Here is a 103745-nt window from a genome sequence, read left to right as displayed (position 1 = left end):
GTTTGCGCTGCTCAGGGGTAGGCAGAAGAGCACTGGGCAAATGCCTCTGTGCAAGCAGCTGCTTGCCTTCTCTGCCGGGAGGCACCGTTCTTAGGTACCATTTCTTAAGGTCTGCTCAGAGAGTTACAGACTCCCACCCTGGGACCCTTGACTTTCCTTTAACCATTTCAGCCTGAATGAGGCATGTGAGTGAAGCCTCCTGCCCACCCTGTTGAACCTGAAGTGATTTCATTCCGACGTCGGAGGCGGATGGCAGGCTCAGCCAGTACGCACCAGGGCACAGGAGTTTTTCCTGGGGAAGAGGTGGGTGACTGTGGACTGCGGGGAGGATAACTCTTCACCCCAGCACGGCTGGATCTGGAAAAGGGCATCTGTCCATAGCCTGGGACACAGGTAACATGGTTGTATCTTCTTTAAAACGAACTTGAGATTTTTTTTTTTTGTGAAAAAGAAGCAAGGAAGCTACTTAAAAGGAACGTTATGTGGGTAGCAAAGTCAGCTACCCAAAAGTTAGAAGATGCCAGCTGACTATACGACCTTGACTTGGTCCCCTGCGCAAAGTGCATTATGCAGTATCAGCACGTATTGTTCCTCCATGGGATCTCTGTCTGGTTCAGTGCAGAATACAGATGAAAAAGGAGTAATAAGAGGATCTTAAACTTGCCGCTTTCTAACATTCAAAAGCTTCACCTTGGACCTTATATCCCCATTAATATTCCTGTAATGTAGAGGGTTATGTGCAGTATGCACGATGTGTGTAGACACACCTGTATATACTTTGGACCAGGTTCTCACCTAAAAGAAAAGTAATAAAGCCTTGAAAAAGACTGAAAAATAAAATTATTAATGATGAGATTTGATTTTATCTCCTTTTACAATTCATGTTAATTTTGGACTTACAAGGTCACGTTAAGCAATTTATATACAAAATAGTAAATCAGCTTGTCATAGTAAATGTAAGCCAAGTATGACCGAGTTTGGATGTGACCGCGTGAACAGTCACATGGGGAAAAAATCCAAGCAGCTGCCTCCAAATAACCATTAATCCTCCCAAAGGCGAACAGACGAGAGAATGGCCTAAGGCTTCTAAGATCCAGACGCTGTGCATTTCAGGAGAAGCAAGGCTGAGGAAGCTGGGACGAGGCAGAAAGCTGAGAGGAGAGCTCACGGACAATGGCACTATTTGTTACTAATGCTGCCTTTTTTCCAACTCTCTTAATTCCATCAGCTTTTTTTTTTTACGTTCCTTTTTTTTTTTTTTTTTTTTTCCTTATTCTGAAGTCTGAAGTAAATTCTGGAAGATGAAATGTGCATAACATCAGCCATGTTAAAAATTTTAGATGTTTAGGATTCACAGCTATTTTCAAGTAAAATTTCTTATCCTCCTGTGATTCTTGTGAAAGGCCAAGAAATCTGTAGAATGGGTTTAAAGGTGGGAAATCTCTACCATATACTGAGTTCAGCAACCCTGTTGTCTAGCCCTCTGACTCTTTACTACTTCGTGTTGCCTTGTGGATGAGATAGAGGACCTGATATATTGGTTTCTATTTGGTCCCCTAATTCCTATTAAGAAAATGAGGGAATTAAAACATGTTGGTAGCAACATACATTGGATGAAAAAGTACAGCAGAAGGTGAATGGGAGGTTTCCCAGTGATTTGGTGTGATCAAAATTTGCACCACTGTTTGTTAAAAATACATCCATTTCTAAATGTACATACAATAAAAGGGCCAAAAGGTACCTGCATTTAATCAGAAAAACATACAAAAAAGAAACATTGTAAAATATGAAAATCCTCCTGACATAAATAAGATGTCTTTAAAGATAGTCTTTTAATTCAGATCAAGTGTTTGTCAATTAAGAGCATTAACTGGGGACACAGTCATCCTAGCTGGCATATGCATTCATCCATGGACATAGCCTGGAGGGGTGGTGATCAATTATTCAACAAGGCATTTTAAACTGCCTCCACCTTTCATAGCACATCATCTGCTAGATTGTGATCAGCAGCAAATATCTGAACAGCAGCAAATGAGAAAACAATGAATATTTCTTGATTGAAGCTAAGTGAGACTTTAGTTTTCTCAGTAAAAACTCTCTGCAGTTATTAGGTCATGGAAGATGTGTAAGTCCAGCTCCTTCTGTTCTCCAAAAAGAGCTGAGATGGTGGTTTCCCATTCTCCAAATATCCCATATGCTTTAGCATTCAAACCCCTCAGAATTCTGCCTCTTCGATCACATCTATTGTCACCTCCTCCTCCGGATCTTTGCTGTTGGTCCAGCAGCATACTCATACAGAACAGCTCTCCCCATGTGCTTTTCCAGTTTTGAAGCTGCCTAAGACTGCTGTCAGAAATGCTGCTCTGGCTAAAGCTGATGGAGGAAAAGAACTCGCTGCCCCACACACTCATCAGTTTCTTCCCCATCCTCCCCATTTCCCTCCAACTCAGTTCTCTTGGGTCAGCCCAAAGCAAACTATCCCACCTAAACCTTGTTTATTTTCTGTTGGATCAGGGGAGCTGATTCACCCTGAAGTTGCATAATCCCTTGATGCGATGCAAGGAAGGGAACAGGGACACACGTGGGAGTGGGGACATGAAGACAGAAAGACTGCCATCTTTGGTGGCAGCCCACAGTTGTACCAGATTAAGTGCAGCGTGAACCACTCTCAGAGAAGAACATGTTGACCACACTCTCTACTGGGGAAAATATAATATTGTAAGATAACATGAGGTACTTCCCACTTCTTTTGTTTTTTTCAGTTTGGCTTTCGTTGGCTTGCCCCTCGCCCGATCTGAAGTCACAGTTTATGCAATTCATAAATGAGATACACATAAAATTACTTCAAGCTGAGGGTTTTTTTCTTAAACTAACGCTAACACATGCCTGGATGAATCCATGCAGGACTCTTTCCATAATTATTCTCTCACTTTCTAAGTTATTTATACTTTACACTCTTGCCTTTTAGCACTAGGTAGGCTCTACATATCCTTTTGTGTGTAGCAAATAGCTTTTTTTGCCTCATAACAGGAAAAACATACCAGAGGCCATTATAAAACAATCAAGATTGTTAATCCTATTCTTCTCCTGTGGGAGCTGCTTTGTGTTTCTGTTGCTCCAGGGCATCCATCTCTTAGAAGTGCATATTCAGCATTTTCCCCCTTGTATTTCTTGTTGTCATGGGTAATATCAGGTAGGAGTAGGATAAGTGGGTGAGATTGCAGTATCTCTTCATCTCTCTTGCTCTCTCCTAGGAGGTTAGGGATAAGAACAGCATGATTTGGGAGGCAGCATTTCAGTTGATCTTCCTGGGCAATTATTGTATCTGTATTGTCTAGGTGCATTTGTTTAGCATTTTGGAAAAGGCCTGGCTGATTCTAAACTGAGGTCAATATTTGGAAAATAAATGTTTTTTGCTATGAAATGAAAAGTAACTACTAGTAGTTCTATAAGAAGTAAACTGTGCAGTTCTTACTTTTGAGTTAATAATCAGACCTAAGCCTAAACCTAAATAATCAAACCCATTAGGTGTCTAAACGATGTTCTGCATGGAATTAAACACATAGCTAAAAGAAGTAATTCACAAGAAAACATCTTGCTCACAAAGGTGCCTCAGTATGCTTAGTTTTCACCAAAAACCAGTCACCTAATTTCTGGTATCGCTTAAGTCAAATACATATGATCCTTGAAAACTTGCATAGGACGGACAGCTAGGCTGGTTTGATGTCCATCCATTGCCAAAACAATTTCTGCTCATAATAAACAGCTCTGAGTTTCTGTGAAATGTGTGAATGTTTCTGCCATCACTTTAAAAATTATGTCTATGTCTGTTCAGTGGGAAAGGTTTTGGGAGAGAAAGCAAGCAAAAACTAAATTCTTAGAAGTAGTCTCCCAACCACTGAGGGATGGGGATGTGACATGGTCTTGATGAAAGCTTCTGAGGTGCGATGGGCCAGAGAAGGGAGCATCTCTGCTGCTGAAAGGTCTGGGTGCAGAATAAATGAGAAGACTGGACAACCCTGTCAGAAAACCCTGTCACTTAGCAGTGTGCCCAGAAAATAAGACATGCAAAGCACCTGGAAAGGGGGTTGTCCCTCTCATTTTGTGCCCCTGTTAGTCTGGGACCTTCTCAAGGGTACCTGGGAACTGAGGAAGACTTGTTCACCTACTGTCCCCCTGTCGCTGTTCTCACAATACTCCGACCAGTGTAGATGGATGCCAGTCTTCAGAGGAGGGGAAGTGGCTCCTACAGAAGGAAGGCTTCGGGCTGTACCACCAAATCCCTGCTGCACTTGGGAACTGCATCCCTACTCCCACTCCAGCCACAGCCAAGTTCATTCTGCTACAAACATGACTTCCCCTGGCACTGGAGCATATATTAGTATTCTTGGACTTCTTATAGGCCCTCTTCAAAACCTTTATTAGATGCTCCACTAGTCTAGGTCCTTTTGATGCCTCTCCTTAAGGATGCACAAGGCACTGGCACTATATTTCTTATCCCTGGCCATTTTGCCGGTGAGGGACTGCTGCACAGCAGCTCCTCTCCAGAGCCTCAGAAGGTCTCTTCCTGGATCCACGTTACATCACAGCTGATAAGACTGAATGAAAAAAAGAGATTTCTATGGCCTTTGATGGGCTTTACATGGGTGATAGTGCCACTGCTGGCTACTATGGCAATGGAGACCTGTGGTGTAAGTCAAGGTCGAAAGTAAAGCTGTAGTATCTGCAGGAAAAGGATGGGCAGGGCTGAGAATATGTGCTTTGAGGAATCCCCTCTGCTCTTGGGCAGAGCAGTAATAAGCAGGCAAAGAACTGACCAATAAAAGACTTGAGGGGAGATACAGGAGGTCCAGTAAAACCCTGGTGAGAAAAGAGAATACATGACCTGTCATAAGACCCATCAGCAAAACTTAACCCCTTTTGGGAACACTTCAACATTTGGAGTGACTTTATACCTGATCAGTATTTTGTATTACGTAGCTGCAATACTTTGATGGGGTGCAAGGCGTTCAAAATTCAGGCTTAGTGCTTTGCCAGGCCATGACCCACAGCCCTGCAGCCACAGCACTGTCACATCTGCTCGTACAGTGCAGGACCCAGGGGCGGCGGGTGGACCCACAGCTCTGCCTCTGTCAGTCATCGCTGTTCAGTGTTCTTTCCTGTATCTTCTACAGGAAACTGTAAAGCACTGTTGTGGAAGGGGGTTAATAAATAAATAAAAGCTGGCGATGAATAGTCTGCTCTTAAGCATGAAATGGTGTGTCATCGAGCTTCTCGAGCTTCTCACTTATGTGAGGGAAGAGAGGAGTAAAGGAGAGGTGATAATGACAGGGGCTGCCTCCAGGGAGGGAGGTGGAGACAGCACTGGAGGGGGAAGAGAGCTCAGATTGTGGCCAAGGGAGGAAAGGAATACAGTGCAGTCAAAGGAATACGGTGGAAATAGTTAAAGGTCAAGCAAAAGAAGAATTTATTAGAAGTGAAACAAAGCAGAACCACTGAAACCTTTGGGGCTATAAAAATGAGGAAAGAAGAAAAAAGTATGAAAACATTCTCATCAAAATTCCTAAAATAGGCACATGTTAGCACACTCAGAGAGGGAAAAAAATAACCGGGATGTTTCGATCTTGTCTGTCTCTTTCTCTAATCTAGCCAGCAGTGTGCCCACGCTCCCATGCGACGTGACTATAATTATAAACTGTGATCTATCAAAGCAGGACCTGGAAATTTTCATCTTATTGCCCTGCAAACATACGGAGAAGGCTGCAAAACTGTTAAAGCATTGATTCTTCTCATCTAACCACATTCTTATTTAGCGCCATGATTCTCTAAATAATGAGAGTGGCTGGGTTTCCAGTAAGTAGGGCTTGACAGCATCACACAATTAGATAAGAAATGTAATGAACATGACCAACACACCACCCAGGTTTACTGTCTCTTGATGTCTAATAGAAATTGTTTGCAGTTGCCTCCTCTTTAAATGATGGTCCCACAGAAGGCGCTCCTTCCAATTAACAAAAAGTCTTAAAGTGTAAGAACACATTTAAAGAGCCCTTTTCCCAGTTTTGTCACATATTTGTGCTCAAGAGTCTGCTTCCCATTCTTTCCCCCACATGCTGATAAACTCCCTGCTGACAGACTCAAAGGGTTGAACTCAAACAAGCCCTGAAAATTTGTATTTCAGCTCTGGCATTTACTACATTGGCAATGGATGCCTCCCCCTACCACTTCACCAGAGCACCAGCCTCCTGCTGTAAAGGAGTATAAACCCAGGCAAAGACAGGATTGTCTTCAATCTAAGAACACTGAAGTGTTTTATACATGTGGTATTTGACCTTGTTAGTGATGGGAAGTTATTGATACTTAGAGGAGCATCACAGCTAGAGGCATAATGGATCTTGTTGGGGGCTGTGGGAAACACAGTCTATGGCCCCAGGCTTCAACATAGCCTTGAAAGACAGAGGACAGTTATTAGCTTTGAAGATCTTATAGCGTGCCTCCAAGGAAATGAGAGTCTTGTTTTGCTAGACAAGGACTTTGAAGATAAAAAACCCCAAAATGCAAACCCCCAAACAAAAAGCCACCCTCCCCAAAACAAAAAAACGCACTCCACTCAGCTTTGAAGGATCTCTTCCTGAAATATTAAAGTGCCTGTGAACCAAACATTACCAGACCTACCATTCACTGGGAAAGAGATACAGAATCTACTGAAAGCTAAGATCAAACAGGAAAAAATGGTCAGATGTGTGGAACCAGATTTAGGGGTTTCAGTCCCATTTTTATGCAGAAAGCTTTTATTAAAATATTCTATGTTGGAGATGGGCTTAGTTACTGACTGCTTTGCCATTGTCCCCACAGGACAAAGGCACATAAACCTTGGGCACAGGTCAGTTCAGTTGGTGAAACTGCTGTGATGAGCCGAGGACAGAAGCCATGGCAGCGTGGAAGAACCGTGGGGAGAAGCAAGGGCTGAGCAGAAGGTGCTCGCAGGGGTCATCGGAGGTAACTGATTAGCTCAGGAACAGCCAGGAAAGGAAGAGCTATTCTTATGCCCATTCAATATTCAGCAGTATCAGATGAAAAGCCAAGACAGCTGGTGTCCTACGTGATGCTCGTTATTCACAAGTTTTACAAGCATATTTTCCATTCCACCATCCAAGGTTTTAAAGAGAGTATTGAACAGTATCGCATTCGTGACAGATCTCTGCAGAACCCCACTCGGTACTACTCATCAGTTTTCTGTGAGCTACTGAGAGCAGTTTTCCCAAAAAACTTTCACTCAGGTTACAGTAGGAGCATTTAGACCATATTGTTATATCACAACATCACAAATCTTAATGAAGTTAAGATAAATGATGTCTACCACCTCTCTTTTACATATAAAATCTGTACCCTTGTACAGAAAGACAGACTGATTACAGTCCATATTGATTTTCATTTCCTACCCTTTTGCTTGATAAATTTGTTCCAGGATTTTTTTTAGCCATGGGTCTAAAATTCCTCAGCTTCCATTTTTTTTTAAACCAGAATCTGAGCGTGTACTTGTAAATGCAAATTGTCAAAAAAACATTCCTAAAATTGCCCAGGGTCTCTAGGTACTCTGGGAGGCCCAGCCATTTTAAGATCTAACTAATCTAAGCATTCCCTACCCCTTTCTTTCCCATTTTCAGCTTGAACTCTAATAGATGGTTGCTAGTGCTAGAGTTGAGTTTATTAGTGAGGGCTGATCCCACCAGGGCTGAAACACCTCTGCCTTCTCAGCTGCTGCACTGAGGACTCCTCCCTGTTGAAGGGTGGATCAGCTCACTCCCTGGTGTTATGCTTCCTATGAACACACTCCTCTTGTTATTTGTACAACATTCATTACTGTTTCTTGTTTGATTGGCTGATCTTTTGATTTTGGCTCTGTATCCTTGTGCTAATAACACTTAACAGACTGACCTAGGTGCTCCTTTTCTTTTTCTGTTTTAACACTGTTAAAAAGAGTTCATGGTTTAGTTAATTTGGGCTCTTATCTCATTTCTTATTGTATTCCACTTTGGTGTAGTAGTAGAAAGAATAATGCCTTTATCACAGCTTCTTTAAGGAATTGTCTTTTTTTTTGCTTTAGACTATTTCCCATGAGCACTGAGTTTTCATCTCTTACTGCTTCAGTTCTCCTGTGGCACTTTTGAAAATTAATGGGATCAATAGCATTTTTACTAAGTGAAACTTGACCCACTGCCTCTGGATGAGAAAAATAGGCTGGGAAACCAGAAAAGAGTGAATAATCACTCATGAGGGATTTCTCCTCAGTGAAGTAGCTGGTTTACTTCATCTGACTTCCCTGTTTCTTAACAAACTATTCATGCCATGTAAACGATAGCAGCCTACTGAGGCTCCTCTCAGTCTCTTGGTTCCCTCCTGTGATTCTCTGAGTTGAGATGCAGTTTCCCTAAACCAGCTGAGTGGTACTAGTAAGAAATATGATCATTTGGGAACAGTCTGAGTATGGAACTATAAAAATATGAATCAAAATATGGAATAATCATCTGCTGGTTGGCTTATTCTTATTAAAAGGGACGAACAGCTAACTTTTATTTCTAAATGAATTAGCATAAAATAAATGAACTGAATAAGCTTAAACCAGTATTTTTGAAATTATATAAAAGTATTACAGAGATTCCCCACAACACTGTTTTCTGTTTTAGAAATAAAGATATGATTCTAAAGTGAGTATTTTTTGCCAAACGTCAGCAGATTTCCCCTGCGAACTCTTAAACACTTGCAAAGGAGGGGCAAAAGAAGAAAGCAAAAAAAAATTATGGAACAGCTAATAAACCTTTTAAGATAGCAAAAAATACTGCCTATCATAATACTGTGGCACAAAATACATCTTTTAAAACCAGTTATCAATGAATAATGCACTTATCACTCAGACTGGAGGCGTGTATGAAACTCATACTTGAGTATTCTCCAAAGGAATATGTCTAGGCATTTGAAATATAGTTTGTTGGCCTCTCTCATCAGCTGAAGCCTAAGTATGACACATCTGTCATCAAACATGGCAGCAAACATTAGCTTGTATGATTCATTGCTGTTTTTGCTATAATTCAGTTAATGATGACCATGTATATTTTAATCATCTCAGTGAATTCAATTTAACTCATTCATATTATGTCGAGGAACTGTAACAATTATGTTGCAAGAAGAGAAAGAAACAGAGATGGCCAAGGAAAGTTTCCAGGCAGCAAATTTTGGAATTAATTTCTTATTCCTTATTAATACAGGTAATTTTAGAACAAAACATTGGATGAACTTTTATTATTAGTTGCTCACTGCAGCTCGATAGCGTTGTGTCCACTTTTGAACATTTTATATTTTTCTGGTTAATTAAAAACTAAAAAATAGATGAGCTAAATGTGACAGAAGATAACTGAACCCCTCACATTATTAGCAGTTTACTGAAGGGCAAAGAACCTGAATGAGTAAAGTTTCCTTCAGATGTAAACCTAGGTCTTTATTTAGATATTAAATCTAGTCAATGACAATAAAAGTGGAAAATCAATTAGACAGAATAACTAGATGAATGGCATAGCTGGAAAGCAATGGTGTTTTTTTTAAAAAGCATCTTGCAGGTAAAGTATAGTTACAATAAGACACCCTGAAGCTGCTCTGCAGACTGGAAATCAACACATAAAAAACCACAGAACAGAAATCTCTCCATCTGAAAGAGTCAAAAATCCAGGGAGGAAACCTTTATCATTGGCAGAAGAAGAAACAGCAAGTTATGAATGAGGAAAAAACCCTTAGCATAAATAATAACAATGGTGAAATGAATAGAGATAGGAGGACTTTGTCATCCAGACAGTTGGACAAACTGGAAAAAGCTCCGAACAATAACAATCCTATGGGGGAAGGAAGGACAGGAGAGCAGGGAAGTGAATTTAAGAAACACTGGTTTTCAGAAGCATCATTAGGTCTTAGAAGTTATTTATTGGCCAAAGAGCTCTTGAACAATAACCAGTGACACAAAGGATAGATTGGGAAGTCATTCATGGCTTTTTTTTTCAAAAAAAGCTGAACCACATCCACATTTTCCGTATTACTGTGAAGTTTAGCACCTGAGAAAATCAGATAACTGAGTTCAGAGTTCAATGTAAAAAACAAACCTTCACTGTGATATGCAAAATCACTCATTTCCTATAAAAACCTTCTTTAAATAGAGGGGAATTAATATTACAGACAATTATGTGTGCTGGTTTTTAGTTGACCTTTTTTGATATCTTTTGCCCCTTATTCTGATGGTGGTGTCTGCTCTACCAGTATTCTCAGTCTCATCTGACAATTTTCCCTCTTTTTTTTACACTTCCGAATCTCTCCTTCCTCTCCTCCCAAGCATAATACATCCTCTTAATTTTCACAAAGCCACTGTGCTGTCTGCATTCAAGCCTCTCATGTCAGAATCTATTTAACACCTATGTAAAAAACAGTTTACAATAAGTAGTTCTACTAACAGACAGGTGTCATTGTTCCCCAGGAGAAGCCAGTTAAAGCATGAAGATAATTTATCATGAAGATGTAGCAAGTCCCATTTGCATTAATATAACCCATGTTATATTTTCACATGACTGAAATCAAATCTTTGCAGTTAGAATTTACACCTACAGATAGAGCCACATAAATTTAATCCTCATAAACTCTGATCTAAAGTACTGTTAAGAGGGGAATCTCTGGAAAGAAACCTGAAAATATTTAGCATAATTGATATACGCTTATTCTGGATGGACATTTGGCCTACTCATTTCTTTGCCCTGCCTGTCTCCTTCCCTCCTCCTCTGGCTCCCAGCCCCTAGGAGCAGTGAAGTTGCATCCAGAGAATGCTCTTATAATAATTACTGATTGCCCCATCCTCAAAGGAGCAGAGTAATCTGCATGCAGTGCTCCTGCCACATTCAGATCAAGGGAGCTCAGTGCCTTCCCATCAACCAGTTTGACATTTCAAAGGTTTAAGTAATGATTGCATGCATATGAAATCCTAAGGAAGAACACTACACCAAATTTGCAGTAAGTTGGTAGCAGGAATAATAACATATTGTAGCTTGTACTCTTTTAATATTTAGTGAGCATACAACATGTGTGCAATATAGTTTAAAATCCACCATCCTAGAGCAAATACCAGCAAAGTGAAAAAAAGGTAGTTTTGCAAGGGCTACTTTGTCCTGAACTCAAGTACTCCATCATGGGCTTGACCTAAATTGTGCAGCAAATGGAGAGGATTCTGGACATTCTCCAGCAGCTTCAGCTAAATTAAATATGAACATGAATAATGCCCTGGGGCCCTGTATTCTCTGGGATGCCACAGGCATGGGACTTGCAGAGAATCCATCCTTGCTGCAGAACTGTGTTCCAGATTTTAATTAACTGAGTTTCCTCTGTTAAGCTTTTCCTGTGAAAGCCTCCCACAGTAAAAACACTTCTTAAAAGCGTTATGCTGCAGCAGATGAAAATAAATCTAGCAGTTGAATTTTCAAAAACTTTCTTTGAAAGAACATAATTTCAAGGACTACAATCACTCATTCCAGATACATGGTTCATGAACTTAAAACCATCACATCCAAGTACTGCATGTTCTCATCTTTCCTAACTGCCATATGCTACTAAGTCATTTCATTTTATATGCACCCTCATGGCTCCAGGCTTCATGGGCAGATGGCTCTTTGCCACCTAATCAAATTCGCACTTCAAGGGCATCCCAAGTGAGGTCCTTTGTAAAACTGTATCCTCCTTTAGTTCCTCTCCCTTTCTTGAACATTTGCACATCAGTACAAACTTGTAGTACCAAAAGGTTCATAATTTTCAGATAGAAGACACTCATTCTTCAATTAAGCACAGCTTAGTACAAGCAGTTCTATCTCATTCACTCTAAAAATACAATTCAGTGCCTTGGAACTTCACAGCATACCCACACAGTCCTTAATATCCCTTTTGGTTCTATTTTGGGTCTCTCCTTCTTCCATAGCCACATCTGTTAATTGGGCAGAATGTGTCTATGTCCTCTGCCACCACATACACAGTTACAATAATGCATCTTTACTCCTAAAACCGAGTGACAGTTTTTGCTGTACTGCACCAAGCTTGATGCAGTATCTAAATTTGGATGCCTTCTAATTTTCCTTAACTGCATATTGATAAAACTGAATTTTCATGGATCAGCTCATCTTAACATAGACTTGTGGCTGTTGCCTTTGATGGACTCATAATCTCAGAGTTGCATTTTATTCTCTGGAGCATCCTATTAATCAGACAGGAAAGCTCTCATATTAGTAACTGTGGTGTTTCTTCAAGCCACTGTGACCTACATTTCCTCACTGGGTTGGTTAGATTTTTCACACACACTTTTATAACATTTTACTGCCACAATTTCTGTAACTCTTTACTTGCTGCGTTACCAATCACATCCATTAAATACTTGTATAAGCACATATCTTGTCTGTCTGAATGCACAGCAGGGTCAGGGTTAGCCTGGCACTGATGAAATGTTATTTCACAAACCTGTACGTTTCTTCAACTTAAAAAATATTGCTTTCTTTTACATACAGAATCTCCTCAGCTTATCCCTTCTAGGATACATTTTACAGACACCAGGATAGATACAAGAAACAAGGTCATCTACTCTGAGAGTGACTAAACCCTCCACTTTACACCCTTTCCTCTAAAGAAGGAACAGTGTAGTAATTTTTAATATTGCTGTCAACAGCTACAGAAAAAAACTCACCCTGTTAAGATAAACAAAGCTGTTTAGTATGAACATTTTAAGGACACCTAAAACCAGTTTTGTAATCTATACTAAAAAGAAGCAATCAGCTAACCAATACCAGTTTTTTTAAGATAACACATCTGGAAGATTGTTACTTGAAATATTTTTATAGATGAGCAATGGCGAAATTGTGATGGTATATATTATCATCTTGACACTGTGGATGCCAAATAGAAGAGAAAGTGTAAACAAAGAGGCCTCTATACTAGTTACTTCTAAATGTTCATAGTAGCACTTAATAAATCTCATTTTTAAATATCACATCTTACAACTAGCTTTTCTAAGCAATTTATTATTTTGCACCTCAAAAGACTACAGCCAAACAGCATGCACAGCTCACCTTCATGTTACAGTAAGTCATCTGTGCAGATTTAAAAAGGACTATCCCAGAGAATACAGTGACTCAAAAGCCAAAGTGTTTACTATTTGTTCCAGACATCACCTATTTAGCTACACATAGTTCTTTATATTTACAGCCCCTTCTATTGCTCTGCTGAGAGTAGTAACCTGAATATGCCAAGAACATAGTGGGAGCCTGCTAAACATGGACTACATTTACTCCAGTGTCTCATAGCTGCAATGGTTTAACAAGTGCTGCACAGGCACAGTGAGTAATCCCATTTATAATCAGTTAAGCTAATCATCCTTATCCCCCTTCCATACCCCCCTCTTCCCCAAGGACAGATAAAAGTCATCTTCTTTTGACACACTACTCAGTTATCCATTTCAACAGACAAGAGGTCCCATGGCCTAGAAAGTATTACTGTGATAACTTTAAAGCTGTTTTGAAAATATGAAAGACAAAATCTAGTAATTGGATGTTTGGAGAAAGATCCAAGTTTTTGATGTTATTTTAAAAAATAAAAATCTGCCTGCCTGCCACTTAATGTAATTTTCTTGATGATCAGAACCACATTATATATACTCTAAAACTAGCATTCCGCTTGCTAGCCTAAGCTAGGTCTCCAAAGTACTAAAAAAAAATCCCACCCACAAACCCCTGTGATTATTCTAACAAAAACAGGAAGGTGTTCTACAAGGCATTTTTTAATTATTCTCTCTTTCAATAACTTGGCTACACAGCCTCATCTGTCTGGCCCAGAGCCATGCAGACACTAAAGCTGTTTTCTGCTTCCTGAGCTGGTGCTTTAAGATACCAAACTGACAAAAGCACCACTCTGTTGCTCAAGTTTTGAAAACTAATTGCACCCTAATGGCCTGATCTAAATTAGGAGCCTAGTTAACGCTCCACCTAGCTTCTTGGCACCAATCGGACTGGGATGGAAGCCTGAAGCCATGCTGCTTGGAGTAGGTGGGGTTGGGCACACACAGGAGCAAATCCCTTAGTGTTCAAAGATGAAAAAGGGACTTAGTTGACACGTTTTGGCCTTTTTCCACAATAAGGCAGCTGCGTCAGGGGTTGATGCAGAGAGTTTTGGATTTAAGCAAGCCAAACAGGTACTTACGCTATCTAACTTATCCATTATCTAATGCTAGTGTTCTGGCTTTCTCACCTAGAGATGCTTCATTATCTTGCCAACAAAGAATAGAAACTTAAAATGATTCTAGGAGACCGAAGTGCAAAAATCCTGATCCTCCGAAGTCCCTCTAGATCCTGTTTTAGGCCCTAGGTTCTTTCTTCTTTAGCCTAACTCTAAGCCAAAAACTGTAAGAACTGCTAATCAATAGAAGTTCAAACAGAGTTAAGAAAACTGTTAAAGGAAGATGATTTAAGTAAGGAATTCTAGATGCCAGTTCTGCATAGAGGCAGGCTCATTTTCATCTGTTTCTTTTTCCAGTGTCGCTTGCCTCAAGTGACTATGCTTGGAACAGAAGAGCATGGAGAAGAACACTGGTGGGTCAGTTGTAATCGTCTGGGCTTCATGCTGACAAAAGCAAACCTACAGGGAAAGCAGTGAGGCAGAAGCAGCAGGTTACAAAGACATATCAACAAGCTTCAGCTACTGGAACTCTTGAAAAAGTACTGTATTAAGTCAAAATAAAAGTCAGTTTTGTTTTTATTCTTTCTGACAAGACAACAGTAGCAAATATGAAACAGTAAAGTGTGTAAGAAGAAAACATTCCTAGACTGTTAGTATCTCTGAATATTTTACAGTTAGAGGTAGTCAGTAATTTAGGATATTTCTGAGTGGAGACTGTATTTAAACCAACATTTTAAAATATCACATTCCACATGTAAGTCTAATCCTTTTGATCCTGTAACCCTGAAAATAGTTTTATAGCAGGGAGTTCTACTACTACATTACAGCGTAATGAAAAAGTTTGAAACTTGCTGCCCGATCACTTCACTGAAATCTTAATTTTATAAGTTATCTAATGTTCCCAAATCACTGTCATGGACAATGTCAAGCTGATCCTCTTTAGTTTTATGTCTTTTTTTAAAAACAGCATTGAACACGGTATTGGAGAAGACGACAAACCCTGTTTTTAAGTAGTGGTGTAATATTTTTGTTTCCTTTGCTTTCCCTGTTTTTTTTCTTTTTTGTTAAAAAAAAAAAAAACCAAACCAAACCAAACCAACAAAAAAACCCCTTCCATTGAGCCCTAACCTAGCATTTGCAGAGGAGCATGTTGGTAGCAAGATGTTGTGGTTTAAACCTGGCCAGCAGCCAAACACCACACAGCCGCTCACTCACCCTCCTGGGGGATGAGGGAGAGAATTGGAGGGGTAAAGGGAGACTCACAGGTTGATATAAAAACAGTTTAATAATTGCAATAAAATAAGACAATAATAGAAAGTACAAACGAGCGAAGCACGATGTGATTGCTTACCACCCGCCAACTGATACCTGGCCCATTCCTGGCTAGCGATCTTGAAATACCAAGACCCCTCAATCTCAACCCCAGAGGTGAGAGCCCCCTCCTTTCCAGCAGCCTCTCCTCTATATACTGAACATGACGTGACATGATATGGAATATTTCACTGGCCAATTTGGGTCCGGTGCTCTGGCCGTGCCCCCTTCCAGCTTCTCATACACCTGCGCGCGGGCAGGACGTGGAGAGTTGGAGAGACCTTGATTTCTTAGCAACAACTGAAAACATCAGTGTATTATCAGCATTCTTCTTGTACCAAATCCCATACTGAATCCAAAATACAGCACTATACTACCTGTTACGGAGAAAAACTAGCTCTATCACAGCCAAAACCAGGACACCAGATTTTCTTCCTTAGCAGTTTAGAACCCCTCAGTCTTCATTATTACACACATGATGTACAGTGATTCACATTTATTAACACTAAGTTAGCACTCAGCTACTCAGTATCAAGAGATTTTCCAAAAATTCCATAAAGGAAGCTTCAGATTTAATATATAGTACTTTCAGCAGAAAGTCACAAAGTCTTAAAAACATTATTTGGATTACAGAGTCCTAGACCTTCCTATGTATAAAGCCCAATGTTTCACCTCATTCTGTGGCTTGAGTAGTTTGTACAGAAAAATCTTTATTACCTTATTCTTGTTTCTGAATTCTTGTGAAAGTAGCGACAGAAGACCCCAGAACGGCCTGAATGTGACAGCTTTATATTAGCATGGACAGGGCGTGTGTGACTCTGCTGTGCACCCAGTTACATATTTGAATGTAAATTGATATTAATTAAGAATACATAATTGTATATTTGGATTTACATTTTCTATATTTGGAAGAAAACCAAGTCCTGATGAGCAACAGGAAGAGCTTAAAATAGAGACAGAGGCCAGCTGGTCTGTTCTTCCAAGTGTGAAAGTGTGAATGTGTTTCATATTGCGCCTCCTAAAAATGAAAAATTTGACTACACAAAGCGGCCAATATAAAAGGGTTGCCACCATGACCGTGCGTCTGGGGTTTTGGGAGTGATCACTGCTGCAGGGCTTTGTACTGTTCTACTAATGTATCTATGAGGCTTTTTAGGAGAACATGACTAGAACCCTATGGAGATTTAAGGATGGAAACCTTATTTAAAAGATCTGAACAGCTTTCGGTGCAAAATAGGTGCCAACACAGTTTGCTTAGAGACCATGACAATTCCAATTATACATGAAAGCTGATTTTAAGCATTTTGGAAACTTTGTGCCTTTCGGATTTTGCCAGCAGGTTCAGATGCCTGAGAACATAGGACTGTGATCCATGTTGGATACAAGTATATTTAAAACCGTGTGCATAACCATAATTACCATGTTAGGCACCCAAACTGCAGTCAGAAGAAACAGCACAGTATAAGCCCTTATCACAGCAAGAGATTTTCACTATCAGATTAGAGCATGTTAAAACATATGCACATTCCTATTTTTAAAACATACAGCCATTCTAATTTTTAATGCAAGAGCAACAGAACTATCCCCCTTAAAAAAAATATGAAGTATGTTTCAAGACTGAACTAATCACCACATCACTCTTCCCTCTCCTATCAAGCCTATATTGTATACAGGCTATGTAACACTATGAAGTGTACAACAAGTTACTAAAACTGTGCACAAGACAGAAGATCATCATCTTAATATCCTTTTAGAAAACAGACAGATGTGTTGTTTCGTCAAAAATGATTTCGCAGACCAAGCTGATGTGATAGCAATTTATTATATTACTACATGAAGAGTTAAAAGACTAGTACAATGCTCAAGGCTGAAATTCAACCCTATGCAGAGGAACTAGTGCAAGATTCATATACAGCTAAAAGTACTACTAAAGCACTGCTTCCAAACACTCAATAAACAAACCAATACATAAGCATCAGTGGTGCTAACAGTGATCCTAAGAGGAACTCCTCCTAAGAAAAAAATCTTAGACAGTTCTCTTATGAAAGATGTCACTCCCAGGGGTTGGGTCTAGATACTAACTGCAAGAAGCATTCTCCCAGATATTTCTCTGGATTTAAGTATAGAAACACATTGTTTTCTCAAGACATTGCCTTGAACGGTGAAGTTTTAAGAGAGATATCAAAAGATGGGAGGTTTGGGGGTTGGGGTAGAACTACAACATGATTTTCAGTGTCTTCAACACCCAGGCAAACCTGTATTACAGATAACTTTGTAGCACTTTACAAAATGTACACTATATATATTACATACACATATAAACCAGTATTATTTCAGTCGCTTAGTTCTTCCTCATCACTGAAATAAGCACTTTTCTTAATCCGTGGACGTTTTGAATCATCTGAAATTGACGATTCCCCTGCAGTTTGTGTCCATCTTTGTTGTTCTTCCTCAATTTTGGCTTGCTAAATGAAAGAAGGAAAAGTATTATCTAGTACTAAGAAAAATTAAGATCCATTACAAATAATAATGCTGATTACTAATATGCATTGAATTATCCAATAAGTTAAAGAATTCAAAGGGCTTATCTCAATTTCCAGAGAAACTGTGTGATAAATTCACTAGAAAACATTCCTGAAAGTAGTTCTCACATGCAAACAGTGAGTCTTCTGCACCAATGCAGGCCACATGGAATACCCTCTATTTTCAAAGAGAGGAACTTTGCCCATGGCAAACTCACAGATCTGAAGCAAAAAACGCATTGCATTTCAAATTGACATTATTGAATTGGCTTTGTTCCACTAAAAAGTCTTCTATCTGTTGTCTTTTACAGTCATCCATTCAGGGAATTAATGCCTTCAGGGATGTAAAGGTTATTCAACTAAAGGTTTAAATAGATGCCTTCTGTTTTTACTGAGAACTATGCTATATCAGTTAAAATCTTTGGATGGCAAAAAAAATGGGAATGTTTCCTGGCTTGTTCACATTTATAGGTTTTACTTCCAATCATGGAGTTTCTGAGGGTGCATGGGGATAATTGTCATATTTGCACAGTATTTCTGGACTACATCATGTAAAAGTTTTGCACTCATTACAGTCATATTCAGAATAAAGTTATCTTAAAACCTCCTGAAGTTTTTTTTTGTGAGGACAGCTGATGACTAGGGAGGCAAAAAATTTGAACATCAGGTCAGGCTTGCTCTGTGTAGTGAAGCAAAACCCTGTAAAGAAGTATTAAGACAGTAATACAGCTGTCAGACCATCCATCTACATAACAAAAAAAATGCATTAAATATGCTTTGAGAGAAGAGGTTTACTAGAGACTGCAATGGACTCTATTAGCCAAAGGAACTGCTCCAAAAATAATGTTGTTCAAGGATATTCTAGTGAGTGAGGGCAGAGGATGTACCTGGTCATTTATACATGACTGTTCTTCTGGGTGCCCAGTTAACAGAATAAAGAGGGATTTATAGACAAAAAACCTAACAGAGCATCACAGCAGAGGTGACAAGAAACTAAGCTGCAAAGGAGCTTGAAGGAAAGAAAAAATTGCAATGCACAAACACAGCACCAGTGAAACAGTTAAAAAAAAAGACACACGTAACTGAACATGCCTGCAGTATGAAGAAACCAACTATAATCACCAGCTACTGCCAGGCAAGAGTGCCCTGAGTGCTACAGAGTGGACAGACCTACAGGTGTATCTCAGAGATTTTGAAAAGCAACTAGAAAAGGAAGTAGAGTTGCATTTAAATAATGGCAAATAATAAATATGCAATGCTTCGATTTTGTACCTGAAAAGCTATGGCTTGGCTGAGGCTATCTAGAGCAGGGTCTTCTCCTTCTTCTTCACTTTCTTCTTCCTCTTCACTTCATTGTGCAGAGAGAGAGAAAAATATATAAATCTTTATTTTAAGTGTCCAGTATGAAAAAGCTTCCTAAAAGCAGTAACATGTAAATAAATGTACATACATTTCTTCTGGCTCAACTATTTTCTTTCTCTTCTTCTTTTCTTTTTTTTTTGGTGGCTCCCGCTCTCCTAGCATATTTTTAGGACAAGCATAACTTAAGTGTCCTGCTTCCTTGGAGAAAAAGAAATACTGCTTAAGAAAAACCATTACAAACAACTATATCTTAAAACATATCATGAGGAAAGTTAATGTAAGACAGTTCACAGCAAAAAAAATGGAAGCAATTAGTAAGATAAATGGAATGCTGAATTAACACACAGAAGACAAACTCTTGGCTATAAACTTGCCATGGAAAAGAAGAGATTGGTGGTGATAGGCATATTTAACTGCAAATTGAGAACAAGCTATGAGCAAAGTAGATTTTATTTGGCTGCTGTAATAGCTGAATACACTACAGCATGGTTTATGTTCAAGACAAGACATAAACCTCAGCATTAACAGTTTAAGAAACAGGAGTGAGTGAAGATTTTTGCTCTAAAACCTGTTATGAATATAAATCAAGTTTGTATTTGACATTAAATACTATCCAGATCTTAATCCCCTGTGCTATTACGTTCAGGACAAGTGAGGAATTTCCTAAAACTTAGAACATACTTCTGTATAAAAACAGTTGTTTCCAGTATTTCTTTGATTGACAAATGTATCGTGAACTTCCAAAGATATAGCAAAAGCAGGCATTTTGAAACAAAGCTTAGGAGGCTCTCTTTCTTGAACAACATTATACTGATACTCAGATCTGCCTGCTCATCAGCATGTTAAGCAGCCACTAAATGTGCGCATTTCCACCTGCCCCCAAGACCCCAAATAAAAGTCAAAAGGGGTATTATCATTCTTGAAAATGGTACAACTGCTATGCAAGTTGATAATATCAACAGCAAAAAAAATTAATTTAACAGCATGGGCAGGATTAGCCAAACTGAAGAAACAAGCTAACAGTCTGTGCTGGTTTTGGCTGGGGTATAGTTAATTTTCTTCACAGTAGCTAGTATGGGGGGCTATGTTTTGGATTTCTGCTGAAAAGTGTTGATAACACAGGGATGTTTTCATTACTGCCGAGCAGCGCCAAGGCCTTTTCTGCCCCTCACCCCACCCCACCAGCGAGCAGGCCGGGGGTGCACAAGGAGCTGGGGGGGCACAGCTGGGACAGCTGACCCCAACTGCCCAAAGGGGTGCTCCAGACCATGTGATGTCATGCTCAGCAATAAAACCAGGGGGAAGGTTGGCCCCACGGGCCGCTGCTTGGGGATTGACTGAGTATCAGTCTGTTGGTGAGCAATTGTTTTCATTTGTATCATTTGCCTTGGGTTTATTTTCAGTTTTTGTTTTCATTACAATTTATTATTATTATTATCAATTTATTTCAATTATTAAACTCTTCTTATCTTAACCCATGAGCTTTCCCACTTTACCCTTCCAATTCTCTTCCCCACCTCATCCTGCTGTGGGGGGAGTGAGCAAGCAGCTGTGTGGCGCTTAGTTGCCAGCTGGGGTTAAACCACAATGGTCAAAAGATGGATTATATTAGTTCATTTTTGGTTTTACTCACCCCACATTCGTAACACTTAGACTTATCAAAGTAGTTACGCCTGCGAATGAATTCTGCTGCTCTTCCGTTATCAATGGCAATACTTGCTTTTATTACTCTTCCAAACAACTACAGCAAATTGGAAAAAAAAAAAAAAAAGGTAAATATTTGGGACTGTAAACCCAACCCTCCGGCTGTAACAACTTTTCACAATTTACCTGTTTGTTATTAAGTGCCCGAGAACAGTTTTGTGCAGATTCTTTATCCAAAAACAAAATAAAGGCGACTCCTTTGCTCTTCCTGGTGTCTTTGTCTTTCATAATAGTAACTCTGAAAACATATAACCACATTATTGATGCACTAAAATAACTTTGTTTTTTTCCTTAAAGCTCTCAGTTGGCTCTTAGCTTTGATATATACCAAAAAGGAAGATGTATATTTAACAATAGAATGGCTCAGTACACAGAAATTCAGAGGAACAGCTAACCTGGCCATGTGCTTACAGACAGAATGGAGATCATCTAAAAAAAAAAAAAAAGTATGTGGGGTCTTCCTGGGTCCAGTATCATTCTTTATTCCCTTGGATGTCTTGAAGAACAGAGAACATACCCTTCAGATTTGCAGACAACCTAATTGGACGGAACTACACACACTGGAGGTGAAATTAAAATTCAGGAGTAATCTTGACCATTGCTATCATTGCTAAAAACCACTGTGTATTGAACTGCATCCAAACTGAGAAATCTATGCTCATGTAGGACTAACTAGCTAAACAGGTTCATGAGAGGAAATGATAAATATAAGCAGTATTGTTCTACAAATATCTCCAACCGGAATCTAAGCAGGTCATGGATGCACGTGTTATTTTTCGTAACATACAAAGTTAAATCTTCAGTCTAACATTGGAATCAACATCCCCAGTAGCATATCAAGAAATTCAAGAAAGGTTTAGACATGGCAAAAACAACAGACAAAGAAAAAGAATGACAAGAGGTAGAGGAATGCACACAACCTCAATTCTTTTAATATTAATGTCAATTGTATTTAGCCCTAAAAAAAACCCCAAAACAAACAATGGGAAACAGGATGACAGTCTGCACATACATAAAAGTTCATGTTAAAAAGTAGGGAATAAACTCCTCCCTGTGTCCACCATGGGCAGAACAAGGTTCAGCCATAAGGCAAGCCAAAATTGTAAGAAGCAATAGGACACTTAAAAAAACAAAGAAAGAAAGAAACAAACCCTGCTTCCATTCAGAAGGCTTACCAGAGAACCTGTATAACTGACCTACATAGTAAAAGTGTATAAAATAAAAGCTTGGTAAAGAAAGCTCAATTTTTCCCCAAATACGTGCATGGAAGGATAGAGCTCAGAACAGTTTTTCTACCAAAGCTGCTTGGACAAGGATGTGCCCAACTGAACACATAGAGTTTAAGTGTCAATAAAACTGACTCTAGAACAATTCTATTCATTCTTTTGCTAAGTTACTCTTTCAAGAGTTCCAACCGAACCCTCATATGACTGTCAGGCTTCTAACTGGGATATTGAATGTACTGGTTAATAACACAAGCACAGAAAGAAACAAGTGTGACAAATCTTTAAAACATCAGCAGCTTCGCTGAGCCCTAGAAAGTCTCATATCTCACTGAACAAACTGAGCTGAAGTCATAATAGTGAGGATATATTGGGGTGAGAAATGCAGTACAGAAGAAAAGTCAGCATGATTTTGCCTAGTCAAGACATCCTTAAAGAAAGTCTGTTAAAGCTTATTTAATTAAGTTAAATCTGACCTAGATGGCATTGCAAAGCTTTCTGCAAAGTGTTTTAAAGTGCCTGAACGAAGACTCTACAGAAATCAAGCTAGTATTTGAAAATATTTTTCTTGGGAATTAATAACTAGTTATAACTAGGAAAACTGATCCTTGTTGGCCTCAGCTTCACAATGAAATGGAAATATCAGTAGAATTCCACAGTATCTGCACAGTTTATAGCCAGGTCAGCTTGCAAATGGGCAAACAGGAAACAGATTTTCCTAGATACAAAAAGGAAGTCATGGTAGTATTTCACACATGGTATTCTGTGACTCTTTGCATTTGGTTTAACTTCTGGCAGTGACTAACAAAATTCCAGGAAAAATTAGTTATCAATAAGTGAATTTTTTGCAGAACAATATATAGGTGGGGAAAAACAGTAACTGCGCAGATCAAGTTGCAGGTTCTAAATTAGCTACTTTCACACAGGGTGCAGCACTGGATTTCTTATGCATAGGCATCTGAAAAAATAATTTCTGTTGTCTATGACAGTTAAAAAAAAAACGCAAATAGAATGCTAGAAACTATTAAAAAAGAAAAAAGAAAAGAGAGAATGCTGATATGTTTAAAATAAGCAATGCATCATACAGCAAATACTTCATACAATTCTCATCCTCCTATCCAACAAAAACCAAGACAGTAGGCTACCCCTGCCCCCAAACACAGAGAATATATTACCAAATGAAGGCAGGGAGGTCAGAAGTGTCAAATTTATGGAGAACAGGCCCTTCAGTGGATAAACACTAGCTTTACTACAACCTTGGCTCAGGATTTTTTCTAAAATCAGTAGTTCAGCAATCAACTAAACCAGGTCAGACACCCCACCCTGGAAACAACAGACTGCAGGTGTCCAGTTGTATTGGTCACTGCATGTCTACCATAGCCTACATAAGGGTTTTCCTCTCAGTCAATTTAAAAAACATGCTTCTCTAAAGTTGTAGTTTGGCTTTTCCTGCTCTTTGTCACCTGAAACACACTCCTAAGACTTCAAAAACTTTTAATTTAGCTCTGTATCTCACAGATTATTACAGCAGCTACTAGAAGTTAGAGCAGATATTTGCTGGTGTAGGGTTAAAAACTGAAGTCCTGAGTCTCATTATTCTGACCAGTTAAAAAAAATAAAGAAACAAAACAAAACAGCAAGTTCCTTACAGTGGCATTTATTTCTATTCTTTGAACACAGAGGCAGGTATTCACAAGTATTGTTCGTGAATACCCCACATATTGAAAGCTATTACTATGCAGCTTCACATCTAATCTTAAATATATACCAACCAGTCACAGTAACAAGTCCCTCTAGAAACACAAATAGAGGAACTGCACACTGCAATCGTGGAAACTGTTTGTGGGAATTATGACATCTCGTTCACATAAATAGAAGCTCTCACTTTCACACTTATCCACTTGTGTCCCAGGCAGCGTCCAGGGAAAGGAGAACAACACTTAATATAAGAATATTGTTTCAACTATTTCAGAGAAATGATCATTGGTATATCACAACATTCTACTTGCTGTTAAGAAGTGGTTAACAAAACCTGTCCCCAACTCAAATATTCCTACATTATGAGTGTAACTGCAAGAACTTTCAGTTGTTAAATTCAATTTATACTTTATTAATAATGAACAGGACTTCAATATAGTTCCACATCTATACTTAAATTATAAAAAGCACAAGACTTTCAAGTGAAATAAAGACATTAAGTATTTAAAATGAAAGCTACAAAAATAGCAGGCCATATCAGGTCACTTACTTGACAACTTTCCCATACTTTGAAAATATCTGAAATATAAAACAAAATAAAAAGATTTAACAATAGACAACTGCATTTCATTTGTAACAAATTTATCAAGACAAACTTTTATAAGTAAAAGATATATATTAGTTTCACATTTACACTCAAATTGCTGTCAATGAGTTTAGTCTGAGCAATGCAGCTCTTAACTTACCCTGTACAGATCATTGTTTGTCAAAGCAAAGGGTAAATTGGACACATATACTGTGCTTTTGCTTGGTGCCAACCCACCACTCATTTTTCTGTCAAAAGTAAGAAGAGAGAAGAGTTAAACTCTATTTAACAGAGAAATCGATTAAAAAACAGTTGCAAGACTTTTTTTAAAGTTGTTTTTTCAAATCTAGCCCAGACAGTCATTATAAAGTTGCAGGAAAGCATAGATTTCATTTCTCTTTCATCATTTTACACGAAATTAGTGTTTGCCTTCACATGCTACAGAAGATATACATTCCTTCCTCCTCCCCTGGATCCAAAACATATTTTTGCTGTATGCATATCAATTTCTAAGTCACAAAAGAACAGACCAGCTAGTATCCTTAAAATAAACCTCTACTGATTTGTGCAGCAAGGAAAGGTTTAGGTTGAGAAAGAAACAAGTAATGTCCATTTATTAAACATTACGGCCAAGATATGAAATGATTGACCTTTGTTCAAGTACCTGCGTGATCTGATTCTTTATACAAGTTTCAGCTCAGCTGCATTCAACATAGAATAAACCACATTTTGTTATGAGGAAAAACCCCACTTCCCTAAAGCAGAGTCTTAATTATTGGGGGTGTGTGGGGTGGGATACTACATTGACTTTAAAATGAATCCAGGATGCTAAAGGAGCAAGCATTTCCTCTTGTGGGTATTGCTCAGATCTTTACACTGCAAGTGTCCAGAGCTGATCATAGACAGCATCTCCCCTAGAGGCACTCCTCCTCCTCTTCCTGATGAAGCAGCTCTGTACTGGCAGGAACCAGGAAAATCTCAAAGCCATTTTAATTGCCAGTATCTTTCAAGCTCTTGTAACTAAGTATGTCTGGAGTCAATTCAAAATTACTGTTAAAACTGCATACATACCATCTAATACTAGGTGAAGAGTAACTGAACTAACTTGAAAAAGAACAGCTTATATTTTTCCTCATGTTCGGACATTTGCCAAAATTTTAAGTGGTGCTAAAGTCTGTGCAAAATGCTTCTTCCCTTTCATCTATTCAGTAGCCATGGCTCGGTCCAAGAGCTAAGCAAGTAAAACAATTTCAGAATAAAGCACAGCCTTTATGAGAGGGCACACCAAATAGTACAGCAAAACCATACCCTAAACAGTCCAATTACTACCTCCTTATCCAGTTTCCTAGAGCCTTATTCCTGTTTCTTGGCACCTCCAGCCAATTCCTAATTGAGGACCAAGCCATTTCTTCAGCAAGACCAACTCATTTTAAAAATGCAGACAAAAAACGATGAAGGGATAAAAGAAACTAAAGTATTAAAAATCAACATCCGTTAAAGTAGAGTTTCTTAGGAGACTTTTTGGGTAGTGATTCTGAGCAGATTGCTTGGTCAAGTGCCAACAAAGCAACTAATATCACACTCTAATTCGGCTGTGGTCATTTTCTGGCATTTCATGATTCAGTCATCTGAGGACCTGATATTCCCAGAGGAGACTGATTATCCAGGTGTTTTGCTTCTCTTTCCTGATGTGCTTACTGTATCACAAATCATTTGAGTGGCAGTTTCCAAGTGATTGAATTTTTAGGTTTTTCATGTTCAGAGACTGTTTTTTGGCATGAACAGAAATGGCAACATAAAGGTTAAGCAAATGAAAACAGAATAAATTTGCAATAAAGGCCACACATTGCATCTGGTGTTACGCAGACTGGATTCATTATCCCAAATTCCTTGCTGCTTGGCATGAGTATCCCTGACAAGCATAACCAGCCTGACTTGGCAACATGCCACGCAAATAGATGGCCTGAAGTTCAGTTATCCAGATGTACAATGGGTAGAAAGGATTTGGGAAGAGCTACCTTAGCGCTTCATTACGATATGTTGCCAATGCTAATATATTGCAACAGTGGAGGAGAAAACAGCAGAGGTGAACCTCACTTGGCTGTAGAAAAGAATTTAACTGTGCCTAAAAGACAAGAGAAGCTGAAGCACCTTGTAACAGGAGACCACGCAGGCCCCATATTAATAAACAGGCACCAGCAAGGATGGCATGACTGGAGAGCACTCAGCTTACGTATTCCGCAACACCCCAGTGCAAACCTCTGAAAAGAAGGCGATGCGTCATATGAAGATTACTACAGGCCTAATAGCTCATTTGACAGGAAATTATTAATGACTGCAAGCTACAGAACTGTCATTTTCAGCTGTATACTATTTTTTTCCAGAAGCAAGCTGAAAGAGTTACACCCTGGAGCGCTGGCTGCCAGACATCTGAGATTGAGCTTTGTTTCTAGTCTTCTCAACAAATTTAAGTGAAACAGTCTTCCTGCTGTGACTGGCCAAATATTCTTAGCAATTTGAATTGTTTAGGACTACTATGCCAGGATTTCTTACTTTTAATGTCTGACTTGCCAGACAGGCACAATTTAATAAAAGAGGAAGTACAGTAACTGTAAGACTATCACTGTGCTCATATTCAAGATGGCAAAGGTTCAAATTTACCATTCCTGGAAAGAATATTTCCCCCGATCGGCAGGACGACTTCCTCTTCTAAATACGAAGGGGTCATTGGGATAGTTTCTAAACACCTTATTTAAGCCCGCAGATACACTAGACAGGCTTGCACAACAGCAACATTTGGGCCATTCATCTATCTACTTAAAGGCCTGGTCACCCTTACTAAGTCTTCTGCAGAACATTCAAAAATAATATTCTACCAAAAGCAATCTCTCAAGAAGCTTGAACATGTTAAAGCACCGATTTCTCATTATCTGTTGTGAATACAGTGGTATAAATGCAGTTTTAGATCCAACTACTGGCACAATTCTTCCCACCCCAATAAACCTTAACAAAACACCATGTGTCAATTTTAACTGTATTATAACCAATCCATTAATCATTGTTTTGTTTTGCTTTTAAAACCACCATGAAGCCCCTACGGGGATACCAAGTGCCAACACCATATAAACACCAGCTTCTCCCACCCCCCCGCTTCATTTATGGATGCCAACCTTGCCGCACCAGCTTCACGTTTATTGGTCTGATGCTTTCTAGCTAGGGTGGTGAGTGTGGCAAAAAAAGCCAATTCCAGCTTTAAGCTAACTCTCTAGATGAGACATCACATCTGGAGGCTTATCATTACAAGGCACTGAGTCCTTTTACTTCAAGAACTTTTTTTTTTTTTTATTTTCCCTAAAACACCTGAGCCTTCCACTTGCTGCCGGGGACTCACCTTGAGAGTCATTTACAACCTGGATTCTATATCCTGCTAGATCTCCCCAATAAACCAAACATTTCTGTTCTATACCGAATGCTTTTATGGAGCTTCCCTGATCTTCAAGGTATTACCCGGTGACTTACTTTAAACCATCAGCTGGAGGCTAGTACATTATCTCCATGGGGTTGAGCACGACTCCCATTAATGTAATAGCCTCTCTGTAATATTAATGCCTTCTTCATTTATCATTTTCACATATTAACTTTCAGGATGGAGTTGTCCTTCATTACTGTGACCTCCTGAATTCAATCTTTTTTGTCTTTTCCAACATCTCAAACTAAAAGAAGCCATTCTTTGACAAGAGCCATCTGTCAGTAATGATTAAGTTTCCCGCAAAATATATTGGGTACACGAGTATGTTTTGCTTGAATCCAATATGTTTAATGCAACATCTGTCACTCATGTTGAGAACATTGTAAGAGATGACAATGATTAATTTCAATAATTGGCTTTTCTATTCTGTCCCAGAACACGTCATGACACCACCAAAATAGTTCAGATGCATCTGAAGTGGAGTCTGAATTTACTGATATTTTCATGACTTAACATCGACATTTCAATTTAAGCACAAGCTTTTGTGTGTGTTTGTATTTAAGTGCACAGCAGCAAGGCCTGATTTGTGATTTAATCAATTACAGTACGTATAAACAATTTATGGGTAAGGTATTCAAGACAGGCTCACTCAGGTCAACTCATTTGAGTTCTTCTATCTCGATCCTTAAAACACCTTAACTTATTTCTAATTTAACAGTCCAAGAGTACTAACCACTTACTACAACTCTGTCCTACACAAGGGGCATGTAATAAGCTGTCAGAGCAGAATCTGTTTTATCTCCACACAGTTGCTTAAACATTACAAAGCAAATATTAAATAGGATCAGAATTAGGTAAATAAACTTGACGCTACTGGCAGGAAGAGTGCAAGAGTTTTTCCATCTGCTCAAGCCAAAAATGTACGCGAAAAGGATCCATGGTCTGAATCAAACTACTCTTATGTACTAACCCAACTACAGCAGCTTTAGGACAATAAGACTGAGCAACCAGGCCGCCAGCCGGAACTACATGAAGAACTTTAACAATAGTTTGTTGTTTGTTTGTTTGCTTGTTTGTTTTTAATGCATTTCTAGAACAGTCAAAACGGGAGAAGAGCTGCTTGATTCCGGCACTTTAAGTCTCACCCAGAACCTCACCCAGGACGGGCAAACGCAGGTAATTCGCTCAGTGACGCCCCTTGCTCCTAACCCCACACCCCCCCCCCCCCCACGCCGAAGCGAGCAGTTCCACTTCAGAGCTCCGCACGCCCACGCCGATGTTCAGACAAGGCACCTACAGTCCACCCGGAGGCTCCCGCCGGCCCCTACCCGACCGGCTGCCGGTTTCGGGACCACCTCCCCGGCCGCCCCGCCGTGCCGTGCCGTGCCGTGCCGCCGCTGAAACCCAACCCCCCCCACCCCCACTCAAGACCGCAAAAGCCAGAAGCGCGGCGAGCCGCAACCCCCCCCCCCGGCTGAAACCTGCCCCCGAGCCCACCCGCGCCCCGGCCCTACCCGTCACGGCGGGGATCACCCCCCGCGGGCGGCCATGATGCGGCGCGACACCGGGGCGGGGCGCGGATACCCCCCGCCTCACCCACCCCCCCGGCTCCAACCGCCCGCCCGGCGCGGCGGCGCTCTTCCGCTGACGCCAGCGCTTCCCGGCCAATAGGACGGTGGGGATGGGAGAAGGAAAGCGGGTGTTCTTGATGACGTCTGGTGGAGCGCCGGAAAGAGGCGTGGCGGCTATTGCCGCCTCCGAGGGAGCTGGCTGCCGCGCTTCGGGACAGAGAGAGGGAGGCGGGTGAGCGGCGGTCTGTCTGTCTGTCTGTCTGTCTGTCTGTCTGTCTGTCTGTCTGTCTGTCTGTCTGTCTGTCTGTCTGTCTGTCTGTCTGTCTGTCTGTCTGTCTGTCTGTCTGTCTGTCTGTCTGTGCCCGCGGAGGCCGCTGCGGAGCTGGCTGTCCGGCCTCCTGCGGGGCGATCGTGACTGTCGTGTCGGCGCCGATCGCGTGGATCGCCGCTTCGGGCCGCGGTTTGCCGCCCAGCTGCCCGGCGGGGCGCGGGGAGGGGGTGGGGAAGGGGACCTGCCTTCCCGCCCCGCCGGTGCTCGCTCGGGCGGTCGCCGAAGCGCTCGTGAAGCCCGTCCAGGCAGACGGCACCCCCGCGGGGCCGTGGGAGCGGGATACCCGCCCCTTCCGCCCCGCTTCCCGCACGTGCGGGGAGCCCGTGTCGTGGGTGGGGGTCCCCCTTTGCTTCCCCGCGTTTCTCGGAAGTTGTTGGGGTGAATGGCAGCGGCGGGAGAGGAGGGGCGGGAAGGATAGCCTCCTCCGGGCGGGCGGCTGCTCGCTCCCCGCCGAGGATGGCTTCTGTAAACCTCTCTTCATCTTCCTTTAGAACCCGTGCGTGATAGAAGATTTTGACTGTCAGCTCAGTACGTGGTTTTGTTCTGGGGGGAAGGACGCAACTACTTGCTCGTGATTCTGAGCAAGTATGTTATGTTAAACTTTAATAATGAATGTTTGGGGGCTGTATCCGTGCCTCTGTAAATACTTTCAGTGAGGCGGCTCGTGGGTATAATAGTGCAGCATCAGTATCCTTCTGTTTCTAGAGGACTAAATAAGACATGAGTGTGTCGCTTAGCTGATTTCCTTAGAAGTACTAGAATAAATCTTGGTGCTTACCTTAACAATAGGGTGTCCTGTAGTATATTTAAAGCCTTTATTAGTATTTAAACACTTGAAAATAAGTCCACTTTCCATGGTTCTTTTTTCTTACTCATACTTATTAAGCAAGTGCTTTACCATGCATTCGTTTTCATGGATAGTCGTTGTAATTCTTTATCTGATGCGTCTAGGACTTCCACGGAACAAAGACTCTGTCAGAAATACACAAAAAGATGTGGAAACCCATAGAATCTGTGCAAGCAATGAGTAGAGTTTGATATAGTGATTTGCCCTGGGTGAAATACTCAGACTTGGTTGGTACTTTCAAGTGTAAATGTTGAAAGCACTGTAGTTTTGACCTGTTATGACAACAGTATAGTGAGCTGACATATTTTGTTATCAAAATGTTTGTGCTGCAAGACAGAAAGTCACAGTGGAGGTGATGATCCGTATAGTTGTTTGCATTGATGTTGCTAGTGTAGCAGCCCCACTGCAGCCTGGTGGAATATTCTTTTTGTAGCATTGACACTGATAGAGGATGGGATGTTGGTAACTGCAGGTGTTGAGGCAAAGATAAGCACTAATACATCAATCATTGTATTAATATAACCCCCAACACATTGTGTCCATTTCTCTTAACTTCCAGTGATATATTAGAATGATGTGGTAAGAAAACTGAACCAGTGGGATTGTAAATCCTCATCAGAATGCTGCAGCTGTTAATAATTTCATTCGGTTTACACATTTCTGCCTTTTTCCTTCTTTTGCCTTCGAGGTGGGTGTTAGTTTGACTTCTGTGGTCAAGGCTTTTTTAACTATTTCTTTCTTACCTTAAGTCAAAATTATTGTGGACAGATCAGGAAAGAATGGAAGAAAGCTTCTTCCTTCAGGTTATTGGTTACCTAGGTTGAATATGCCTAGACTTGTTGCAGTCATGCTTCTAATTGCTTTTAAAAATCTTGTAGCTTAATATATGTTATTAGAAAGAGATGGATTCTCTTTTCATTCCTGTTTTTTCTTGATGCCTCCTTCAGTATTGTATGTACTGTTGTGGTGTATTTTTTCATCTGCTCTTACAATCCTGCTTTTTCATCTTACCAATAGAGGACAATGTCTATTCAGTGTTTTCTGCCTGTCCTAAGTATGGGGGGAGGAGGAGAAAGTTACTTTTTTTCCCCGCCAAACTCAGTTTTATTTGTCTTGCCTCCTGTCTAGGTAAGAGGTACTGGGATATCTTTGAAGCACTGTCAAATACCCATTCTGATTGTTGGAAGAAAAAGCGGTGTTTTCTGTCTGTCTTGATGTCCTCAAAGCATCAATTGTTGCAAAATTGGCCAGCGTATTTCTAATAAGTTTCAATTCTCTAAGTTTCTCTCCTAGGTCTTACTCATACAAAAGCATCTAAGCTTTTTTTGAGAGCTTTTCAAAGTGGAGGAGAGGTAGAACTGGCCCACATTTGTCAATCTGTGCTGTTTGTCAAAGTAACAGTATAAAACCAGATATACCCCAGTAGTACCAGAGATATTGCAGCTGCCTGCATCTGCATTTACAGCACAGCATTGGTTTTATGATCTATTTGCATATGGCAAGATGAAGCCATCTGGATTAAAAAGCTGTATGTTTTTGAAACAAAAATGTAGATTCTGCAGAAGATTGATAGCACGTACTGGAAAATTATGAATCCTGGAGAAGTAGATATTTCTAGTAGTGATGAAAATTGATGTCTCAAGTAAGTGTAAACAGACAAGAATTGTGTATAAAATATTGCAGAATACTGGAATGCTTTTGCAAATGTGTCGGTTTTTGGTTGTTTTTTTTTTTTTTTTTTAGCATATATTAGTTAGAAAGAAAAAAAAATTGATAAAGGCAACACAGTTGTGCAAAAAATCTAAAGTTTAAGTGACCCATGTCATCTGCTTGATGAAGAAACCCTCTTTGTATTACATCAGTTATATTAGCATAGAGCAAGACATAGTGCTGTGATAATCGGAGCAAAGCCATTCTTGGCAGCTGGCCACAGTGGAGCAGCTTGCACTGTGTTAATAGAATGGCTTCTGCATACACTGGAGTGTCTTTATTTAAGAAAATAAAGACTTTGCTTTAGGGAAAACAGTCACCTCTGATCAAAAATAGGAAGAGGTTGTTTAAATTAATATAGCAAGTGATTATATATAATGATATTTAAGGAATATACCAACTACCTCTACTATATGTGCTGCTAGAAAATAGTCAATATGAGTGACAATGGTGTTACCTGTGAAACAAAAATATATATTTTTTTTAAATCTTTGTTTTAGAACAGCTTTGTACTGACAGAACAGATGAATCTGAATACAGCATAGTAAAATTGAGGTTTGATTTCATTAATTCTTGTTAATGGAATCTTATCATATTGATTCTAAGAGGTTAGTCTCTTTGTGGTTGTAAGCTGTACTAGGTCACATCATTTAAGAAATGGAATTTTTTTTTTTTTTTGCAGAAACAGATGAAATCTGCTCAAGAGGCAGGGAAATGCATTTTCCTCCCTTTAAACATTTTTAGTTTTTTCTTCTGGTATTTTCAAATGCATTCTTACTTTATCTCATTGGTACCAGCTAAAATTTGTCTGTTTAGTCTTCTATATAAAATTGGTCTCATCATACTACTTTTTCCTTACCAGCTTTTTGAGCAGTGTCCTTGAAGGTTGATTCTGTCTGATTAATTTTCTTCATTTCATTTCCTCTAAATGCAAAATATTCTTGCTTTTGAGATGTTTTTCTTTCACCTCCATACTTCCTTCTAGTCTGATGTAATTGTGTGTATTTTTTTTCTTCAGTCTGTTGACTTTTATGGTAGTGTATCTCTACCATTTTTCCAGCTTGTATTTTTACTCTGTCAAAATACTAGTGATAATTCTTGCTAGTTTCATTGAGGTCCATCAGCAGTGATAAAAATGGGAGTGTTTTTGTCAGCCTTGCTGCATGATACTATAACAGAGCGTGCATGTGCATGTCGGTGCCCGCTGCCAGCGACGTGTGTTGGGATGTTGAGGGTGGTTTGACTGATAGAGCAGCATGAAGTGTAAGCTGGCACTTACCTTTGGTGGCACTTACCTGAAATGCGTTGCTTTTTGAACATTGAAATTGTTAACTGAACACAGTAACTGCTGTAGGCAGCGGGGCATGGACACTACTGTATTTGTCAAAATGCCAGAAAACCCCACTTGAAAACCTTGTCTGAATCCAGCTTCTGATATTTGCTGTTGGTCTGAAAACTGAGTGAGGCTCGCCTTGGGGTTGCTGAGTCTGTGGGCTGTGGAGGAGCAGGGCCGGGAGCAGATGAAGCGGGAGGCTGGGGCAGTGTGGTCAGAAGGAATGGTTCACCCTGGGGCAAGGGCTGGGCCTGAGGAACCAGCAGCAAAGTGTTTTGAGAAAGAGCAGTATGATGCTGTTGCAGTGTAATGACTTTGCCTTGCCTCAGCTAATTCTGTCCCTCCCGGTACATGTAAAACACAGGAGTATTCAGGTATGGCTTTAGGTACACAGCAAAAAGGATTGTGGGGACAGTGTGAGAGCAGATAGAGCACCCTCCTGGTGATGTGGGACAGAGAGGGCCTAGGGTCCACCTGAGAACAGTTAATGCACCTGTAGCCCCTGGTGACAATTTTGAAGGGTTTAGCAAAAGTTCCTGAAGTGGCGAATGAGAAAAAGCTGGGGTGGTTACTCAGAAAATGCCAGGAAGGTGCTCCTGATGGATGCACCTGACTAACAAATGCAGCAATATGAGCAGTGGTTTCAGAATTAGTGGCTGTCACATGGAGCACACTGGAGAGGGCAGGGACAGCAAACCCTCTGGCTCTTGCCCTTACCAAAACCAGGACCAACCAAACTCTGTTGGTTTAGTCAGCCTTTGATTGTAATCTGTGGCTACATCAAACTAGTCCTGTGTCTTGGTTATGGAATGTACTTAAAGTCAAGTTTGTTAGAAAATGCAAGTGATTTAAGAAGATGCTCTGGTTCATTTGTAGCAATGGTAGGATCAAAATCTCTGAACATAAAGGCTTATTACAGTTGAGGAAAGAGCTGCTTCATCAGGATTTACTAGCTATTACAAAAGGAATAGCATTTGTTAAACTTTTCATTAACCTTCAGTCATATGCAACTGAGCCTTACTTTTCTGTACTTAGTGATACAGAAAAACAGTGAAATAAATACAAGTTAAGTGAATATATTAAATATTTTTCTGAGTATTTTTAAGAAAGCAGTTACAGTAGTTTCCAAAAGCTTTTGCTAACAAATGGAAGAAAAACTGAGACTTGAGATAGTGAGTAAAATATGATAAAAGGGAAAGAAAACTCTGGAATTTATTAGGAAAGTGTTGTGTCTGTAATAATTTGTCATAGGAAGTTTTTTGATATTGCGAATTCAGCCGAGTAGTTCATTCTTTCTTGAGTGTAGTGAATTACTCTGTACTAATTCAGACAAATCATGGGGGACGGGCGATCAAAGTGTTTGTTTTAAATGTCTGGTTTCTTAAAAGAAGAAAACCCATTTATGAGTATATATGCATTTTTTGCTAACTTCAGTTTTCTTTTTTTGTAGGTAATTGAATGGATCTTCAGAAGCAGAGCTGCTAAAACCGACAGAAAAGTAAGTATGCGAGTGTTTGTTGTTTTTCACAAAAATATATATCTGACTTAGTGCTACCTCTCTTTACAGTTAATAAACCCTTTTGTCATGTTGATTCCTAACATCTGTAATAATCAATATTTTTATATAGCCTCATAAGTCTATTTCCAGTTAAGTGTTTGTGAAAGTAGGTGATATTATATATTTCTCCTTCTAAATATGTCCTGCTGTTTCTTTTATTGATTATTTTTAATAGCTAGAACTACCACTGTGAAGGGAAACTTTTAAAAACATAATTCTAGCTGTTTCTTATCTACTTTCAACTATGTATGATACATAATTTGTCACCTTTATAATCATCAAAAAGGTTTGCAGCTCCTCAAGTTTGTGTTGTCTAACACAGCATGACTAGAATCTCCTATGTTGGGGGGTTTATTTCCACCAGCATTTAGTTACTAATTTTGACATTGAAAGTCACCTGTCCCTGGGAAGAGGAGTTTGTGTTCTGCTGGCTGCCAGTTTGAAATAGGAAAAATCTGCATGTAAAGAATGCCTTTCATTCATGTATTTAAAAACACAGAGCTTTGTACTAACTGAATGATGTATTGTGTTTTGACCTCTTTCCAGATGGTTGAGATGATGAAATAATTCAAAGTTGTTATATTCTGTTGAAAAAGTGAAAGTTTTCAATGTATTAAGTAGGAGTTGAACTCTTTTTTTAAAGAAAGTCCTCTATTTTAGCAGAGCAATAACAAAAATTGCTGTAAGGTATGTGTATATGAATTTATATATGCAGCTGGTATTTTCAATAAGCATATATTTAATTTGAGCTGTTTATAGTATCTGTAAGTCCTGTAATTATACTGAAGATATTGCACTAATTTCCAGTTTTTCAGTTGTTCTTGCACATACTGGGAGTTATTTTTGCTTGAAGTTCATTAATTACTTTCTATAACTAGATACACTTTAATTAGCTATTTTAAAAGTAAATCTATATACAGGGCTTGTGCATAATACATTATATTGGGAGAAGTCCAGGAACCTTTATTTCTATGGTTGTCTATTCATAATGAGTCTGGTTTGGGCTAATTGGATTTTTATTATCTTTAGTGGCATATCGAAGGGATGAGATGTGGTCTGAAGGACGATATGACTATGAAAGAGTTCCAAGAGAACGCCTCCCTCCAAGGATTCATCCTGATGTAAGTGTATAGTATGTTTCTTTAGCATTATACCATTATACTATGCCTGTATACCATGACTTGTACCATAAGGGCTGGATTTATGGACACACTTAAGTTCCTAGTATACTCCAAGTTCCATTCTTGCTCATTTAAGCCAAGAATCTATGAAATGCATCTGCACAGAGATAATGGGAGGCCTACAAAATTAAACTTTTTTTTTGATATATTAAAAGTGTGTTAGAATATTTGTATTTTGATTTAATGTAAGGTTTTCTGGTGTAAATATTTGTTATTACAGGATTTTTACAAAATCCTGGATAACCAAAGGGTTGTATTTTGTTGTATTTTTCCTGACTCTTTTTTTGTTAATACATCTTTGAAGTGATTTGAGGTGGTAAAATGACTCCTTTCAGTATTCTTGTCAGTGATGCAGTTTTTTTATTATGATGCTGAAAGTATAGAAGGAAGTGTTTATAACAAATGCTGAATATACATCTTTGCTAAAGAAATTGTGTTTTAGAGCCTTTTAAGGGAAATGCATATCAAGAAGAGTGTCAATTGGAATTCTACTTTGTAGGGATGGAGACTTCTACTGTATGTTATGCTTGCAAAAGCAAATGCAGATGCTATGCTTACTCTGCTGTAGAATAACTTTAGAATGCTTTTAGAAAAATCTCTGTGCCAAAGAGTTGGGTAAAATCATTCATTTTTTTACTTATCTCTGAAATCTCTAAAGAAGAAAGAAAACAGGTTGTAGCTTTGTCTTTTGAGCTATTACACCTTAAATATAACTTTAAGAATTTTTTGATATTTCTATTTACATGCTATGCAATGTCCATATGACAAAATAAATTTTCAGATACCTATGCCTGTTACCTGGCTTTTCTCTTAATTCTTTTAAATGTTGGAATAAAAGCCTAGCAGATCTAGTGTACGTTCTGGGCTCTCTCTACCATATTTCCAGCTTGTTTTGGAAGTGTACCAGTGTTGGTAACTTGGTAACTAGTTACATAGTCTTCTCTATTGAGTAGTGTATTAGCGTTTGGCTGCTCTGTGATATTTTTAACTCTCTTTACAGGTAACAACAAAATTTCTGCTTTTTCAGCAAACTGGACATAAGATAAGTTTGCATAGGGTATTTAGTCAGCTGCTTCTCCCAAATATTTATTAACAATAGGACATGAGAAAATGCAGAATGTATTTTCACAGAATTTTTTTTCTTCTTTCAATCAGTGCCTGACTTGACTAACACAATGCTAATTTAATTCAAGAATTGTAACAGTGACATTCCAAAATTCTTTTAGTCATCTTTCAAGCTGCCCAGGAACAATGCAGGGCATATGCATTATGAAAATTTACTTAACAATTTAAAAGATGTGATATACTCATTTCAATGCAAGAAGTAACTAGATAGTTCATTGATAGCTTTATATTACATGTGTTTGGAACTGGGCATAGAGTAACTAGAGTACACTGCTCATAATCAGTATTATCAATCTGCAGCAAAACTGTGGTCCTGAGGGAGCTGGTGGATGAAGTGGCTAAGCCATTAGCCATCATATTTGGAAAGTTGTAGTAGTCCAGTGAAATTCCTGCTGACTAGAAAAGGGGGAATATAATCCCCATTTTTAAAGAGGGAAAAAAGGAAGACTGGGGGAACTACAGGCCAGTCAGTCTCACCTTTGTGCCCAGTGAGACCTTGGAGCAGGTCCTCCTGGAAACTATGCCAGGGCACATGGTGATTGGTGACAGCCAACATGGCTTCATTGAGGCCAAACTGTGCCTGATGAGTTTGGTGGCCTTTTACAACAGTGTTACAGTGCTGGTGGATAAAGGAAGAGCAACTGATGTCATCTGCCTGGAATTGTGCAAAGCATTTGACACTGTCCCGTATGACATCCTTGTCTCTAAATTGGAGAGACATGGATTTGATGGATGGACCACTGATTGTATATGGAATTGGCTGGATGGTCACACTCAGAGTTGTGGTCACCAGCTTGATGTCTGAGTGGAAAGCACTGACAAGTAATGTTCCTCAGGGGCCGGTGCTGGGACCGGTGCTGTTTAACATCTTTGTCAGTGACATGGACAGTGGGATTGAGTTCACCCTCTGCAAGTTTGCCAACAACACCAAGCTGTGTGGTGCAGTTGACACACTGGAGGGAAGGGATGCCATCCAGAGGGACCTTGACGGGCTTGAGAGGTGGGCCCATGCAAACCTTACGAAGTTCAACAAGGCCAAGTGCAAGGCCCTGCACATGGGTCAGGGCAATCCCAAGCACAAATACAGGCTGGGCAATGAGTGGATTGAGAGCAGCCCTGCAGAGAAGGACTTGGGGGTATTAGCGGATGGAAAACTGACTGTGAGCCAGCAATGTGTGCTCACAGCCCAGAAAGCCAACCGTATCCTGGGCTGCATCAAGAGAAGTGTGGCCAGCAGGTCAAGGAAGGAGATTCTCCTCCTGTGCTTTGGTGAGAGCCCATCCGGAGTGCTGCGTTCAGCTCTGGGGCCCCCAACATAAAAAAGAGATGGACCTGTTGGAGTTGGTCCAGAGGAGGCCATGATGATGATCAGAGGGGGCTGGAGCACCTCCCTCACGAGGACAGGCTGAGAGAGTTGAGGTTGTTCAGCCTGGAGAAAAGAAGGCTCCAGGGAGACCTCAAGTGGCCTTCTAGTACTTAAAGGGGGCTACAGGAAGGATGGGGAGGGATTCTTTATTAGGGAGTGTAGTGACCCAGAGAAGCTGTTGATGCCCCTTCCCTGAAAGTGTTCAAGGCCAGGTTGAATGGGGCTTTGAGCAACCTGGTCTGGTGGAAGGTGTCCGTGGCAGGGGCATTGGGACTAGATGATTTTTAAGGTCTCTTTCAATGCAAACCATTCTATGATAAAACAACACCCCCAGTAGTTGAGCGAACCAGGGTCCAGTGTCTGTCTGCCTTACTGAAAAATGGATATGAAGCTCTTTCTGTCAGCTCTGCCAGGTCAAGATATTTGACAGGCAGTTTCTGTCCTTGTAGGCCTGTTCCATTGCGTCTGTGTCCACATACAGAGGTGTGACTTCTGAGTAGACAAGTAAAACAGACTTAATTTATTCAATCTGTGAACATATTTAGCATTTACTGATAGCTTAATACGTTGGAACTGAGACATGCCAATGATACCAAATGAAGTATGTCTTGTTTTAGAGAGCAAGAGGCTTCTCTTAACCTAAACCGGATGCTAATTAGGTATCAAGTGTAGATTGTAGTAGAAACACATGCTTTCAGATCCTGGTAAACAGCATGAAGTTGTAAGCACTTGGCACAATTCACTGTGAGTGGGTACACCTTGAGCTTTGATATAACCATACTTCTGAATGTCAGTATAGTTACATGATGGGGACTTCTGGGTAAGAATAAAGCAGAGAGCAGTTTTATTTTCACTTCAGAGTACATCTTTGTAAGATGCCTAACTAAAAAAAAAAAAAAAAAAAGGTGGAGCATGCTCAATGAGGTGAGGGTAGATCAAGCATTGTGACTGTGTATGAATGTGTGTGTAGTCTGTACTTTGCATCAGTGTGGCTGTAAACTGGCTTTGGATTGCCCTCTAGTGAATTTGTTGGGTGGTCTCTGAAATCAGAACTAGCTTTTTTTTTTTTTTTGCATGATAAATATTTAGCAGATTGTGAATTTAGTGATATTTCCTACAAAAACTGTGGGTGCGTTGGATTGTGGCTTTTGCTACTATTAATAAAAATGAGTTTGAATATCTTTCTTCCCCCTCCAAATTGCACGTGCTAACTCAAGTCTATGCATTTATAGCTTATCTTTTTAAGCACCATAGAAAAAATATCTTGCTAAAGGAAGAAGACTTAAAACACAAGGTCTTGCATTCATGTTTTTATTTGCTTTTTATTTGCAGTTGGCTTATATAATACTTGGTTCCAGAAATTTGAATTTGTATCTTTTGCAAGAGTGCAATTTCTGCTTAATAAACAAAGGATTTCTTAAAATGTCATGCACCATTTACCAATTCATTTGAAAGAAATATAATAAATTAATTTTGCATTGTAGCAAAAAAGCTATTCAGAACTTGTGTTAAAAGAAAAACTGAGTGTTAAAACTCTGTCACTTGAATCCTCAAATCACCTACTGCATTGTTTTGAGAGGGCGCTTATTTATTCAGATTAAGAACCAAGGACTGTCTTCACTGTAATCTCCATACTGCGGAGGATGTTACTGACATTAAAAAAATGGATAGTATTTTCAAATGGGCTCTTTATTTTACAGGTACTACAGCTGTGACTTCCTTTATTGCATTCCTAAGTTAATATAAATGTCTCTGAGAAATATATGTAGCTAATGCTTAAAAAGGCAAGTAGCTGATGCTTAGAAAGTAGCTAATGCTACTGCTTTAAACTTGCAAAAGAAACCGTGTTGAAAATTTTCTCCCTGTAATTAAACTTTTAACACCTAAGGATTGCATCTGAATGGTGTCCAATTAGATTGAATAAGTTATTCCACCATCAGACTGGCATTATTTTTAGTATTTCTTGTTCCCTTGTGCTATTTGAGCTTTAAGAGTTAGTCTCATATTTAGAAATAACTTGAGTTTTTTACTTTTGTGTATTTGCTACAGATTTCCAGCTTTTAAAAGCAATATGATTTTTATTTATTTTGTGGTTTAGGATGGTTACCATAGAGTAGTAAACATTGTGCCCAAGAAACCACCACTGCTTGAAAGACCTGGGGATGGGAGTTACAGTCGGTATGATGATTACAGTCACACTGAGTACAGGGACTACGAAGAGGGACGCAGTTTTGCCCACGAGCGAAGAAGTGGCCCTCCACACCGAGGTGTACGTAAGGTGATTCTTCTCGCATGTTTATGATGTTTATCTTCTTATTAATGCTTGAATACTGAACTATTAAAGTATTATTTCAAACAGAACGTTGCTATTACTGCTGTTCTCATAAACTGAAATGGAATGAATAGAAAAAAACATCTAGGCTTTGATAATTGCTTTTTTTTTTTTTTTTTTTTACAGTTACTGTGCCTCTAAGACTCTTATGATTATATGGTAACACCTGTTTGCTGCTGCTTATGGTTCCTAGCTATGCTGTTGACTTAGAAAAGGGCCCTTGTCCAGCTCTAGAAAGCTCAGTCTGAACTGGGAAAACAAAAGTGGCCAGAAGTCCTCTATGAATAGGAGGATTGCAAAATCTATTTAACAAGCACATGCAGCTTGTTGAATGTTGTCTACCTGTCCTTCTAATTCACGCAGTTGTTCACTTATTTAAATTCTGTCATGATATTGAATGCATTTTTTTTTTACCAGTAACTACGTTTAAGTACAAAATTTATGATGCCTCTGAAAGGTCATTACTGCTGCCTCTTCCAACCCAGCTGTTTTAACTTCTGTAATTTCAAGCTAGTGATAATTTACATTTCAGTGAGGAAAACTGATTTTTTTTTTTAGGTCAGGGCTCATATATATAGTTTGGAAATTTTTGTAGTTTTTATGTACAGCATTCCAAAGTTGCTCTCTTTACTATTAATAGAAGAAGAAAATAAGAGGTATTGGGTAGAGTGAACAAACTGAGAGGAACTTTGCTGTAAATGATTAATACCTTATTTTAGCCCATTAACTGCTTTAGTTTTGCAGTAAATAAGTGCAATTTGGCAGCTAACGGTACCTCACATCTGATGTGGAGGCACATGTCACACAATTGTTTTACATGTATGTTTTGCAGGATGACTCAGGATACAGATGGCCAAGGGATGATCATCCTATAAGTCGGCAGCCTGAATACAGGTATTTTAAGAATTTACAGGAGTGCCATGCATAGGCTGGAACTATCTAGGGCATTTTTCTTTATGTCAGAACAGTTTGTGAAGCAGGATGAAATGAGAGGGATGTGGGAAAAGGACATCTGTTGAAGTAGAAGATGATAGTGGAAAAGTGGATTATAGTTGTATTGTTTGAAATACAAATTAAATAAATAGTACAATGTGAAAGTCTCTATTTTAGCATTTGTTTAATAAGGATAGGAGGCATAATGATAGCATCTTTAGGATATTAGCCTGAGACTGTAAATAATTTAGTGCATCTCCCTGGTCAGTCATGCTTTTTACATGACTTCAGAGAATTCTTTGGTCTAATATTTGCTTCTGTGACTGCAGTACATTGGGGCTACAATACAGTGGAAAGATACCTGTGCTATTTTAAAGGTTGCTGGGGTGGATAATGGGATTATGAAGTTCACCGTAGCCTTGTTCTGACCTCTTTGTTTTTTCAACTGGACTGAGGAGTTGGTATTTCCGCCATATACTGTATTAATTTCTGTGAGCACTTCTTAGGCTGTACCTCAGGTTCCTATCTATGAAACGTAAGGAATAGTATTAAACAGTAGGGTGGTAACATACCTATGCCTGCAAGGATGTTTGATACGGGGTTATTTGATATGATAAATAAAGTACACAGGATAATGTTACACTCAGAATTTATGGACAAGGATGAAACTCACCTTAAATATTCAGATAAGAATTAATTGTTAGTATACTGAAATATTAACAATCTAATCTAAGAATGTTGTCTCGTGGCTGTACTTTTTATATGCCACATCCTGTATTTCTACTTATCAAGGTGTCTGCTATTATACCAGGCCAGTGTTTCGCTATACTTAATGGTTTTAGTCATAAATATCCCATTCTGCATGGAATAACTCCTTGTTACTGCTGTCTATATAAAACTATGGTTGTACCATACAAAGATAAGCAGAAGTTAACCAAGTTAGCTACAGACACGTGGTCAGTTAGAAAAATTGCTGTTAAACCTGCACCAAGGTAAAAAAAAGTTTTCAGGCAGGTCAAGAAAAGCTCAGAGCAAGCCTGACAAGCTTGCTCAAAGTCTCAGTCCTGAGGCCTTGCAAACTCCATATGAAGCTGTTAGTAGCAATGGTGATACAGTGCTACACTGTTGCAATAGGTGTCTGTTCCTTTGAATGTGATGATTTAGGTACAGCATAATTAGGTTATGTACTAACTTCACCATAAAAAAAATTTTTCATATGCCATAAAGGTCTGTGTGTACTAGACTTTTCCCAAAATTACATTCTTGAGGCTAGAAGCAACAGTAAAGGGTTCTGGAAAGTAGTATGTGTTTGATAGAAACTTGTGTAAAAATTCATACAACTTCCAACTTTAGACGAATCAGAATTGTTTAAAGCTGAAAAGAGAAAAAAAGATCGAGAAGACTTGAGGTAGTGCTAGGCAGCTTATTTTACACAGAACAAGAGTGGCACCCAGTGGTCAAAAAGATTGTCTTAAATGCACCCTGATTCCTTGCATTCAGAATGTGAGGATAAAATATAAGCTCGTGTTGTTGAAGGCTTTAAAAATGTCTGTTGCGTGGTAGGTGATAGTCCCATGTGAGTCTTTATTATATATTTCAGAATATGTAACTGTTATACAACTGCAATAACACTATGGAAGAACTTCATAAAGATACTTGGTTCAGTTGAGGATATGGGAATGTATTTGCAATTGAATGAAGCTCTACTGATTTATTATATAAATATGCATTAGCATATCAGAAGTTTGATTGTATGGGAAGAGTAAATAACCTTGGATGTAAAATTGTGTGATCAGACTGCTAAATTCTTGTAGCATTATATCCTTGGTAATAAAATTCATTATAATTTTTTGCATATTGCTCACTATTGATTTGTATAGTGGATCTCAACAGAGGAAATCGAAGTACATGGTATATCTTGTCTCCTGTGGTGAAAACACTAATTACTTTCCATTTCAAAGACATTTGCACTAGAAAACATGAGATTAAATAATTGTTATATGTAAAAATGCTTTGTCTTTGGAAATGATGAAAATTATTTTGGGTAAGTTCTTCTGGAGTACATATAATTTTTTTTTTTTCTTTGAGGTAGTAAATTTGAGATGTACTTAACCAGAAGTACTTCTTAAAAAATTGCATGGAACATGGCTAAAACATAGTACAAAGTTAGATTTGTGAAGCTAAAGACACTCAGGAGACTTGTAAAGTTAATGGGTTTTCATAGTCAGTACAGTGACTGTAAATTCTAAAAAGAATAGCTCATTTATTGACCTATATAATCAGTGTTCTTGAGTATTTTTAAAAACTCATTCAGCAGCTAAAAATGTGCTGTAAGAAGTTGTTGTCAACATTATGTTTAGCATTTCCTCTTAAGCATTAATCATTCACATCTTCCTGCTGTGATATTTTTGGCAACTTAACTGTTAAAAAGTAGTTTCTAACCTCTTTCCAATGTTTGTTCCCCCATCTTGTTTTGGATTGCTGAAAAATGTTTAATCAAGATTCTCCCAAAGTAAAAGAAGCTGCTTATCTGGAATATCAGAAATCCTTAAATGGTACAGAATTTAGGAGGGTGAAAGGTTACTATGTTGAAGAAACTGTCTGTTAAGGTTTTTTGGGAGTGTTTTTTTTTTTATCTTTGTGGATTTTTTTTTTCCTAAGCTTCTTGCTTTTTCCTTAAAAATAGGAAGTACGTACTTGCTTAGCAGTTGCATAGCTGTGGCTTGATCTGTGATGTGTCTGCTAACCAGCAGCAATTCTTCATGAGTGACAAGAGGATTGTTGAGGTTCTACCACTTGGCTTAGCTGTCTTTTTTCCTTGCCTTCTTTCTTCTTATGGAGTTATGCTCCAGTTTCCAAGCAGCTGTCATTTGGCAGTAGTCTATCCTTGAGCAGAGCATTACTGATCCTTCTGCTCTTTCCTTGACCACTCAATTTTTTAGAGTTGTTAGCCTTGTTTTATACTACGCTTAGTGAACAGCTCTTCTCCTGACCATGACTTCTTTATGGTAATATTTTTTATATGTAAAAAATAAAGTAATTCAGAGGATGTGCTGGGCATAGATTTCAAAATGAGTTCCTAGCCCTTTTTCTCCTATTCTCACCGAAGGAGTTCTTACTGGATTTGTGAACTCCAGGAACTGATGTGAATTGTGTAACCCTGCAGTTTTAGTTGGATCTGAAGTACCTCTTGGTTCAAGCCTAATTGGCATGTATAAAGAATTGCACATCAAAGCAGAATCTTTTACTTTGGAGAACAGAGGATTTTCTGCACATATGATGACAGTTTTAATGTCTTGGTCACTGATGCTGTGAGAATTGTGAAACTTGGGAATTATGAGAAGAGCGGAGATCAAATAACACATGACTTCTTTCTATGTTTATCTTTTACTGATGTTGATCACTTTTGGGGCTGTGTTCCTACTTGTCTTTAGTGATATATCAAACTAATTTATTCAAAGCACTCAAATTACTTTATGCGTGTCAGATTTTTTTGAAAAATTGCAGGGAACTGTACTGTTACGTGTTGAAGAACTCAAATTTTACAATACTTCTGTATGGGCTCTCAAAGCAATTGATTTTTCATAGAAGTTAATTTTTATGAAGTCAGATGAACTTTTCAGTGTGAAATGCTTTAGAAGTTTGTTAGCTGCTGTTCACTTTAGTCATACCAAATTTTAATCCTTTTGAGTGCACAGAGCATTACTTCATTCTTTTTTTTTCCAGCCAAACTGAGTTCATAAGATGTGAAATATGCAAAACTTGGCAACTTAAGATGGGTAAGACTCATCTTCAAAGAGAAATTACAAAATGACGCACTTGTAAATCCCAGCTATACATGCATTAAATTTGATCCTTAAAATTATCCAAGGTCCAGATTTTTGTAAAACAAGGTACTCTTTTTGTAGACAAAGTACTCTGCATCAATAGTAATGTTGGTTCATAAAATATAAACTACTGAAGCGGCTCACACAGGACATTTTTAATATCTCCTCTCAAGCAGTTGATAGAAGTTTTCCTTTGTTAATGAAGGAAACATTCTGCTACTACATGTGTTCTTTTGTTTATTGGTTGTTGGGGTTTTTTTTCCATGTCGTGTGTGAAATTAAGTAGAAGTCTTAGTCCAGTCTTTACTACTAACACATTTGTGTGTATAAACCAGATCTACTTATCTGTGGAGTGGACAGGAAATATTCTGTAGTAAAGAGAAATAATAAGAAAGTAATTTTGATGTGAGAAATGAAAGAAAACTGTCAATGTTGAAACTTCCTGTAAAATAGTGATCTGTGAACAACTAAGATTGATCAGACAGTTCTATATTTTGTTTTGGAAATCTTCTAACTCAATGGTACGTTACCTTTCCTCTGAAAATGTCACATGGCCTTTTTAATGTTAAACTTAGTTATCTCTTTAGGGTGGTAAAGCATAATATACTCCAGTTTTTGTAGATGCATAAACCTTCACAGTGAGATTGTGTTTACTGAAAGCCATGGAGAAAATTGGTAGCAAGGTGGGGGATAGGAGCCCAGCAATTGTGGCTTTCTGATATCTGCTTGAGCTACTCTTCCATTTGGTGATTCACACCTTGCAGGTGCAGTATCTGAGGTCAGGATGTTCCCTAGAGGAGTGGTCTGAAGATTGTACATTAAGAAGAAAATTGTTCTTTGGCAAGAATGGTTATTTTAAACCAAAGCCATTCATGAGAGAGTCTCCAGGGGTAAGTTAAAGGTCACTGACTCTTCTCTCAGTAAAGCAGGATTTAATATTGAGGGCTCAGATCTGTCATATGCCAAGGCAGTTATCTTTACAATATCACTGTGTAATCACCTTTGAATTACAGGGGGTAGCATGTTTCTCATCTGCCCTGCCCCTGTACATATTCTTTTAATGAATTAAACAGTGAACCTGTTTAAATATTTTATACTCATTTAAAACAGCGTATTATATTGTAGGAGGTCTTTACACTTTGGATTTAAGCTTTCTTGTAATGTAAACTGATCTTTGTCTTACTTATAGAAAAGAAACTTAGCCAAAGGGATTTATGGGATGGTGCTAAAAATGTACATAAGTCTGCTGTTCTCTTGCAATATTTGACAGGTCTTAAGGGATACCATACGAGAACCTCATTTTTCATTTAAAAAAAAAAAAGTGTGGAGGGAAATAAATATGGCAGACACCCAAAGAAAATGGTCTTGTTTTTCACAGAGATTGATAAGCAGATTTCTAATCATATTCATTAGCACATGCCTTTTTCTTTTAATAAATAAATAACTAAAATATCTGCCAGAACATTGAACCTCTTAGGTATTCACACGAACTGCTAGAGCAACTTGTTTATTCGTATATGAAATTACAGTTTTCTTATAATAGGTCATTGTGGTAGATTCATTATACCTGTATACAACTTGTCTGTGAAATCTGTAGTTCAGAAGACCCAATGTATTAGGCTGCTAGCTAAATTAGTTTACTTTGGCTTATCATATTTTGGAGGGGTGGAGGGGGGAGCTAGAACTTTTTGGAACAAGATAATAGGTAATCGATAACTCAAAAGTAAATTTTGGTTTACACGTAATATTTAATGACTTCATATTACACTTCATGTCTTATGCAGCAGTCTTACTGACTCAGTAGTTGCAACATTTTCTTTGAGGGCTGTTTTCTGCTCCACCACCTCTTTAACCCTTTTGTGCTTTGGACAAGCAATTTGTCTGCAAAATAAGATTTATGTTTTATAATTTGATTTTTGTTACTTGGCCAAAATTATATATGTCTAATTGTATTACTAATGCTTTGAGTACCTTTGGATCACAGGTTTTTATTTTGAATAGGTTTTAAGAACTTGAACCTTCTAATGCAGATACCACTTAGTGTTTTAAAACTGCCCTGTACTGATGGCTATGTATAGTTAAGAACAGTTCAGTACTGTCCACTGTTGCAGGCCAATGAATCGAAAGTTAAAAAGTTTAAATTCAGACAAGTCTGGTTTTGTTGTTGTGATGAATCTCTTTCCTCCATTTAAGTTAGAATCTCGAGACTTAAAACTGTATATGTGAACACTGTCTGTTTTCTTACCAAGACTAATATGTCAACCTGAATTTCTGCTGTTTTTTATGTTGGTGGGACCTGCTTTGTTTGTATCTAGAATTATACTAGAATTGTCATTCAAAGCAAGACTGCTGTCACTTCTGAAATATTTGTCACTTGAGAATGGGGAGGAAAGACTGGTAGACAGGGTTTCAACTGTAGAATTTTTTGCCCCCACCTTACAATGTAAAAACATGGGGAGGAAATAAAAATTCCTTTTGTTTTCAACTGTTTTTTTTTTTTTTTTTTTTTTCAAGTTTCAGCTAATTGTGGGGGTATTCTGTAAGTTGAATGTTGCTGTTACTGGCAGCTAGTTGCAGTTATTGAGTGATTGCTTTTAATTTTTAAATATTTTTCTTCACATAACTATTGACTGTGATTATTATGGAAGGCCTGTTTTCTTCTATTCCTTTGCAGAATTTCTTATTCCATAGTTAAAAAAAAAATTCTTGCTTTCAGAAATTGCTTACTGATGATTTTGTTTCTTTTAGGGGATGTCACAGAACTCTGATTTAATTGCTTATGCAAGTTCCATCTCAGGATAAGGACTAGTTCAAAGTCATAATATATGCTGTATTGATCATATAATTTATTTTTCTTTTAACCATTTCTCCTGATGAGCTCTTGAGGTCAGTGCCAGTATTTCTGAGAATGAGCCAGGACCCTGAAACCTCCCACAGAAGTCTGAGCTGTGATTTTTTTTTTTTTTTTTCTTTTTTTTTCTTCCCCCCTCTCACCCCCCCCAGCTGGTGGAAGACTCCTTTAACTGTTACTGGTAACAGAGGGTCTTACTGTTGTATTTCATTTTGGAATGGTGTCATGGAAGCTTTGTTTTTTTAATCCAAACATTTCAAAATTTCTCATATATGGAAATTATCAAATTAGCAGAACTTCCCACTATCTAATTTTTTTTTTTCCTGCTGAGCTTGTAAATATACAGCCTCATGCAGTAGAGCTTACCCTTTATGTGAAACATAGAACAGTTCTAAATCTTGGTTTTAACTCTGCTGAGAGCCATAAGAGAGAACTAGGTAAGCTTGTTTTTGAAAAGCATAACTACAAATAAGTAATTTCAGTCTGTTTCTGTGTGTATGGCATTTCTTATACTTTGGTCCCTTTCAAATGTTTCAGTTACTTTTAAATGTGGTCTCTATGTTGTGATTCAAAAGGACTGACAAAGTATTCTTTGGACTAAAGACAGGTTGTTATATTCTTCCCAAGGAACATTTTTATATTCCTAAAAATCCAGCCTGAATTATTCATAGAATCATAGAATGGTTTGAGTTGGAAGGGACCTTAAAGACCATCTACTTCCAACCCCCCTGCCCTGGGCAGGGACACCTTCCACCAGACCAGGTTGCTCAAAGCCCCGTCCAACCTGGCCTTGAACCCTTCCAGGGAGGGGGCAGCCACAGCTGCTCTGGGAAACCTGATCCAGTGCCTCACCACCCTCACAGGAAATAATTTCTTCCTTATATCTAATATAAATCTCTATCCTCTTTCAGTTTAAAGCCATTACCCCTCATCCTATCACCATGCTCCTTGATAGAGTCCCTCCCAATCTCTCCTTTAGACCCCTGTAAGTACTGGAAGGCTGCTATAAGGTCTCCCCTGAGCCTTCTCTTCTCCAGGCTGAACAACCCCAACTCTCTCAGCCTGTCCTTGTGAGGGAGGTGCTCCAGCCCCCTGAGCATCTTCGTGGCCTCCTCTGGACTCGCTGCAACAGGTCCATGTCCTTCTTAATGCTGGGGTCCCCAGAGCTGGACACAGTAGGGGGATGCAGAGCTGCTCCCGGTGGGGCCCCATGATTGCAGAGTAGAGGATGAGAATCACCTCCCTTGACCAGCTGCCCAAACTTCTCTTGATGCAGCCCAGGACACGGTTGGCTTTCTGGGCTGTGAGCACACATTGCTGGCTCATAGTCAGTTTTCCATCCACTAATACCCCCAAGTCCTTCTCTGCAGGGCTGCTCTCAATCCACTCATTGCCCAGCCTGTATTTATGCAATTATTGTTGAATAAAGAACAACCAGGTAGTAAATTCACTTGTAAATATTTGACAACAATTACAGTAAACACACCAAATTTGGTAACAAAAAACCTAAAAGTTTTCCTCCTGGTACTTCTCAACTGTTACGATGTGTTTAACTTGCTTTTGATCAAAAGCTATATTATGTTTTAAGGATCTATGTCTTTTTGTGTGTATAACTGTTTCCCACTGCAGTTTTTGTAAGGTTGTAAATTGTCTTATGAAATTGGTGTCATCATTTTTTTAACACTGGTGTTGCATGAGAACTGTTTACTACAGCTATTAGTATGTTACAATACACATGTAAGGAAAAATTCAATCGTGTGTGCAAACTCAGTTAAATTTTTTAGTAACTTTGATTATTTGCTTAAAACTAAGTCACATTTTGGGAAAATGGTTACTTTTTTCTTATCAATGATGTTTACACAATACTAATAAACTGTAAGGAGTTCCTCTATTGACAATGTATGATAGAGCAACATGCCTGAAGATTAGATTATGTGTCTCTGCACTGTAGGATCTTTGCTAACACCTCACTTCAAAGAAGACTTTAAAAAGCAAGCTCGCCTGGTTCAGTTTTATAGCTAGCATTATAATCAGGTGGTAGATGGTATCAAACTAGCAAGCCAATGCTACATTGGGAAATAATGAGGCAAACTCTCATGGATAGCACTTGATTATTCTGGAAAGGTTTCCTAACGAATGTATTGAAAAACATCTAGGTACTGAGAGACAGTGGGGAGGAAAAGAGAAGGGAGTCTCCCTTCAAGTCCAGACAACTGCTGTTGAGATGGGCACCTTAACTAAATCTCAACCAGCCAATAGTATTGGCTTAATGAATGTAGTCGTGGCTTTCTCAGGATGGGGAGTATTGTCACAGAGGACCTGTACATAATTTCCCTTAGGAAGGTAAATTCTTCATCTGTTAGGCTCCAAGGACTTGTTTGTTATATTTTGAATATAATAAACATTTCAGGGAATTGAATTCCCATTGAGAGAGGGTGGGAATACTAGGATGAGCTTTTCTTAGATGTTGTTCCTTCATGTGAATGTGAGTTGCTTCCCCCCCTGCCCCACTTAATTGACAAAATGAGATGTGCTGTAGATTTCAGTAGAGGAGAGGAAAAAAAATTGCTGTTACTTACAGCATAGGCATCCTTTTGTTAAGAACTTTGTTGCAAAGAGAAGATTTTTTGATATGCCATTTCTACCTACTGTTGTGTTTGAGTGTCTGAGGAACAGTTCATCAATAAATCAATTCCATGATCTCGTGCTGTTGGTGTTATTTTTAAAAGGTGATGCTATTTTTGCATGCTAACAGATTATTCCTAATGTTAGTCTTGACATTTATTCTTTATATATATTTGCATAACATACAGGGTTCTTTCCCTCATATACGAAGCTTTGTAGTATTAGTTTGTGAGTTGGTAACAAATGCTTTTGTTTAAATGGAACTGAATATTGACACCATGACATGCAACAGTGCTGTGTCAGCCAGCTGTGAAAATGTCTTTCTCTTCTGAAATATAACTATATACAGTTGCATTGTGTTAAATGAGATCCTAATTTACCTAATATAGTATGCCCAGTTAATTTTTTAAATTATGTTTGAGAGCATGTTTATGCAATTTGGAAGTAGAATGGAAAAGGTGTTTTAATACGTTGACTTAGAGAATTATAGAATGGTTTGGATTGGAAGGGACCTTTGAAGGTCATCAAGTCCAACCTTCCTGCAATGAGCAGGGACTTCTTCAGCTAGATCAGGTTACTCAGAGCCCCATCCAACTTGACCTTGAATGTTTCTGGGGGTGGGGCACCTACAGCGTCTCTGGACAGCCTGTTGCAGTGTTTCAGCACCCTCATTGTAAAAAATGTCTTCCTTAGGTCTAATCTGAATCTACCCCCTTTTAGCTTATAAACCGGTTTCCCTTGAACTATCACTACAGGCCCTATTAAAAAGTCTGTCCCCATCTTTCTTATAAGACCCTTTTAAGTATTGAAAGGCGGCAATAAGGTCTCCCTGGAGCCTTCTCTTCTGCAGGCTGAACAACCCCAACTCTCTCAGCCTGGCATCGTACAAGAGGTGTTCCTCTGGAGCCACTCCAGCAGGTCCATGTCTGTCCTGTGCTGAGGACTCCAGAGCTGGACACAGTACTCCAAGTGAGGTCTCACCAGGGCAGAGTAGAGTGGCAAACCAATTCAAGTTTGGTGAGGTAGTAAACTCAGTCTGTGTTCCACAATTTTTATCTTACTAGGCGCATTTTTGGAAGAATTCTGTACGAAGAATTCTGTACAAAGATTATTTAAGTAAGGCAAAGGATTATGTTAACAGAGGAGATTGACGTGACAAGCGATGAATTATCTTCTTCAAAAACTTTCTTTAGCTACTGTTAAACTTGTCTCTGTTAAACAGTATTCTGTTTAAGAATTTATCTTTGAATCTACATTTATTACTTACAGCCAGAACATTGTGTTTTCAGTGTTGCTTAGATATGTATGTCTATTTTTGGGGCAGGGAGAGGGAGGAGTATTTCTTTGAGTCTTACTGATGCTAACCAGCTACTCTAAAATTCTGCCAAGGGACCTGTTTTATTTATCATAAATAAATAAAAGTAATAAGTGCAGTAAAAATCTATTTCCACAGCAGTTTAAACCTATCTAAGCTGGTGCTATTCCAGTCCTTCCCTCTCCCTTGTACTGTTGCAGGTCTTTGTACTTTTCAATGAGCTGGTCCTGCATGCTAACCCACCACAACTAGATAGTTATCTACCAGTTTGGTTGCCTGAGAGAAAGTATCAATGCCAGCTTCCAGTGGAGTGGGAAAAGGGATTCAAGGAAGGTTGAGAAGATTAGGGTTGTAGCAGCACCACTCTGAATCAGTATGACTTGTCATGGAGGTGCACTCTGTTAACTGTTACTAAATCACTGAAATAACTGAAGGCATACAGTAGTTGCAGTGTGATTTTTAATACGGAATTTACCCAAATAGCATGGCTTGTTAAATATGTTCAAGTAAGTGCTATTTATAATATATAAAGGAAATGGCCTAAAAAAAAAGACAAGATATATTAATGTATATTGCAGTGATTGTAAAATGTAATCAAAGTGAAAGGAAGAAGCAAACTGACCAAAAAAAATAAAACAAAAAAATAGTTACATGGTTGAATGATTTATAAGAGGAAATGTCTGTCAACTTGGGGCTTTCTGATTTTGAGCAAACTACATACTTGACAGGAAGGAGTGAGAAATAAAGAAAAAAACCATTATGTACAATAAAATTTTTCTTCGTATATATATAATCTCTTATCTTGAGAGAAGTAAAAGCAGAGGTATTATGCTAAGTTTTCTTTTAAATTTCTATGCAGAAGTCTGTACCAGTATTACAAAACTTTTGGGACATAAACAGATGAAACCTATTTGACCTGATTGCTTCACTTTAAGATTAAAAATGTAGCGATTTGTAGAACATTTTTTCTGATATAGAAAAAAATATACTGTTTTTCTGATTTATAGATCTCATTAAGCTATTTAGAAGGAGAAGAAAACTAAGTATAATAAGGGTATTGTGTCAATATTACTGACATAAGATATTACTGCTTACAAATCTGTTCTGTAACTTACTGTTTCCTTTTGCAGCTTTTTATTGATAGTGTTAGTCAACCACAAGGGTTGATCAAATCACTACATACTAGTACAGTACAGTACTTGTTGCTTTCTCTTAAGTATTAATGAACTAATGACATTCTGTGGCATACTGCTGAAAAGCTTTAAAAGCGCCTCGAGCAGATACTTCATGGTTTCTGTGTTCTTCTATTTTAAAGATAGCTTTTGGAAAAAAGAGTAATAACTTGCTGAACATAAAATTCATGTATGCCTCTAAAAATATGGTACGAAAAACTTTTTTTTTTTCAGGTGCTCAGTATGTATATTATTAGACAAATCTTTGCCTACATTGAATTGCTTGGCAAGCACTGACCTGAAATAAGAAAACAAAACTGAAAACATCAAAACAAACAGACAAAAAACTCCAAAAAAACCCAACCTCTTAAACAAGAAAACAAACAAAAAAAAGACCAACTGCTCCAACCCCCCAAAAACTTGTTTTGCTTAGAAATTTGGCCATATAATGTTGCACGACTCTAAAGAGCATGTATTTTTCCTCCACTGTCTCATGTCATTTCCCACACTGATTTAGAAGATATTTAAACAATAAAATTATTAAAAAATTTCCTTAGAGCTCTTTTGTTTCATAGTCCATTACTGTCCACAGATGCTTGCTTTGGGTAGTACTTGGGAATTTCCCCATCTGCCACCCCACCAGCTCCACGCTCTTTGGCACCACAGGGAAGGTTTTTAAAGCTCTTTCCCATGTGCTGGCCTTTGTTCCTGAGGCAGGATGACAGTAAATACACATAGTACCTGCTTAGGAAGGTCTGTCCTGTTAAAACTTTCTCTAGAAGCAATGATGACCAGTTTCTCTGTTCTGTTATGGTATCAGGGGAAAAAAAAAAATGTTCTGAAGGTACTGTATCATGCTTCCTCCCTTCCAATTTTAAGCTTGCATATTGAGGTACAAGACTTGAACGGTTTCCATTTTGAATTAAAGCTGTTTAGGAATTGATTCAGTTGCTATTATATTGAGAAGTTTATTCCTCAACATAGTTATCTGTACTGTTTGACTATTCTGGTATGATCTGCTGCTCAGAATGTTGAGAGTGTAAAATCTGTCCTAACAGTAGCGTCTGACAATTTGAGCTATTGTAATTGTTGTAGCTGTTAATAGAAATTGTAACTTGGTCCATCACTTTAAGCAAATATGCACTCTGGAACTTTATACCTACAATTTATTTTGTATTATAGAGAAATTGCAGGGACTTAATAAACATTCATTTTCAAAAAGAGAAGCTAAGATCGCATGAATCTGAATTAAGTTATTTTGTCTAATTTCCTCTTGATTTGTCTAATTAATACGTATTTTCTTTATTCTGCATACAGTTGTAAAAAGCTGTTTGCTCTTAATTATTTTGGAACTTAAATCTGTGTTTTTCTGGACTGTGTCTTTCTTTCTTTCTTGGTCCTCTGTCTTAATCTGTATGCTTGACCATAGTTTTTCTCTGTCAAATAATAGAGAGTTTGAGTCTAAATATACTTTTACTGTATGGATTTCTCTTCTGGCAAGTGTAATAAAGTACATTATTGATGACAGTAGAAAAGAGGGTACTCTTTACTAAAGATAAAGAGGAGTGTAATCTGATTTCCAGTTTCAATTGAAGTGTATAGCTTTACTATTCAATTCAAAAATATATCAGGCATTTCTCTCTGATATTGGTATAATATTCAAGTTGTCTTAATTTTTATTCTCTGATCTGTCATGACATCCCGAAGTGTTGGGGAAGGTGAGTTTAGTAGCTTTTGTGTTGAGTTAGGTGGACAAGTGGCATCAGTGTTGAGTTTTGGTGTTTGCAAATAATGATTTCTATAGTACTACACACAGCATAAAAACCATGAGGCATTTATATATATATTTTTTTTTGTACATTTGGTTTGTTTAGTTATCCTTCTCTTCATGAGATTTACTACTGTTCTGCAATGCCTGTTTTCTTTTGCCTTCATGTGAAAAGCTGTTAATAAGATTACATTTACTAGACCTAATCACATTAATCTAAAGTAATTTCAAATATCACTTACAAGTACTGCAGTTACTTGCTTAGTCATAAAATGTTGAAAACCAGTTGTCATAAGAAATCTGTCATCATTTCAAATGTTCAAATGAAAGCCGCTGGCACCAGATTCAATTACTTATATCTACAATTGTGTAATTCACTGTATTGTTTTAGTTTATGATAAATCAGCATAAAGATCTTTAGACAATAACAAGGGATTATAGTAAGTCTGTAAAAGAGAACTAAAGTAAATTGTTGGTTAGTTGCACAAACATGTACTGCATACTTTGGAAAAAAAGGGAATGAGTTGTGGGAATGAGGATGGTGGCTGGAATCTTCCACCACCTACATTTACTTTGAAGATCTTAAAAGTATAGGTGTTTTTGACTCTTCGTGTTTGCTTTTTAGACATTTAACACAGCAAATCTTTTGAGAAACTTAGAGGTCAGGGGTGTGGTATATTTTATTAAATGTTTTCCACATTGTCTGAATCACGTTGGTAGCTCTATTAGCCCCTGCAGTGTCCTGGCAAGGAAGGCAAGAGGATTTTTTATTTTTGTTTCACTCTTCATCTGCCTTGTCCTAGCCTGTTTATTATGAGACAGGAAAAGTGTACTGAATTAAGAAGCATGGTTCAAATCTTGTCTGTTTTAAATTTTTGCAGTGAAGTCTGGTGTCTTAAGAGATAGGTATAATTGCCTCAATTTATTTATAAAATTGTGTAAGTTACTTCTAGGCAAGGTTAGTAATCAAGCCCAAGCCTATAAATGGAATGTCTAACCCCTTTGACAATAACCATCATCTTTCTCAGATGGAAGGGGTCACATAATCTTCTCTGCTGACTTTTTATCTAGGTGATAAACTGCACTCACCTGTGAGTTACTGAAAGAACCTACCATTTCTGCACCACAGTGACATGCTGTTGAGTTGTCTCTTCAGTGCAATGTCAAAAGTGTGAGAGATGTCCTCTATGGCTGGACCACATCGTAAATTAATGTTTAAGTTGAAAAGATGGGTGTCTGTATTGGGATGTAGAAGTGTAAGACAGTAGTAGGCATGAGGTATTGTACACAGTTGTCCAGTAGCATGAATTCAATGAGGTTGAACTAAGATTCCTTTTACAAACAAAACTTTTTCCTGTATTGCATGTAACGTGCTTTTATGTACTCAAGTACACTTCCATTCCAGGCATTTCAATCTGGCAAGTGATTGAATTTTGCCTTTATGTACTCTTATATTATAAAACTGACACAGTTCTTTAGTGTTTGTGTCGCACTGCTTAATCTGTACCACTCCCTTTTGTAAATGAGAAGGCTTCCTGTAGCCCCCAGTTTCCCACAACGTTGCTGCTGAATAGTTTGCATGACTCAAAATGGCAGGGAGAGATGAGACCAGAAGTACTCAGTGTGGTAGTGGTGGTTTAAGAAAGGTGGTGTATCTGATCATTTGGCAACTGAAAAGCTCCCCTGTGTCATATTCGCTTGGTCTCCTCCTGTGCAGAAAGCTGTACCTTTGCCTATTCTATATTTGTGTTTATTCCTCCAGGAAACTGGAACTAATGGTTAACTGAAATGACTCTCAGGCTTGTGCTCTTCCCATAGCTGTCCTTGGTGGATGGTATATCAGGGTATGGCTGTTTACTTACAGAATTTCAGGAGCTCATCTGAGATTATTATCTTCAGTGAGAAATTAATGGTCAAGTTTCATGGAGGTTAAAAATGCTAGTACTTCCAGTTGCAGTCTTGCTGAGGGAACTAACTTGTGCTTTTGGGACTAGGTGAGGTGTGGATTCCAAGGCCAGGTTGGACGAGGCTTTGAGCAACCTGATCAAGTAGAAGGTGTCCATGCCCGTGGCGGGGGTGTTGGAACTAGATGTTCTTTAAGGTCCCTTCCAACCCAACCCGTTCTATTATTCTGTGACTACAAAGTGTAAAGATAAGAGGGATCCTATATAAAAGGGATAAATCCTGTATTTGTTATTAAGGGCAGTAGTTCTGTTTTAAAGTTACCGCCGAGCACAAAATTTTGCATCTCTATTAAATATTGTCCCTGCTCAATAAACCTTTTCAGTATGTGTTGGAATCTGAAGCATGTGCTTAACTGCTTTGCTGAATTGGAGCCTTCATTACCTAATTGCAGGTGTATGTTAGCTTAAGTATTTAAGGAAAAAGAGGAAAAAAAAGTAAAACAATGCTTATTTTGTTCTGTTCAGTGTAGTTTGTTAAATTAATCGAAAACATCAGAAATGCTGTGCTGTTGCTGTGCTGTCCAAAACAGATTTGGTACAGTTAATGGCTTGAGTGTTCAGTATGAGATAGGGTCCAGCTGAGAATTAAGATGGTGTGATGAAATGAAAATTAAAAAAACAAAAGTGAGATTCTACTTTTTGGTATGTAATGTTATTGTAGAATGAGTCTTTTAAATGTTTTCCTGTTTAAAAGTGTGTTTCGATGATATTTTGTAGATTCTTATGTGGATATTGGAGCATTTATTATACATATGCAATAGCTGGGGCTCTGTAAACATTTCCATAATAAACTTCTCTGTATACTTGGGCTTAATAACTTGCTCATAAAAATGTGCTTTGGGCATAAAAGTGGTGTACTGGAGAAAGCTTGTGCTTTAGAAATAAATAAGATTATTTAAGGAGAGAGATTTAGAAGGAAACTAAAGAAAAAGTGTACTGTACCCAACTCATTCCTGATAATTATTTGATCAATATGTTCTTTAATAAATAAAAAATGAACCCACTTAATTAGACAAATTAGTTCAGTGTTGAGCTAATCTTTCTAGTATTCTTAAAGTCTGAACTTTCACTTTACGTCTATTGCTACGTGAAACGTTCATACATGTAAGGTAGAGAAAGCATTAGTTCCCTATTTTCAGCTACATCTCATGGGTTTGAGAACTTGCCTGGCTTCTTTAGATTTCTTTTTGCTAAATTCAAGTGGACACAGGAGTTTAAGGTTTCTTCTGTCAACGTGTTTTCTCAGTCTCTGATAATTTCAGTTATTTCCTTCTGGAAAGTCTCCCGTTAATCCCGTTAATCTACATCTTTTCTAAAAAGTAGTGTCCGAAGGTGGATACATAGCTCTTATGCCTTTGAAGAAAGCAGGAAGATTAATCTTCTGTGTATTCTGGGGTGATTCATTCTTTGATATGAGTATCTATAGAACGGCTACTGTGTAGAGGCCATTAAATAGAGTACTACTTAACAATTACTTAATTGTTTCTCTTGCTGTCTTGCTTGGGGAGAAGAAAGTGTCGCAATAAGCAGAAAAAGAAAAGATGTTTAGAAAGGAAATGAATATTGATTTTTAGCACACATATTAGATACAAACATGTGTAACATTGTCTTGTATCAGTTTTGGTATGCAGACCTGTAAAATGTGCTTTTCTGTAAGATAAGATACCTATAAAAGGCCTGTGGTCTGTTAACAGGGTGTTTGTACTCTGAAGCAGAACCACTCATGCAGATGTGCTTTCCATGCAAAAAGTAAATCAGCACTGTATAAAACACGAGTGTAACAGGGCTTGTATTACTGTGGTGCTACTTGTGTAGTTTCAGTAGTCCGCAACACCACCGGCACACTGAAGTCCTTTGTTGCCCATCACATATGTGGGCTTGTAACGTGCTGTAGGAATTGTACACTAGAGGGCTTTTTTCCTTTATCCACGAACATAAAATCAGCTATAGCTACTTTGTGCCAAATGAGACCACCAGATCTTTGCTCGTCATTGTGAGACATTCCCTTATTTAAAATATTGAACCATGATGAGAAATAGGAGAGCAAAGTGGTGAAATAGGTACATTCTGGCTTACTATAAATGCTACGAAGTCTTTATTTTTACTCAGCAATGCTGTGGAGGAGCTGGAAAGTACTTGCTTCTCTTAGTAATGTGTCTTCTGACCACGGCAAACGTCACAAGTCTAGATTCAGTAGGTGTTTGCACGTATGTTTGTTAGCTTTGAGATTATCTAGGAAAAGTTCAATTTGATACTGTGTTTTTGACCTTTCCATATATACGTATATTAATACTATGTTCAGGTAATGAGGACATTTGGGGTATGGTCTGGAGTAACAATATATAAATTTAGTAGAAGGTTTTGGTGTTTACTAGATTATGGTTTCAAATTGGTTGGGTTTCATGTAATACTTGAGTGTGTCCGTGGCAGTTTACAGTAAAGTTAAAAATTAATATTGTGTGTTGTGAAAAACAGACTTTTTAGTAGGTATAAATCTTCATGTTTTCATTCAGGGTTTGGCCTTTGGTGGATACATAGGCATGAGGATGTATATTCTGCATTTTTCTTTTTGTCCTTGCTGAATATAAACTAAAATCCCTCAGTGGTATTTCCCATAGCAAGGTGCGTGAAATCAAATGAGGGACATAGTCCCTTGGAAGTAAGAGTAAGAGAAAAATAGAGTTGAAAAAACAGCCAAATAGTGTGAGCAATATTTGCATGTGCATTTTTAGCTATTGTAAAATAAGTTTTAATTTCCAGGTGGGGTGTGGAGTGAATCTCAAGAAAGAAAATGTGAGAGTCTGAATTTCTTGAATCTCTTACATTTTAGCTGTATTATTGAGAAAGAAAAAGGGACTAGCTTCTAATGACGTAGTTGTTGAATGAAATCTGAAAAAAATTACATACATATATTTTATTTCCTACTTGTTTTTCATTCATTGCCTAGTACTCTAGCAATGCTGAAGATTTCAGATGTGTTCTGCAGATGACAACTAACCTGTTTGTATTACCAGACATAAAACGTTGCCATTGTATTATCTAGTGTTGTTCCACAAATATTGGAAAGATAAACAAGTAACTATTATTTTTCTGTTATCTTCCAAGGGACATCAGAGATGGCTTCAGAAGAAAAAGCTTCTATCCTTCTCATTATGCGAGAGAGCGATCCCCTCATAAGAGGGACTCTCCTTTCTTCAGGGAGTCGCCAGGGAGCCGAAGGGATTCTCCGCACAGCAGATCTGGCTCTAGTGTCAGCAGCAGGAGCTACTCTCCTGAGAGAAGCAAAGCCTACCCTTTCCATCAGTCCCAGCATAGCAGAAGTATGTCATCTTTACATAAAAGAAATATTTCTTCTCAGCAAGGTAATGCTGGATTAATGATGAGAACTGGTTAGTGAGGTGAAACTGCAACTCACAGTATAAGCCCTTTTTCTTTACATGCTGGCTTTTACAATGAGAAAACTAGACATTTTGTACCGATGATGTATTGTCTGCTCTTTGGTTGTTTCATTGTACTCTCTGTTCCCTTATGTATTTCATGTGGGAGATTGTAGGTGTTATTTCAGTAGCAGGTTTAGACTGACTGTAGGAGTTTCAGCGGCACAGCTTTTTCTAGTAGCGAATGTTATTTTCCTTTTAGCATCAACTGCTTCTGTTACTTCATGTGCTTCATTGGATTCCCTTGCAGGAAACTTTGCTGTCATCTACAGCAGATGAAGACTCTTCCTGCAACCAGGGGAAAAGAGGGATTAAAAAAATTGCAGAAATTAAAGTATATACTGCTACTTATTACATTTTCAGAAAATTGTCTAAGAACTGTATTATTAGGGTTCTGAAGCTGGTTGTTTTTTAGCAATTTCATCTCATTGTCAGATTCTCTCAAATCTTGCTTTCCTCAAAGAAATGTGAAACAATACAGTTAAGTGTATAAGAACTGTGTATGTTCTGCCTTTTAAAAGCTTGGCTGTTGATCTTTCCCAAAAATCAAATGAATCATCTGTTTTGAAAATATTTAAGATTTTCCTATTTAAATAATTTGAAAAAAAAAGGACAAAATTGCTTTTTTTAATATACTACAATCTTAGCCACTACTGTTTCTACAGCTTACATAAATTAATCCGATTTGAGTTCTCTTTCTGCAAATGCTTTCTAGTGAGCTATACAAACCTACTGTGCATTTTGGCAGCTTTTAAAAAATTGGATTTTTTTTTTTTTTTTTTTTTTTTTACTGATAGGCATATTGTGTGTTTCCAGAGTGGCACACTGGACCATTATGTAGCACTTCTTGCCAAAAAAGATATTGTGCAGTTTAGTTAATGTCATTTAAATATTGAAGAATCATTTCACTCCTTGTAGAATACAAATTATCTTTCTAGCTAATCATTGCAATTCTTTTAACATTTTGTAGCACTACTCAGTGAATGTGAGTTCCTGTAAGTGTAGGAGATGAAGAGATATTCAACTAAAATTTGGGAATGTTGTAGATGTGCATATCGTAATTACCAGGAACAAGAAAAAAATGTTGTGAGGAACCGTATAAAATTTTGGAATGTTTCAAGGTTTTCGTAAAATTTTGAGTTGACTTCAAGTTGTAGTATATTGGCAGAATTACTCAAACACTAGTAGAGACAGAGAAGTAGAAGCAGATATCTTCACAAACTGGAAAAATGCAGGTCAAGAGAGAAGGTTGCATTTAGGTCTGTGGCTTTTGGGATCTTTTTCCAATTGCATGGTTAAACCCTTCTTCCCCATCATCTTTAAGTCAGTTTTAAGTGACCAGATGGCATGTAGACTTGACTAATTCTTTGTAACTGCCTATTTTCTAGAAAATAGTACTAGTAAACTGTTACTCTAGATGACTGAGTCAAAATGGCCTATTTAGAAGGTATAAATGGCTTAAATAATACTTTTATAATCATGTTTGAATATGATTTGTCTTAGGTAAGCACATACATTACATATTTAAAAGGATCATAGTGGCGCATACCTCGTATGTCAGCAGTACATTTTAGTCTGTACTTAAATGGATTTACATGTGAAGTATATACTATTTCATGTGGAACTTATAATACAGCGTCTTTTTTTAATATCATAATACTGTTTAAAATCATGCTGTCTGAACCAATTTGGCCTGATGACTTCCACTTGGAGTACTGTGTCCAGCTCTGGGGGTCCCAGCATAAGAAGGACATGGACCTGTTGCAGCGAGTCCAGAGGAGGCCACGAAGATGCTCAGGGGGGCTGGAGCACCTCCCTTATGAGGACAGGCTGAGAGAGTTGGGGTTGTTCAGCCTGGAGAAGAGAAGGCTCAGGGGAGACCTTATAGAGAAGGCTCCAGGGAAACCTTATAGCAGCCTTACAGTACTTAGAAGGGGCTACAGGAAAGGTGTGAGGGACTCTTTATCAGGGAGTGTGGTGATCGGATGAGGGGTAATGGCTTTAAACTGAAAGAGGATAGAGATTTATATTAGATATAAGGAAGAAATTATTTCCTGTGAGGGTGGTGAGGCACTGGATCAGGTTTCCCAGAGCAGCTGTGGCTGCCCCCTCCCTGGAAGGGTTCAAGGCCAGGCTGGACGGGGCTTTGGGCAACCTGGTCTGGTGGAAGGTGCCCCTGCCCAGGGCAGGGGTGTTGGAAGTAGATGGTCTTTAAGGTCCCTTCCACCCCAACCCATTCTATGATTCCATGCTACCCCTGCCCCTCATTAGGGTTAATACAGGATTTGAACAAAGAAAACTGGGGGGACTAAAAAAGCTTGGTAAAAGGAAGGAAAGGGCTGATGGGCAAAAATGGGCATTCATCCATGGTGGGAGATCATGGAGAGAAGCAGGATGGTATTCCTTCTCTGGGCCAGTTGGTAAGGGGTCTGTAGAGGGAAATGTCGAGGAGATGCATTAGGCAAGTAGTGGTGCTTGGAAAGTGTCATGGTCCATTGTACAGGTAGGGTCTGTGGATTTAAAATAGCCACATATTGAGAAAAAAATGACTTAATGTCTCCAAATTAAAGGGTGGTTTCTCTCTTTACTTAACTTCGAATAATTTACTGCCACTTGTATTAGCTTATTTCATCTATTCAATCGCAAACATACCATCCACTCAACTGAGATAATCTTTAAAGAATCCAGTGTGATGAAGGAGGCATGTAGTAATTTGTAAATTTAAAAGGAGGTGGGTCATCTATGGGGCTGTAAAGCAAGTATCACAGGAGCAAAACTTCTGTGTTAGTTGGTGTCTGGGGAAACATTCTGTGCTTTGGAAAGTGTGACAGCTGAAAGACATGATTATTTCTATCTTCACGTTTTGGGGTTTGTCATATACTTTGTATTTAGAGGAACTTTTAATTTTCAATTTTTCTTTTTCCTATTTCTTTTCATTGTTAAAGAGCTTTTTTAGTTAAAAGTAATGCACAATTCATCTTTTGTTTCATGGTTACTAGAAATTCTTAAACAAGGCTGCTTGCTGTGTTTTTAAGTATGCTCTGCACTTAATATCATCTTCAGATTGAGGGTTAAAGTGCAATTTGGAATGTTTGCTTTTGCCAGAGTAACATCCCTAACTATTTTCGGTAGCATTTTTGAAAGACCCATAGGTAGCTGTGAAGGTTTTTGCTTGGATTATCAAGCCTTTGATGTAGCAGTAACTCACTTGCCTCTAACGATATGCAGAGATGAGCAGGTGTTTGATCTTTGGTTTGTATTAAGTCTACATTATACATATGGTATGAAAATGTGGGGAAAGAGTAGAAGACCAACTTCTCAAATACCTCTTAAACATTTCCTATTGTTAAAAGCATATATTTGGCATAGACTTTTCCTTACTTTTTTTCTGTGGTATTTTAAAATATAACATGATGCGGTCTTATTTTATGGCATTGAGTAAAAAAAGAAAATAGCTCAGCTATTAGGAGTGAGATGCCATGATTGCTTCTTATTCCTTCAACTCCTTAAATTAAAGCCATGTTTGTCTGTAGTTCTACTAAAATTATTTATATCCTGATTTTTCATAAGTATTTGATAGACTTTTTAATTAATCCCCTTTTAAATTATGTTTATACAAATTTAATGGAAAACAAGGTAAGTTTCTATTGTTTCCATTTGTGAACAGTCAGCCATTTCCCAGTGAGTGTAAATGGTGTAATTAATTTAGGCCTACCAACAACACATTTGCTTTTCATAGCTACCTTTTGCAGATCCCTTAGATGTAATCCATAGACCACAGGTTGAAAACTAGTAGTTTACACTGCAGCCAGTTCTGCTGCTGCAGGCTGCCTGTAACTGCTCTGTGGCAAGGCTGGGCACAGACTGTGATTAGCACAGTGAATTTGAATTGTCGTTTTACTGATTTTAACTCTCACAAGAAAAGCACTGATAATGCAAAGGGCGTTTAGCCTGTGACTGATACAATACAGGACTGTTTTCCATGTCAGGGTTTTTCAACATACTGTGGCCTGCTAAACCAGTTCCTTCACTGCCTTGTTTCTTGGAGTGATTGACTAGTGTCTAATATTTCACCCATTTATATTACTACAGGAATATTAAAAAGTAAAATAACATCATCTTGCCAAATTCTATTGATACACAGCAATATCTCCTCTCTTTGCAAAGAAAATTGTTATCAATATTTATTGGATGGTGAAGCATGCAGATTTCATGTCAGACTAGGGCAAATTTCACTGCAATTTTTCTAAGCCAATAAGTATTATTTGCAACATATATCTTTAATACAATTTTTGAGTTGTTAATTTTTTCTTAATTGTAGGTAAGGAGAGGACATCAGTTCAATCACTGAAAACATCAAGAGATACATCACCTTCTGGCTCCACAGCAGTACCATCATCAAAGGTGAATTTTGTTTTCAAGCATTTCTCACCATGGTTTCAGATTGCTCACTGTTGTTGGATCTTTTCCTCAGTTGAAAGGACATACTGTATGCAGCTGTTAAGGAAAGGAGCATCTTGAATTGCTCTGCAATCCAGCAGAGGATAGGTTTCCCTTATCTGGCAGGAAGGTGCTGATAATGATGACGCTGAGAAACCTTTTTATTCTCTATTCACTGTCTCATTTTAGGAGAAAGGGAGTTTTGTATGTGTTTAAAATTGTCATTTTCCAAAGTCTGGAGTGTGCTAGAAAAGGAATGGCAAGCAGAAAAATGGGGAATCAGTTTTTGGGAACAACAGATCAATTGGACAAGCCTGTACAGGCACTGAACTCCATCCTTCAGTGATTCCTAAGTTGTGACTGGAGTTGGAAAGTGTAGTGAAGTGTCTGACTGACTGGGAAGATAACATGAATAGCAGAGTTGACTTGGAAGCAGGGGCTGCTGAAAGATGTGGCAAGAATGATAGCATTTACTTGGGAAGGGAGCCACATTGCAGGATAGTTCGGTAAATGTTTTATGTTCTAGATGATGCTGTTTAATTTCCCATCAAATCTTGTGGGCTGAGCAGCAAGTACATGATCTTGCTAATTAGTTAAACGGACAGGCTAATAAACACTAATGAACAGTCAGCATTCAATATTGTTCTGGCTGTCTTGTGGCAGCAAAAACACTTTCACATCACAGACTGTTTATCTGTAAATTATATTTCAGGTTAAAATGAACACTTCCACAGGAATATTTTCTCTAGATTGTTCAAAAATAATGAGAAATAAAGAAACAATGCTTTATATTGTTCTAAGTGAACAAGGTCCTATTAACAAGTAGCATTTGCTGTAAGTAGCATGGTGTACTAGCCTGGTTCTTGAGGTCTTTTTAATAAAAGCAGTGGAATGCCTAAAGAAAAACCAAAAAAATGGAAGAAAGGTACTTTTTGTTGTGAGAAGGTGAGACTGAAGGAAATAATTAGGTGGGGAAAAAAATCAGGTTTTGGTTGTGCTATGTCATTCTAAGTACCTACCCTTATGCAGCTCTTTTAGAACTGCTGTGCGAGGCATTAGCTAGTTGTCCGTGTCCTTAAGGAGGGGGGAGGCAAGCGATATATTTTCAGTGACGTAAATAAGGAAAGTAAGTTAAAAGCTATTATGCACAAGTTACATTGATGTGGATTATAAAATAAACTTTATAATTAGTTCACCTATTTTGCTTACAGACTCAGCATACTACAGCTTAATACCAAATCTTTGCTTAATGCAAACCTTTGAGAACAAGGAGGCATTGCAAAATCTCTTATGCTTCTATTAATATGCAGTGTGAGCCTGAACTATAAAGTATTCTTCAAATGTTTTGCTTTCTTCTTCAGTCAGGTCTGATTTATGCTGTATTGGGGTTTTTTGCCATCAGTTTGCATATATCTTCTGGCAGTAGATATCCACTTAATGTAAACTAACAAAATGAAACTTTGTTTGATGGAAATAATTTTCTCAGACAACACAAATATTTATTGTGTATGCATCAGCTGCAGAAATGGATGTACTTCAGTGACCTTTTCATGCTTTTTGTCTTGAAGTCCTAAAATATGCTTGTAATGTACTATCCAGTGTCAGTGGAGCCCCTTGGGTTGATGGCTGCATTACACTGACCTGTTAAGTTATACAGGTGCTTCACTGACATAGAAATAGTGACAGAAAAGGACTTGGCAAAACATGATGTACATCTTTAGGGCCAGGGTTTTACTTAGACTTGAGAAATGAGTTATATACTTTCTTTTATAGATTAGAGGAGATAATTTTCAATGCTTGAAGTTATAATTTAGCTTTGAAATACTTACAAAGGTATATGCTTCCACAGCAATATCTCTTTTCACTGTAGTAACTACATGCAAATCTGAAAAGATATTCTTATCTGTCTTATAATTAATTTTTTACATATTCATGCATGTGAATTAATACATGTTGGTGTTATCTGTTCTCAACCACCTGTTTAATTGACTATGGCATGAAATCTTTTGTGTTTTTCCTTAATAACTGTCTGGACTGCAAGCCTTAGAGGCTGTATCCAACATAATTAGAGCAAAAGGCAGATGTGTGAGACAGGGAAAGCTTCCTGGCAAAGATAGCAGAAAACTAACAGGTTTTTGCTGTTCTTATGTTATGCATAAGGCCAAGACAAAGAAAAAAAGACACTTCTGCTTTGAGGCAGGGGGCGAAATTTAATTGTTTTTTATGAGATATGCTAGGTTGTTCATTTCTTGCAAGTTTGCAGCCTAAGTAGCTGCGGACATTTACCTCTGAGAAATATGTTCCTGTTCTTTCCCTTCAATTGTAGTGTACCTGTGAAAATACCATTACTTTATTACATAAAATGCACTTAGGATTTTTTAATACAGATTTACTGACATGTGACCTAACGAATTAAATTTAGTGTGATTAAATTAAACAGATTTTTTAGCTGTATGCCAGTACATACTACAGTGATCAGTTTCTGTTTATGATTTGTGGAAATATTGTACATCATGTGAGATTTTATTTCTTTTCATTTCATGCAAAGATGACTGTCAGTGATAAAGATACTGGTCTTTTCGCCAGTATTGGCCAGATCTACATTTGAGGAAAGGGAGAGATTCATAATAGAACCCAAGTACAAGATTTAGCAGCTAGGGAAAAGTTGGGTTAAAGGTAAAAGTAAGGCATACTATGGAGAATAAGAACATCAGGAAGAAAAAACTTGGCAGCAGATAGTTTGTAGTGAGACTAGTGTAGGAATAATTGTCTAGTTTGGAAAAGTGAGCTGAGCTAATTATTCTATGAATTATCCCTTTCTTTTAAGAACCCACTTCATACCTCTGCACATTGAGCTTTGTCACCTCCTGACTTTGCTGGCTGTAATTCCATAATTTACAATTTTAGAAAAGAGGGATCCCTATTTGGAACATGGTATTGTACTTCTCTTTTGGATTCAGATAAAAGTGGTGTCTTTATGACACAGAATCCTGGAAGGGTTCTGTGTGTTGTGTACTTATGACATACTACAGCACAAAGAGACGTTTAGATAATATTTTACTTGAGGTAAGCACAAAAGGTCTGAAGATGAAGCAGCCTTATTACAGGTCACAGTATTTGCTTCCACTGGGCATTTATGTAATTTAAAATGAACTAACAATAAGAGGGGGGGAAGTGTTGTATTTTTTCTTTTTTGTTGTTGTTGTTTGTTTGTTTGCTTTTTTTGTCCGCCTGTTTGCTCAGATGGAACAGGCATTGGCAGAAATTGTGACAACCTTTTTCAGGCAGTAGGATTTTTGTATCTTTTTTAGATATCCATCTTAGTGCTGCAGTTTTTAATACTAGACTTGTATAGATTCTTGGGTGGATGCTTCTATACATACAGTTCATTCAAATGAAATACCCATATAGTGGTAACAAGATTTATAAAGCTAGCTATTCCTAAACTGGTTTGGGTATGTGAGTACTTGTCATTGGCTGTTTGTTGCTCTGTTAGTAAAAGCCAAAACATATTCTTGGAGAGAAATCAATTTTTAAATATTACTTATATGAATATTTCCATAGGAAAAGATAGATTAAAAGGCCATAAAGCCATGACTGACTACATTATAAATTATCAACATACCCCCAAATAAAAAACAATGAATCTTAATGGAGCAGCTTTGATAATTTAAAGTATGTATAAACCACTTGTTGTCTCTAATTAGCTTAGGTTTCATAACCTACACAGTACTCAATAGTTTAGTTTAAATTAGTTACAACCTTTTGTGCCTGAAAATCACATGGAATTATTAGATCATTCCATACTTGTATCTGACTTCTTAGTGCCCATTTGATCCAATGTTTCTCTAAACTCAACTGGTCTCAAGTAATTTTTCTGTTACCCCTCTCCTGTGAATGTAATAAAACTGGTTATGAAAGTATGGCTCTTTTTTAAACGTTTTATTGAACTTCATTGTTTTATCTTTTTTTTTTCCTCTTTTTTTCACTGCTCTTTTCCTCCCCCGCTTTTCATTTTAAAGAAATCGGTTAGCAAATGAAATAGCTTCAGCTTCTTTATTTCCTATTTTAAAATGCTTTAGGGATCTGAATAACTGTTCTGAAGATGTTTTGGCATCTGTAAATATATTTCATGTTAAACCTTGACTATAATGTTTTTATACAGGCCTTGGATAAGAGCAACAGACTATCGGAAAAGGAACTTGCAGAAGCTGCAAGCAAGTGGGCAGCTGAAAAGGCAGAGAAGGCTGATGAAAGCAGTTTACCTGAAATAACAGAGTATGATGTAAGACAGGATTATTAACAGATATATTTTAAAGTGTTACAACAATAGACTCTTGTTTTTCTGTACTCTCCTGAAAGGCACATTTTGTTACTTACCCCTGAATTTGTCTGCCTGTACTATTAAATGTTTGTTGAAAGGGTGCAAGAGGGAGACAAAAGCTTTCTGTTTTATTTATTTATTTTTTAAACCACACAAAACCAGAGTAGGTTTTGTTGGTATAATTTGAATTCATGTTGAGCTACAACTGACAAAATAAGGCTCCACCTCTCCCAGGGATTCTCCAAGGAGCTCTTGCACTAGTGTAAGTCTGTATGCCTACTGAACTCCTTAAAATTACCAAGGGATTTCTGAGTCAAAATATGAGTGTACACGTAAAAAATAAGACTAGAAGAGAAACTCTGGTTTATTGAGTTCAGCTCCATGATGTGTCAACCTGACATGTCATGTATTCTTTTTCAAAAAGAAGTCTTCCTCTATATTAAAAATTAAGCTTTTTGCTTTGGTACTGCAGTGGATGGATTTTTGTAAAATCGTCTGTTTGTATTCTGTGATGATTTCATCTTCAAATTTAGAGGCACTCTTACAAGAACAAAATAGTACCTACTTTACAAAGTCACATATCTTAAATGTTATAATTAATGGGTTTGTACTTTTTGTTTGTTTGTAAATAATCTGAGGGAAAATAAAAGCATCTTGGGGAGCACCAGATTTCCTCCTTGTATTTCACACTTGTGGAACCTAAGGGCTAGATTAGAGGAATAAATTTACTGGATCCATATTTATCTGAACTTTTAAGTCCTGTTCATTGATGTAATGGCTGAGTGCATCAGCAGCTTCTTGATGCTGGACGGGAAGATTTAGTTGGATAAATAAACTGTTCGTTTCCCTCCAGGAAAAAGAAATTAAAAAAAAAAAAAAAATAAAACAGGAGGGATTAGAGTCAGGAAAAAGAAGCAGCAAATTGATCCATGCGTGAGTGCCATATGGAGGAGAACATATGGATGGACATTTCTGAGAGGTTCAGGAGAGTAACGGTGAAGACAAGTGTCACTCCTGTTCTTGATGAGGGGAAGGTAATGCACGGGAGCAAAGAACAGAGTGGGCCATATGGAGAAGAGTTGTTCAAAGCTTCCTCTGTGCCTCGGAGAAAATTGTAGTGGCAAAAAGATTTAAAATAATGATTAAAAATGAAACAAATGAAGTTGATTATGGCAGAGTCTGAGATGATTTACTGACTAAGAAAGTGTGCTACAGGAATGCTAATGAAGGAGGTGAGGCATCTCATTCTGAGTCCCAGAAGAAAGGATACTTCTCACCTCGATTAGTTAGGCTGTCATGTATGAATTACAACAGTTTTTAACTTTTTCCAGTCTATTTTACATCGTGCTTGATAGCTGAACTTTGAGTTGCACTGCACTTTTATCATCCTTTACTTGCTCTCCGGTATTTAATGATTTACTGCAGTAACAAGCTCTGGGATGCGATCTGTAATGGTTTATATTGCTGCTAAATTTTGAGCAGATGCTCAAAGGATCAATTAAGCTGGCTTTTGGTTTTTTTTGTTATTTTTTTGTTTTGTTTTTGTCTAATGCTTTTCTCTTTCATATTAGCTAAGTCTTAAGATTCTCCACCTCTTTATTTTTTAATAGTAGAAAATATTTTTATGCATCTTCTTCAATTCTCAAATCTTATTTTTTGTAAAAATATTTTATTACCCTACAAATCTCTTCCATAATATTGGATTTAAATATGCTATAGTAATCCCTTCTCCTTTTACATCATCTATATAGACTCCTTGGAATGGGAGTCTGTTTTCTTTGGGGCAGGGATACTGTCTCAATTTGTGTTCTAGAGAGAAGCTTATACAATTTTGGTACTTGAGTAAGATTTCTCATATTATCAGGAATCCTCTAAGCACTTGTTTGCTTTTGCTGTACAATAGGTATCTCTGTTCCTTTACTATTAAACCTGTGGTCCTGAATGCTCCAAGAGTTCTTTCTGACAGTATTTTGGTTTTGTTGATGCCTATTTGCGTTTGATCTTGTAACTTCTATTCTTTCCCAGAAAACTAATCCCAGTTTTATTGTGGATTTTTCTTACTAGCTGGTGTTACATACAAGTTCCTCCTTAGGGGAAAGGCAGGTGAAGGTTATTTGACATTGTTGTCTTTATGCAGTTAAGACTGAGTCACAGGTTTTTATGATGTCATGTTTTCTACATGTTTAAAATCCATATATCTGTATCTGTTCAATTGTAGCAGTAATACTTCACTAATAGTCTTGATAAGCAAACTCCTGTCTAACTGAATGACTGTATTTGGGTTTTTATTTTTGTTCTCACACTTAGAAGTTTTTATTTTGCTCTCGAAACTGAAGTTGTCGTTTTGTTTTTTTTTTGTTTGGGTTTTTTTTTTTAAATAAGTCTGGATCTTCAGCTCCATTATACATCGAACACACAGAGGGAACAGAAACAAATATAACAGATGGCACAGAATTATATGAGGATGGCCAGCTTCTTGGTCGCTCAAAAGCAATTGCAACTAAGACAAAGGAGATTGAACAGGTGAGCCCTCTTGGCATTTTGTCACTGATACAGTACCTGTCTAACAGTTTGATCTGCTAGAATATGTGGATTTATTTATTCCTTCTTCTTGAAGCATAATATGAATGTCATCTGATTTCTTGAGATGATGTTATGGTAACCTCTCCATCTATTTAATTCTGAAGAAGCCTGGCGTTTATCTGCATGAAGGAGTTAGTGGTAGTTTTCTGTAACTTACATGCAACACCTGCTGTTTTGCAAGCCAAGAAAATGACTGCTTCTTTGAATAATTGTTTTAAAATCAAATATGATACAAATAATTTCAAATGTAATTTAAAAGTAAGGCTTTATGCAAGATCAAATTATCAAAAATTAATTTTATGCTGTAATTTCTTTAATTTAAATATATACAGTTTGGAATTGAACACTAGAAGCTGCCTGTTGCTTTTGTTGGGGGCTTTTTTTGTTGTGTTTTTGAGGGTGGGGAGGGTGGCTTGTTGGGTTTTTGGTTTTTTTTGTTTTTTTGTTTTTTTAAATCAGCTTTGAATCTCAGTGCCTTTGTCATTTTCTGAAGATTAAAAACCTTTAAGTTCTGCTTTGACTACGGTGTTTTATATCTAGATGAGGGAGGGATATTGTGTTAAAAATTTGTATTCTTTTTTGGTTTGTGTTGAGTAGTTGGGGATTGATTTAATACAGAACAAGTTTTCTGTTACTTTTAATACATTGAGTTTTTGAGGATGTTCCGTGGAAGTTTATTCATGTATTAGTCTTTTCATGTCATCTCACAGCAAGAAAATTATCTACAATAACCTTCAATTTCATTTGTCATAAACAAATGACTTTTTTTTTTTTTTCTGTATTTTTGTTACTTTAAATGGAGAGTTTTCTGACTTGATCTTTCTGACATAAATGCAACTATGCCCAAGTCTGGAAATTGCATTTAAAGTTTATCATTTGGAGAGGGAGAAAGAGATGACTTTCTTCAAACTTGCTCTGATTTACAGTGTTTTCAGTGTAAGGCTGGGATGGGTGGAAGGGAAATACAGGTCACTTCTCTCCCTCATGTTTATGTCATAATAACATCTTCAAGAATATAGGTCTCTGGTCTTGTTCAGAATAAAGCTTATTGTAGGTCTTCCTTTTCCATCTTAATTCTAGTGGCCTTTGTTCTGTTGCCTGTGAGCCCATTTCCTGTGCTGTGACATTGTTGTTCCTTTTATCTTGACACTTGAAAAATAACTTTCTACTCAATAGTTTGGTTTTTTTTTTTTTTTGTTTTGTTTTGTTTTTTTAATACTGAATTTGCATAATCATCTTCCTGGTGAGCATAGCTTTGTGTGTGTGCTGGGTCTGGCTGGGATGGAGTTAACCAGAGCATGATGTAACTGTGAGAGTCATGATGCAGTTTGTTTATCCCTGTGTGTCTGGTCACCAGGTCATATATGGCCTAAATCAGCTACTACCAATGCATAAATTTATGACTATTTACAAATGATAGATTGAAAAAAATAAAGACTAGGAACAGATTTTTAAAACATAGCCATTGTGGTTATTTAGCCTGATGCTGGTGAATCTGTGGTTGGTGTATTTCCTAAGGACAGGCTTATAGTGAAAACAGATGAAAATTTGGGCATAAAAACCAAACGTTGTTTTCAATATGATCTAATGTTATTATGTTTGCACTTCTCTCTAAGGAAATCTAGATTATGTTCTGTAAAACAGGATACTTTTAGGAACTTAGCTCAGAAAAGCCTGAGGAATAATGTAAAAAGATTTGGAATTCATAGAACCAGTTTTTCCTGTTGTTGATTTGAATATTGAAACTGTCAGCTTCCACAGAATTAAAGTAAGATTTTAGAACGTTACTGAAAGCATCTTCAATACATTTTATTCAACTGAACAAGATTTGTAGGTTTTTTATAAAATCAAGTACTATGAATTTGTTGAGAGCTACAAGTACATACTTAGTCATTTAAACTTGAGTGTAAAATGACTTATGTTTTTCACATAAATGTTTAAAAGTAACTTCTGCTTCAGCAATTTTTAAAAAATCCAGAAAATCCGTTTTCGTGATAGTCCTGATGATTGTCATAGTTGTGAAATACTGTGAATTTTCCTACTGTATATGGAAGCAGTCTCTCTGTAGAAATTTATATGCTGTTCCACTGACTTGAGTTGTCAGCTTCTAAAAGTAAATTTGGTTTAATTCTGTGTGGCTTGAGTTTTCTGCATTTGACAAGGAATAAGAGAGGGAGCAAAGGGTAGAATAGAAACTAAATTTTCAGTCCTGTGGTAAACTGCTTACTAAAGCTTCTTTGGATGAACTTCTCAATATAAATTATACTGGGTTTACTACTATTTAACTGAATGTATGTTTCTAGGTTTTGCACAGTAAAATTAGTCCTTAACATGCAAATGTAATACTATGACCAGTCATGCTGTATTGTTTATATAGATGTAACATTTAAATATTAAAAGTGAACTGTAGGTTATGATACACTTTGGGAATAGGAAGACTGGCTTGATAATGAAATACAGAATACATTTATAAGAAAGCTTTTTTCATAATTTATTTCTGATTATTTGTCTTGAAGATTCAAGTAACAGCAGAAAAACTTTTTGCTCTATGGACTTTTTTCCAATTGAATTTCATTCAGGTGTTTAAAATAGCTTCTGAATACCTAGTTTTATTGTATTATTTCTGGAATGTAATTTTGTGTGAAAGGATTACTAAAATAAAATACTTATTGCAAAGAGTTATGCTCCAAAAACAGTCAAGTTGTAAGCCTTCTGAAAAGCAAGATTCCGGAAGCTTGGTTTTCGATCTTCACTGGGCAGGTATTAAAGTATTTAAAATCAGTCAATCAGACAGGGTAGAAATAACGTCTTGTGCCACTGGGTATGTGTCTAAGAATTGGTGAGGGTCCAGCTAGTGTTTGAGAAAGTGAGGCTGGAATAGAAGGCTTGGCCCACCAGATCTCTTCTGCTTCTGTCTCCCAAGTTCTTCTGCTTTCTCTTGGAGCACCAGATCTAGCGATGTTTGCTTTTCTGTTCATATTTATTCTCATCTTGATTCCCAGGTATTCTTGCTGTCAGACTCCTGACAACGCCCTCTTTGCTTTGTCTTCTCCATATCCATCTGTCTCCAGAGCTCCAAGAAAAAGAGCAAAATTTTCCAAATACATACTTTTACTTCATAGTATGGTACTATTTCAGGTAAACCCAGAGGCAAAAAAATGTGCTGACAGAACACGTACAGTGTCGCAATGAGCAAATTCGTTGCTGTGCAGCAGAGAAACAGGGAGCCTGATGCCCTAGGGGGAAAAAGGAGGGTGTCAGCTTGTGATACAGTCTGTTATTTCTCTTAAGAAAAAAAAAACAACAAAAAAAAATCCCTTAAGCAATTGAATGAAATATTCATACAGGTGTTCTGTTTAAATAAGTCCATATCCATATGTTACATATGACTCATACCACTCTTCTATAAAGTTCCCTTTAGCTTTCCTCTAAGATAGAATAACACAGTCACTAAATTCAGAATGTTAAATGTAATGTGATTGTAAATGGTCGCTCTGGCTCATCAACAAAATATTTGTATATTATTTGTTTGATGAGGGACTTACTGCAAACATTCATGTAAAATCATGTAATTTGAAGAAAAATAAAATTCTTTGCATGCTGACTATGACGGGACAAAGATTGTCAAACAAGTGCTAGTTGCTGTTTGCTATCTTTTAAGAGTCTACAGTTGCTTTGCAAGCATTAACTGAAGCTGACATAGAGGAGAATACAAGTTGTGGTCATGGGTAAAGGTTGAGAAAAATCTGGACATTGTTTGAACAGAGCCAAGAATTATCCATGTGATGCCCAAACTGGAAAAACTCTAAGGCATATGTTTAATCTGAAACCTGCCAGTGTTACTTGGGAAGGAAGAACATGGTTGAAGATGCATAGACACTTGAGACCATTGCTGAATGGGGACCGCAGATCCTGGAAGTCTCTGGTCTCATCTTTGAAATGACAGGTATAGTGACAGTATCCTTCTGCAGGTTGGATAGGACCTCACCTGGGCCAATCTTGTCTTGAAACAGGGTCTTCGATCAGACCAGTCAGGGCTCTGTCAAGTTGAGTCCTGAGTATTTCCATTGAGGACGACTCCGCTCTTTCTCTGGACAGTCTATTTCAGTGTTTCACTGGTTTCTGAGCTCAGCTGCCATCACAGTTCTGCATACTGTTCTCCAGAACATGCTTGCTTTCTACCAAGGAAGGGTTTCTGCTCCCTGCTCCTCCTGGCAGTTTCATGTCCCCATCTGTGAACTGCGGAGTTTCAGCTCCTTGCTGTCCTCCCCTGCTTTTGGCTGGCCTCACCTGCCTGTCAGGACCTGTTCAGTGGGCTCAGCTGCTCTCAGGGAAGGGTTGAGTTCCTGGGACCCTCTGGCTCTGCCACTTTGTGGTAGAACAGGATCTTTCCTGGCACTTCTGCAGGGCAGGTACTGGGAAAACTGATCCCTTCTATCCTAGTGCATCTTCTTTTCCATCTTTGTGCCTCTGAAAATTCTGCCGCATAATGTGTCTCATGTTTTAATATATCCTGTAAAGTAGGGTCTAGATCCATGGTGTGACTTTTGATGTTCTATATGTAAGCAATCAGAAACTTTGGAGAGTTTTCAAAACCAAAAGTAGTGGGTTGGTTGGGTTTTTGTTTTGTTTTGTATGGGGCTTTTTTTGAAGCTAGGTGTTTCCTTATGCCTTTGAACATGCCTTTCTCTCTCTTCTCCTCAATTATAATTTTGAAATTTGGTGTTACATGTTGTCTGAGCATGGTGGGATAGCAGCCCATTAAATAGGTGTTTGAAAGATTGGTCTGGGTATTTGAAAACAGTGTAGCAGGAAATTTTGCATTGGCATGTTAAGCTCAATGAATGTCCATAGGTTGATGATGTAACAATTTAATGTACTTTTTGATATTTTCACAATTAGTAACATGCAATATACATTCAGGTATTGTTTTGGAGTTGTTTAGTTTCTGTTCCTATATAGTTAAGGATCCGTTTATGCTTTTAGCACGTAATGTGCTGAAGCGTGGGGATTTTTCGTAAGCAATGACAAATATGTCCCTGGTGTTAAATTCACAATTGGAGCGATTCAGCGTCGGTGTTACACAAAAGGCTATCTCTTTGTTGTTCTTTTATGAGCATGAGTAGCAGGGATTCTTGAAATGTCTTATCTTGTCTAGACATCAAGTCTGCAACACTGTGTTAATTAGTCCATTATTATGTGTCCAGTTTCTTAAATGTTGCATATGCAAGTTGAAGTGACATAGGTTACCTCTGAAAATCTGTTATTTTCTGAAGACAAATTTTAACAAATAAGCCAAGTACCTTCCTTGACTTTGGCAAAAAGTCAAACGTCTAAGTTTCTGAATGAGATTTGACACTCAGACCTCAATTTGCCTATTACCACAGAGCTCTGGCAACTCAGAAGGAAGGACAGGAATTAATACATTCATGAATGTTTTTTTGCTTAATGGAATTACTGGCTGCCTGGATGCTTTGAGTTCAACAATGCTTTTAAATGTCCAGCAAGATAATACTTTTAAATGGTCAAGCATCTGGATTAGTTGCTTATTTACTTGATTTTGTAAATTAATGTTACTTATTAACAGCCTTCAGTAGTATTAATGAACCATTTCCCTAATTAGACAGCCTTCGTCCTGGACGATGCTGAAAATCACAGGTTTTTCTAAATCTTGCATTTGAAACTTTATAGATATGGTGTGTAGAAAGAAAGAAGAATGGATGTGTGGCTTGGTCAACAGGGTGTCTAGATTCTGTTTTGAGATCTGCTCTCTAACTGCTTTTCTATTTTTTGGTAAATTAGTTCAATCTCTGGCCTAGAAGTTGCAGTTAAGTAAGAAAAACAGCTAGGTTTTAGCAGTTGTAGTGTGTGCAGTTTCAGACCTATTTCTTATTCTTCTGCTTTGTCAGATCTCTTGTTCTGGTAAGATCTATATAGCAGTAACTGAATTGGCTTTGTGTGTATTTTACATTTTTTAATGGGATTGTTCTCTGGAGGTGGTGCTCTGAGAGAAGGCTGACAGCTCACTGAGTATAACTTTACATTGCAAGGACTTAGTTAAGAAAGTTTTGGTTTTAATATCAGATCATAAAAAAAATATACAGGCATTTCTGTCATTATAAAATAGTTACAATTTCTGTAATGTATGGAAGTATACCGCATGTCTTCCTCCCTGCCCCCAACCCCTCCAATATCCTGTGTTTTGCTTCAAACAAAGCTGTTTTATAGCGCTTCAACAGTGTAAAGGTGAAGAGCATATAAATATGAGGTAGCTTCCACATTTTGGCTAGGAATAAGCTAATGAGACACCATGGTAAGTATATCAGAAAAGTTTTATAAATTCTGGATATGGTAGATTAAACATCTAAGTTTTAGCTGTTGTAGTAAAATAAATAAATTAATAAATTGGTCTAATGGGAATACAGGAAGGAATGAAGGAGGCTGTCAAAGCTGGCCTTGGATGTAGTTTTTCTTTTGACTTCAGCTAAGCCAGGGAAACAGGTTACTGTTTCCTTAGATTAGCTTGTTGGGTTGCTTGTGCTGTTGCTCATTGCAGGCAAAATTATCTAGGTTAGAAAAAATCCCCTAATTAAAATATGAGTTAAGAGGTAGGTAAGTTAAGTGAAGCTGAAGGAACTGGAACAGTAGCTAGAAAACACATTAAAGGATTATTTCTGATTATGGATGAGGTCAGACATTTTTTGTTTCTGACGGGAGTAGACTAGACAAGAGTAACAGGCCAGATGAGGGGAAAAGATGGGGAAGTTGTAGATTTTGTTTCCCTCCTAGCTTTTCTGTTGTCCTTCAAACCTTGTGTACTTAATATACAGTAGTAAGGCCTTGATGATGGACTCATCATCATCAGTCTAATTTGGTTGGTAGCATAGTATGTATCATGCTCCTCTGAGCTTATGTTTATTTTATTTAAATGTAAGATGTAATTAAGTGTGTTAATTTATTTTTTCCTAATCAAGAAAACATTTGTCTCGGGTTTTGATATTTTGCCTTAGGCTTCTTGGAAAAATTGATGATGATTCCCTTACCTAATGATATAATCTGCTTATGATCTTGTTTCATCCTTTTGTAGTTTATTAGTTTCCTTGTATCAGTACCCTTCTCCCTATATACAAGGCAAATAATTCATTACTTTTTACACATTCTTAGACAATTGTTTTCCATATTAATTCTATTGCTGATTTTTCTACTATCTTTTAATATTTATTCCAGATCTCCTTAATTTTTACCATTGCAAAATCAAATCAATTAGGTTGTTATGCTTATTTATATCTTCATAGTTCATACTTGCCTTAAGTCTTTTTTGTGCTGGGATCTTTCAGTTTTCTAAATCTGAGCTGTTTGTTACAAATTTGCGTTTTCATGTTTATGAAACTGCAAGATGGAGAACATAAAAGCTTTTGGTCAGTATCATTGTTGTATCATTGATTCTCATAGCACATAAATTAATTTAAAGCAGGGTACTTGTAAAAGGATGTGAAAACTTTAGCTACTTTCCTTTTATTGTGTTTGGGTCACCATGCTTTATAAGTTGCAGTCCTTCACTTTCCATTTGTTTATCTATGTTCTGTTCCCTTTCCATGGACATTAATGGGTTGTTTGGTATGCACTGCAGTGTTCATAATTACAAACTGCTGCATATGCAAAATCAGTGCAACTCACTTATTTTACTTCAGCACCTGAAGGTATAGTTTAATAAGGATGTGTATTACCACATTTCAGCTTTTTGCCAGCAGCTTTTTTCATTGGAAAGCTGATAAAAAGCATTATTTAATATGCAATGCTCATAGGGCAATACTTTTAAGAGAATTTAACACCAGAAATGTACACATGTTTTCTTAGAGAGACCTAAATGCATTGGATAGAATTTACCTTTAGCTTTCTATCACTACCTATCTATGGAAGATTTTGTGTTTGATGCTTATTTTGCCTTACGTCTGTTAATGTAAACAGTTTTTGGCCTGTGCTGAGCACATTATATTGAAGTTGGTGAATACTGGGGACTCAACCTGTTGTCAAATGTAGTAATTGATACAGTTTTTGATGTAGTGGCGCTTCATTTATGTGATCAAGAAGTACTGCAGATTGCAAGATCTCAAAGAGGTCTGTTTGCTTACAGACAGTCTTAATGGGGATTGTTTACAGATGTTACAATTTGATGGCAGATCTCTGGAAGACTTAAATGAGAGAGGGTTAGTAGTTATGTCCTGGATAAAATTGTTGGACTTAGTGGAAATCAAATTAAATGTGAAAGATCGTTGTACCTGCTTCATTCAGTGCCCAGCTGTTCAAATCTGAAAGACAAAGATCCACTTCATGGTCAGATAAAGTGAAAATGAGTTGTCTGTTAAATAGTATTTTTTCAATCAACATCTAGCAGTGATTGCTTGATTTAAAATTTCTTGTTCTGTCATGAGAAACCAGAAGAACTTAACAACAGGATGAAAGAAGACTTGGAAACAATAATACTGAGTAGACTAGGAAGAAGAAAGATTAGTTTCAAGAGATGGTAAGTGTAAGCAGGATTGGAAAAGGCATTGAGAAGAAACTCTCTAAAAATGTGTGGGCCTTGATATGTAATTAGGAACTAATTATGAGAAATTGCCTACTGAAAAAACTGTCAGAAGTTAAGATGCTTGGAAGGATAAGCAGAACTGACACTGGCAAACCTGAGAAAGCTGAAGGACAAAACCAGAAAGGATAGTCTGAGCCTTGATAAAAGGCAGTAGTTTCTGTGGGAGTGAGGGTTACTGTTTTTGTGTGTGTGTTTTGGGTTTTTTTTTTGTTGTTGTTGTTGTTGGGGTTTGATTGTTGGTGGTTTTAATAACTTGAATTTAATGTAGAGGATAGAGAGAGCCTCCTCTCAAACCTTCTCTCCAGCTTATTCTTACCTTAACAGAAGGGCATTGGTGGACTTGAGAGGTGGTTTTAGTATTGTTTGGTTTTATTTTTTTTACTGTTCTAAGGGTAGAAGATAACATTCTCTCTTAGCTGGCTCAATGCACTGGAGCTTAAAGTTTTAACTTTTTATATTTTTCTTTCTTATAACTTACTGTCTGTTGAACAAGACAGCTTTTGAATTGCGGATAAATATTTCAGCATTGCTACTGGGGAAACCTGCTGCTTCCTAGATTGAAACAGAATGAGAAAAGGATCAGTTCCAAATACCTAATAATTAGATCCAGAAATGTGAGTTGCCTCAGAAATAGCCATAGCTCAAAGAACTACTGCCTAGCATCCGTTCCCCACCCCCAACACTGATTTCACATCAGCTCTATCAGTATTCCCGATACAGTCTGAGCGTCGATCCTTCTGAAAGACTTGGAGATGGAACAGGAATCCAAGTGGCATTTAAAACAGGATGTACGGAGGGCAAACAGAGAACAGGGTCATGAAGGAAGGGTTTCACAAGACCGTATGTGAAGATGGGAAGGTGGTAACTGAGCGAACATGCAAAAACCCCTGCAAAGTGGCAAATGAAGGGTAGTGGCAGGAAGGTAGGTGACAGGAGGGACTTGATGTCTGGCATGGAAGGTGGTTTCCATTTCTCCCACACTGACAAGAGCTTTCAGGCCTCAGGAGGTTGGAGTAGACAGCGGCAGATGAGAATCACACAGACAACCTGTAGGTAGGGAAAATCTGCTGAAGTGTGAATCTACAGGTTTTCGTGTGTGTTTTACAGACTGTAGGGCTGATTTTAATATATCAGAAACTTGGTTTGTAGATGACAGTTTTGCTGGTGCATGTAGTTTATTCCTCTAATCCATCTGTAATCTAATTTGTATACAACAATGATTTGTGTACAAATACAAGATCATCTGTGACCAAAGATACTTTGGTAAGAGGTTGTATCTGTCACTTGGCTCTTAAGCTTCTATTTCTTTTTATATTCTGTATCTCAGTGCCTAGCCTGATGTCTTCTTTTTCTGGCAGTTATTTCACTCAGCAGGTTAAACTCAATATGTTTTAAAGATGTGTAGGCTACACTTTTTTTAATAGCTTGTTCTTTTCTGCGAACATTAGTGATTTGACAGTCATTAATTGGGTGACATTTGGAAAGCAAGCAAATTATTTTGAATAAAAAAGCTAAAATTTACAGAGGTTATATGTTTTTTGTTCAAATTATTTTGAGTACATATAATATTTACATAGGTTTGTGTCTTAAGCTTGTCATAGAAGATATTTATTTGCTCTGACCTTTAAAATATAATCAATATATAATATATAAAGTATAATCTTACTGTTCTTTTCCATAGTTTTGGTCATTTTTTTTTTTTTTTTTAATTTTTGGAAACATAATTCCAAAAGGCATCAGAATGGGGAACTTACTTTCCCAAACAATATGTGAGAAAAAATATTTTGTTGCATAAGTTGCTTATGCATGTGCTTCTTCTGTAAGCTAAGATTGTAAAAACATTAGATTTTTATCTTGGGGTGTAAATGCCTAACCCACATCTTCATTTATCACCAACCCACAAGGATCACTTTCCAGTTTAGTTTGACTCTTATTTGCACTGATGTTTGACTTTCAGTCCTCAGTGATTGTCTGGACATACACTAGTATGTATATCACAATGGCACGCGTCACACAATATGGCAGAAAAACAAGGGCCCATGTTCTCCACAGGACAAAGGTTACAGTGTGCCTGTTTTACCTTGGTACTTTGACTTTGAGAGACTAATAGAGTCAACCTGATTTATAAAATCACAGAAGCTGAATACTGACAAGATCAAGTGGGTCGTGTTGTTTTTTAGCTTCTCATGCTTCTTGAGAAGGACTGTTTATACATTAATTTTCTGAACTATTGAACTTCGAGTATTGCTCTGAATGACTCTAATAACCTTTAATAGATGGATTTGATACTGTTTCTCCATGATTTAATTGGCTTGCTAGCAATCTTTCCCCCTCTGCTGCCCCCAGATAGCTTAAATACTTGGTTTCATTACAGCATGAAATGTTGTACTTATGTGGGTACTGTGTGTACTTACATGACCGCAATTATTCCCCACAAGCAGTTCACCACCTTAGTATAGTAGATAATTTATATATAAACTTTTTTGGTCATGTGCTACCTAAATAAAAAAATCTCTACATAAGCATTTTTAAACACAAATTCGGAAATATATTAGGGTATGCTGAAGCAAGCTTTTCAGTGATCATCTTCGACTGGAAATTTGCCCATTTTATTATATTTTTTTGAACTTGGCTTTCTGAAGTAACTCGCTTATGCAATTGCAGTGTCTGTGCTGTGCATCTTTTGACTCTGCTGTCAGGTTTCAACTAAATTCACTTTAGGCGTAAACCAAGATGATTAGTTGTTGCAAGCCTTATGAAAATAGGCAGTAGTGGAAACTGTATGAGTTCCAGTGGAGAAAGACCATATGATTGCATCTAGTTAGACATCAGAAACTCCCTTTAAGCAAGCACTGCAGTTTTAAAAAACAAAACAAACCCAACTTGTACCATTGCAGACCTCAGCAGCACATTACAAAGAGTTCGGTGGCAACCATAGTTTAAGAAGTTGTGTCCATGTGCTGTACTGTCCCCTGTGCTGGCACAGTGGTCTTTGTGGAGCCTGGCTATGAATTAGAACAGGAAAAAGAATGAAAAGTCTGCAGATATTTCTTTAACCAGTTGTGTTACTCACAATGTGGTTCCTTAGATGTGCCTGCTGCCCCAAGGGAGTACCCATGCTGTCTTGTGTGTCAAGCCACAACTGTTCCTGAATTTTCAGCATCTTGAAAGCACTGCCTTAGCTACTCAAAGTTATTTAATCACCAGGCAGAAATCTACAGAAAGCTATAGTCTTTGATGGTATTTGCATAGTAACTGTTTATTTTTGTGATGGGGAAGAGAAAGCTTTTTAAAAATATTTCTATTTAATTTTTATCTAAAGCTGCCGTGACCAGAGCTCTCTTCTTCCTTTAGGACACCTCACCATCTTCTAACTTCAGTAGGCTTGGTTCTCCATATTTTGGTGAATTTACTCATTTGGGAGCACAAGTGCATCACTAGACACCCTCCTAACAGCTTCTTCCATCAGGCCTGTTGGAATTAAACTTTGACCTAGTTGTGAACCAAGGTGGTACCCAGCTGCTCCAGCCCCTGAAGTTCTTAAGTAGATCTTGAGAGGAAAGAGCAGTCACAGTAACCAGTGGTTTTGGTAGTGATATAGCTTGTGTTTGTAAACTAAATGGTCCCTTTTATTCCTCAATTTCTAACCTCTTACAGTTCATTAAAGTATTTGCACTTTAGGAAAATGAAGATCAGAAGATTTCTGAATGTTTTACATATTTATTGTCTGTCAGCTAATGTGATGAAGAACTGGAAGCCTGCAATTATAGACAAATGTTCTCGCTGAACAGGAAAGTTGCAACAAAGACTCTGTTACTGTTTAAAATAAAGATGTCTGGTCATTTTGGGGGACCTGTGAGCTGGATGCAGCTTCCTTAAAACCTGTAATTAGATGACTTCTACTGGTGGGACAGGACAGTCTTGCCCATAGGTCCCCCAGCAAGGGGATGGAGACGGTACCTTCACCAGCTCTTGGCAATGACTGGTGCCCCTCTCCACCCCCAACAAAAGTTCAGGTTTTTTTTCACACAGTTGAAAGAAGAGAAACCAGTGTAGGAAAGCATGTGAATGTCAAGTTAGAAATCTTCCTGTCAAAATTGCTTCTCTATGGAGAAAGGTGGACCGTGCCAAAGGGAAGACGGGAAGAGGACTGGATGCAGGAGAGGATCCAGAAGGCAAGGGCAAAAAGATGCAAGAGTTTCTGACAGAGTGGAACTACATCTGGCTGAGGAATGAGTTGACCTCTGAATTGGAGGGTGGAGGAAATCTGCAAGAGATGAAAGGATCTGTGGCGACAGGAGAGGTAGGGTTGGGAATTTGGGAGTGTGGGAAGCAATGAACAAGGGTGGGACTGGACTTGCAGTTGAAAAAAAAAAAAAAAAAAGTAAATTTTGTGCCAAGATCAGGAACTGCAGCCAAGAGGGCGGGGAAATGAATGAGAAGGTGAACAGGAGGAACATGGGTGGAGCTGGGAATTAATTAATTCCACCAAAGCTCTAAGGCCCATGGGCAAATGCAGTGGAGTTCCTCCCTGGCTGGAGGGTGGAGACACTACATCATGCAAGAAAGCTCGTTGCTATTTCTAGTGCCAGAAACAAGTGGGGAGCAGTCAGGTGCTTCCAGCTTGCTGTCTTCCCCTCTGGATGCCCTCAAGGCGTCTGCAGGAAGCTACAATCATAAGTCAGGAAGTGCAGCGTTCCTGAATGGAGTACCTGAAATCACTTACTGAAGAATTCGATAAACATGTCAGTCACTGCTGATCATTTTGTTGTCTGTTTGGTTCAGTTTACTGTATTTCTCATCAAATACAAATAAAACAATATGAATTATTTCTTAATGTAAAAATTAGTTTTTAATTAAATTATTAATCTACTTACCCAAGTGTAGGTCTAGCCATAACTCAAAAATGCCCTGATTAATTTTTAAATACTTTTCATATATTTTCTCAAATTCACTATTAGGCATAACTACAGCTCACTGTACAGTTTTCCTTACATTGCTATTGAAGGATGTTTTCTTGCAGCTATGTTTTTGCTAAAGTCAGAAGCAAAGATAAACTCCTAAGATTCTGTTTCCTGTTTCACTGAGGTCAGTTAATGCTCTTTTTTTTTTTTGTTTTTCCTTTGATTTTTCTAGAAACAGAATACCTAAATGTTTAACTCTGAGCTCTGGAAAGCTCTCTGAGTCACCCTTGATTTGGTTTAGGCCATTGGTTTCTTGAGCCCATGTATAAATGATTGGTTCTTTTAATAACAGAGTGAAATATTTCGTAATACATACAACAAAATTATCGGTTTTGTTATTCTTGCAATCTCCTTTTGGATTGGGAATTACATCTGCATTTCAAATGTGACAATTATCATCTGTACATTAGTAAATATACAGTAAAATGGTTGTAGTATCGAGTCATTAACATACCTAATCCAGATGTGATTAATCTGAAGTTGCAAATTTATATGTGATTTGATAAGACAGACTTTTAAAAAATTAGTTAAATACGGAATGCATTCTTGGTGTGTGACTTTTCTGCATCATTTGTCAGCCAGTATTTGGGGAATAGGGGGTGGTAAAAAAAAAATCTTGAGTTAAAAGTAATTATGTGGTCTCTCATGACCCAGATAAGTTACCAAAGAAACTGTTGTAGGGAGTGTTCCTTTCTATTTTAAGCAGGATGGGCTTTTTGCTACCAAGAAAAGCATGTATCATTATAATGAGCTGGCTCTGGAGCCTTTTAATTTGTGTAGGTGTTACTTATGTCATGGTAAGGAGCCAGAGCAGTGATTGCAAAGAGAAGTATCTCATTGGCTGTAAAGATTATGCCCCCCTTGTTTATTTATATTGATCCAAAAACAGTTTTTAATGATGGGAGAACTGTAATTTTTGCACTTATTTGTGACAGTGAAAATGTAAGCTCACTTTTGCTTGCTTTAAGCCTGTGCTATACATTGGGGACTTCTGAGAACGTAACCTCTGCTTTGCAACACAAGCCTCTTTCTTTACTCTGCATGTGGACTAGTTTGTTCTCTTTTTGGAATCACTACATTTATCATAAAAATTATCCATTCTCCTTTAGGAGAAGCAGAATTTGAACACTATAACTCTTCTGTTAAAAATGATACTGGTTATTTTTGAAAGTCCAGTGCCTTTATAGTAACGTGGCTCATGTCTTATTTCTTTATCTCAGGCGTCAGTTTCTCTTCAGTCTGTGCTGTTTAACTAAGTGTTTCTGTACAGTAAGACTAAGTATTCTTGAAAAATATGTATGCATATTGCTAAAGAGTTATTACGATATGCAGAGGTCTCTTAGGGATAGAGTGATGGGCTTGTTTTTGTCCGTTGTGGATCAACGAATATTTTCAAACAGGCAAGGTCACTGAACATGTTAAATGAGTCTGAATACTCAGTGTCTCATGTCAGGTGAGGTTTTAGGCATATAAGGGTACAAGCTTTCATTGGTATGCTTGCAATTCATTTAAATATTAATTGCTCAGCATGTATGTGTTAATGCGTAGGCAAATAGCTTTTTACTGCATTCCATAAAGCTACTGTAACGTAGATCTAAAATTGTAGCTCCGAAAGAACATGTGTGCATATGTCCATAATGTAACAGTGGGCAGTGTTTGTTTCTCTGCTTTAAATAACGCTTCCATTTAGTTATGAAACATCCATTTTGTTTATGTTTTTTTGGATTTGATAGAAATGCATGAAATGTAAATGCATTTATGCCTCAAGGTAATACAAAGATGCTTAGATAATTCAATTGATGTGAAATATTTTTTCAGTTAATTTCTGATTTTTCAGATAGCTGGGTTATGTGAGAGCTTGAGTGAATACTTGCCGAGGGAATGGGGAAGACTTGGATAAAATTGTGGTGGCAGAAGTGAAGGTAGTCAGGGGTAGTGGTGACTTGGCTTTGTCCACAGTGTAGTTTGCTGAGTGATGGAGGACTAAGGAGAACAAAGGGAAGAGGTGAACGAGTGGAAGAGAGGTTAGTACTAAGTTGAGGTAAGATTAATTGAGTCAATGGATCCTATTAAAACTAAGCAATAGTTCTGAGATCTGGTTTCATTGCACTGCAACCACCAAATGGAGTGTTAGTCATATTTTGTTCATTAACAGTGTAAACTGTGGGACTTACTCTGTAGAAGGCAACTTTTTAATTTATTTTTTTTAATGAAACAGTTGCTGTTACCATTCTACACAGTCCATGGTAGTCTTAAATAAGTAAATAAATAAAATAATCCTTTGTTGGGCATGTAAATCAATCCTTTATGGATACTAATCCTTGAAATAACAAAATGTCTTTACCTGCTGATTTGAAAATAGAAAGTTTGCAATATTTGTACCCTTATGTGATTTTAAAAAACAAAGAGCCCACTGGAATTTCTAAATGAAATGAGAAAATGTCGTTCACTTTCATTGTGTTTTTTTATTTAATTAGGCTTGCTCTATTCTAAATAGTTAATTTTTTTTCCTCATTTAATTCTGTTTCCAGACAGTGTAGTTCAGACAGATCTTTACTAGCATGAACTGTTTTGGGGTTTTTTTTTAGGGGGGAAAAAAAAAAATCGAACTTCTGGAAGGCTGCATGAAGTGAGGAATGCCTTATTTTTCAGGATATGTTTGTACGAATAACCCCTGTCTATTCTGTATCTTTGAGAGCACATGGTAATCTTGTATGAAGTAAGGTTAAAAGGTAAATGGCATGGTGCTGTTTCTTTTGGCTATTGCATTAAAGTGTCTGACCTTTGGCAACCTATTTTTATCTCAGGCAGTAAACTGTTTAGTTCTGCTTATCAGAACAGACTTCACTGCTCTCTTTCCATGCTGTTCTTATCTAAAACACACTGTATCAATTCAGCATCAGTAGACTTCATCAGCAACAGCTATTATTCTGCTTAAAGATACAGCATTAAAAAGTTTATTTATATTGTAACAGTACATTTTATTTGAGAAATACTTTCATATATAGTTCTGCAGTTTCCGTTTTCATTATCTAGTTTAGATCTTCTTTTATATTTCCTCCTTATTAGCTTACTCTTTGCCCAGATTTTAGCTGTTTGACTTGAAATGACTTGTTTTGGTGTCTGCCCTAAAGTGAATTATTTTAGACTATTTAAACAATAGTTTATGTATCTCTGAAGAGAAGATTAATACGGCAACATAAGTATGTTTACAGATACTAACATATTTCATAATTTGAGGATCTCTTAAAATCATTGGGGTGTTGAGGGTAATTTGAAATTTTATGAAGTGTCTAGTTGAAGAGTCAACCCCCCCATACCTTTAGTTGTCTGTGGGATTTGCCCGGATGAAGTTCTACACATTGGAGTGTTGGCCAGAAGCAGGACTTGTTGCATCTCTGAAGTGGCCACAATTCATAATGCTGCTGGGGATGTGCAACAAATCTTTGACCTGCAGGAAGTTGACTGAGTTGCTGGGCAGCTGCTAATTTGTTCTAGCCTTAATTTTGTTTACTGTCTTGTTAATTTACATGATGCTTTACCATCATTACTAGTAAACAAATACTGGTACCGTAATTAGCCTCCCTGTTTTATAATTGGAATAAACAAGACATTTTGTGGAGTAAATTCAAGAATCTAGACCTCTAGAATCCTTGTACAAGTTTGGTCTTGAGAACTAGAAATATCTCTTTTTTTTTTTTTATTTAATGAATTTGTTGCATTGTGCTGTTTTCACAATTTATAGATGTCAGGGGTCACAGAAAGCTACTCTAAGCTCTTAAAAAAAACAACCAACAAACAAAAACCAACCAAACCAACACAAAACAGTATTTGATGAACCCAGTTTTCTCTGTTGGTCATAATACTTTTTATAAGGACTGACTGAAGCCAGATTCAAAAAGAATCAAAGCTTTTCAGTGGATGACAGAATCTGAAGACAAGTGAACACTTCAAAAAGTCATGCGTGTGTGCCCATATCTTGCCAAGTTCATTCCAAATCTGTCCTCTGTCAGTTCACCCCATCAGACAACTTCTGGAAAGTGTTCAGTGACACTGGATTGAACAGAACAGACATTCCTTTAATGAGTTTAGGTAACAGTTCTTGTGCTGAAATACTACAGCATTGCTTAACTATCTCATTAATAAAAGCTTGTAATGAGGAAATAGAAAGCCAATGTTCTTAGTCTCAAAATATTTTTTTTAAATATAAATTAGGCTTGGTTTTCACATGGAAAAATAGTGCACAATTTAAAAAGTGATTCTCAAGCTTTTCTGAACCAGCTAATTGCTGTGATTCTTCAATTTTATTTATGAGCTGTAACCCAAACTTATCAAATAACTAATTCCAAGTACTGTGGGATACAGTCAGTGGTGTATCCACTGAGTAAATGCTGAACTCCTACTGCATTCCCTGGGAACCACAATTGGTAATCGCTGCCCTAAGACATATGATTTACTAACCATAAAAGAGAATCTCTACTCCTTGTGGCTTTTTCTTTGGGGAGAGACATGCTTTTCTATTTTTACCAATATTTGGATTGGATTTCTGCTTCCAAATTGAAGTAGAAATACCTAGAATTGTGGGAACAGATTCAGGAGAGATAATTTGGGTGTTGAATCCTAAAAATACAGAAGAAATTAATATATTTGCAATGAGAAATGAGGTTTCATCATGCAGCTTTTCTGACTAGCCATTATGCTAGCTTTGTGTTCTGTTTCTTGATATATTTTGTGTTTGACTGAAGATATATGCTAAGATACATGGTTGTTTCGGCACAGAAACTTTGTATTAGGTGGCAGTTCTGTGACCTGTCCTGGATCAGCCCAAATAGACTGGACACACATTAGTAAGGCTACAGATAAATGTCCTTTCTAGATGTCATCTACAGCTGCTTGTTGCTCTCACACCCAGAATAGGTGATTCCTCCCTGCAGCCCAGCTGATGTGCTAGCAAGTGACCTAATCAGGCTGATTTTGCCTAAAAATTAATTTTAGGAGTAATCCTACATATTGTTGGCTCACACAAACAAGTGGGTTGATGATTTCTGGCGTGGGGATGGTGACAGCTGTGAAGGGGGAATAGTCTTTTCAGCTGTCACAGCTGCATATGGAAAAAGATACCTATCTACAAGCTAGGGAAAGCTTACAGAAGTCTTCAAAAACATGGCCTTAATTTACTTTTTCCTTTATCTGATTTTATATTTGAAATGAGTACTTAACGTAAGTGGTGAGAGTGACTATTTAGAGGGTAAAGACAGGACCATGACTTGGACATGAAAAAAATTTGATCCGTTATTGAGGCACTAATAAAACTGATTTGTGAGGCTAATATAATGTGTGAAGTAATTCTAAACTTTCAGAAATCTTAAGGTTTAACATAAACTAAGTAATAAAATGTTGGTAATCTAAGTAATTGTTTTTCTTCTTGCAGCTGTTGCTTTTCCTTTCTGAAAAGTTGTCCATTACATACAGAAGTTTACTTATTTTGTGTAATATTTTCTTTATGCTGCACGTGATTAAAAACCCTAGCCTTTGGCATGCGTATCCAAACCTGCTTTAGCTTTTTTTTTTTTTTTTTAACCATTAAAGAAGAAAAAAAAATAAAATTAAGTTGCTTTTTAGATAGTGATGGTGAGAAAGTCTTCTCATTTAAGGGCTGGTTCTTCAACTCATTGATGCACTGGCTTTGCGTTTATAACAACAGTGCTGCTGCCAGTTAATTGTGCAACTGATCTGCTGCGAGTTGCTCTTAATTGGAAAAAGAAGATTTTTTTTTTGTTTTCTTCTCTTGCTGCTCATTTATATTGTGCCATTGAAGCAAATACGGGTGATCCACACCTCAGGATAAAATTCTGTCTTGCTGATTAACAAAAATGAGCCCTCTTAATGCAGAATGTTGAATCTGAGTGTATTTGTTGAAATTTAAAGTGTGAAAACTTTTGTTGAGGGAAAACTAAATCACTACAAGTCACATTTTGGTAAAAGCAAATGCATCGTTGCTGATCTTCACTGCAACACAGTGCATATATGTGGATTTTAAACTGCTGGTTTTTCCGTACAAAAATATTTGTGTATTTTTATGACAAGGAAGATTGGTTTGTTATGTAATTGGTGCTGTTAATATAAAGCCCATTCTGATGAAGCTTAAATGAATATCGCTTCCCTTTATGGTCAGTGGACATAACTGAAAGCTATTAGAGCATTTTTATCGAGAGAATTAACATAGACAGAGTCTTTTGTAGATAAACTTCACCCTTCCTGTTTTGGATGGAGCAATAAGTTTGCCATGGAGCAGATTTAGGAAATAGCTTTCCATCAATTTAGTATTTTATAAATAAAAAGTTGCAGGGTGAGGTCCTTCCTTTGGCATAAAGCTGATTATTTCCTGTTTAATCCTGAACTGCTGCATTTCAAGTAGTGGGATTTTTTTAGCATCCGTCAGAAAGTAGAGCTTTTAAGATTTTGTTTTCATTTATGGTCCTAAGAAAATACAGTTTCTAGACTTGAAGGTCATTATAAAACAAAGAGAAATTAATAAATACATGAATTTTTGCTCTTTCAGACAATTTTTGTGGACTTAGCTTCACAGTTGTTTGTAGCTCCGCGTTCTAAACATATAGCTGGGAATTCTTAAATGTGAGCTGAAAAGATGTCATTGATATATTTTTAAGAGATTATTAGTACTTTTAGTGAGGTTTAGAAACTGATGAATTGCAATTGCTATGGATTATTTGAATTTAGATATGTCATCTGCTTGCAGAAGGCACATACTTTCTACAAGAAGAATATGTAAGAGGTAGAACTTAAACTAATACTGCTGCTTTACCTAAGGAACACACAAGTTAATATATGAAGTAACACTATCCTCATCCAACACATCTGTTGTAAAGAAGCCTATGAAATCTAGGCCACACACAAACTGGTCTCCAAGGGCCTGTAGTTGGTGTTAGAATGCTGTTATTATGTGGTCTGATTGGTTTAGTGAAGAATTATCTCCAGTAAAACCATGTAACATAATAGTCCTTGCTCTCCCACAAGGGAGCCACTTCTTGCTTGACTGAGCAAGACATTTTTTGAAGAAGTAATAATGCACTTGCTCTTGCCAAAAGGTAACATTGAATGAAGTGTATAGTCATGTGCATTTGTGTTGTGTATCAGTTCTTGATTATTTAAACATTGGCTTGAAGTCCTCCACTGTAGCATTAAAAATTATTAAATACGTGGATTTCCTAGCAATATATTTAAAGTAAACTTCTTGCTTCTTGATGAAAACTTGTTTGTAGTAATTTTAAAGCAATGGGGAACTGTTTGGAAAATGTAAGTTTTCATAAATGAAAACTGTTGCTGAACTTTTCAGTTATGAATTTAATTGCCAGGCAGTACAAGTCATATCAGTTTAAGGTTTATCTTGCACTGTGCCGAATACTTTGTATGTGATGCTTTCCCTGTGACTTACAAGAGAGCTGAGGCAGTTCAGTAGTTCATATGAGCAGTTTTCTAAATAGTACCAATTTGTTTGGTTGGCTTTTGCTATGATTGTTCAGAACTACATAGCCTTCCTCTACAGATTTTCCATGTTGTGTAACTGGAGCTGCAAACACTTACTACCGTTGTTGCGGACTTGTCTTTTTAATTGCTTTTTATTTTTATAATTTTTTGGCTCTGCTCAACAGTGTCATATAAAAGCTGTATCTTCCACCTTTAGATTGCTTTATAAGCATTGAGTAAATGCAGAAAAGCGTGTAATTTTTTGTTTGGATGGTGAAGGGAAGAAGAAAGGAGCTGAGCAAAGGTGGTGCTTCTCTACAGAGGTGATGATACAGAGGAATTATCGCTGAGGGACAGAGCCCTGCCCCGCAGAAGCCAGAGGAAGATGAGGCTGACGTGCAGAAGACGAGGCAGCGTGGCTTTGGGCGCTCCTGCAGCCACTGCCCACCCGAGCCAGTCACCGGCTGCTCCTGAGCTGCAGTGGGCTCCTCCACCCTGTGCAAGCCCCGTGACTGCACTGTAATTGCAGAGGTGTCACCAGAGGCATGATATGAAACAAAGGTGTATCCAGATGATGTCTTGAGCTTAAACTTAAAATGGTTTCATGCAAGTACATAATTTGACCTGCATGCTTTCTTCCCAGTGTATTACACAACATGGAAAAGACCAGAGTAGCGTCTCGGGACCCATGCCAACTCTTGAGGGTTTTCAACCTTAAAGTGTTCGTGTAAACCCAGCAGAGTTTGTTACTGTAGATGAAGACACCCACTCCCCAATTTTACAAAGCACTTTTCATGTCCGTTCGTACTAGAATTCTACTTTAAAATGAAGCAGGAAGCCTTGCAGTGGCATGGTTTTAGACTCTGTCTTCCTCATTCAGATGTGTATAATCAAAGGAATAAAAGCCCCGGCAAGAGATGCTGAGTCCTGGAAGCAAGATGCTGCAGACCAGCTGAACAGAAGCACCGAGGCCCCGTGTGGGGAGCAGCGACGGGCCCCTGGGGAGTTCCGAGCCGGGTGGCCCCGGCGGCCTCTGCTCCCAGCGCCCGGCCCTGCTGCGCTGGGCTCACGTGCTATCCCGGTCCTTGAGGGCAAAGCGGAGTTCAGGTTGGAATTCATGCTGCTTTTTAAATGATGGCTGTATCGGCATCTGTTCCACACGAGGGACTTCCAGCAGACCCTTTCAGTCAGGTACTTGGATGCCAAAAACGGTGGGCTTACATTCTGAATGCTGATTAAATCTATTAAACCAAGTGCTTGAAACTTTCAATGGAAAGGGAAGCAGAATTGCATTTAGGTGCAAATAACATTAATATTTTGCATATCTTCAGTAAGTAGCAAATTATCATGAAATTGTTCATTATTACATACTAGATTAAATAACTTGTTTCCCCCAATTTGCATTTCAATGCATATCTAATTGGTCTATAAACACATTGATTAATGGGAGCAGAAATTATTACATAGATTCAAGGCAAAATTGTTAATGTATTTTTAAGAAAGGAATAGAGTAGCCTTGTTGATATTTAATAATTAAAAATTGTATACTGCTATTGTAATCAAGTATTAATGTGTTGTACATTAATTTAGCTTTTTGTAACCATGAAAAATAGTTCATCTTGGTTGAAAACCAATCTTAAATGTCTTGATCGTGAGAATTGTCTGCAAGTGGTTTAATGGCAGTTCTGAGCATACTTTGCACTGTGGAACTATAAATTTATATATTGTACTCATAAACGTAACGATACAGTTACATTGCTGCTGCAGTAATGAAAATTTCTCTGTACTCTCAGTAAAGGATTATCTTATTGTACTTGAGGAGAGTAAATTTTGGTTAAGTTAATGAAGTCTAATTTGCATGGTTGAGAAAAATCCAAGATAGTTGAGGAGAGGTAATAATTCCTTTTAAAAGATGTCTTTGTCAAAAAAAATGCTGTGATACCAGCAATACTGAAGTCAGTGTGTAGTAGTTTCCCAATTTGCTAGAGCTTACATACACAATTATAATGCAAAATCTTACTGCATATGCAGTCAGTTTAGAGCTAGGTCTACATTACAGAATCTCTTAGTATTGGTCTTAGTTAGGAGTACGAGAAAATTTATACCTCACAGTCTGTCTGCCTATGCTGGGGAAAAACCTGGCATAGATGTGGCTGTGATAACAGAAGAGTGCTTTGTCAGACTTATTTTAGGTCTGCTGAGGAGGGGAAATAAGAAGCTGGCTTGTACCACCAGAGGGCTATACCAGCCTAGCTGTCGTGGTTTAGCTGGGGGAGCAAAAGCTGTTACCTCTGTCTGGTGTAGAGGAGCCCTGGGGCATCACTGAAGCAAGAGACATTTCAGGCAGTTTGCTCTTTCGTTAATGGGGTGTCTGGAGGGGATGTGGTACGGCTTTCAAACTTGTGCTGTACTTGTGCTCTGCAAGTTCAAGCTCTGCCTTTATCAGAAATCAAACAGCTACCAGTGAGCATGTTGCTTCTTTCCCCCTTGCATTGGGGTATTTGATACTTGTGGGAAATGTGCCCTCAGTAACTGAAAAGTTTCTGTCTTCTGAAAGATAATATATTAAATGAATACTTGCATGAATCACAGATACAAGGTTGTGATTGCTGGGCATGTTGGGTCTTCTCAAGGGTGAGTTAGCATCTAAGGGTTGCAGGCTGTTTCACGTGGTTTCTGAGCCACAACCCGAACTCCTTCCCCCATGTGAACTGAGAGCCTTGAGGGTCTTTGGCCTTCTGGATGAGGAGCTGGGAACAGGCATCTCTGGAGATGAGCACTGACTCACAAGCACTGATGGTGGGCTGTGTACATATGGTGCAGAGCTGCTCAGAGAGCCTGGAGTTGCATCGTGTTGCTGTGAAGGAGTCCTGGTGGAGGTGAGAGAGTGTTAGATGAATCTGTAAATGTGTGGAATGATAAGAATACTCAGAAATGCAGGAAAGATTGTGATGGAAAAGAGGAGGGGATTGGAAACCACATAGGAAATCATGGGCATCGATTTCACTTGCTAAATCATCACATCCACTTAATGAATGTGGTCTTCCTCATGCCTGGTGGTCCCACTTGTGTTTGAAAGTAGAAGTGCCACCACCTGCGTTGAAATGAATTTGCCCATCTCATGCATAAAGCTGCTCGAGCCTTGCATGTGCAACTCTTAATGATTCCTATTCAAGTGGCTTTTACATGTGCATAAAACCAAGAGCATTAAAAAAAAAGTGCAACAATCATATTCATTCAAAACCATAGCTGGAGAAGATAGTTAACGTTGTCTACCTTTATATAAAACAAAGCACACTCATTAAAACAATTCTCCCAGAAATGAGAAGTGAAGATTCAGTTGAGTCCTTTCTGAGATGGAGAGGAAAAATTTGCATCTCCCATTTGCTACTCAGTTGTACTTTCTACCAGCTGTGGACCTGGGAGATACAGAGGCTAATTCGTAGCTGGTGGGACCGGTCTTCCTGAGGGTCTTTCCAGTTATCGGGGAACTTTTCTAGTTTTCCTCTTCTTCAAAGGCTGCTAAGAGCAGAAGCTGTAGTTTTAGCTGTTCTGAATCACCTTGAGAAGTTAAAAAGTCTTTCTTTGCCGAGACTGTAGAACTAAGCTGGGGAAGCCTGGTGCATGGGTTGAAATGAGGGTTGTGAATATTTCTCTCTCTCTCTTTTTTTTTTTTTTTTTTTTTTTTTGTCTGGCCTCATCCCCTTTCAATATTGGGTCTACTCTTGCTGTTGGACTGAAGCTGCTTTTTGGCCAGGTGTGCAAGACACTGAGACCGAGATGACAAAGTTTCCAAGTCTTCTGTGGACTGTAGTCACTTGCAGGGGAGGACATCTTAAGTTCTAGTTTTTGTTCTCATTACTATTTATGTTGTCCAACAGCTCAGTTGCACAAAAGGTACATGGGCAGCTCTGGAACAGTTTTGGAGAAGAATATAGGGTTGTGCTGGTCAGAGGAAGGAAACGGTATGGACTTCATCAGTGAGCAGTAGACATGCTGTCAAGGTATTCCCTAGCTAGGTATAATTTAATCCACAACCAGAGCTGAGGTTTACAACAGAGTTTTGGTGATGGTGTTTTCCACTCATCAGCTGAGCCATTCAGAATGTTTTCTTTGGTTTAAGACAAGGCCATTTTTAGATTATCATTGCAGGAGGGATGAGCAGTCTGCATGCGCTTGCTTCTGCCCCTCTTTCTTCCCCATGAGAGGTCAACATCGCAGAGCTGAGCTGAGCTGGAGGAAGAGAATGTGTGGGTGGTATCCTTCACCTCCTTCGTGTCAGTGTCATACATCGTAATGCAAGTCACTGCTGATGGCGCTTTGAGGTTAACTGTGATAACTTTGCATAGATGCAGATCAGGGAGTTCTCAAAAGTTTCATTCTGTCTCTAGTTCTAGGGCTTGATCACCCCCAACGTGGGGGACTAACATCTCCATTGCTCTATCTGCGGCTGGAAGTAAGTGTCTTTTAGCTATATTTTAACAGTTAGAAGTGCAAATTTTGGTTTAGTTTTATCTACTAATGTGTTGCAGGTGCATCACACCTTTAGATTTGCATCTAGACAAAGCTTAAGTGCTTATACAGAGACTAGCACAGTGAAGGGTTGATCTCAGCCAGAGCTTCTAGGCTATTGCCATGTAAGACTGAAAAGAGCTAAAATGCCCTCTGACCTCACAGATGCCAGATACGCTGATTTTGGAAAACTCTTCAAAGAGAACTTGAATTCAGCTCATATACTTCTCATTCATAGGAAAATCAAAACTACTATATATTTTGTGTGTGTGTGTATACAATAAAAATAAATATATCTATATATTTGGGGACAGAACAGCTGTTTCTGCTTCTCCTTCATCTGCTTACTAAAGTGTTACACATTCTTTTCATTATGCTGGTGCTGTAGCATAGGTCAGAGAATAAAATTATGCTAGGGCCTTGGTAAATGATCACCCTATGGCTTTAGCTGTTTTCAGGGTTACCTGATGTATATATCAGACAGAATATTCATGTCGTTGGTATCATTCCCTCTCTTGTTTTTCAGTATAAAAATGTTATTTCTTCTTTCCCCACACATGGAATCATTTTCAGTTTTTAGTTCCAGATGTTTACTGATGAGCTTTCCGTGGTCTGAGCTCAAAATCAATATCAGCTGGAATTTTAAAGAAAGGGTTATTTTGAAACTTTGTGGGTCACGAGTTCTTCCAGTATTTTTCTCCAACAGAGAACTTTTTCTGCTTGTTAGGAGCCTTTTCTGCAGTTCTCTCTGTTCCTCAAGCATCACCTTTCTATCTCGGCTTATTTTCCAGAAACAGCCGCCTCCTCTTCTGTGGAGAAGATAGATTTTAATATGCCTTGCCACCATCCTCTTTTTCAAGGCCTTTGAGTGCTTTCACAATTTTTTCAAATACTTGATTGAACTATTAAACTGTAATTAATATTTTCTGTAATTGATACTCTTCTAACTGATAATCTCTACTCCCTTTTGCAAAACATAATAGCTCCTCTCTGAGGAGGGTTGGTAGTCATGTCCTGGCTCCAGATATAAACTGGTTTATGAAGTTATTTCCACTTCACAACTGTGGCTCACAGCTCTTTCCGTTGTGCTGATGCATCTGGTTTTAGAATTGAATCACTGAATCACATTAATTGGGGGGGAAGTAATTTTAAAAGGGATTGTCTCAGTGATGTAATTTAAGTCGCAGCTATACAAATAGGTTTATCAGCACAATTGAGAAGGAGGCAGATTGCACCAGGAGGATCAGAACTAGCAGCTGGAGTAGAAAGCTTGTTGAGGGAAAATTGCTCAATTATTGTTAGAGGAGCTGAGCTGTTTCCTTTGTTTTCTGTTGTTAAAACTGCCTTCCTGCTCCACCTTCACCCTCTTCCCCTATCTGAGGTCAATTCTATTTTTTTTAAACTCCTTTGTCACAAAGGATTGAAAACATTCATCTCGTGTGTGAAGGTATTTAGTTTCCAGATTGTTGTGACAGCAAAGTGACTTCAGACGCAGTGACGACGGCGGCTCTCTTGATTCTCCTCCAAGTCTTCTTTTGTGAAAGTTTTGAAGAAAAATATGCTTAGATTGAGCTAATATTTATGAGCTAAGAGTCAGAAAATTTAATCTGGGTTAGTTGTTCGTGATGTGTGAGAGAAATATCAGATAGCACTATTTGCCATTAGTTTGAGGACCAATTAAAGGTAGAATTTTCCTTCAGTTGTAGCTTTGGGTGCCTGCCTGTGCAGAAGGCAGGGCGATGTGCCCGTGTTCTCTATTAGGGTCAGGGTTTCACTCGTGCTGGTGTCGCACAGCGTCCTCTGAGGACTGACAGTTACCAGGTTTGTTTACCTGTGGAAGATCACTCACACGTCCTTTGTCTGACCGCTTCAAAGGCGATAAAATAGGACAAATAGACCTGCAATTTAATGGGGGGGGAAGAAAGGCTCTGGGGAGAAAAAAACCTTTCAGAAATCATTCTGTGAAGGTGCTAGCAAGCATGCTGCAAGTACTTGAAAGGCACGAGTTATCCGAAGTGAAATACCATCTGTCTGTCTTATGGCTAATCAGAGACAGCGATTCTTCCTGAGCTTTTTCCTTGGAGTCAGAAAAAAAGTAACTCAATTTTACTCTCTTTGAAGTTCTCTTCGCAAGTGCTGTGTTTTACTTGCTGTGGAACATGAACTCTGGAGTCTGGGTTTTGTGCTGGTATTTTACTACCAAAGAACTAAACATGCAAAGCAGGAAATAAATCCCCTCTCAGAAAAAATGCCACGTGCACACCGTTTCCACACTTACGATGTTTTGCTCCAGTTTTTTTGAGCTGCACTCTTCTTTTTGACTTCATCTCCATTGAAAATGAGTTTCTTCCAAAAGGTTTTCTTTTATTTGCCAACCAGTGTTTGAGAAGTAGGTCTCGTTTTAAACTATTTTTATAAAATATACAATCAAACATTTAAGAACTGTCTTTATTAAAAGTATCATGTTAAATCATTGTGTTTCTGAGAATAGTTCAATTTGTGACCAGAATGTATCTTTTTTTTTTCTGCTCTTCTGACGTGAGCATGCTTGAGCTGCCTGTGGATTGGTCCTTATGAATAAAACAGTATGGTGGTGTTTGGTTGTGGGGTTTTTTTTGTTTGTGTTTTTCTTTCATTTTTACTAATGGGAAATTGTTTATATATAGTTGTGTCATTTGTGTCCACAATACAGATAAATGTGGGAGGAAAGGGTCACACATCTCTGTAAAAACCAAGTTTCTAACACAAGCATACAGTACTATAAGTTAATCATACTTTGAAGAATATCAGCATTTTAGCTTTTTTTTTTCCTCCTAAAAAATGTAGAGAGATATAAAACTTACTTATCTTCATTCAAAAAGCCAGTGTATTTTCTAAATGGAAATTGGCCAAAGAGGTGTGAAAATGAACTGCATCTGGCTGTTCGAAGACTTTGATAAGCTCCTTTTTTGGTGGGTGTTTAAATTAATAACCTTAGCTGGAATCTGAAAAAAAAAAAAAGGTTTTGAAAGGCCACCGACTTGTTTTGAAAACTGCTTAAGTGCATAGTGAGGTGTTTGTTTGAAAAACAGTTGCAGTGATAATGAGAAGTTACTTCTCAACTGTGGTACATAACTGACTTGCAAACTCTTCATTCCCTGCAGTAGAGGATCAGACGGGTTCACATAAACCATTGCCAGGATTTCTCTTATCCTTAGCAGTTGAATCACCAATGCAGTCAAACTAATTAGAGTCATATTTGTCAAGGACTTCTACAAGAAACAGATATCCAACAAGCAAACATAATTTGGTGACATTATTTAAACGCAACTTGTATTTAAAGTATTAGGAAGGATTACAGAGTAAGTTATTGATGCTTTGTATAAAAATTGAGATTGTTAGACATGCCACAGTTAAATTAATTTTACATATATTTGCAATGAAAATTCTGGTTTAGCATTTGCCTTTTGTTCCGCCATTATTTATTAAATATTGCTGCAAGAGGAACTTAATCTTGGTTTTTTAAGGCATTTCTCACAATAAGAGTTATTTCTTGTATCCAGATAGTTCTGAACTAGGTACATTTGTATTAGTGCAGATCAAAAGAGAAGAAAAGGCAAATGCATCTTACAGTTGAAACTCACGTTAAGTCCAATATTCTTTGTTTGGTTTGGATCTGCAATCGCACCTCACTCAATGAAGGCTGTTGGTGTGCTAATGTAAAGAGTCTTGCATTTAATTGTTTTCTAAAATTTGTTGTTTCTAGGTCTACAGACAAGACTGTGAAACCTTCGGCATGGTAGTGAAGATGCTAATTGATAAAGATCCGTCATTAGAGAAGTCAATTCAGTTTGCCCTGAGGCAGAATTTGCATGAAATAGGTGAGCGATGCATTGAAGAACTCAAACATTTCATTGCTCAGTACGATGCTGCCAATCAAGATCTATCAGAATCCTTCAAAGAGGGCTCATACTAAGGACAAAAATATGCTTTTAGTTCCTCTGCGTTGTGTATGCCATAATACATAAATCTGCTTTTTGTGGGGAAAGAGATCTTGTTGGAGATTTGAACCCAAGGCCTGCCCTCCTTCATAGTAGCTCAGGTGGCTAGATTTTTTTCATTGTGGTCTCCACAATTGCATTCTTCCTTACCTGTATTTGTTGACATATATTCCTTTGAAAGGATGTTCTTTTAAACAATGCTGTAAAGTGACAAACTATTTTTGAAACCTTTACACAGTGACCTAGGAAAAAAATGTTCAGTCTGATGTATGTGCACGTACGTTTTGATGTTTCTAAGTGTAACTTCAAACACTGTATTTTTTATTAAAATAACAAGAAGCAGCTCTTCATTCGTCAACGTGCAGAAATATGTCTTGTTTTTATATATACTATAGGAAGGGAAGACTTGCAAAATTGTTCACAACTATGATTTAAGTTATTTATTCTAATTTTAAACTTCAGATTAATTCTGTAAAATTACACATGGGGTTATCTAGTTTCTGACTGCCAGAGCAACTTTAATTACTTGATATAAGAAGTCCTATAATTGCAGGTTCTGCAAATGCCTTTTAAATGTTGGTGTTTTCTGTATCATGAGTCATTACTAGTAAGCAGTATTATATAGGATGAATTGCATTTTTTGTTACTATTTGCTACTAAATGTTTCCTTTGTTATGTTTCTCTCTATACCTTACAGAGTGTAACTGCAGGCAGCCACTGAGCAGGGAAAGGTCCCTTCTCCTACTCTCTCCTCCCCCCTTATGCTTTCTCATCACTTTTCATCCCTCAGTTTTAATAATGGGGAGGCTACGTGTAATCTTTATTTCTAACATCAAGAAGGAGCAGGAATTTGGGGTGGCAAGGTGGAGCAAGGAAAGCGAGCAGGACCATCTCTTTAGTAACTCCAAATTATTTTGGATTAGGTGTAACGTGAAGTTGAACACTAAGGCCTCAAATTCATCATCATTTCAAATCTTGGTGATTCTGGGTAATGTCTGGCACCATTTTTGTGGCTGAGGAGAGTCAAGAGGCTGCCACTGTTACATGATTACTTTTCAGAGATGAAAAATATTTAGGACTCATTGGATTGTGTACAGCTTTACCTTTAATATAAGGTATTGTTTTCTATGAACGCTTTGGGAAAGGGATCATTTGAGTCATAATCACAAAGAGGTAAGTATAAGCATGATTGTTTTATATACATTTGTATTTAGAAACATGTGAAACTCTGTAAAAGGACTAATGACCAAAGCTCACCGTTTCCAAAGTGCACAGTATTTTGAAATGAAAAAATCATTGAATTCACCCCCTTTATCAAGATAGCTTCTCAGATTTCATCAGAATGGTGTGCAGAAAAATAAATGAAATAGCAATGATTTTGCATCTACAAGGTACGTATCACAGTATCTTGCACATGCAAATCGTGATACAGTATATTAAATATGTATTACATCAGATTCCTGAGGTGCCTGATTAGTTTTAATGTCAGTAGGGTGTGGTTTTGC

At 37.9% G+C, this 103745-nt stretch overlaps 2 protein-coding genes across 5 annotated transcripts; one reads left to right on the top strand and one right to left on the bottom strand.

Moving 5' to 3' along the window:
* Positions 1-17352: 17352 nt before the first annotated feature.
* ZCRB1 (zinc finger CCHC-type and RNA binding motif containing 1) lies at positions 17353-29745 on the bottom strand. 2 transcript variants are annotated; one of them, XM_042793010.1, is made up of 8 exons: positions 29628-29745; positions 24805-24892; positions 24609-24637; positions 21264-21375; positions 21067-21174; positions 19522-19631; positions 19344-19419; positions 17353-18014 (listed from the first exon to the last, which is right to left on the bottom strand). In XM_042793010.1, the coding sequence occupies exons 2-8, from the start codon at positions 24886-24888 to the stop codon at positions 17883-17885; spliced, it is 651 nt and encodes a 216-aa protein (XP_042648944.1). In that variant the 5' UTR covers positions 24889-24892; positions 29628-29745; the 3' UTR covers positions 17353-17882. The 2 variants fall into 2 exon arrangements, with proteins under 2 accessions (XP_042648944.1, XP_032855831.1); XM_032999940.2 differs by lacking the exon at positions 29628-29745 and adding an exon at positions 24133-24260 and having other exon boundaries at positions 24805-24891.
* A 153-nt stretch (positions 29746-29898) lies between these two features.
* Positions 29899-102608, top strand: PPHLN1 (periphilin 1). 3 transcript variants are annotated; one of them, XM_042792089.1, is made up of 11 exons: positions 29899-29916; positions 30507-30600; positions 35356-35403; positions 36493-36584; positions 41234-41404; positions 42300-42361; positions 61028-61242; positions 65681-65763; positions 69965-70084; positions 72506-72646; positions 102006-102608. In XM_042792089.1, coding segments are annotated over exons 3-11 (1095 nt in total). In that variant the 5' UTR covers positions 29899-29916; positions 30507-30600; positions 35356-35402; the 3' UTR covers positions 102216-102608. The 3 variants fall into 3 exon arrangements, with proteins under 3 accessions (XP_042648023.1, XP_042648022.1, XP_042648021.1); XM_042792088.1 differs by having other exon boundaries at positions 41234-41413; XM_042792087.1 differs by having other exon boundaries at positions 41234-41413; positions 61028-61284.
* Positions 102609-103745: the final 1137 nt, after the last annotated feature.

This window comes from Tyto alba, unplaced genomic scaffold (genome assembly GCF_018691265.1).
Source record: "Tyto alba isolate M040663 unplaced genomic scaffold, T.alba_DEE_v4.0 Super-Scaffold_2, whole genome shotgun sequence".
In the NCBI taxonomy this organism is placed as follows: Eukaryota; Metazoa; Chordata; class Aves; order Strigiformes; family Tytonidae; genus Tyto; species Tyto alba.
Note: the sequence above shows the minus strand (reverse complement) of the source record. Positions and strands in the feature narration are given on the sequence as shown.

Excerpts from the sequence above, each read along its gene's own strand:
- ZCRB1 (XM_042793010.1), bottom strand. The coding sequence starts at position 24,888 with ATGAGTGGTGGGTTGGCACCAAGCAAAAGCACAGTATATGTGTCCAAT. Across the intron at positions 24,638-24,804 it reads CAAACAATGATCTGTACAGG|ATATTTTCAAAGTATGGGAA; the intron begins GTAAGTTAAGAG and ends TTTATATTTCAG. Across the intron at positions 19,420-19,521 it reads ATAGTTGAGCCAGAAGAAAT|TGAAGAGGAAGAAGAAAGTG; the intron begins GTATGTACATTT and ends TGCACAATGAAG.
- PPHLN1 (XM_042792087.1), top strand. Across the intron at positions 61,285-65,680 it reads AAATATTTCTTCTCAGCAAG|GTAAGGAGAGGACATCAGTT; the intron begins GTAATGCTGGAT and ends TCTTAATTGTAG. Across the intron at positions 65,764-69,964 it reads CAGCAGTACCATCATCAAAG|GCCTTGGATAAGAGCAACAG; the intron begins GTGAATTTTGTT and ends GTTTTTATACAG.